The 144,179-nt window shown below is 43.1% G+C and overlaps 2 protein-coding genes, 1 non-coding gene and 2 pseudogenes across 6 annotated transcripts in view; 3 read left to right on the forward strand and 2 right to left on the reverse strand.

The window, feature by feature from the left end:
* Nucleotides 1-26,477: 26,477 nt before the first annotated feature.
* On the reverse strand, nucleotides 26,478-72,243 carry HPRT1 (hypoxanthine phosphoribosyltransferase 1). Its single transcript, XM_062183162.1, has 9 exons — nucleotides 72,099-72,243; nucleotides 62,439-62,545; nucleotides 60,336-60,519; nucleotides 47,398-47,463; nucleotides 42,032-42,049; nucleotides 37,566-37,648; nucleotides 28,473-28,519; nucleotides 28,223-28,299; nucleotides 26,478-27,145 (listed from the first exon to the last, which is right to left on the reverse strand). The coding sequence occupies exons 1-9, from the start codon at nucleotides 72,123-72,125 to the stop codon at nucleotides 27,098-27,100; spliced, it is 657 nt and encodes a 218-aa protein (XP_062039146.1). The 5' UTR covers nucleotides 72,126-72,243; the 3' UTR covers nucleotides 26,478-27,097.
* A 3,365-nt stretch (nucleotides 72,244-75,608) lies between these two features.
* LOC133753034 (non-histone chromosomal protein HMG-14-like) lies at nucleotides 75,609-75,889 on the forward strand (annotated as a pseudogene).
* Nucleotides 75,890-87,790: 11,901 nt separating this feature from the next.
* On the forward strand, nucleotides 87,791-87,891 carry LOC133753839 (U2 spliceosomal RNA; annotated as a pseudogene).
* A 7,076-nt stretch (nucleotides 87,892-94,967) lies between these two features.
* On the forward strand, nucleotides 94,968-95,074 carry LOC133753855 (U6 spliceosomal RNA). The gene has a single exon (XR_009865096.1). It is a non-coding gene; the product is annotated as a U6 spliceosomal RNA (small nuclear RNA).
* A 1,224-nt stretch (nucleotides 95,075-96,298) lies between these two features.
* Nucleotides 96,299-144,179, reverse strand: part of PHF6 (PHD finger protein 6) — a 67,164-nt gene continuing 19,283 nt past the window's right edge. The window contains exons 6-11 of one of the 4 annotated variants that reach the window (XM_062183719.1): nucleotides 124,332-124,501; nucleotides 124,028-124,171; nucleotides 122,282-122,386; nucleotides 118,545-118,678; nucleotides 110,606-110,735; nucleotides 96,299-96,853 (exon numbers count right to left, since the gene is read on the reverse strand). In XM_062183719.1, coding sequence (XP_062039703.1) covers nucleotides 110,606-110,735; nucleotides 118,545-118,678; nucleotides 122,282-122,386; nucleotides 124,028-124,171; nucleotides 124,332-124,501 — 683 coding nt within the window. In that variant the 3' untranslated portion in view covers nucleotides 96,299-96,853. Of the gene's footprint in view, nucleotides 96,854-107,149; nucleotides 110,736-118,544; nucleotides 118,679-122,281; nucleotides 122,387-124,027; nucleotides 124,172-124,331; nucleotides 124,502-144,179 lie in introns of those variants that run through there. The other 3 variants (XM_062183720.1, XM_062183718.1, XM_062183721.1) reach the window with 3 other exon arrangements.

Raw genomic sequence — 144,179 nt, forward strand, 5'->3', positions numbered from 1 at the left:
GCTATGGCCTGGGAAAGCAGTGAAAGATGGCAAAAGTCTTTGGGCCCCTGCACCCGCATGGGAGACCCAGAAGAAGCTCCTGGCTCCTGGCTTTGGGTTGGCTCAGCTCTGGCCATTGTGGCCATTTATGGAGTGAACCAGCGGATGGAAGACTCCCTCTCTCCCTCTGCTTCTGCCTCTCTGTAACTCCGACTTTCAAATAAATAAAAGAAAGAGAGAGAGAGAGAGAGAGAGAGAGAGAGAGAGAGAGAGAGAGAGAGTCTGAGCAGGGATGGGGTTTGCCAGTTGTGGTGAGGCTGAGGTCCAGTGGGTGAGGACAGCATCTATACCATCTACACCTGGGGGTCCCAAGCAAGGGGAACCATGCGGGAGGGGGCATCCGTGCAATAGGGTGACCTGGCCTGGGGAGTTAAAGCAAGATCAGGGGGTGAGGGGGCGCTGAGTGGCAGAGCCACGTGAGGTGTGGAAGGCTTGCACAGCTGGCACCCAAACAATGTGAGGGGGGAATTCTGAGTGTGCAAGGGTGGGGAGGAGTCTGTCCATCACAGGGAGGCTGAACCTGAGTATGCTGATGACTTTGGCCCCCCAGGGGGATGACCTGGAGCTGAGAGTAAGGGTATAAAAAAGACATCATCCACGTGGAGTATCAGAGCCCGAGGAGGGCATCCACAGATGGTGGCAGCCTGGGCCAGGATGCTGGACTCCTGGAACGTTTGGAATGGTGTCCAGGGCAAGAGAAAGGCTCAATGTGGCGCACGGATGCCCAGCCATGAGAAAAGGGTGTCCACCCAGGATGGTCTGGTGGTGCCATCCGAGTCAAAGTAGGGAAACGAGGGTGCTCATATGGCCAGGCGGCCTGGTGGGAGGCGTGAGAACTGGAGCAGGGTGAGGAAGGCGCACCCATGCAGGGGTGGCCAGCGAGAGGCAGCTGGAGTCCGAGTGGAGTGAGTCAATTGTCCACATGGGACCAGGCTGTCCTGGGGAATCAGCAGCCAAACTGGGTAAGGCGAGCACGTGAGAGCATCCAGCCCAGGTGGCTTGGCATGAGAAGCCAGAGCCCAGAGTGGCGGGGGTGGGGGGCTCACCCGGGGCGGGGGGAGTGGCCTCCATACTGTCTCAAGGACTAAGGCAGATGGGGCAGGACCGTCTGGGGCTGGGTGGATTGAGGAAGGCAGCCATGTCCGGGAAGGCCCAGTGCGGGCTGTCAGAAGCCAGGCAGGCTAGGAGGGGAAGAAAGGGGCCTGGTCTGGGGTACGAGACCTTGGGTGGTGTCAGGAGGTTGTCCGTGTGTGCCGATGGCCTGGCCTAGGGTGTCAGAGCCTGAGCAGAGTGCGTAACAGGGCATCTATTCAGTGGGTGGCCCAGAGCACTACTTGAGAGCCCTAGTAGAATTCAGAGGGCGTACATGGCGAGGGCAGTGTGGCACAGCCCGAGTCTTGGCCCAGGTGGGTTGACGATGGCACCAATACCCAGGAGAAGGACTGGCATGATCTATGGATGGAGCCTTCAGGTGTTAACCTAACATAGCTCGGGATGGGAGTGATGTGATGGGAGTGATGTCAGCCTAAGTCAAAGAGGAACAATTCAAAGAAAGCCTAAAGGAGAGATAACTTTCCCATCACCACTCGAGCTTCTGTCCCCCCACCTCCCAGCTCCAAGAGGCCCACTTTACATCCCCACAGGGAGGAGATCAGATTTTACTCCAGGCAGTCGCCACTTCCTCTCACTTTCCCTTCGGACACTGCTGATTCCAACTGTATAGGCGCACTGCACCGCTGAGTACAAGACCGGTGTGACCTCTTGGTGGCAGCACTTGACCTCTAGGGAGGGTTAGGTCTCTCCACTTTCAGTTTCAAAGCTATCGGAGCCTACCTGGCTGTGTGCAGGCTGCAAGAGCAGTTGGTTACCGCCCCAGGGTGGCTCCTCCACCACGCGGCGGCATGGGAGCTCTATCTTCCTGTTCTTCCATGGACGGTCCTGGGAGGCTTCCAAGGAGACCCTGCTACAATCACATCCTTGCTTCCCACAGCGGTGACCTTAATAAGGCACTTTTGTATTGCTTTTTTTTTTTTAATTTTTGACAGGCAGAGTGGACAGTGAGAGAGAGAGAGAGACAGAGAGAAAGGTCTTCCTTTGCCGTTGGTTCACCCTCCAATGGCCGCCACGGCCAGCGCGCTGAGGCCGGCGCACCGTGCTGATCCAAAGGATCCGAAGGCAGGAGCCAGGTGCTTCTCCTGGTCTCCCATGGGGTGCAGGGCCCAAGCACTTGGGCCATCCTCCTCTGCACTCTGTATTGCTTTTTCTCCTTTTCCTGTGTCGGTGTCTCGGCTCCCTCACTCCAACTCTGGGATCAACACCGAAATAAACTACCTGCTCTCACAGAATCAGGAATCAAACCCAGGCGATCTGATGTGGGACATGGGCATCTTAGCTGCTATGCCAAACTCCTGCCCCGAGCCTGCACTTTGGAAGGAACCCAAATTAAACAACTCTACGTTTGGAGATGCCTGAAAGAAATGGCTGTGACCTGGTCCAGTCATTCAACAGAGAAGCCGGTAGATAGGGCCCACTCAAGCCACAGAGCTTGCAATCAGCACTCAGCACTCCATTTCCTCAGCCCGACAGGTGGACAGCCAAGATCAGGACCCAGGGGGCCCTCTGGCCAGGTAAGTGCTGGGAGGGAGGGCCTGCATACATTCTGCACCCTGGATTCCCTACTTGCCTCACCCTTGGCCCTTGTCTGGCCAAGCCATGACCAAAATCCCTCTAATATTAAAGCAAACCAATAGAAAAAGGAAACTCAAATGCAAGAGAAACAATGCAAACACACAAAAACAACAACAAAAGTCCATAATAGCCTCTGGGACATAAGATAATTTGTGTGCTTTTAAAGGAATATGGAAGCTTTCAAGAAAACAACAACTCTCAGGGCTGGCACCGTGGTGTAGTAGGTAAAGTGGGTGAAAAGGTGCCAGTTTGAGTCCCGACTGCTCCACTTCAGATCCAGTTTCCTGCTAACGGCCTGTGAAAAGTAGCAGAGGATGACCCAAGTGCTTGGGCCCCTGCACCCGGAAGAAGCTCCTGGCTCCTGGCCCAGCTCTGGCCGTTGTGGCCATTTGAGGAGTGAACCAGTGGATGGAAGATCTTTCTCTCTCTGTCTCTCTCTCTCTCTCTGTGACTCTGTCTTCAAATAAATAAATAAGTCTTTTTTTAAGGAGATAGTGAAAAGAAAAATAAGGAAGAAAAGGACAATAACAAAATAATTTTTAAAGATTTATTTATTTATTTAAAAGGCAGAGTTACAGAGAGGCAGAGGCAGAGAGAGGGAGAATCTTCCAACCACTGGGTCATTTCCTAAATGGCCACAACAGCCAGAGCTGGGTCGATCCGAAGCCAGGAGCCAGGAGCTTCTTCCAGGTCTCCCATGTGGGTGCAGGGGCCCAAGGACCTGGGCCATCTTCTGCTGCTTTCCCAGACCACAGCAGAGAGCTGGATTGGAAGTGGGGCAGCCGAGACTCAAACTGGCGCCCATGTGGGATGCCAGTACCACAGGTGGCAGCTTTACCCACCACACCACAGTCCTAGCCCCAAGAAATAAAAGAAATTTTATAAAGAAAAATCCTAATCTCAACACATAATCAAAGATGATCAAGCATATAGAGATCTAAGGCAGGCATGGTCTCAGTCTGTTGGAGCTGCTAGCAGCAAATACCATTGACGGGGTAGGTTAAATAACTCATTTCTTTTTTACTTTTTTTTTTTCAATTAACTTTTATTAAGTACTATATAACACATTGCATGTTACATAATGCATTACACAACCTTCTAACAGGGGTAGATGACCGGAAATGAGTTATTTTTCATCAATCAGGAAAATGCTTCTTTAATCAATGTTCTCCAAACCCTTAGTCACATAGTGACGATTAACTGCAGAGATGCGCTTATCTCTGCATCAAACTCCACTGATAATGAAAACGAGCAATCCTTTTTTCCTTGCGCCCGTTAGTGAACTTGTTCATGTATGCGGTGGCCACTCCGGGGATACTCAAACACACGGCCATAATGGCGACTCCAGGCAGAATCTCGAACCACATCTCGGCAACGCTACCCAAGCCAAAACCCTACTTTCAGGGCCCTAAAGGTGACCGGGACTCCGCTTTCTTCCCGGTAAGCCCCGCGGCAGCCCACGAAGGGGTGGAGCCACGCACGCCGAAGGAAGCCACGGAGTCCAGCACGGCTCAAGAGTCTCTTTTTTACTTTTAAAGATTTATTTATTTATTTGAAAGTCTGAGTTACACAGAGAGAGAAGGAGAGGTAGAGAGAGAGAGAGAGAGAGAGGTCTTCCATCTGCTGGTTCACTCCCGGATTGGCCACAACGGCCAGAGCTGTGCCGATCCAAAGCCTGGAGCCAGGAGCTTCCTCCAGGTCCCCAACGTGGGTGCAGGGGGTCAAGGTCTTGGGCCATCTTCTCCTGGTTTCCCAGACCATAGCAGATCGGATTGGAACTGGAGCAGTCGGGACTCGAACTGGTGCCCATATAGGATGCCAACACTGCAGGCAGCGGCCTTACCCACTATGCCACAGCGCTGGCCCCTAAATAACTCATTTCTGACAGTTCTAAATGCTGGAGGCCCATGATCAGGGTAAAGCTAGGCTGGGTTGTTAGTGAGTGCTCTCTTCTGGGTTCGGTCCTCACATGGTCTTCCTTGGTGTTTGCAGAGAGAGCGAGAGAGCACTCAACGTCTTCTTGCATGGGCATTAATCCCATCATGGAGCTCCATCCTCATGATGTCGTCTAAACCTGATGACTTCCTGTCTTAATCTGTTTTGTGCTGCTATAACTGAATACCTGAGACTGCGTAATTTCTTTTTTTTTTCCACTGACTTTTTATTTATTTTTTTCAACTTTTATTTAGTAAATATAAATTTCCAAAGTACAGCTTATGGATTACAATGGTTCCCCCCCCCCCATAACTTCCCTCCTGCCCGCAACCCTCCCAACTCCTGCTCCCTCTCCCATCCCATTCACATCAAGATTCATTTTCAATTATCTTTATATACAGAAGATCAACTTAGCATATACTAAGTAAAGATTTCAACAGTTTGCACGAGACTGGGTAATTTCTGAAGACCAGACATTTGTTTTCTCACGGTTCTGGTGGGTGGGAAGTCAGAAATGAAGGTGTTGGCATCGTGTCTGGGCCTTCTTTCTTCATGTTCACATTCCAGAGGGCAGAATAGCAGGAGAGAGTAACCCGAAGTTCTTTTTATAATGGCATTTGTCCAATCACCAGGGCAGAGCCCTCACAATCTAAGCACCTCCCAACACTGTTACATTGGGATTTTTTTTTAAAGATTTATTTATTTCTTTGAAAGGCAAAGACAGAGAGAGAGGCAGAAGCAGAGACACAGAGAGAGGTCTTCCATTCGCTGGTTCACACCCCAGATGGCAGCAACAGCCAGAGCTGTGCTGGTCTGAAGCCAGGAGCCAGAAGCTTCTTCTGGATCTCCCATGTGGGTACAGGGGCCCAAGGACTTGGGTCATCTTCCTCTGCTTTACCAGGCCATACCAGAGAGCTGGATCAGAAGTGGATCAGCTGGGACTAGAACCGGCTCCCATATGGGATGCCAGCACTGGAGACAGTGACATTACCCGCTACACCACAGTGCCAGCCCCCACATTGGGGATTAAATATCCAACATATGAATTTGGGGGACACATTCAGATCCAGATGAGATCCAGTCATCACTAGTGGTTGATATTTCTTTAAGTCTCTTTTACCTACAGGTGCATCCTTCAAGTCTTTTTTTCTTGTCATTTGTTTGTTGAAGATACCAGGTTGTTTGTCCTATAGAGTTCACCACAGCCTGGAGTTGGCTAATTGCATCCTAGTGATGCCATTTAACATGTTAGGTGGTCCCATACATTTACTGTAAACTTTTAGTTGACTCTAGAGGCTTGAATAGATTCAAGGGTGATTTTTTTTTTTTGTATACTGGATTGAATAGTGTTATACTGGATTGAAGTGTCCCCCAAAAGTCATGAATCTAGGGTCTTTGCAGATGTAATCAAGCCGAGATGAGGTGACCCTGGACCCTAACCCAATACCAATATGACTGGTGTCCTTATAAGAAGAGGGAAATTCGGATCCAAAAACATATGGTGGAAAGACAGCCATGCGAAAACGCAGGCAGGGACTGAATTATGCTGTTGTAAGTCTAGGATCATTCAAGACGGCCAGCAACCAGCTAGGCAGGACCAAAGAAGCATCCTCCCCTAGAGCCTTTGTGAGGAGTCTGGCCCTGCTGGACACCTGCATTTGGACTTCCAGCCTGCAGAACTCTGAAGAATTAAAGATGTCCCTTTTCCGATTCTTCGTTCCGGCAGCTCTGGGGGACAAATAAGGACTGCGGTATATGTTTTCAATCACGAAGTCCCTAAGCTCGGCTTGTTTGTCTTTCTGTGATGCAGGGAGGCATTGATGATTGATTCTATAGTTCTTTTACTTTTTAATCTTTTTATATAGCAAGTTGGTCATCAGGGGTAAAATCAAAATGTTGTAGACTCTCTTACTTATTTCATTGCTTAGAATCATTTGTGACATCATAATTTTTTTAACTTTGAGATAATGTTTTTTTTTTTTTTTTGACAGGCAGAGTGGATAGTGAGAGAGAGAGACAGAGAGAAAGGTCTTCCTTTTTGCCGTTGGTTCACCCTCCAATGGCCGCTGCTGCCAGCGCATCTCGCTGATCCGAAGCCAGGAGCCAGGTGCTTTTCCTGGTCTCCCATGCGGGTGCAGGGCCCAAGCACTTGGGCCATCCTCCACTGCACTCCCTGGCCATAGCAGAGAGCTGGCCTGGAAGAGGGGCAACCGGGATAGAATCCGGTGCCCCAACCGGGACTAGAACCCGGTGTGCTGGCGCTGCAAGGCAGAGGATTAGCCTGTTAAGCCACGGCGCCGGCCGAGATAATGTATTTTAATTTACATTATAGTCAAAGGCTTCATGGCTCTATTAAATAAAGAGTTTGACAAATAAAAACTAAAGAGACCATACATAATCCAGCAGGAATGTAGGCAAGGGCTATAGACAATAATCAAATGAAAAGACGTTCAATTTTCTTCATATAAAGTGAATCTTAAAAATAGAATTATTATTTTCTTATTTATTATCCAGGACACTTCTGCAAAAAGAATTATCCCCTCATGTACTAGTTGAGTAGTCAGTGGTACAGTTCATATAAAAAACAGCATAAATGCTTAGTTCTTTTTATGTTGCCTTATATTTACCTTTTTCAAAATCAATAATAAACTAGTTTGCTAGCATCCTCCAACAGTAACTAATTCACTGAGTTTTGTTCCTTGTTTTGTTTTACCCTTTTGTTACAACAGAATGTTCCAGGATCTCCTTGTATACTTCTTGACCCAGACCTTGAATTACCCATTTCTCCAAGGAGCCCTGCTCCTTTCAGGGAGAAAGTGTTTCAAGGTCGAAATCTGGGCCTTGCATGCCCTATTTCAAATGGCAGCCTGGCCCTTCTGCCTCTCAATCTCCCTTTCATGCTGCTCTACTTTCCCATAGTACCAATCTCCTTCTAACATACTGTGAAATTTATTTGAGTTTATTCTACCCTGTAAGCCCCACAAGAGTAGACACTTTGGATTTTCACTGCTGTTGTTCACAGATGTGTTCCTACTACGTAGAACAGTGCCGGACTCATAGTTGGTATTCATTAGGTGTTTGCTGAATGACTAAATGAGGTGTGCAAGCTTGGACTACACTGAACAATGCATTTGATCTCATGTATGGCAAAGATACCAGTCATAATAGAAGATCTTTTGTGGGGACAGATTTTCAAATATCAATCCAATCTTTTTAATGATTACTGCATTTTCTTCATATTTTCTGTTTTCTTGGTTTAATTCTGGTAAGTTTACCATTTTCGAATTTATTTCTATGAAGTCTTCATAATATTTCTGCCTTTTAAAAGTATTTTTGGAGGCAGGCATTTAGTGTAGTGGTTAAGTCATCACTTGGGGCACTCACATCCCATATCAGAGTGACCAGTTTGAGCCCCAGCTACTCTGCCTGCGATCCAGCTTCATTCCAATGCTTACCCCGGGAGGCAGCAGGTGACGGGTCAAGTGCTTGCATCCCCGCCACTCACATGGGTGACTCAGGTTGAGTTCCCAGCTCCTGACTTCAGCCTGGTCCAGCTCTGAATGTTGCAGTCATTTGGAGACCAAACCAGTGGACAGAAGATTCTCTCTCTCTCTTCCTCCCTCCCTCCCTCCCTTCCTCCCTTCCTCTCTCCCTCTCTCTCTGTGTCTGAATTTCAAATGAATATAAATTTAAACTTTTTTAAAAAATTAAATAATAAAAATTTGTTTTGTGGGAATTTTCAAACACACATAGAAGTGAGAACGTGCAGTATAACAAACCCACTGCAAAGCACATGCGCATCCTAATTTCTTCTATGCTTACCCAATCCATCTTCCATCCCCTGGATTCTTTTCTTTTTTTAAAGATTTATTTATTTATTTGAAAGATAGAGTTACAGAGAGGCAGTGGCAGAGATGGAGAGAGAAGTCTTCCATCCGCTGATTCACTCCCCAGATGGCTGTAATGGCTGGAGCTGTGCTGATCCGAAGCCAGGAGCCAGGAGCTTCTTCCAGGTCTTCCCATACAGATGCAGGGGCCCAAACACTTGGGCCATCTTCTACTGCTTTCCCAGGCCATAGCAGAGAGCTGGATCAGAAGAGGAGCAGACAGGACTCGAACTGGTGCCCATAGGGTATGCCGGCACTGCAGGAGGTGACTTTACCCACTACACCACAGCGCCAGCCCCTCACCTATTACTTTGAGCACCCAATGATGATGATTCATGCCAAAATCAGTTATTACTATGATGGTTGCCAAATAGTGTAAAATTTCTTTTACACATTTTGATCAATTTTCTACCGTAAGAAAGATCTTTCTCTTCTCTGTTCATTTGTTTCAATACAAATTCATGGGCTCAGTGTATTCAATGGGCTCAGTTATAATCCTTCATTATCATTGCTTTATACCCAAATGGTCTCAGATTTGGCCACTGGAAGCCTCTTCAAGCTACCTCTTACGTCTCCTTGCCATTCCCCTATTCTTTAAGCACTTGCTTACTTTCTGAAACCACAAGACTTTTCCTGCTCACATTGTATTTTTCCTTGCCCTACAGCTAAATTACAGCATTTCTCTAAGGAACTCAGGTTCCTCTTAAGAGCGAATCATATCTAGAACCAGTATCTGGGGGCTACTTGTCTTCTTCATGTGCTATGGCAGTCAGTGATTCCCGGCCTTCTCAGAGGACAGAGCTAGAAAAGATATATATGCATACATAACTGTGCGCACACACACATGCATCCCAAATATCCACACACTGGGGCCGGTGCTGCGGCACAGTGGGTAAAGCCGCCGCCTGCAGTGCCAGCATATCATATGGGTGCCGGTTCGAGTCCCCGCTGCTCCTCTTCCCATCCAGCTTTCTGCTATGGCCTGAGAAAGCAGCAGAAGATGGCCCAAGTCCTTGGGCCCCTGCGCTCACGTGGGAGACCTGGAAGAAGCTCCTGGCTTCTGGCTTCAGATCGGTGCAGCTCTGGCCAATGCAGCCATCTGGGGAGTGAACCAGCGGATGGAAGACCTCTCCCTCTGCCTTTCAAATAAATAAATAAATAAATAAAACAAATATCCACACACACACACATCCATTTCTACTTATACATACAGCTGTCTACATTTACTAAAAATCAGGAGTGTACAGTGCTATCTCCTATTCCAATCCAATGCCACAGTCTCATCCTACCTCCTTTTTTCATGATTGTAACTCCTCTCTCTAGCAGTATGAAACATGGCTCCCTTTGTCCACATAACCAACCCTGTAATGTACAGAAAATATTTCAGAAGTGCTAACCCGTGCCTCTGCAAACAACAAAAAAAGTCTAATCAGACTAGTTCTAAACTAGTTTGAACTAGTATAATGAGTTAAAAATCTATTTGGAATTCTTTTTTTGTCTCTATCCTGGGTACGTGTAGTCTCAGTACTGTGTTCCAAAGTTACCTGGGTTGGTTCATTCGTTGTTTGTATTCAACAGAGTTCCCACACATACTTTCCTTTCCTTTTTCCTTCCCTTCCATTTCCTCCCTCCCTCACCTTCATCCTAGTATATAAAACACCAAGTTCAATCTGAATGTCAGAGCTATATATATATATATATATATATATATATATATTCAGAGAAGCACTTTTCTCCCCCTAAATCATCTCTATCCTTTCCCCCTAATTTTCCCCATATCTTGAGTATATTGACCTCGGGAATTTCTCCTTCGTGTGTTTTACTTACATGAACAGATATACACATGTGTACTGCGTTTCCATTCTGCCTTACACATAAGGCAGCATATTACATATATTCTTGTCATTGGCTCTGTTCCTTTTCGAAGATTCTCCCATATCTGTTCAGAGAGATCTTCCTCAGTCTTTCCCACAGATGCACAGTACTCCTTTAAGCAGATGTGTCACCGAAGTGGAGCAATCAGCACCCTTATGGAATGCCTCCCTCTTAAAGACCCTATCTTCAAATGCGCTCACTTTTTCAGGTTTGGGGAGTTAGGACTTCAACCTGTGGAATGAAGGGAGCACAACTCACCCTGTAACAGAGAGTCACCAGAAAGATGTGCACAACTCAACAGCATATGCCAATGCCTAAAGATGGATCCCAGCAAAGGAGAGACAGCAGGAAAAAGATGGACATCAGGGTCCAGAACAGCCCAGTACAAGTTCCCACTGGCCTTCTTTGTCCCCAGGGAAGCCACACAGGACAGCAGCCGGGCATGTCCACAATGTTCCCAGCCAAGCCTGTTTTGAGGCTCAGGTTCTGAGGGCCAGTTACAACCTGGTCACAGATGCATATCCCGCTACTCATCAGCCATGGCGATGGGAACACAGAACCCCAACCATGAAATGAGGTTCAAGTACATCATGGGTCCTGATGTTTGTGTGAAGAAACCCTGACCCGCTGGGGTGGCGCGGTCCATTGCTTCAACAGCAAAGTTAGCCATCAGGGACCAAAAGAACCTGGGAAGGCCACCTTCCCAGGGGGGTGCCCAGGGCTCCACCAAGGTTTGCTTTGAGACCTGCCCTGTTAACCCTTTCCTCACGACACCTAAACAGCAGATTCCCGTATTGCTAAAGCCCATCACCTGCAAACTGGAGCTGAGGTACAGGTTTTGGGGATGCAGGAGTGTGGGACTGAGGGAGCCCGGATGGAGCGCCATTTGGCTTACAGATTACATACAGCCAGAGATCATCGGCCTTAGTGAAAATCACTCTTTTAAAGCATACAAAGCAATAGCTATGGCTGCTTTTGGAGGCTTTTCTCCTATTTGTGGACAGCACAAATCCGTGTATTCCAGCCCTTGGAATAGAATCTAAAATCTTTACCACGGTGTGCAGAGCCCTCCCTTCTCCGTCCCACCACTACCTCTCCCACCGCACCTCCTGCTGTTTTCCCCTTCATTCCTCTGCTACTGCCCTGCTGGTGACCTCCGGGCTCCTCCCACAGACCAGGCCCCCTCCTGCCTCAGGGCCTTTGCTGTTCCTGTTCTCTTTGCCTGAAGTGTTCTCCACTGCCTTCCTGACCATTTAGTCCGCCACAGCAGCCCTGCCATTCCCTGCGCCTTTTCCCCGCTCCCTTTTCCTTGGCACCTTACAATATGTCACTGCCCGGAACATTTACTTCTTCCCGTGCCTACCTCTGCCCCACTCCCCGGCTGGAGAGTCTGCTCCGTGGGGCGGGGCGTGCTGCTAGTCCACAGCCAGAACCTAGCACGGTGCCTGGCACACAACAGGTGCGCAGGACCCGTCCGCTGCAGGAATGAATGAGATCCAGACCCTGGGCGAGGGGGGAGGAAGGAGTTTGGGATACAGCAGGATTCCTTATGTTCAGCTCCAGTTCAGTTCTCAACTTCCTCTCCAGGTTCTAATCTGCAAAAATTAGACTGAACGTCGCACTTCCTTTCTAACCATGACGTTGCTTTCCTCCGAGTGCAAGGAATGCATCTCTGTGATTACCAGGAACGCATTTGGGAAAGAAAATGCAAACGAGGCTTTCAAAAGGAGCCGGGCAGAAGGTGAAGCCGCTCTGGCCTCTGGCCGGGGCGAGACAGAAGCCCGGCCTCACGTTTTCCCTCCTGGCCTGGAGGGGTCCGCTGCTGTCCCATTGGGAGCGCGCTGCGCGGGGCCGGCAGAGGCGGTCTGCACAGCGTGGATCAGAGCCAGTGCACGAAGGCTCCTGCACGGGGCGGGCAGCCAGGACACCGGAAGGTTCTCATCGTTATCACAGTCTTCAGAGACATCCTTCCTGACGGATGAACACGGATTGCAAAAAATGTATCTTTTGAGGTTGTGGATGTTTCTAAACCATTACTCTTTCCCAAGTATTAGCAGCCTTTAGAATTCCATGAGAAGAGCACAAACCTTCCTTTTTTTTTTTTAAAGATGTATTTATTTCTTTAAAAGTCAAAGTTACAGAGAGAGAGGATCTTCCATCTGCTGGTTCTCTCCCTGCAATAAACAGGGCTGGGCCACAGTGAACCAGGAGCCCAGATTTTCATCCAGGTCTCCCATGTGAATGTCAGTAGCCCAAGGACTTGGGCCATCTCTGCTGTTTTCCCAGGCTATTAGCAAGGAGCTAGATCAGAAGTAGAGCAGCCAGGACTAAAACCAGCACCCATATGGGATGTTGGCATTGCAGATGGAAGCCTAACCCACTGTGACACAACACGGGCCCCAAACCTTCATTTTAAGAAAGCTGCAGGGGCCGGAGCCGTGGTGCAGTAGGTTAATTCTCCGCCTGCGGCAGCGGCATCCCATGTAGGTACCAGTTCTAGTCCTGGCTGCTCCTCTTCCGATCCAGCTCTCTGCTATGGCCTGGGAGGGCAGTGGAGGATGGCCCAAGTCCTTGGGCCCCTGCATCCATGTAGGAGACCTGGAAGAAGCTCCTGGCTCCTGGCTTCGGATCGGCGCAGCTCCGGCTGTTGCGGTCAACTGGGGAGTGAACAAGTGGATGTAAGACCTCTCTCTCTCTCTCTCTGCATCTCCTCTCTCTGTGTAACTCTCTCTCTCAAATAAATAAAAAAAAATCTTAAAAAAAAGGAGCTGCAATAAAAGGAAATTTTGGAAGGACGTATGTGGGTGAACACATGAAGAGTTTCACTGGGTAACGAACGGAATTCTGGGGTTTGGACAAATCTTGTTTTCTCCATATTCCAGTTTTCTAGAAGTAATGCTTTTTATTTCCTGACCAGAAAACGTCACAATAACACACGCACACGCATTTTTAAAGGCTATGAACGGAAAGAGATCAGGCAATGTCTAGAGGGTTAAAAGAGGATTTTCCTTTTTGGGGGGACTGGGAAGACCATGAGGCTGACAGGAAGGATAAATGCGAGGGGAGGCTGAACCTCCAGGAGCAGCGAGGGGCAGTTGGGGAGGTAGCGAGGTCTGCCAGCAAGCAGCAGCGGGTAAGACCAGCTTTATGCAGCATTTATACACCGATACGAAAGACAGAAAGATGTAAAAATCTCAATGCTGGTACCTGGGTAGTGGAGGTGATGGCTGAATTTTATTTTTACTCTGTTTTAATCTCCTCGTGTATTTTTTCATTGCTTCTATATATTCATTTTTTTCTATACTGATGCACAACTTTAAAATCAGGGGAAAAATTGATCATGAAAACAAATATAGGCCAGTGCCATGGCTTAACAGGCTAATCCTCTGCCTTGCGGCGCCGGCACACCGGGTTCTAGTCCCGGTTGGGGCACCGGATTCTATCCCGGTTGCCCCTCTTCCAGGCCAGCTCTCTGCTATGGCCCGGGAGTGCAGTGGAGGATGGCCCAAGTGCTTGGGCCCTGCACCCGCATGGGAGATCAGGAGAAGCACCTGTCTCCGGGCTTCGGATCGGCACGATGCGCTGGCAGCAGCGGCCGTTGGAGGGTGAACCAACAGCAAAAAGGAAGACCTTTCTCTATGTCTCTCTCTCTCACTATCCACTCTGCCTGTCTATATATATATATATATATATATATATATATATATATATAATGTGTTTCTGGGGCTGGCGCTGTGGCGTAGCAGGTAAAGCTGCTGCCTGCAGTGCTGGCATCCCATATGGCCGCCGGTTCAAGTCCTGGCTGCTCCAGTTCCGATCCAGCTCTCTGCTATGGCCTGGGAAAGCAGTAGAAGATGGTCCAAGTCCTTGGGCCCCTGCACCCACATGGGAGACCCAGAAGAAGCTCCTGGATCCTGGCTTCGGATCGGCCAGCCACTGTGGCCAATTGGGGGAGTGAACCAACTGATGAAAGACCTCTCTCTGCTCTCCTTCTCTCTGTGTGTAACTCTGACTTCCAAATAAATGAAATAAATCTAAAAAAAAAAGAAAGAGAGAGAGAAAGAAAAGAAAGAAAAAGAAAAGGAAGAAAAGAGAAAGAAAGAAAAAGAAAAGAAAAAAGGAAAGAAAGAAAGAAAAGAAAAGAAAAGAAAAGAAAAGAAAAGAAAAGAAAAGAAAAGAAAAGAAAAGAGAAGAGAAGAAAAGAGAAAAGAAAGAGTTTCCCAGTTCAGGAGGATCATAAGTTAGCTGAAGTCACCTGCCCCTCAGGCAGAGGCCACTGTAGGAAACCACGTGACAAACAGGCAGGTCACAAAACTTCTGGGGCTTCTTACTCTCTAGTGTTCTAGCTTCCTGGTTAAGATCTCAGCTTTTCTCTCAGGATTTCAGTATGCATATATTATATTCACAACTACAAAATTCATTTGTTTATTTGTTTAAAAGGCAGAGTTACTGAGAGAGAGTCTTCCATCTGCAGGCTCATTCACCAAATGGCCACCAACAGTCTGGGTGGGGCCAGGCTGAAGCCAGGAGCCAGAAACTCCATCCGGGTCTCCCACACGAGTGGCAGGGGCCCAAGCACTCGGGCCATCTTCTATTGCTTTCCCTGGTGCATTAGCAGGGAGCTGGGTTGGAAGTGGAGCAGACTCCCATACAGGAGGCCAGCATTGCAGGCCGCAGCTCAACCCACTGCGGCACAATGCCAGCCCCGTACTACTGCAAAATGTCTACACAGATGAGTTTGGTTTCACGGCAGAGCTAACCCTAACAGTTTTTCTCCTAACTACAAGTAACATATTTGTGAAGGAAAATTAAACAGTGCAGGAAGCATCAAGTAGAGAATGACGGTCCTGCAGGCTGGGGGTTGCTGCTACTTTCTCTGTCGTGCCACTGACCTAGTGCCCTCACCCCTCCCCTTTTCTAATGGACCATGATTCTAGAATTACCCGGCATGTCTAGAGGGACATTGGTTCACCTCTGCTGTCTCAGCTGCTGGGATGCCCCTACCAACCCAGGGGCATGTTGTGGCGGACAATGCCCCATGCATTGTGGGTACTCAGATACCCACTTCTGGGCAGGTTTGACTTCTGTAACCCTCGGTAAGTGACCAACTCTCTTCAGAACTGTCTCTACCGAAAAAAAATCCACCTTGGCAGAAGAAAGCATGCTTCTGGGGTGGCCCACATCCAGTGACCAGTCAACACGGGCACACAAAGACCCAGGACACCACCACATGCAGGGCTACCCTTGAAGGGCCATCCTGGCTTCTAGTACTCACTATGGGGTTGGCTGAGGCCTCTGTTGAACCGCATCGCGGCCCAACTTCCCGGCTTGCTAATCCCAACAATGTTCTTTCCGCGCGCTCGCCTCCTACTCAGAGAGCCCAACCTGCAACACATCCTAGCTTCACTGGCAGCCTTTTCCCTTAGTCGTACATAAAATAATGATTCCGCTTCCGACTGCTGGCATCTTAGAGTCAGTGCAACACAGGCATACTCTTTGGCTTATTAAAATACCTAAACGTGGTTTTTCACAATCCCTGTTAACCTTAACAAGCCACCAGCGCCACTTTCTTGGCACCTGAGATCACAGAGGTTATTGTTGGCTGCCTCCCCAACACCGATTCCTTGCATCTTGCTTCCTCATCAAATCCTGATTTTACCCAATGTGTCCTAAGGGAAACGGACTTTGATCTTGGCTCCAGAAGTGGGCCTGACTGGGCAAAGGGCGATCCCAGTCCCAATGGCCCGTGACTGCTTAAGAAATGGGCATGTGAGCCCATTCTGGCCAGTGAGACTTAACACAACACTTCCACCACTTTTAAGAGAGTTGACACGGAAAGCTTGCACTCATCTGGTGTCTGGCAGCCCTCACCTGACCACAAGGAGGACTGGCCTTCCAGTGTTGTTTCCTCAGTATAATAATGGAGCAGTGGATCATACTGACCAGGCCTGAGCTGCCCAGACACATGTAGCCAATAAACCCCTATTGTTTAAGCTAGTTTCTGGAAGTCTAGAACATTCTAGAACATTCTGGTACACAGACCCTTAAGATGACCCTAATATCTCTATCTGGTTTCCTCTTGCACCCCTCTGTGTATCTTCTCTGCTACAGTCAACTACTCACAATTTCCTATACTGTCCTGGGATTTTTGAGTTACCCTTGCCTTTGCCCAGACAGACCTCTGGCTGAAACTCTTCCCCCAGCCTTCTGTCCTCTGTATCGACCTGACCAAGGGTTTCCCACTCTCCAAAGGCTCATTTTTAAAGGATGCTTCTCCTGCAATGCCCTGTCCCTCCTCCTCTCCCCTCCCCCGACCCCATTCTGACAGTTTCCTCTTTGAATTACTGTTAAGTATGCTCTGCTCAAAATAAATAAATAAATATTTTTAAAAAGGGACCGGCGTCGTGGCTCACTTGGTTAATCCTCCACCTGCAGCACCGGCATCCCATATGGGTGCCAGGTTCTAGTCCTGGTTGCTCCTCTTCCAGTCAAGCTCTCTCTGTGGCCCGGGAAGGCAGTGGTGGATGGCCCAGGTCCTTGGGCCCTGCACCCGCATGGGAGACTAGGAAGAAGCACCTGGCTCCTGCTTCGGATTGGCGCAGCGCCCGCCGTGGTGGCCATTTGGGGAGTGAACCAACGGGAAGGAAGACCTTTCTCTCTGTCTCTCTATAACTCTACCTGTCAAATAAAAAAAAATAAGTATGCTCTGCTCTTCCAGCACTGCATGTGGCCCTGTGTTGCATTAGAGTCACTTGTATACTTGACCTTAAGCCCCTCGAGGGCAGGAAGAGTTTGCATTCATCTCAAGCTCTGAGACAACTAGCACAGAGCCCAGCACACAGGAAATTGTTTCCATCCACGGGTTAACTCTCCAAGTGGCCAAAACTGCAAGGGCTGTGCTAGGCGGAAGCCAGAAGCTTCATGAGTCTCCCATGTAGGTGGCAGGAGCCCAGGTATTTGGGTCACCTTTTGCTGCTTTTCCTAGGCCATTAGCAGGGAGCTGGATGGGAAGTGGAGCAGCTAGGGCACGAAGGGGCGCCCACGTGGGATGATAGTGTCACAGGTGGTAGTTTTACCTGGTATGCCAACACTGCTCTGGCTCAGTGATCTTTAAAACGAGTTATGTCACCTAAGCAACAACTAACACGTACAAAACCACATTTTGAAAACAGAGGGAGATGAGGCCGGCGCTGTGGCACAGTGGGTTAATGCCTTGGCCTGAAGCACCGGCATCCCATATGGGTGCAGGTTCAAGACCCGGCTGCTCCACTTCCGATGCAGCTCTCTGCTATGGCCTGGGAAAGCAGTGGAAGATGGCCCAAGTGCTTGGGCCCCTGCACCCACATGGGAGACCTGGAAGAAGCTCCTGGTTCCTGGTTCCGGATCAGCGCAGCTCTCTGCCATTGTGGCCAATTGGGGAGTGAACCATTGGATGGAAGACCTCTCTCTCTCTCTCTCTCTGTGCAACTCTGACTTTCAAATAAGTAAATAAATCTTTAAAAAAAAAACAGAAAATAGAGGGAGACCCAGCTGAAGGCAACATCTTTGCCCAAGTTCCAAACAAAGGCCAGGTGGGCCCCAGCAGACCTTATTTAGCCACAGAGAACACCTAAGTAACTAGAACAAGAGCTGCAGCAATTACCAGAATGTTCTGGGGGCGGGGTGTGCCTTTAGAAGCACTAAGCTTCAGGGAGACCAAACTGAGGAGGGATGAGACAACTGTAAGAGGTGGAAAACAGCCTGGTGGTATATGCATTGGCCCTGGTGCCAGAAAGCTCCCAGTTTGAGAACTGGTTATGTATCAGATGTCACCTTGAGGAACCTCTTTATGCTGTAACTAGCTTCCTTATCTGAAAAATGGGGGACAGTAATTGCACCTACCTCAAGGGGTTGCTGGAAACACCGAAGGCAGCAATACATGCAAAGTGCCTACACATAATAAGAGATGGGTAAGCACCTGAAAACAAGGACAATGATACGCACCGGGTGGGAAAAAGAATGGAAAGTAGTGGGAACAGGTTAGGAAGGGATAGGAAGGAAAGAAAGGGATGATGCTGTGGCGTAGCAGGTTAAGCTGCCGCCTTCAGTGCCAGCATCCCATATAGGCGCCGGTTCGAGTCCCAGATGCTCCACTTCCAATCCAACTCTGGGAAAGCACTGGAAGATAGCCCAAATTCTTGGGCCCCTGCACCCGCGTGGGAGACCTGGAAGAAGCTCCTGGCTCCTGGCTTCGGATCAGCACAGCTCTGGCCGTTGTGGCCAATTGGGGAGTGAACCAGCGGATGGAAGACCTCTCTCTCTGCCTCTGCCTCTCTCTCTCTGTGTAACTCTTTCAAATAAATAAATAAATCCTAAATAAAAGGGAAGAAAACACCCCTGAGGAGACCATTCTGTGTAGCTCAGACTTACCATAATAATGAACTAAAGCTGGGATATGAGGGCCTGATTGGAATACAAAGACTAACAAGGCAAACTACACCATAAACAACACAACTACACTGAAAGAGATGAAGAAGAAAACAAATAATTTCGGGAAAACAGTATGTTGGGTTTTTTTTTTTTTTTATTGTTGTTGGAAAACAGTATTTGGATTGGGTACTGTTGGGCTTAGTTCACAAAGATCTGTACACAAATAATGGACTCTAGCAAGTCAGTGTTTCAGGTGTGTTGCTTTAAACTGGGACTGAACAAATGGGTGAACAGAGTGGACTTAACAGGAGCCACATTTCCCACTGCTGAAGAAAGAAGCTAAAATCAGGAACAGGCGAAGGCTGGAATGAAACTTTGCTGTCGAGTAGAGACACCAGAACGACCTCATGTCTCCTGTGGACATACGGCCACAGAAGTAGGTAGAGATGGGTATGGGTCAGTATGCATGCTTTTGTTTCCTAGTTCTGTGCCCTGTGGCACCCCCAGAGCAACAACACCCCGAGCCCAGATCCTGGTTTCTAACATCATCCTGCAATAAAAGAACCGGGTGTCCTCCGAGAGAAAGGCCGATTCTGGCCCAGGGAGGGGAAAACACAAAATGAGCCTGTATGTAGTGTCTTGTGGTGCCAGAAAATAGCAGTGCTCAAAACAGGGGGAGGCCTGAGCAGAGGACACAGGAAAGAATGGGAAATGCAGCCCAAGAAGTTCCAGGCAGGGGCCAGCATCGTGGCACAGAGTGAAGTCGCTGTTTGCAATGCCAACACCCCCTATCAGAGCACTGGCTCAAGTCCTGGCTATTCCACTTCTGATCCAGCTTCTTGTTAATGTACCCTGGAAGGCAGCAAATGATGGCCCAAGTACTTGGGGTCCCACATGAGAGACCCGAATGGAGTTCTTGGCTCCTGGGTTGGGCCTGGCCCAGACCTGGCTGTTGCAGCCATTTGGGGAATAAACCAATAGATGGGAGACTCTTTCCGTCTCTCCATCTTTCAAATAAAATTAGTCCTAAAAAGGAAAAAAAAAAAAAACAGAGGGGGCTGGCAGTATGGCTTAGCGGGTAAAGCTAGTACATGCAATGCTGGCATCCCATATGGGCGCCGGTTCGAGAGTGAGCTGCTCCACTTCTGATCCAGCTCTCTGCCGTGGCCTGGGAAAGCAGTAGAAGATGGCCCAAGTGCTTGGGCCCCTGCACCCATGTGGGAGACCCAGAAGTTCCTGGCTCCTGGCTTCGGATAGGTGCAGCTCTGGCTGTTGCGGCCATTTGGGGAGTGAACCAGTGGATGGAGGATCTCTCTCTCTCTCTCTCTCTCTCTCTCTCTCTCTGCTTCTGCCTCTCAAATAAGTAAATCTTTTCTTTAAAAAAAAATTGAGGCAAAGAAGCCACATAGCAAATAATTGAATTTATCATTTCAGAGCTCTCTAATACGGCCAAATCAAAGGAATGGGAAAACATATTATGAAAGGAAGCTTTATTGAAAAGCTACCAAGTTTAAAAGTCTCTTCAGTCACAGATAATAATGAGGAAACCCATTATGAAGTACACCCAAGTTGTGTAAAAGAAAACTTGGAGCTGGACAGTTTATCAGTAAAGCTTGAAGTTACAAATAATGAAAAACCATTAAAAAATCATGACTCTTTCAAGTGGTTTGAAGTGTGCATAAAATTTACATTTAAAAATGGCAAAGAGCACACAGAGTTCTTCATGCCAGAAGGTTATTGTGTCTAAAGCTGCCCGCAGGATTGTAAAATAAGGTAGCCGACAAACCCGAGGAGCACACTGGACAAACTCCAGGACAGTCTGAAAATGCTCTCCAGCAAGCGGAGTCAGCTTACATTTGTAAAGATCAGCTGTGACCTCAAAAGGCCGCGCTTAGTGTACACGACGTACATTTGGGATTGCTACCTTCAATGGTTTAATGTTGCCCACTATGCTATCGGGCTATTCATGTCAACACAAGAACCGGGCTCTACAGGTGAAGTGGCAAGGAACTGAGAGAGCAGATTTCTAGAACAGAATTGCCTGGGTTCAGACTTCTCGTAGGCCACTTGCTAGCTGTGTGAATCGGACCCAATTATGCAACCTCTCTGGACCTACATTTCTTCATCTTTAAAGTTGGGACAACTCAAAAAACCAAAGCAGCCTCCCCCCTAGGAGTTATCATTAAGGAGTCAAATGTGTTTAGCACAGTTCCATTACATACATATATTACATGGAAATAATTTAGTAAGTAGTGGCTATTCTTAAAAATTTTACTTTTTGAGACGGAGAGAAAGAGAAACACTCCCATCTGCTGGTTCACTCCTCAAATGCCCACAGTGGCCAGGGCCAACGGGGAGCCAGGAATATAATCCAGATCGCCCACGTGAGACACGGGAACACAATTACTTGATCCATTACTTGCTGTCTCCCACAGTCTGCATTAGCAGGAAGCTGGCGTCAGGAATTAAACCCAGGTATTCTAATGCATGACACAGGCATCTTAATCACTAGGCTATATGCTACTCTTAATAACAAATCCTTTGCCGGCGCTGTGGCTCAACAGGCTAATCCTCCGCCTAGCGGCTCCAGCACACCAGGTTCTAGTCCCGGTCGGGGCGCCGGATTCTGTCCCAGTTGCCCTTCTTCCAGGCCAGCTCTCTGCTATGGCCCGGGAGTGCAGTGGAGGATGGCCCAAGTGCTTGGGCCCTGCACCCCATGGGAGACCAGAAGCACCTGGCTCCAGTCTTCTGATCAGCGCGATGCGCCGCCGCAGGGCGCCGGCTGCGGTGGCCATTGGAGGGTGAACCAACGGCAAAGGAAGACCTTTCTCTCTCTCTCTCTCACTGTCCACTCTGCCTGTCAAAAAAAAAAAAAAAAACAACAACCAATCCTTTAATTTTTTTTTCAACCTGAAAAATACATTTTGCTTCCTGCCCTAGGTAATATTACAATTTTCAAATATTTTCATTGCATCTTAACTTCTTACCACTTATCCAACAAGGATTTATTGAGCACTACAATTTTCCAGGTATTATGGCAGGTGCTGGGGGTATAGCAGTGAACAAGACTGGCAAGATCCAGCCCTCATGAGGCTGATGGTCTAGTAGGGGAGACAGTAAATAAGAAATGCAAAGATCAATTTGCCACGTGCTTATGAGGGAACAGCTCCTCCAGGGACACCTCCACACAGCAAGTCCAAGTTCATTGTGACCGGTCTTGGAGGAATGCCCTGGGATGCTCCCAGGAACGCAGTAACATGAGTAGTCTTGTGAGGAGCTGTCTCAAAGCCATTTGTCACCACCTCCCCTGCCTTGTGGGAGCTGCCATGAGGCAGTTTCTCATTTGCCTGCCTGGTTCTAGCAAGTCAAGTGACTTTTGAACTTGCCTCCCCACTTCGGGTAGGCTACAACAGTTAGCTGGAGTCTGGAGCTGCCTCCTCCATGACAGAGCGACCCAGCGCTCTTGGGACTGCGGGACTCACGACGGGATGCACAGCTGACACAATGCTCTCCTTGCTTATGTTAAGTAACAAACTCTCTGCAGCCACCTCGCCTTGTTTCCGTCTTGCCAAACCCACAGCAGAGTGACAAGTCCGCCCTAGTAGCGGCAGTAGCTATTGCTTGCGGGTGGCATGTGAGCCGGCCAGTGATCTGGGGACAGGAGGAAAGAGGGAAAGGCAGAAGGAACAGCAATTACAGAGGTCCCAAGGCAAGTGAATGGCAATTTTGAGGTGCTGAGAGAATGGTGGTGTGGCTGAAGTGAAGTGAGCAAGGAGGATAAATGAGGTTAGAGAAGTAGGCAGGGGCTCATTTACTCATGGGCTTGTAGACTATAGAAGAGTTTGCATTTTCTTTGGTGTTAAATAAGCAAGCTATATGATCTGAGTTTTTAAAAAAGATTTATTTATTTGAAAGTCAGAGTTACAGACAGAGATCTTCCATGTACTCGTTCACTCCCCAGCCAGCCACGACAACCAGGGCTGGGCCAGGCCACATCCAGGAGCCAGGAGCTTCATCCAGGTCTCCCAATGTGGGTGGCAGGGGCCCAAACACGTGGGCCATCTTCTGCTGCATGTCTCACGTCATCAGCAGGGAGCTGGATCGAAAAGTGGAGCAGCTGGGACTTGAACTGGCATCCATACGGGATACTGGCTTCACAGGCAGCCGCATTATCCATGACAGCCACAACACCTGCCCCAACCTGATTCATATTTCTCAAAGATCATCACCCTCTTAGGGTTGGCATTGTGGTGAAGTGGGTTAAGCTGCCACCTGCGAAGCTGGCTTTCCATATCAGAGTACTGGTTCGAGTCTCAGCTGTTCCTCTTCTGATCTAGAGTCTTGTCAATGCACCTGGGAAGGCAGTGGAAGATGGCCCAAGTGCTTGGGCCCCTGCTGTTCATTTGAGAGCATGGAAGACTTGGATGGAATTTGGGCTATTGACTTCAGTCTGGCCCAGCCCTGGCTGTTGAGCCATTATGGTGGTGAACTAGTGGATGGCGGATCTCTCTCTCTCTCTCTCTCTCCCTCTTTCTCTGTTGTTCTGCCTTCTAAATAAGCCTTTAAAAAGAAAAATATTCTCAGCATGCTTGTGGAGCAGCGATGTGGCCAGGGTACTGGCAGCAGCGAGGCGGGGATGAGTAGATTCTCTGCCATTGTTAGGGATTTTGATTTCATTATAAAATGGGGAGCCGCAGGAGGGATTGGGGGTGACTCAATCTGCCTGAAGATTTAATTAGGATCACTGGGGTTGCTGTGTGTCACTCAAGGAAGACAGGCAAGGATAGAAGCTGGAGTTTGGGTCAGAGGCTACTGGAATGGTAAGAAATGATGGCCAATTTGCCCAGGGCAGTCTTGCCTTACTAAATCCCTTCTCCCCAACTCACTTGTCAACGCAACATCAGGAGAGTCTCCTCTGGAAACATGTTGTGGATAAACAAAAATAATGCGAACAAAGCACTTAGTATAATACCTGACACATATGAAATATTAATTACTACTGGCACTGCCAATATTTTTCCGGAAGTCTCCATACTTTTAAAAATGGGCTCAAGAAGGCCTTTAAAATGCAAATGAACTCTCACTCCCAACTTGAACCTCTCAAGTGTTTTTTCTCTGTGGAATGCAAAAACTCCATGCTTCCTGCCACAGCCTTCAAGGTCCTGCACGGTCTGGCTCTGGCCTTCCTCTCCACCTTAGGTTCTACTACTCGCGACTCCCAGACACACTGGGCCTCCTCTTCCTCATACACCTCGGATGGCCTCTCACCATCTCGCTGCCTTTTGCGCTGCTATTCCTCCTGTAGGGCGCTCTGCCTCTGGCTTTTCTATCGATACATTTTTTCTATCTTAACAGACTATTATCGTGAAAATGATTGCTGCCCCTCCCGGTACCCCCCTTTTCCTCTCTTTTACATGGATTATATCTATTCTGCTAAAAGACAGAGAAGTAAAACTAGAAGTACCTGCTCAACTATCAGGTAAAGGCCTGAGGAGTATTAGAGCTTCAGTCCTTGCATGGACTTCATGATATTTGGGGAAGGGGCCTCTCCTTCCGGATTGTCAGCTGGCTTTCTGGTTGGGCTGCCCTCCATATCTGTGGGCTCTACATCTGCAGATTCCACCAACCATGGATAGAAAATATTCCGGAAAAAAATCATATATGTGCTCAACATAGACTATTTTCTTGTCATTATTCCCTGAAAATTTATTTCCTGAAAAGCTATTTCATGCTATTTACACTATATTAGATCTTACAAGTAATCCAGAGATGATGTAAAGTACACAGGACAGTATAGGTTATATGCGAATAGCATGACACGTTATATGAGCTACTTGAGAGATTCTTCAGATTTTGGCACTTGGGGGCGCTCTTAGAGCACTAATCCCCCTGAGCATACCACTGTACAATCATACGTAACTACAAACTAGAGTTGTAGTGAATTAGAAGGCGCAAGTGTTCAGTTTCTTCATAATGTTGTACAAGAATCAGACAGCTGAGTTGGAATCTTGGCTCTGCCACTTAGTGGCCATGACCTAACTTGGAACATGTCATTGTTTTCACAGGCAACTAACGGCAACGCAGCGCTTTGCTATATTCCAGGCCACTGTCCTATGTCCCCTGCACGATAGCATCTAATTAATCCTTACATCAAGCCTCTGGAGTAGATAGCATTATCCCCATCAACCAGATGAGAAAACAGGTTCCGAAGTTAACTGGATGTTACAAAGTGAATAAGCAAAGTCAGAGCAGTGTAACCCAAACCTAGGCCACGTCTCTTAGCTACTCATTCACTCAGCAATAATCACCTGAGATCCTACTATTTTCTAGGCACTCCCCTAAGGACTTGATACACATCAGTCAACATGACATAGTTTTTGCCTTTCTTATATTCTAGGAGGGGTATAGCCAAACTGAAGAATGAACATACATGTAAATTACAAATCATGTTATTGGACTATGCAAAATTCAACACTGCCTCTTATTTAGGAAAAAAAGGAAAGGAGGGAAAGAGGGAAGGAAGGAAGGAAGGAAGGAAGGAAGGAAGGAAGGGAGGGAGGGAGGGAGGGAGGGAGGGAGGGAGGGAGGGAGGGAGGGAGGGAGGAGACCCAGAAGGAGCTCCTCCTTCAGATTGGCGCAGCTCTGGCCGTTGTGGCCAATTGGGGAGTGAACCAGCGGACGGAAGACCTCTCTCTCTCTCTGTCTCTCTGCCTTTCTCTGTAACTCTGTCTTTCAAATAAATAAATAAATAAATAATCTAAAAAAAGTCATAAAAAAAGAAATAGTCATTTCATTTGGTTCAGCCTGGGGGTGTGTGCAGCGGAGAGGAGGAGAGAGTAAGGAGGCTCAGCAGTGGGAGGCAGGAGGCAGTATTAACTACTGTAGCCACATGGCTCTTAGTGAGGCCACAGCTGGGGGGAAGGGGGAGACCTGAGTTGTCTGGAGATTGTATTCACATGTACTACAACTTACCTCAACCTTCCAGGGTTACCAAGAGCAGCAGAAGTGAAAATCTTTTAAACTAGCTAGTCCTAGTACTGCAGCAAGCTACTATTTCGTATTATTCAAAGTTCCCTACTTTGTTGCTAGGCATTACAGCAAACACCTTAAGGAAAAAAAAAAAAAGATCAGATGGCCCACAAAGTTACCCGATTCATAGCTCACTGGGAGCACTGAAGCAGTTCAGTTTTGGTTTAACTTTCCTCCTACTCCGTAGAAAAGCAAAAAGATTTTGCTGTTGTTCTTTGGTCAACAAAGCATCATCTATACACAGAAGGTAACAGGACGTGTCGGAAAACAATCTGTTGAGATGTTGCTGAGAATCCAATCTGAACAATTTGAAGAATTCCAAGAGACATACATGTTATTTTAGCCTAGTAAAATGTAATAAAGTGTACCATGTGTCTGAGATTTCATGCCTCTGAAGTAGAAAGGAATTTCGCTAGCTCCACCAACCCATTCTACCAGATAATCATTATTCGCTATGTTTGGTAAGGATTACAATTAAACTTAAGAAACCAGGAAAACATAATTGACAGAAAACTATACTAGGTTAATTTGTAGAGAAATGACAGGTAGGCATAGCTTCTTTTAAAGACACAGTCCCTATTTTAAGGATTTTCATACAGGGAAGAATTCACAAAGTGGTATTTTTTTGTAATTTATTTGATTGCATTTAAAAGGAACTGTTGACAAAAATTCCTTGGAAATAATCTGAACATGTGGGAAAATAGTCAATACTACTGAAACACTAATAAAATAACTACCGGGCATAGGTTTATTCAACAGAACAAAACGTCTTAGATGCTCTATTTGATGTGAAACTTCCTGCTTCTTTTCTTTTCTAAACACACAGTAATATAATTCACAATATTCAATCACTTCTGTTCTTTCCTGAATATATAAAAATTAAAATACCAATTAAAAAACTAATATATCTTCTCTTTAAATGTTTCTTAGATACAACTTCAATATTTTCATCTTATAGTGGTGCGATTTAAGATAATTTTTTCATTCACAAGTTTAACAATTGTTTGACAATCCACCCAAAGGGAACTGATAGTCTATAGGCTCATAGTGCAAACAAAGAGCTTAGGAATGCAGCAAATGACATTTCTAAAATACAAAACAGATAAAAATTCTGATAAGGTACATGCAAAAAGCTCTATTTAAGCAGATGGCCACAGAACTAGAACATTTGATAATTTTACTGGCGATGTCTATGAGACTCCTGATGTTTTCCAAATTCCACTTGCAGTTTCATCTTAGGCTTTGTATTTTGCTTTTCCAGTTTCACTAATGACACAAACATGCTAGAAAATAAAAATTCAGAAATTCACATTAGAGGAACAGACCAAAATAAAAGCCAAGCAGAACATTTTGCCTATCTGGTAAGAATACTTTTATGCTGCCAGGCTTCTTACTAAACAAACAGAAGTAATTCTATGCTGCTGCCGCGGCTCAATAGGCTAATCCTACGCCTTGCGGTGCTGGCACACCGGGTTCTAGTCCCGGTCGGGGCGCCGGATTCTGTCCCGGTTGCCCCTCTTCCAGGCCAGCTCTCTGCTGTGGCCCGGGAGGGCAGTGGAGGATGGCCCAAGTGCTTGGGCCCTGCACCCCATGGGAGACCAGGAGGAAGCACCTGGCTCCTGGCTTCGGATCAGCACGGTGCGCCGGCTGCGGCGGCCGTTGGAGGGTGAACCAACGGCAAAAAGGAAGACCTTTCTCCCTGTCTCTCTCTCTCACTGTCCACTCTGCCTGTCAAAAAAAAAAAAAAAAGAGAGAAGTAATTGTATGATAACTTAGACTGGTAACCTTTGGGGAGTGTCTTGAAACCAAACCAGTAGTTTGTCCCATTAGTTTCTTTTTCTTTTTTGATCTCAATATGCAATTTTAAATAACAAATGAAGCAGGAAATTTTAAGTATATCAAAATGGGGGGCAGGGTAAGTGGTGAAAAAAGATGCAATAAAAAGCCTGCTTTAGAGAGTGCTGTTGGAGTAGTCCTCCTAATCTTCCTTGGTAGTGTTCCTAAATGTATCCGTGGGACTCCTGCTTCCACAGGAGGAGGGCATTTGAAGGAGAGTGAAAGAAGACTTGAAACACTTATCTATTTCTTACTTATGACCACATTTATCATCTGAAATAATAACAGGACAGTTATTATATATTAAAGCTGTTCAACTATTTCAGCCAGCAAGAATTGTCACCCCAGCCTGGCCAAGTTCCAGTTCTAAGGACGTCTGTACTTGACTACAGTTTTATGTGACTAATGGGAACCATCAGTCTGTTCAAATTATGAGGTGCTGGAAAGAGAAAACAATTCTTCCCTTTCCTAAATGTTTATGTGGGTTTTGAAAAATAAGAGCGAGAATAAGAAGAATTACTTACATTCAAATCCCTGAAGTATTCATTATAGTCAAGGGCATATCCTACAACAAACTTGTCTGGGATTTCAAATCCAACAACTAGAAAGAATCATAATTCATCATTTAGATACAGAAAATACTGCTTTCAACTTTAATACTTGCAAATGGCCTTCTCTACAAATATTCCCTAAAGTAACTCTAAGCCATTTCACATACAACCTTTTTTACGTTAAAGACGGTTAAATGATTGACAAAAAAGGTAATTCACTTACAGTCTGGCCTGTATCCAACACTTCGAGGGGTCCTTTTCACCAGCAGGCTGTTAATTACAAAATGATACAAGAGACATATGGAGAGACTACAGGGCATTACAAAAGAGAACATTAATGTTCCCAAAGGCTTTCAACTGCATTAACCATATCATGGTGAGCTTTAACATCCCTATAGACAGACTAGGAAATGGCCGGCAAAATCCTGGAGATGAGAGGAGTGGCAATGAATACACCCAACGGACGAGGCGAGGCCCCTGCCTGAAGTCTACCTGGAGCCTGATGGACAGTTCTGGGAGCTGTACCCTGACTCTTACAAGGGCAGCTATCCAAGATGAATGGGTGGGGAGTGCCAACGAGCAAGGATAAAAAGGGCTCTTGGTCCAGAATCTCTGGAAATACAATTCCTAAGCTGTCAAGGGTGTGGGAGAAGTGAGCATCAGCTTTCATTAAACTTGAATACTTGGCTTGCAAAGAGGAGCTGCAGGCTAAAAAGGAACTAGTGTCATAAAGGAACTGGCATTCATTTTTGAGAGCAATAGTAGCAGGTAAGGTAAGTCAATTCTTTTTTTCTTTTAAAGGTTTATGTATTTATTCAAAAGGCAGAGTTACAGAGAGAAGGAGAGACAGAGATACAGAGAGAGACTTCCATCCACTGGTCCACTCTCCAAATGGCCACAACAGCCAGGGTGGGGCCAGACCAAAGCTAAGAGCCAAGAGCTTCTTCTGGGTCTCCCAGTGGGTGGCAGGGCTTTAAGCACTTGCACCATCTTCTGCTGTTTTTCCCAGGCACATTAACGGGAAGCTGGATCAGAAGTGGAGCAGCTGGGACTTGAACTGGTGTGCATGTGGAATGCTGGTATTGCAGGAGTTGGTTTTACCCACTATGCCACAACGCTGGCTCTGAGGTAAGTCAATTCTGCCAAAAGCTAATGTTGTAACCTAAATGCTGCCTGCTGAAATTTTTCAGCCATGGTAGCGGCGTTGGGGGCAAGGGAGAAGCTGTACGGGTGGGCATTTAGCCTACAGGTTAAAATGCCTGCCTCAAAAATCAGAGTACAAGTGCTGGTGTTGTGATGTAGTGGGTTGAGCTGTTGCCTGCAATGCTGGCATCCCACATGGGCACCAGTGCAATTCTTAGCTGTTCCACTTCTGATCCAGCTCCTTGTTAATGTGCCTGTGAAAAACAGCAGATGACCCAAGTGCTTGGGCACCTGCACCTATGTGGGAAACCTAAAAGAAGCTCCTGGCTCCTGACGTCAGCCTGGCTCAGTCCCGGCCACTGCTGCCATTTGGGGGAGTGAACCAGCAAATGAAAAATCTCTCTGGCTTGCTCTGTCTCCCCTTATCTCTCTGTAATTCTGCTTTTCCAATAAATAAAAAATAAATCTTAAACGATAAATCAGAGTCTCTGGGTTCAATTCCCAGTTCCTTATTCCAGCCTCCTGCTAATGCAGACCCTGGGAAGCAGTGAGGATAGTGCAAAAGGTTGGGTTCCTGCTACCCACATGGGGACTTGTATTAAGTTCCCAGCTCTTAGCTGCAGGCAATGTCAATCATGGCCATTGCGGACATTTGGTAAATGAACCAGTGGATGGGAGTACTCTGTCTCTTTTTCTGTCAAATACATACACACATTTTTTAAAAAGCTGTAGAAGGTGCATTGAAAGCCTTTACATATGTTAAAGGCATCTTCAATAAAACTTATGATTTCATACCTTCCTAGATAAATATATTTAAAAATCTGGAAAAAGCCTTAAGTGATTCTCAGCCTTGGCTGCACATCAGAATCACCTGGGCATTTCGAGAAACACAAAACGGATAGATACTCCAGCCACACCCCTGACCAGTTACATCAGAATATCTGGGCAAAAGACACAGGCAGAGATGTTTGGGGTTTTTTGTTTGTTTGTTTGTAACTGTCTGGGGATTTCAATGTGCAGCCGAAGTTGAGAAGCACTGGTCTAAGCCCAAGGCTCCAAGGAACATCTAATCAAGTCTCCTATGACTTTCTTCCAGTTATTAGTCACAGGAGATTCTGAACTCAATTTCCACTTAGAAATAACAAACCAGTCACCGCGGAACTCCTTACCTCTGCCTGAACTCATGAACACTCCAGAAAAGCCGTCACTGAACACAGTGCAAGCTGTGCTAAGAGATCAGTGGAATGCAGCACCCCTATACTACACATCTCAATGTTTAAAATCAGTTGGGGTGGGGCTGGCGCTGTGGTGCAGCGGGTTAACGCCCTGGCCTGAAGCGCCAGCATCCCATATGGGCGCCAGTTCAAGACCCGGCTGCTCCATTTCCGATCCAGCTCTCTGCTGTGGCCTGGGAAAGCAGTGGAGGATGGCCCAAGTGCTTGGGCCCCTGCACCCACGTGGGAGACCAGAAGAAGCTCCTGGCTCCTGGCTTCAGATCGGCGCAGCTCCGGCCATTGTGGCCAATGGTGGAGTGAACCAATGGATGGAAGACCTCTCTCTCTGACTCTCCTCTCTCTCTGTGTAACTCTGACTTTCAAATAAATAAATATTAAAAAAAAATCAGTTGGGGAAAGGTAAAGCAAGAGGACAGAGTGAAGCTGGATAACAGATAATGAAACACACAGAGAGGACAAGTTCCAGTGTTCTACTGCACAGAGAGAAGATTCCAGTTCACAATAATGTATTATATTCTGTATAAAGAACTGGAAGAGAGAAACTGGTAGGCTCCAAGCACAAAGAAAAGTAAACCGAAGGGTCAGTTACCTGATTTAGTAAGTTTATGCTGTATATATGTGCTGAATACTGCATCCCATAAAAATGTATACATTATGTTAATCAAAAAATTTAATAAAAATGTAAATTTAAAAAATATATATAAAGTTCCATTGGTGAGGCATGACAGTGGGTCAATTCTGAAGCATTTTCAATACTTTAAAAGGGTAACATTCCAAAGAAGATCTATGCAAATGGCTAATATGCAAATGAAAAAAGATGCTGCACCATCATTTGTCATCAGAGAAATGCAAACCCAGAACACAATGGGGTACCACATTAAACTCACTAGGATGGTTCTAATAAAAGTTAGACAATAACAAGTGTTGTCAAGGTATGCAGATGGTAGAACCTTTATATGTTGCTGTGGGAATGTAAAATGGTATTTGTTAAACAATTTGGTAGTTCCTTACCATGTTAAACACAGAGTTACCACATGTCCTAGCAATTACAAACCCAGGAGAACTGGAAACAAGGACTCAAACAAAAACTTGTAGATGAATGTTGATATTAACATTATTCATAGGCTGGCGCCATGGCTCACTTGGCTAATCCTAGGCCTGTGGCGCTGGCACCCTGGGTTCTAGTCCTGGTTAGGGCGCTGGGTACTAGTCCCGGTTGCTCCTCTTCCAGTCCAGCTCTCTGTTGTGGCCCAGGAAGGCAGTGGAGGATGGCCCAAGTGCTTGGGTCCATGCATCCGCATGGAAGACTGGGAGGAAGTACCCAGCTCCTGGCTTCTCCTGGCTCTCACTGTCTATAACTCTGTCTCTCTCTCACTGTCTAACTCTGCCTGGCAAAAAAAAAATTATTCATAAGAGCCAAGAAACAGAAACCCAAATGTCTACCAACAGATGCATGAAAAAAACAAAATGTGGTATATGCGTACAATGAAATACCATTTAGCCATAACAAGGAATGAGTATATGCTGCAAGTATCAGTATATGCTGCAACATGCATGAACCCTGAGAACATCATCCTAAGTGAAGGAAAGCAGATACAAAGGCCACATACTGCATGAGTCCATTTCTGTGAAATGTTCAGAATAAGCAAAGTCAAACTTTCTTAGAAAGTAGATTAGTGGTGCCACTGTCTAGGAGGTGGGGGGCAGGGTGAATGACTGATAATGGGGACATGGGTTATTTGGTTTTCCAGAATCAGCAATATATAACATGTTAAAAGCCTTACTATCTTTCCTACATTCTAAGAAGCACAATTAAGCAACTGCTCTCTGTAACAGCCAACAATGAAAAAATACCATATCTCCTTGAAAACTGGAACAGTTTATGAGGTAAGTGGGAAAGAAATGCCATACTGAAATCCCAGACTCCTGTTTTCCCACTCCACTGCTCTATGGAGAACCCCTGGAACTTGAAACAGATGGGACACTCCTTGTATTCAACGGTAGTGATAGTGTCTCCAAGGAGAGCACAACTAATTATCAGCAGGAAAGGCAGAGATTGTGGACATCACAACAATTTGTGACCTTCCAAAATGCAACCCTTCCTGACATAATCTTATTCCTTAGTGTTCAGTTTTTCTGTTGTGTTCTCTTGGGCATCACACGAGCAGCACTGACACTGAGTGCATGGAAGATACATGGAATGTATGCAACGTCAATGCTATAAAACTGTGGGGAATACACGGCTTTGGTAAGAGGGCTTCCTTCATTAACTGCTCAATCTTGAAGTTATGGTGAGGCAGCCTACAGGTGCTTGTTAGCTGCCTTGTGGATACTGTTTACTTTTTAATCCAGAATCTATACTTTATTATTTAATCTCCAAAAGCTATTTGCTAGCCATTATTATGTCAACTACTAAAAAGAAAGTGTCAACAAAATCTCAGTGAGTACCTAGAAGTTAATTTTTAAGTAATTAAAGGTTTGACTCTTGCTGGAAATAATTGCGAACTTTTAAAAAAATTCATTACACTGCCATCACTTTTAGGTATTTATATAAACTTCTAATTTGCATGTATAATTTGATACATTACAATTTATATAAGCAAGCTATAATAAGTGACTTAGCAAATACAATTATGAAGCTAAGCTAAAAGTTAATAGTTTGTTCAAATTTTTTAAACTGAAATATAGATTCATAGGAAGATGCAAAAAAAATACAAGTGCTCTTTATGATGTTCCCTTCAATGGTAACACTTTTCCTAACTATAGATATCACAATTGGGACACAGACATTGGTGAACTGACCATTTCCAGATTTCTCAGACATTGGTGCACAGCCTATATCTAGATATTACCAGTTTTCATGTACTTAATCTGTATGTGCATAGTTCTATGCAATTTTATCACATGTGGATTCATGTCATCACCACTCCACTGAGACACCTTGCATCAATGCTCCCTCTTGCACCCATATACCCCTGGCAATCACTAATCTATTCTCTAGCTTGTCATTTTAAGAATACTGTACAATTGGAAACATATAGTATATAACCTTTTGAGATTGGCTTTTATCGGCACCATTCCTTTGAGGCTCATCTAGGTTGTTGTATATATTAGCAGTTTGTTCCTTTCGTTGCTGAGTACTATTTCATGGTATGTGTGTACCACCACTTGTTTAACCATTCACCTACTGAAGGACATCCTGGTTGCTTCCAGCTTAGGGCTATTATAAATAAGGCTGCCATGAACATTCATGTACAAGCTTTTGTATGGACCTCAGTTTTTACTTCTCCAGGATAAATGCTCAGTAGTATAACTGTCTTAAGGTAGTTAAACGTCTAATTTTTAAAGAAACTGCCAAACTGTTTTCCAGAGTAGCCATGCCACTTTACAGTTCTGTCAGTTAACAGCTTTTAATTTTTAATTTAAAATGTTTATTTATTCATCCTTTTAAAGAAAGATTTTTTGAAAGTTAGAGTTACACACACACACAGAGAGAAAGAGAGAGAGAGAATCTTCCATCCACTGATTCACTCCCCAGATGGCCATAATGGTCAAAACTGGATCAGGCAGAAGCTGAGAGCAAAGAGCTTCTTCTAAGTCTCCCATGTGGGTATCAGGGGACCAGGCAGCTGGGCCACCATCTGTTGCTTTCCCAGGTCATTAGCAGGAAGCTGGAGTGGAAGTGGAGCACACAGGACAGAAACCAGCACCCATATGAGATGCCAGTGTTGCAGGTGGTAGCTTTACCCACTATGCCACAACACTGACCCCATACTCATCCTTTTTTAAAAAAAAAAAGATTTATTTGAAAGGCAGAGTGACAGAGAGAGGGAGAGACAGAGAGAGATCTTCCATCCACTGGTTCACTCTCCAAATGGCTGCAATAGCTGAGGCCAGGCCAGGCTGAAGCCAGGAGCCTAAAACTTCATTCAAGTATCCCACACATGTGCCAGGGGCCCAAGTACATGGGCCATCTTCTGCTGCTTTCCCAGGTGCATTAGCAAAGAGCTAGATTGGAAGTGGAACAGCCAGGACTGAAACTGGTGCTCTGATATGGGATGCTGGTATCCCAGGAGGTGGCTTAACCTGCTACTCCACAATGTTGGCCCCTAGTTTAGTCATTCTTAACCCTGCATTAGATAAAGCTTTGTATTCTCATATTACCTCTCTCTCTCTCTCTCTCTCTCTCTCTCTTTAGGTATTTGAAAGGCAGAGAGACAGAGGGAGGAGAAACAGAGGCGGATAGAAGGGGGGGAGAGGGGGGGAGCGAGGAAGGGAAGGAGGGATGCAGAGGGAGAGGAAGAGGGAGAGAGGGAGGAAGAGAGAGGGAGAGGGAGAGAGGGAGGGAGAGGGAGAGAGGGAGGAAGAGAGGGAGAGGGAGAGGGAGAGAGGGAGGAAGAGAGGGAGAGGGAGGGAGAGGGTAGAAGGGGGAGGGAGAGAGAGAGGGAGGGAGGGGGGAGGGAGGGAGAGAGAGAGAGATAAATGAATTTCAATTGGGGAGTGCTGGTTCACAACAACTGGGGTTGAGGCAGGCCCAAGCCAGGGGCTAGGAACTCCAACCAGGTCTCCCACATGGGTGGCAGGAATCCAAGTACTTGAGCCATCATCTGCTGCCTCGTAGGATGTATTAGCAGGAAGCTGGATCAGAAGCGGAGGAGCCAGGACTTGATCTGGCACTCTGATATGGGATGTTAGCATCCCATATAGCAGTTTAACCTGGTACACCACCACGTCCACCCCTATACTTTATACATAAAGCACAGATATAAAGGTAAGACATAAACTGATGAAGAATATAGCCACCATATTAAAATTTCATGGTGGTGGAAAAATTAGGAAAAGCTGAAAAACACTGACATAGGCCAACTGTGTTAACAAGAAATAACCTAAGCAGTCTTTGAATACATCATACTCTAGCACCACAAAATACATTCTCATGAGCCAGTCTACCTCAATTACACAGCATACTCTGGGACAGAATTACCAAAGAGTATCTGAAGGATAAAAGTCAATGCCAGGGCCAGCGCTGTGGTGCAGTGGCTTAAAACCCCGGCCTGAAGTGCCAGCATCCCATATAGGCACCGGTTCTAGTCCCGGCTGCTCCTCTTCCGATCCAGCTCTCTGCTATGGCCTGAGAAAGCAGGAGAAAATGGCCCACGTCACAGAGAGAGAGGTCTTCCATTTGCTGGTCCACTCCACAGATGGCCACAACGGCTGGACCTGCACCAATCTGAAGCCAGGAGCCAGGAGCTTCTTCCAGGACTCCCACGTGAGTGCAGGGGCCCAAGCACTTGGGCCATCTTCCACTGCTTTCCCAGGCCACAGAAGAGAGCTGAATTGGAAGTGGAGTAGCCGGGACTAGAACCAGTGACCATATGGGATGCCGGCGCTTCAGGCCAGGGCGTTAACCTGCTGTGCCACAGTGCCGGCCCCAAAAATAACATTATTAAAGTAAAAAAATATATACCCATAACACATCAGGGATGTTACTGTACCAAAAACTTAAGATATAAAAAGGATGCACTCAGCCATTTCTTCTAGGTTCAAATCCCATGTCTACAGCTGAATAGCTCTGTGCCTCTGGGCAAGTCCCAATGCCTCAGTATCCTTATCTATACAATGGGAATAAGAATGCTACTCCAAAGATGGGCATTGTGGCACAGTGGTAAAGAAGCCACTTTCAAGGCCTGCATCCCATATTAGAGTGTCTGGGCTTATGTCTCAGCTCTGTTTCTGATCCAGTTTCCTGCTAATGCACACCCTGGGAGGCATCAGACAATGGCTCAAGTAGCTGGATCCCTGCCAGCCATGTGGGAGACCTGGATGGAGTTCCATACTCCTGGCTTCAGTCTGGCCAGGAGTGAGTCTCTCTGTGTGTGTGTGTATGTGTTGCTCTGCCTTTCAAGTGAATAAAAATAAATAAAACTTTAAAACTGAAAAAGCTCCTGGCTCCTGGCTTTGGCCTGGCCCAGCCCCAGCTGGCCATTACGGCCATCTGAGGAGTGAATCAGCAGATGGACGATCTCTCTCTCTCTCTCCTTCTCTTTCTGTATCTCTGCCTTTCAAATAAATAAATAAATCTTTTTTTAAAAAAAGAACTATAAGAAAAAAAGCCAAACAGTACAGGTAAGGTCAGCTTAGAAAAAAAGGGAGGAGGCACCGTAAAATTTCAATTTGGACACAAAACAAGATGCAATATACATTACTCAATTTTAGGAGCTCCAAACCTTGAGAGAATACCCCTTCCTACCACATCCTTATCCCCTGTTGGGACCCTTAGTCTCAATTCTGAAAGGAGGCCCAAAATCCTCTCCCACAACACCCAGTACAAGTTGATATAATTAGCATGATAAAAACTCAAATGTTAGTGTAGGAAAGAAAATGACTAATGACAGCCGGCGCCGTGGCTCACTAGGCTAATCCTCCGCCTTGCGGCGCCGGCACACCAGGTTCTAGTCCCGGTCAGGGGACCGGATTCTGTCCCGGTTGCCCCTCTTCCAGGCCAGCTCTCTGCTGTGGCCAGGGAGTGCAGTGGAGGATGGCCCAAGTGCTTGGGCCCTGCACCCCATGGGAGACCAGGAGAAGCACTTGGCTCCTGCCATCGGATCAGCGCGGTGCGCCGGCTGCAGCGCGCCAACCGCGGCGGCCATTGGAGGGTGAACCAACAGCAAAGGAAGACCTTTCTCTCTGTCTCTCTCTCTCACTGTCCACTCTGCCTGTCAAAAAAAATTAAAAAAAAAGAAAAGAAAATGACTAATGAAGGGCTTATTAATGCACAACGAAATTATTTAGAAGGAAAATTTCCAAGTCTTATTTGAGATTATATTACTTTTTGAAGATAAAATGATCGCCGATAACTTTCGTACTTACAAAGAAGTAATTACTTAATCCATCTTCAACTGAAAAAAAATTATCTTATGTCCAAAAGTGATACTTACCTTGCGACCTTGACCATCTTTGGATTATACTGCTTGACCAAGGAAAGCAAGGTCTGCATTGTTTTGCCAGTGTCAATTATATCCTTTAAAAAAAGAGAAGATATTTAAATAGTAAATAAAAACCAGCACACCTTTAACTCCAGAGTTACCATATAATATAAAATATCACAGCTCCCATGTATAATTGGAAGACTGTCATTTTTTTTTGCTTCAATAATTCTCATCAAAATTTATACACTGAGATTTTCTGGAACCTATAAATCATCTAGTCCTCATCAAGGAGCAAATATGTCAGTTCCAGGATTAGATTTTGCAGGCAAATAGAAGTCAATAATAGCAAATTTAAATATAGACAAGCACAACACACTATAAATATGTACTATCACTGTGTCAATGTAATAAAGATATATGAAGAAATAGTTTAAGTGCATATATATGCATGTATATACTATATATACATGTATATTTTATTAGTTATGATGTTATCCTTTGTTATGAAAGTAGTTTAGGGTTTTTTTTCATAAACTCAAAATAGAAGATCTCTTCCTCAAACTTTCTCATACAGGTAATTGTTTTTTTTTAAAGATTTATTTTGGGCCTGGTGCTGTGGCATAGCAGGTAAAGCCACCACCTGCAGTGCCGGCATCTCATATGGGAGCCGGTTTGAGTCCCAGCTGCTCCACTTCCGTTCTAGCTGTCTGCTTTGGCCTGGGAAAGCAGTGGACAACAGTCCAAGTCCTTGGGCAACTATACCTGCGTGGGAGACCCGGAGAAAGCTCCTGGCTCCTGACTTCGGATCATCACAGCTCCGGCCATTGTGGCCATCTGGGGAGTGAACCAGTGGATGGAAGACCTCTCTCTCTCTGTCTCTCTCTCTCTGCCTCTCTGTTAACTCTGCCTTGCCAATAAATAAATAAATCTCCTAAATAAATAAAGATTTATTTTATTTATTTGAAAGAGTTACACAGAGAGAGGAGAGGCAGAGAGAGAGGTCTTCCAATCTGATGGTTCACTCCCCAATTGGCTGCAAAGGCCAGAGCTGCGCTGATCTAAAACCAGGAGCCAGGAGCTTCTTCCAGGTTTACCACGTACGTGCAGGGGTCCGAGGCCTTAGGCCGTCTTCTACTGCTTTCCTAGGCCATAGCAGAGAGCTGGATCGGAAGTGGAGCAGCTGGGACTCGAATCGGCACCCATATGGGATGACAGTACTAAAAGTGGCGGCTTTACCTGCTAAGCCACAGCACCAGCACCCTCATGCAGGTGTTAACAGACCCCACTCTCTTTAAGAAATACAGTATTATACCATCTTAAAAAGTATCCATACTAATAAAGTTTTACTGTATAAAATGACTTTACATGAAAGCAAATCTCAAGTACTCAGTCAAAAGTAGGATACTATTCGGCCGGCGCCGTGGCTCAACAGGCTAATCCTCCGCCTTGCGGCGCCGGCACACCGGGTTCTAGTCCCGGTCGGGGCACCGGTCCTGTCCCGGTTGCCCCTCTTCCAGGCCAGCTCTCTGCTGTGGCCAGGGAGTGCAGTGGAGGATGGCCCAAGTGCTTGGGTCCTGCACCCCATGGGAGACCAGGAGAAGCACCTGGCTCCTGCCATCGGAACAGCGCGGTGCGCCGGCCACAGCGCGCTACCGCGGCAGCCATTAGAGGGTGAACCAACGGCAAAGGAAGACCTTTCTCTCTGTCTCTCTCTCTCTCTCACTGTCCACTCTGCCTGTCAAAAATAAAAAAAAAAAATAAAAAAAAAAGTAGGATACTATTCAAAACAAATCTACCTCTAAAAGGGAACATATTTTTTGAACCATGACCTCAATATCCTTCAAAGAAAATACTCATTAATGATGGTATATAGCAGCATGGGCCATCAGAAACATCAGGTTTGGAGACTTTTAGAAACTACAGATATGCAGGCCATGGTAGGCAGAATTCTGATGGTTCTAGGATTCCAGTCCCATCATGGATACATCTGGGAGAATCCTACCCCCTTGTGTGTGACTGAGATCTGTGAAAATGATGTGACAGTTCTTGTGGTGACTGGGTTATACTTTACTATACAGCTGTATCAGGCTGCAGGCTGTGAAGTCAGCTGCCAAATTATGAGGGCCTTGGGCTAGGACATGAGGAGGATCTTTAGCATCTGAGCACAACCTGTGGTCAGCAAGCCACCAGCAAGAAAAAGGGCCCTAAATCTTCCAATCCACAAGCAACAACCTGAATGAACTCACATGAAGAACACAAGCCCCAGCTAACACCTTTATTCAGCCTAATGAGACCTGGAGCAGAAGACCCAGGTAAATCTGTACTCAAACATGCATGCAAATGCTATGTATCAACTGTATGCACGGTTACCATGCATCTGGGAATGAAGGGGAAAAAACAGGGCTTTGGCTGTATTATGATGTTTAATTTCCCTTAAAAATGAGATCTGAAGCAAATGTAGCCAAATGTGAATATTTTGGGGTAAATAACTGGGTGTTGAACATATACTTTCCTTAGTTTAAAATATTTCATAATTAAAATTAAAAGATTCAAGCAAGTTGAGGAGGGAAGGGGTACCAAGGAAAGCTTTGTAGAGGTGACTTTTGAGCTAGTCATAAAGGAATTTAAATATGAGATTAGGGAGGGGTTAAAGACATCTGAAGCACAAGAAGTGAGGAGAAAATAGGGGGAACAATCTAAATGCCTATCAACCAATGAATGGATGAAGAAAATGTAGTATATGCACATACTGGGATATTCTTTGGTAATGAAAAGGAATGTGTATTGATGTATCCCACAACCTGCATAAACCTTGAAAACACTGAGCTAAGTGAAAGAAGCCATACACAAAAGGCCACATATTATATGATTCCATTTATACAAAATGTCCAGAATAGGTAAATCTTATAGAGAAAACAAGTAGATTATCAGTTTGCTGGGGGAGAGGGAAAGTGCTAAGGGGATTGGGGTTCTTTGTGAGGTAATAAAAATATTCTAAAATCGAATGTAGTAATTGTACAATATTGTAAATATAGTAAAAATCACTGAATTGTACATCTTAAGTGGGTGAATGTTGTGAATTATATCTCAATTAACCTGTTATTTAAAAAAAAAGAAATAGGGAAAAAAGAACCAAGGGCAGAAAATGGAGGTACAGACTCCAGGAAGCTACGAAAAGCATAGAGAAATGTGAGAAAGTTGCTAGAGAATGAGGCTGGTATTACATATTGAAGTCACACTAAAAAATTTAAAGAATTCAATCTAGAGACTGAAGAATGGGAGAATAGGGTCTGAGTAGGAGATAGGATCACAAGCTGCGCTTTAGAAGCTTGTAGAATTCAGGAAGGCAGAAATACCTGAATAGGGAGTCGACACACAAAAATTACAGGAGTACAACCGGCTATTAAAGTGGTAAGTGCGGGCCAGCGCTGTGGCATAGCAGGTAAAGCTGCCGCCTGCAGTGCCAGCATCCCATATGGGCGCTGGCTCGAGTCCTGGCCGTTCCACTTCTGATCCAGCTCTCTGCTATGGCCTGGGAAAGCAGTGGAAGATGGCCCAAGTCCTTGGACCCCTGCACCCACGTGGGAGACCTGGAAGAAGCTCCTGGCTTTAGATCATCGCAGCTCTGGCCACTGTAGCCAATTGGGGAGTGAACCAGCAGATGGAAGACCTTTCTCTCTGCCTCTGCCTCTCTGTAACTCTGCCTTTCAAATAAATAAATAAATTAAAAAAAATGATAAGTGATCAAGGGGAGAAAAAGTATTAGAGGGATAGAAGTTGAGAGGGTGGAAATGTGAGCTTCTATATAGGATGGCCAGGGAAGGCCTTAATGAAAAGGTGACTTATGCATAAATCAAGGTTCTTAAACCTCAGCACGCATCAGGCTCACCTGGATACTTATTAAAACATACTTCGCTGGGACTCATCACAGAAATTTCAATTCATTAGGTTCTTAGCCAATGCTTTTGATCTAGGGGTCACGCTTTGAGAACCACTGAGCTAAAGGAAGTGAAGATGTATTTGACTCTTCACTCTACTTACTAGCTCGGAGCCTTGACAAAGTGCTTTACCTTTCTGTGTTTGTCTCCTTAGCACTTAGAACAATCCCTGGCAAAGTAAGCACTGGATATATTTGGCTATTATGAGGTACAAAATACTTTAGGACACAATAGCAAAAAGAAAGTAGTATAGAAATATTCTTTTGCATGTAGAAAATATCAGATAAAATTTAAGCAACATATTAAATTACATATACATATGTAATATGGTTATAGCATGATTAGAAGGAAAAATTCAAACCAATAAGAGATGTAGGGAAAAATGAAATTTTTCAATTATCAGTAAAAAATAGTTTACTAAGTAATCTTTACAAAACATAAGCCCACCATTAAAACTGAATTTAATAGGAATTTCTTTTCCTCTTACCTTTAGGAAAATAATAAACATACTATATTAAAAGTAAATGTAGAACTTACTTCAACAATCAAGACATTCTAGAAGAAAAAGAGAAATGAAAATCAGTACAAATGAATCAGACAGTATTTTCAATTATGTCATACTATAATAATATAGCATAATAGTATAATATTTTCACAGATAACATGTGACCCAAGTGTTCACTTTTGAAAAGCTTTTATTACTTACAGGAGGTCTAATCTTTTCATTAGACTAACACTGACCTGTGTCTTCTGCTGTGTCTTGGACTACATGAAGGAAAAATAGCAATTCTTTCTCCCAACATAAACCCTCACCCTATTTTCTGTGTCTTAGAATTTTATAGCTAGAAGAGTTCTTGAGAGAAAATTCCATCTAACAACTGCTTCCCAAAGTAGAGAATGGTCCTATCTATTCTTAGGCTAGTTATAGGAATGAGGCACCATCTTCTATATTGGGTATAACTGTTGCCACAAGAAGATTCATACTGTATTATTTATTTGTAATTCTCATTATAGTCTGTCATACAAATATAGAATCAGAATTTTAATGTTCTATAACTCCCCTAAGACAGTGCTTACCAAGATACGGTACACAATATCCAGTGAGTTGCAAGAAAGATAAAAAATTTTTTCTTTACCTTCCCTTGTTTAATCTTTATTTTTTCTAAGAAATTTTTACAACATACATCGTGTTACTGCCCTAATTCACACATAATTTACAAATATTTATTAGGAATAAATAATTCATTTTTAAAAATTCTTTGGGAATACAAGTGAAAGTTTTCAGAGTCAAGCTGTAGGTGTTAAATGTACACTTATAACCAAGTAAAGCTTCAATTTTCCCATGTCTTAAAGCAGTTTATCATGGAGGCAAGATATCTCACAAGCCTGGATAAGGCCAAGTACAGAAGAACATAAAGCTAGCCCATAAGTTTGGGTAAGCAATTCTTATAACTTCTCTCACTCTGATTCATCCTAGGTGAACCAGTTACTACAGACAACTGTGGCCTACTGGTAGCCTATTTTACAGGTAGGAAAGAAATTACTCTTTATTCAAAATGGGGCTCAGGATGGGGAAGAAATAAAACAGAAACAAAAACTGGAGCAAAGGGCATATAGCGAATGAGTAAAATTACATTTATTTTCCAATTTTGAGGAGGTCTCAGTAAGCTCTAACTATATTACAAATGCTATCAATACACTGAGAAAAAGCCTGTAGTGAATCTTTAGTCCAGTGCAATAGGTACAGATACTGCAGTTAGACATGTCTTGATGAAGCTGTGGCTCTACCACCTAACAGCTGTCTGACTTTGAGTTTCAATTTTCTCATCTAGAGAAAAGGGAAGATGATGCCTTCATCACAGGGCAGCGTGAAGGCTAAATAAGGAATACAGTAATACGGCAGCAGTTGTTGAAGTTAGTTCTCCTTTCCTCATATCACAGCAAACTTGTCTCTTCAAACAAGACAATTTAAATCTTTAGCAAAACTGAATATAATAAATTAATAGGCCAATAATTGTGTCACCACATACTCTGTGATTCTTTCTCAACATTTTCTAGCACCTATGAAGATTAATATATTCTTACCAGTAACTGGCTCACTGTGGCAGTGATTTCTACAACTGGGTGGAGTTAGTTTGAAAACAGCATGGAAGGATGAGACAGAAAATAAACTCTACTCTCAGCTCTACCACTGAGCTGCACAACTTTGATTAAGTTATAGCCATAGATTATAAGACAGTCTATACGAATCAAAGTCCAGAGGTATAAAATACTTGTCCAATACAACACTGTGCTATCTAGAGTTTGACACTAATGCTATTTAAGAAATAAAAGAATGAGAATTGCTACCATTACTGAGTGTTTATTTCATGTCAAGTGGCTATATCCCTACTTAAATGAAAAAGAAAATCAGGTTCAGAGGTCAAATGATCTGCCTAAAGTCATAAAAACAAGAACATGGCAGGGTAAGAATTTAAACAGTGGTATGTATTCACTCAGGCTCCAAAGCCCAGATGCCCAAGCACTAGCTGGGGAAAAAAATAAAAATACTTAAATATAGGAGTCAACACTGAGGCACAGCAGGTTTAAGCTGCCACCTGCAATACCAGTTCAGGTCCCTGCTACTGATCTTTAGATATATCTCCTTGCTAATGTGCCTGGGAGGCATAAGATGTCCCAAATACTTGGGCCTCTGTCACCCATGTGAACTCTGATGGAGTTCCTGGCTCCTGGCTTTGGTCTGGCCCAGTCTTGGATATTTTGGGCATTTAGGGGGTAAATGGTAAATGGAAATGCTTGCTCTGTGTGTGTGTGTGTGTGTGTCAGTTTCTCTCTTTTTCTGTCACTCTTTCAAATAAAAAAAAAAAACCTTAAAAATTTTGATGGCAGAAACTAAGTGAACCAGTGAATGCAAGACCTATCCCTCTCTGTCTCTCCCTCTCTTTCTGATGTTCTGCCCTTCAAAATAAGTAAATCTTTTTTTAAAGAACAAAGGATACTTAAGAACAACCTCATGTATACTTACACATAGTAAGATAAAATGAAATAAAAAGTTCATATAACCTCATAGTATATTTACTTCGAAAGAACCACTCAATGCATATTTCTTGATTTTCTCAAAATAAATTTGCTTTACTGTCATTATTATGCAAAGAAGATTATTTTAGACAAACAGACCCATTTCCTGATTAAGATCACAGAGTTACATAGTAGAGCAGAGGCACCGACACTAGAAACTGATTATAGGAAAAAGGGCTTGCAATGTCTAAATATGGACAAAGCAAGCACAAAGACAAGGAGGCCAGCTCTGGCAGTGATACAGGGAATGGATGGGAGGGAGAAAGAGTTAACTATAAGTTCTCCTTTGAAGTTTTCCCCAAATGCTGAGGAAGCCACATTAGTTTGGCATCACCCTGATATGGAAAGACAGAATTTCACACATAGGTCATGGGTCAAAGTTTTCTTATAGATTAGCAGTCAAATTAAGTAGTGAACATTAAAATTTAAAAGCCAGGGGCAAGCGTCATGGCACAGTGGCTTTAGCTGTCGCTGGGATTCCTATATCAGAATGCTGGTCTGAGTCCTGGCTGATCTGTTTCCAAGCCAGCTCCCTGTTAAAGTGCTTGGGAAGCGGCAGATCACCAGCTCAAGTACTTGGCTCCCTGCCACCCACAAGGGAGACCTGGACAGAGTTCCTGGCTCCTGGCTTCAGCCTGGCCCAGCCCCAGCTGTTGCAGATATTTGAGGAGTAAACCAGCAGACGGAAGATCAACCTATCAACTGATCTCTCTCTCTGTAACTCTGCGAAAGAAAAGGAAGGGGGGGGGGAGGGAGGAAGCTTTTTTAGAAGTAAAATCTAAATGCCAGAGGGAAGGAAAAAAATACCCACTGAAGTCAGACTGATGTGCATTCAAATTCAGACTCTATCACTTATCGTCCTGTGACTTGGGGCAAGTCCTTCAACTTTGCTGAGCCTTAATTTCCTAATCTGTAACACAGGAATATCATCCCCCTCACAGTTTATGAGACTGACTCGAAATCTGGCTTAGTGTCTGTAAGTAAACAACGACTGGAGCTTAAAAAGTAGCATTGTATCATTTATTACTGGTTACTCAAAAGCTTTTTCAATGTATCAGAATAATAATATTCAAATACTTTACACTAATTTATATTATTTCTAATTAAACAATATGCTCCCAAACAACCAATAATCCATGTAAGGAATTTTTAAAAATATCTTGACACAAACAATAATGGAAACATGATGTACCAAATCCAACTGACTGCTCTGGAAGAATTTTTTATATACTAAGAAAATTCCTTGATATTTCTCAAAATAATATTATGTTTGAATCTATGAAATTCTTTTTTTTTTTTTTTGACAGGCAGAGTGGACAGAGAGAGAGAGAGACAGAGAAAGGTCTTCCGTTCACCCTCCAATGGCCGCCGCGGCCGGCACACTGTGGCCAGCGCACCGCGCTGATCCGAAGGCAGAAGCCAGGTGCTTCTCCTGGTCTCCCATGGGGTGCAGGGCCCAAGCACTTGGGCCATCCTCCACTGCACTCCCTGGCCACAGCAGAGAGCTGGCCTGGAAGAGGGGCAACCGGGACAGGATCGGTGCCCCAACCGGGACTAGAACCCGGTGTGCCGGCGCCGCAAGGCAGAGGATTAGCCTATTGAGCCGTGGCACCGGCCTCTATGAAATTCTTTATGTACCAGAAACTGCTATAAGAGCTCTACATGTTGGGGCCAGCATTGTGGCAAAACAGTTTAAGCCATAGCCTGGGAGACCAGCACCCCATATTGGTGGATGGAATCCAGCTGCTCCGCTTCTGAACCACCTCCCTGCTAATACGCCTATGGAAGCAGCAGAAGATGGCCCAAGTCCATGGGCCCCTGCATCCATGCGGGAGACCTGGATGGAGGTCCGGGTTCCACTCTGGCCTGGACCAGCGCTGACCATTGCAGCCATCTGGGGAGTGAACTAGAAGACTGAAGATCTTTCTACTCTCCCTGTCACTCTGACTTTCAAATAAATAAATAAATTTTTTAAAAAAGAGCACTACAAGCATTATATCACTTAATTCTCTTAACTCTATGAGGTGGCTGCAACTGTCACCCACACTCTATTTACATATCTGCCTGGAGGCCACAGATTAAAAAATTGCTGAGCTAGGCTTTGAATCAAAGCTGTCAGGCTCCAGTACCCATTTCAGCTACTATATTATACTGCTTCTCTATCATTGAAGAAACTATGTGTGAGTCTATTGCTTAAAAAGAAGCCTCTTGCTGGCGCCGCGGCTCACTAAGCTAATCCTCCGCCTTGCGGCGCCGGCACACCGGGTTCTAGTCCCAGTCTGGGCACCGATCCTGTCCCGGTTGCCCCTCTTCCAGGCCAGCTCTCTGCTGTGGCCAGGGAGTGCAGTGGAGGATGGCCCAAGTGCTTGGGCCCTGTACCCGCATGGGAGACCAGGAGAAGCACCTGGCTCCTGCCATCAGATCAGCGTGGTGCGCCGGTCGCAGAGCGCCTACCGCGGTGGCCATTGGAGGGTGAACCAACAGCAAAAGGAAGACCTTTCTCTCTGTCTCTCTCTCTCTCTGTCCACTCTGCCTGTCAAAAAAAAAAAAAAAAGAAGCCTCTCTTTCCTCCATCTATATTTTTTGAAGGATTCCCACAGGGGAAGACATCAGCACTTGGCCATATGAACATTTAAGTTTAATATCAGATTCTGCTGCATTTTTATTATATGATCTAAGGGAAAATAATTTACCTTTGCTTCCAAAGGTTAAATAACCTCCGTTTAGTTATACTATGTAAACTGCCTCTTAATGATTGATTGAAAGCAGTGTTACTAATTGACTCTTGGTATGAAGGGTTCTTTCTTCCTCTGTAAGATACATACCTTTCCAGTTAAGGTTGAGAGATCGTCTCCACCGATGACTTTTATGTCCCCTGTTGACTGGTCATTCTGGTTAAAAAAAACATATATATGTTTATCTTTATGTACACACATGCTTCAAATTATCAAATGGGAACTAGAAGATTTAAGAAGTTAGCTATCTACTGTCCACAGCATGGTATTCTGAATGACATGAATTATAAGAATTGTTTCTAGAAATGAAAGATTACATAATTTTCAAGTAGAGATTAGTAAAAAGTCCTAAGTAGACATTACTGATTTGATGTTTGAGTCCTAAAAATAGGGTACATCCATTTTTAAGTGGGCAGTATCACAGCAGCCACCCATCTTCAGTCACAATCACTTCCGAACCATGAGGGAAGTTATTAGCATGACAGATGTCTGATTCTGGCCCTGTACCATTCCTATGAGGTAAGCTAGTTGTAGGGGCTGGTCTATATGACACTCAGCCCCAAGGCTACATCCCCCAAAAGTCTAGTCCAGGCCCAACTCATCTTCAGCATTGTCTGGGAAATCACATCTGATCAGTAGTCCGTTAAGACACATCTCTTTGGCTCCCACAGAATCCAGTAGAAACCCTTACAAGAGTTTCAATGGAGAATGCTCAACACCCACCAGAGTTGATGGTGAAAATGACGACAATTTGGTTGTGCTGGATTCAAAGCAAAACTAGGGTGGAAGGGCAGGTGAACAAAACAGTTTAGACTTGCCCTGTCAGAGAGCAAAACACACCATAAAGCTCAACCATTACAACAGTACAATACCAGCACAGTGATCAACAAGGAGATCAAGGAACAAAGTAGAGCCCAGAAACAGACCCAGAAATAGATGATTTAGTGTATGATAAAGATGATATTTGGAGTCAGTAAGGAAAGGATGAATTGCTCAACAAATGGGGTTTGGTCAACTAGTTATCCATTTAGGAAAAAAAATGAAGTATGGTCCCTACCTCAAAGTATACACACAAACAAATTCCAGATGGGTTAAAATCTAAATGTAAAAAATAAAGCCATAAGCAGACTGGAATACAGTGGAGAATTTTTTTCACATATTTAAAACAGATAAAAACCTAGGCATAACATGCATCTAAACTGAAAAGATCTGTAACAAATATTCCTATTATACCTTGAGTGCCTACAATAGTAATCCACAGGAAACTGGCGAACACACATAAATAGAAAATTTATAGAAGGAAAGGTCATAATCTATAAAACAATACCTAGCTGGGGGCTGGCACTGAGTCATAGCAGGTAAAGCCACCACCTAGAAAGCCAGCATCCCATATGGGCGCTGGCTCAAGTCCCAGCTGCTCCACTTCCAATCCAGCTCCCTGCTAATGGCCTGGAAAAGGAGTGGAAGATAGCCCAAGTGCTTGGGTCCCTGAACCCACGTGGGAGATCTGGAAGAACCTCCCGGCTCCTGGCTTTGGTCTGGCCCAGCCCTAGCCATTGCAGATATTTGGGGAGTTAATCAGTGGATGGAAGCTCTCTGTTTTCCCTTCCCCTCTCTTTCTGTAACTCTGCCTTTCAAATAAATAAAAAAATCTTTTTAAAAAATGATCCCGAGCTGAGAAATAAGTACCAAAACATTATTCTATTGTTCATCCTCCCACACTAGTAAAACTTAAGTCTGATGATACATTAAGGGGAAACAAGCATTCTTGCTGTTGGTGAGAATATAAATTAGTACAACCTCTGTTGAAAAAGATACAGCAATATCTATTAAAATTGGAAAGATATATGTCATTTGATCTAGTAATTCCACCTCTTGGAACTGGTGTTACAAAAGCAATCACAAATATACAAAAGTATATTCAAAGATGTCCACTACATTAATTGTTCTTCAAAAAGTATTATTTGGCCGGCGCCGCGGCTCACTAGGCTAATCCTCCGCCTTGCAGCACCGGCACACCGGGTTCTAGTCCCGGTCGGGGCACCGATCCTTTCCCGGTTGCCCCTCTTCCAGGCCAGCTCTCTGCTGTGGCCAGGGAGTGCAGTGGAGGATGGCCCAAGTGCTTGAGCCCTGCACCCCATGGGAGACCAGAAGAAGCACCTGGCTCCTGCCATCGGATCAGCGCGGTGCGCCGGCCGCAGCGCGCCTACCGCGGCGGCCATTGGAGGGTGAACCAACGGCAAAAGGAAGACCTTTCTCTCTGTCTCTCTCTCTCACTGTCCACTCCGCCTGTCAAAAAAAAAAATTTTTAAAAAAAGTATTATCTATCTATTAACAGGGAATTAGTTAAATTAAATTCATCTACACAATGCTATACCATGAAGCTATTAAAAAGAATCTGCCAATCTAATACACATTAGACATGGAATAATGCTAATTACAAATACCAAGTAGTAGAATAATGTGTTGCCTATGAAGTCATTTTTAATTCAGGACTAAAAAAAAATTTTTACAACAATTATCTCTGAGTAGTGAGAATGGGGACAATAAGACTTTTCACTTTTATCTAATTCTATTTTTGTTATATACATCCACATACATGTCATTTTTATGGAGTTTTTTAAAGATTTATTTATTTACTTGAAAGGCAGAGTTAGAAAGAGGGAGGAAGGGAGAAAGAGATCTCACATCCACTGGTTCACTCTCCAAATGTCTGCAATGGCTGGAGCTGGGCTGGTCCAAAGCCAGGAGCCAGGAGCTTCTAGGTCTCCCATGTGGGTGCAGGGGCCCTACAAGCCATCTTCCGCTGCTTTCCCAGGTACATTAGCAGAGGGCTGGATTGGAAGTGGGGCAGCCGGGACTAGAATTGGTTCCCAAACGGGATGCTAGCACTGCAGGCAGCAGCTTAACCTGCTACATCACAACACCAGCCCCTGCTCTCATGACTTTTACATCATTTCTCTTATTTGTTCACTCCCCAAATGTCCGCATTGGCCGGAGCTGGTCCGTAGTCAGGAGCTTCTGTGGGTCTTCCACGTGGGTGCAGGGACCCCAAGCACTTGAGCCATCTTCCGCTGCTTTCCCAGGATATTAGCAGGCAGCTGAATCAGAAGTGGAGCAGCTGGGACATCTATATGGGATGCCAGCATCACAGGCGGCAGCTTTACCTGCTATACCACCACGCAGGCCCCTGGAATATTATTTTTGAAAAATACAAATAGGCTAATACTATTTGGTGTTGCAAACTAAATGTAAGACTTATGATATTAAAAGCCCTTGCATATTACTTCTTATCTTATGGAAATCAGAGATTCTCCTTGTCATTGTTAAAACCTGGTGTTTCAAACATACATGAGTAACAGGAAAAAATTGTACAGAACTTGAAGCTTTATGAGGAAGTCATGTTAAATGATTGCTAAATAGTGACATCTTCTGTAACAATTTGGTATTACACTCCAACTCCAATTCCTTTTTATGAAGAGTAAATAATTGAGAACTGAACAGTGTGGAATCACAGAAAAACTCCCAGAATCCAAAGGCTATGGTGATAAGAGACAAGAGAACTTTAAGAACGAAAAATACCACTGTTACACTAACATCACAATTCAATACATTGGGCCCAAGGTTTTTCAGTTAAGTCTTTTCTAAGGCCTTTTTCAAGGAACTACAATCACCTTTTAAACAGAAGGTAATAAAAGACTCCTGTAACAGTAATGGGTTCCCTGTGCTGGAATACAAGTATAAGTATCCCAACTGTATACACAAGTGGCACCCACGGATCAACTACCTCACTTGCATAGCCAGAGAAACTTCAAGAACCCCCCTGACTCCCTTACTGTTAACAACCTTTTCAATGCATCCTTTTTACCGAGTGCCTCTTATGTGTGTCATCTGTCATCAGGGTAAAGTCTTGGATAACAAGGCTGGCATGAGTGAGGGGAGGCCCCCCGACCTTCTTCCACCATTCTGTCTTCCCACTCCTCTCAGCCAGAGAATCCAATCTGTCCTTTGTCCTTAACTCAAAGTATCACCATCAACTACATAAAATTCCCATGGAAATCTTTAGGTCTATTAATTCAAGGGGACTTCAGCAGGGATTCTACTACTTGAACAATCACCTGCAGCCCAGCAGGGTGCTCCGCATCAGGAAGCTGGAATTGGGAGCTGAGCTAGAAGTCAAAGGCAGGCACGCCAATACGGGACACCGGTGTCCCAAACTGCAGCTGAACCACTAAGCCAAAGATGTATCCTTTAATTCCAGTTCCATGGATTCTTGATGCTCCTTTCCATATACCATTAGTGTCTGTTTCAATTTTGTCTACTTCTTGAGACCAGATGAAAAAACGAGAAGGTTAATATGAAAGAACATCGTTCGTTCCTACTTGCCCATTACCAGGTATTTTTAAGACCTCTAGATAGCAACAAGAACTATAGCTTATCGCTTGGGAAAGTAGTGGAAGATGGCCCAAGTCCTTGGGCCCCTGCACCTGCATGGGAGACCCAGAGGAAGCTCCTGCCTCCTGGCTTCGGATCAGCACAGCTCCAGCAGTTGCGGCCAATTGGGGAGTGAACCAGCAGATGGAAGACCCCTCTCTTTCTCTCTCTGACTCTCCTTCTCTCTGTATGAAACTCTTTTTTTTTTAAAGAAACTCTTTCAAATAAATAAATAATCTTAAAAAAAAAAAGAACTGTAGCTTGTTACAGCAAAGGAGTAGGTAAAGAAATGCTTAAAACAAACAGGTAGGTTGACACTTCAGGATAAAGAAGCAGGAGCCCATCACCAAGGCTGGCTTCTCAAGAGTGTATGACTAGAAGTATTACTGAGGCAGGAAGCCCTGGATCGACATCCAGGACTTCCAATGATACACTGCTATGCAGCTTGCTTCTTTGTGGATCCTCTAAGAATGGAATTTTCTCATTGGGAATAGCATCTTGATATCCAACTAGGTCCCAAGTCTACCATACACAATAATATTTTCTCTTCACACCACAGTCTCTCAACCATCTTGTCCTTTAACTGTTTTTTCTATTCTCTGATCAAATACCAATGAAAGTGGGAGTTTAGAATCATATACTTTTAGAAGCAGAGTGGACCTCAGATAAAGACAACAGATAAAAATATATAAATGCAGGGGCCAGTGCTGTGGCGTAGCAGGTAAAGCTGTTGCCTGCGGTGCCAGCATCCTGTATATGGGCACTGGTTAGAGTCCTGGCTGCTCCACTTCCAATCCAGCTCTCTGCTATGGCCTGGGAAAGCAGCAGAAGATGGCCCAAGTCCTTGGGCCCCTGCACCTGCGTAGGAGACCCGGAAGAAGCTCCTGGCTCCTAACTTCGATCTGGCTCAGTCCCGGCCATTGCTGCCATTTGGGGAGTGAACCATCAGATAGAAGACCTCCCTCTCTCTCTGCCTCTCCTTCTCTCTGTGTAACTCTGACTTTCAACTAAATAAATAAATCTTTAAAAAATATGCAGAAAAATAAGTCTGGAAGGATAAATACCCAGGTAATTTATTCATTTGTACTTTATGAGCTCATTTTTTAAAATTTTATTTAAGTTATACAAGTTTCATGTATTTCACACAGATTTAGGAATATAGTGATTCTTCCCACCCTACTTTCCCTCTCACCCATGCTCCAACCCTTCTTCCTCTCCTGTTCCCATTCTTATTTTTTAAAAAGGTCTATTTTCAGTTTACTTTATACTGATAAGGTTAACCTTATGCTAAGTAAAGAGTTCAATAAATAGTATGAAGAAAAGAAACACTGTTCTTCAACAGTAGAGACAAGGGCTGTAAACAATCATCAAATCTCAGTCCTTTAAACACATTGCTTTTTAAAAATAGATTATTAGCAGTTTAAAAAAATGATGCTGACGAAGCAGGGCCCTTACATATGGTCTAGTCCTGTCTGCAGTGTCCAACATAGTTAGCCACGAGACACGTGCAGCAATTTAAATTATTCAAAATAAAGTCTGTTCCATTATTAGACAACACATATTTCAAGTGCTCAACAGCCACACATGGCAAGTGGCTCTGTACCAGACAGCACAGACAGACAACACTTCCATCATCACAGCAAATTCTATTGGACAACACTGCTCTAAATGTATCAATGATGCCATTTAGCACACATGGTACTAGAAAAGATCGAAGAGTTAGTACTGATACTTAACACCTGGTATCTTTCAGGTACAGTTTTGGTTTTTTTTAGATTTTTTTATTTACTTGACAGGTAGAATTACAGACAGTGAGAGAGAGAGAGACAGAGAGAAAGGTCCTCCATCCGTTGGTTCACTCCCCAAATGGCCGCAATGGCCGGAGCTGTGCTGATCCGAAGCCAGGAGCCAGGAGCTTCTTTCAGGTCTCCCACGTGGGTGCAGGGGCCCAAGGACTTGGGCCATCTTCTACTATTTTCCCAGGCCACAGCAGAGAGCTGGATCAGAAGAGGATCAGCCGCGACTAGAACCGGCGCCCATCTGGGAATGCCAGCGCTGCAGGCAGAGGATCAATCTAGTACACCCAGGTACAGTGTTTTCAAACCTTCAGAAGCTACTACATCCTATTTTCATGCTTTTCATTCCATTCCTGGTTTGGGACTAGAACCTAATAAGATAAATGTATTCAAAAGAACCAACTGTATGACCTATAATAGCACCCTGCATGGTACAGATGATCTTGTGTTTGCTGCGGGTATTAGTCGATTTCCTTAATTTTTTTTTTCAAAATTTGTGGTTTCTGGGGACCAAAGTAAAACATTTTTATGTTCTAAGAATCAGGGTGCTTATATAGAACCTCAGGGACAGACTTGGTACAGCAGTTAAGACACTGCTTGGGGGGCTGGCGCTGTGGTGCTGTGGGTTAAAGCCCCGGTCTGCAGTACCGGCATCCCCTGTGGGCACTGATTCAAGTCCTGGCTGCTCCACTTCCGATCCAGCTCTCTGCTATGGCCTGGGAAAGCAGTAGAAGATGGCCCAAGTCCTTGGGCCCCTGCACCCACGTGGGAGACCTGAAGAAGCTCCTGGCTCCTGGCTTCAGATCAGCTCAGTTCCGGCCCTGGACGTTGTGGCCAATTGGGGAGTGAACCAGTGAATGGAAGACCTCTCCCTCTTTCTGGCTCTACATCTCTCTGTAACTCTGTGTTTCAAATAAATAAAATAAATATTTTTTTTAAAAAAAGGGCACTCATAGGAGGCCACGTGACATGTGTAGTGTGGTGCCTGGCCCACAGCGGCAGCAGCAAAGGCAGCACGCTCTGGGGCTTCTGCACCCTCTGCTCCCACACTCCACCACAGCTGGCCTTTGCAGCAGCCGGCAGGTGGAGGGCACTGCAGAATGTTCTGGGCTCTGATGGTCAAGTTCAAATTCAGCGCTGGCTGGGAGAAGACAGCCCAAACAGAATGTCTTCTTACTTCCCCAGAGCCCCAAGCCCCACTCCCACTCCTGGCAGAATGTAAACAAACTTACCTTTCTCCCTCCCAGTTGCTAAGCCTTGCCCCCACCCCACAGAGTCAGGAGTTGATGCTGATCTTTTTTTTTTTTTTAATATTTTGCCTTCTTGAAGCATATGCTGAGCTGTGGGACGGAGCAATTTGGCGATTAAAAAGGCCCAACCTCATGGGCAGCAGCAGGGGCAGGCCAGGTGGGTGGGTGGGGAAGTGCCTCCTTCCTGGCCCAGGGGACAGCAAAGCCTGCACTAACTTTATAAAATATAAAACAAGGGAGGGGTGGGAGAGGTAGGAGATTTGTAAAGTACAATATCTTAGGGGATTGGCAATAATAAAAAATAAGGTTCATTATTTACAAAAAAAAAAAAAAAAGACACTGCTTGGGATAACTGGATCCCATATCAAAGTACCCAAGTTCATCTACTACTGGCTCTGATTCTGACCCAACTTGCTGCTAATGTGTGCTTGAGAGATAGCAGTTGACAGCTCAACTACCTGGGTCTGTGCCACCCACGTGGCAGACCTGAACAGAATTCTGGGCTCCTGGATTCAACCTGGCCCAGCCTTGGCTATTTCAGGCATTTGGATGTGAACCAGCAGATGGAAAATATCTCTGCCTTTCAAATAAAATGGAAATAAAGAATAAATAAAACCTCAGTTGCCTGATAAGAACTGCATCAAAGTCCATGGGAAGGGACCAGAAAGAGTACTTGTGACCCTAATTCTGTTAAATTTTTCTTACACCACAGATATTGTATCCCTATTCCTGTCAAATTCTTTCCCTCAGCCCTGACTATGGTCTCAATTCAGTAATTAGGAGAAAGGCATCAATGACTTCATTAGCTTTAAATATATAGAGACAGATTTATAGAAGATAAGCTCTAGCTATTCTAGTATCAACATCAAAGAGGTGTACTTACATTTAATTTTAACTATTCTGGAAAGAAAAGCAAAGCTCAAAGCAAATGACTAAGTAATAACAGAGATAAAGGTCAAGCTAAAAGCTACTGATCTCTTAGAAATGTCTTTAGGAGACCCTTTAAGAAACCTCGTGGGGAGGAGGGTAGATTCTGGGTTGCTGAACACATGGAGGTGCTGGGAGTGTGGCAGACCCAGAAAGGGCAATGAAACTCTGCAGCCTTTCCCTGTCATGCATCTCATCAGGATATTCACCTGTATCCTTTACAATGCGGGGTCCTCAAAAAGTTCATCATTATGAACAAATTATGCGGCTTCAAAAATTTTTGCAACAAAATAAAAAAATCTTATTTTAAAAAAAGGTTATTTCTTTGGAACTCAGAGCTAAAGAGAGAGGGAAGAGACAGAGAGAGGTTTTCCGTTCACTGGTTCACTCCCCAGCCGGCCACAATGACTGAGGCTGGGGCTGAGCCCAGGCCAGGCTGAAACCAAGAGCCAGGAGCTTCTTTCCAGTCTGCCATATGGGTGGCAGGGGCCCAAGCAGTTGGGCCATCCCCTGCTGCCTTCCCAGGCCATTAACAGGGAGCCAGATTGGAAGTGGAGCAGCCAGGACACGAACCAGCATGGCAGGTGGCTTTACTCGTGATGCCACAACACCTGCCCCAAAATTTTTCCACAAACTTTTTGAAGTCCCCTCCTTCTCAAGGAAATGTACCCTTTATTAAAACTGGTAAACAATAGTTTAAAAAAGGCACAAAGGAAACTATGAGAGTTGGTGAGGAAATGTGAAGGTGTAGGTCAGAGGATACAAAGAAGTAGATATGTAGGATAAAGAACATGCCTAGAGATCTAATATACAGCAAGAAGTGCATAGGTAATAAAGTTGTACTGTACTTGAGATTTACGCTAAATGAGCAGTTTTAATGTTCTTGCCACCAAAACAAAGAAAAAAGGGTAACTATGTGAGTTGACAAATATATTAATTTGCTTCACTACAGCAACCTTCTTTCTATCAATACGGATCCTACAACATCATTCTGTATACCAAGAAGCTACTCCAATCTCTGCTGCATTTGTCTTTAACTGAATATGCTCACTCAAAGCAAGTTGGTGAATTGTATCTTTGACGATGTTAAACAGATAGCCTAAAGAGCAACTATCAAGATCAAGACTGAATCCTAACTGCAACAAAGGAAAAATCCCCTAAGTGGAAAAATGAATTGCTTGCATGCAAAACTTCTGATTAACAGAGAATGAAGAAATAATAGGAAGCACATATTAGAGGACCTATGTCAGTTAGTTTTACTTTTCCCAAGTAAAACCCTAAGTTCTGCACAGAATTAACACCTAGGTTCAAATCAAAGACCTGTCTGATCTTAGACAAGTCCTTTAATCTCTCTATGCCTCATTGTTCTTAAGTGTAAACAAGGATCATTTGTAACTAGGAAAAGAGTGTTCTCTAAGAATGCCAAGTCCTGAGAGCAATTTCATCTTAATATCAGCCATTTAGTCTACATATACCATAACCAGGCTAATTTACCCTTCGCTTAAGGCCCACATAAAAACATTCTCATAAAAATGTACTTGTCTAACAACTTTTCCTCCCAAGTCTTAAACAGTTTTAGAAAAAAATTTTACTACAATATTGAAATGATCTTGCAATAGAGGGAATACATTTGCATATTAATTCATTTTTCTGAATATCAAAGAATCTTAATGGCAGAAAAGATCACTGAACATATAATACTGTATTTCATTGTTCCAAGATGCACATTCACACTTTAATACCTGTGAAATCGACATATTACAACTGATGACACTACACAACTATAACTGGAAGTGTTCTCCTTCAGCAATGCAAAAAACAATAGTAAGTCTTTTGTAAATTTTATTTTTTATTTAATTGAAATGCAGAGAGAGAGAGGGACAGGGAGATTGATCTTCTTACCTTCTGGTTCACTCAGCAAATGCCTGACAGCTGGGGCTGGGCCAGGCTGAAGCCAAGAGCTCAAAACTTCATCTAGGTCTCCCACATGGATAGTAAGGACCCAAGTACTTCAGCCAACACCTGCTGCCTATCATCAGTGGGAAGCTAATGGTAGTATTAGCATTAGCAGGAAGGTGGATGGGAAGCAGAACGGTGACTTGAACTCAGTTACTCTGAAGTGGGATGCAGGCTTCTCAAGTAGCATCTTAATCGCTGCACCAAATGCTTACCCCAGTAGTAAATCCTAAGATCAGTGACATCTTTAATGAAATACGGTATTTGAAATCCCTGGGCTGTTCCATCTAGGCACTAGGCAAATATGCAAATAAAAGGTGGCAGCTCTGTGGTACAGCAGGTTAAACTGCTGCCTATAATGCTGGCATCCCATATGAGCACAAGTTCGAGGCCTGGCTGCTCCACTTCCAATCCAGCTCCATGCTAATGTGCCTGGGAAAACAGAGGAAGATGGTCCAATTACTTGAACTATTGCCATTCACACAGGAGACCCGAATGGAACTCTGGGCTCCTGGCTTCAGCTTGGCCCAGACCTGGCCATTGTGGCCATTTGAGGAGTGAGCCGGTGGATGGAAGATCATTCTCTCTCTCTCTCCCTCCCTCTCTAACTCTGCCTTTCAAATAAATAAATCTTTGCAAAAAAAGAGTTTATAAACTCTAATGTGTGTATGTGTGTGTGTATACAGAGAGTAAATTCTTTGAAAGTGTTAGAAATAAAAAAGGAGTGGTAGAATTTGGAATGACTTAATTCCTCTATAAATGTCCTTCAGCTATTTTTTTTTCAAATAATAAGCATGTATTCTCTTAATCAGAAAAATGTATTTTTTAGTTTGAAGAAAAAGATGGATGGCTACATGGACACTGAATTGCTTATTACTTATATAATCTGGGACTATTTAATGCTTCATGGAACATTTCTTTAGGATTAATATAAATCAGCCAGCTTTAATGTACTGTTTCAAACTGATCAAGATCAGCACATAAAATCATACTATCAATGTTACTGGATGCTGTAAACAAATTAAAATTTACTTTTTATGCTTTTATCAAATTAAGCTGCCTGGAATTTTATATGCATGTGAATGTCTTCCATGATAAGCTTTTGAATTATGTTTTTAAAGGTTTATTTTATTTACTTGAAAGGCAGAGCTAGAGAGAGAGAGATCGATCTTCATTCGCTGGTTCACTTCCCAAATGCCTACAAAGGCCAGGGCTGGGTCACACTGAAGCCAGGAGCCAGGAGCTTCTTCTGGGTCTCCCACATGGATGGCAGAGACCCAAATACTTGGGTCATCTTCCGCTGCTTTCCCAAGTGCATTAGCAGGGAGCTGGATCGGAAGTAGAGCAGCAAGGACTCGAACTGGTGCCCATATGGGATGCAGGCAGTGGCTTTACTCACTATGCCACAATGCCAACCCCAAGCTTTTGAATTATTAAACAGGCTAGAAAAGTTATTTCAAATCAGTAGATAGTATCTGGATAGTTTTCTTAATTTCTACTGTTCAACAGTAAATTTACAAAGAACTTGACATAAAATATATTTTTCTCTAAATGAAAATTAACAGAGTATGTTTTACTTATGTTTACTATTTCATGCTTTTTTATCAGCTGAGGAGCTCAACTTAATACTCTAAGAACTTAAAAAAAAAAACAACTAAAAGTAGAGAGGTGGGCATTTGGCTCAGTGGTTAAGTCATCTCTTAACGGCCACATCCCTTTTCAGAGCGCCTGCTTCAAATCCTCGGCTTCTCATCCAGCTTCCTTGTTAAAGTACACCCTGGAAGGCAGCAGAGTTGAGTACTTGAGTCCCCACCACCTAGATGTGAGACCTGGACTGAAATCCCAGTTAATGGTTTTGGCCCAGTCCAGCCCTGATCATTGCGGGCATTTGGGGAGTGAACTGGCAGAAAGCAGATCTCTGTCTTCCTGTCTCCCTCCCTGACTTCTGAATGAAATGAAAAAAAAAAAAAAAAAAGGTAGAAAAATCAACCAAGAGAAACCTAAAAGTACAAAACAGAAATAAAATGTCAGTGTTTCTACTGCTCCAAACTGCTCTTACAACTACGAAATACTTCTAAAAAATGAAAACAGTAAAGATAACCTTCCTCTGTTTGGGGGCTCCTCATCTTTGCTTTCCAAAGAAACAACATTCTTGCCAAATCTCCAAATCTGTGGCTGCTGGGGGGTGATGAGGGCGTTAAAGAAGACCAAAAAGATAAATCCATACCATGAACATGCTCTGACTCTGACCAGAATTGAGTTCTGGTGTAAATCATCAGTCAATAAATTCTGTTGAGTAAAAATTCAAATTCTGTATTCAAAAAGTCTTTAATTCAAGCTGGTTCAAGTCTTGGCTGCTCCATTTCCGATTCTGCTCTCTGCTAATGTGACTGGGAAAGCACTGGAAGATGGTCCAAGGGCTTGGTTCCCTGGCACCTACATCGGAGACTCAGAGTTCCAGGCTCCTAGCTTTGGCCTGGCCCAGACCTGGCTTTTGTAGCCATTTGGGGAGTGAACCAGCAGATGAGAGATTTCTCTCTGCCTCTTCCCCCCTCTCTCTCTGGAAACTGCCTTTCAAGCAAATAAATACATCAATCTTAAAGAATGAAAACAGGAAAACTATAGTTTCTACAGTTTTAAAAACGAGCATATTATATATACTTACACAGTAGCTCTTCAGTCTGATAAAATCTACAGTCATAGGAATGGATCTATCACTATTTCTATTCAGGGCTTTAATATAATCCAGCAGGTCAGCAAAAAACTTATAGCCCCCCTTGAGCACACAGAGGGCTACAATGTGATGGCCTCCCATCTCCTTCATCACATCTCGAGCAAGCCTTTCAGTCCTACAGAAACAAAATCAGGAATTAAACAGAAAGTTCCATGTGTTTAAACTATAACACACAGCTAGCTCATAAACACTAAACTTCAAGAAAACACATCCTTTGTGCTCATGAAGTGTCCTTGCTTCATAAAATTAAATTAAAATTGTATGCCTTCAAAAACCAAGTATAGGCCGGCGCCGTGGCTCAACAGGCTAATCCTCCGCCTTGCGGCGCCGGCACACCGGGTTCTAATCCCGGTCGGGGCGCCGGATTCTGTCCCGGTTGCCCCTCTTCCAGGCCAGCTCTCTGCTGTGGCCCGGGAGTGCAGTGGAGGATGGCCCAAGTGCTTGGGCCCTGCACCCCATGGGAGACCAGGAGAAGCACCTGGCTCCTGCCTTCGGATCAGCGTGGTGCGCTGGCAGCAGTGTGCCAGCAGCGGCGGCCATTGGAGGGTGAACCAACGGCAAAGGAAGACCTTTCTCTCTGTCTCTCTCTCTGTCACTGTCCACTCTGCCTGTCAAAAATTAAAAAAAAAAAACCAGGTATAGCAAAATATCTATCATTAATTTTTTACATGCAAATAAAAATAAGATGCCATTTTCTCCTATTAGATTAGCAAATTCTGAATAATGTATCCTTGATAATAGCTAACATAAGGAGAGATCATTAGGAAAAAGACACTCTCCAATATCACTGGGAGTAGAAAATGATACATCATTTTGAAGGATAAATTGGCAATGCCAAAATACTCAATGAACACTTTTCCTTTGACTTAGAATTTCCACATGGATAAAGATGAGCAAATGCCAAAATGTGTAGAACGTATAAATGATGTTCCCTAATCAGTTACGGTAAAATCATAATATGGAATGCTATGTAACTTTTAACAGACAGCTCTAGATGTAATCATATTTAAAAAATCCAATAAATGGCCGGCACCATGGCTCAATAGGCTAATCCTACGCCTGTGGCGCCAGCACACCGGGTTCTAGTCCCGGTTGGGGTGCTGGATTCTATCCCGGTTGCCCCTCTTCCAGACCAGCTCTCTGCTGTGGCCCAGGAGTACAGTGGAGGATGGCCCAAGTCTTTGGGCCCTGCACCCGCATGGGAGAGACCAGGAGAAGCACCTGGCTCCTGCCTTCGGATCAGCACAGCGCACCGGCTGCAGCGGCCATTGGAGGGGTGAACCAATGGAAAAAAAGGAAGACCTTTCTGTCTCTCTCACTGTCTACTCTGCCTGTCAAAAATAAATAAATAAATAAAAATTTTTAAAAATTAAAAAATTTGAAAATCCAATGAATGTTAGAACTATAGGACAGTATGTACCCATATGTTTAAACAGATATGTCTTATCTATATTTGCATACAATATAAGTGCATAGCCAGTGTCCAAGGAGGGAACACTTACAGGAAGCCGAGGAGAGAACTTTACTCCACATTATTCAGAATGTTTTACAACACAAACATGCTGGCATTGTAATTAGAAAAAAAAAAAAAACTGAATAGCCAGACACACAAGGCACATGTTCAAATATCAACTATGGGTTTTCACTGTAATTCATTTGAGGGGAAATTTTCAAATTATGTGTTTGTAATAAGCAAAATCTGACACTGCCTTCAGGTGATTTAGCCCCAGCTCATTACCCTGCTGTTTAGGACCAAGAAATCAAAGTCTACAGTTAGAGTTCATTCTTCCAGCCTCCCTTCAATGCTTACTTTTTTCTACTCTCTACAGAGTTCCACTATACCTTGAGTTATACTGGGTAATTAATAAGAACCCCATCTCTTTTTCAATAAAGAGGACTTTACAAATAGGAGACATCTATTATTTAACAATTTGGCCTAGTTTATGTTGAAATATCAATTATTCAGAACAGCTGCTAACACCTAAAATTAATATAAGAAAAAAATAGAAAACTTCAACTTAAAATATTACTAACCTGTCCATAATGAGTCCATGAGGAATAAACACCCTTTCCAAGTCCTCGGCATAATGATTAGGTATACAAAATAAATCTAGGTCATAACCCGGTTCATCATCACTAATCTGAAAAAGAAATACAGTTGTTTCAATGAAAGCATTACAGGATACATTTGATTGGCTTTAAATGAAAAAAAAAATTTAAGTCTAAGTCTACTATAGGAAATTAAGGTATGAGATAATGTCAACTTTGTTAACTCTGTAGGTATTATAATGAATTACAGTTATATAAGAAAACATGTCTTAGAGATGAATAGTCAAGAATACGGAAGTAAAAAATCACATGATACAGAATTTCCTTTATGTCAAAAAGAGAAAAAGAAAAATTTTAAATAGCTAAGACAAATGTGGCAAAACCTTGATAATATTTTAAATATGGGTGATAAGTATATGGGAGTTCATTATCCTATTCTCTCCACTGCTGAGTATGTTTGCAAATTAGTATAAAAATTTCAATACAATGGCTACCCCCCCCATAACTTCAATCCCACCAGCAACCCTCCCCTCTCCCGCTCCTTCTCTCCTTCCATTCACATCAAGGAAAAAAGCCACTGTAATCCATAAGCTGTACTTTGGAAATTTATATTCATTAAATAAAAGTTAAAAAAAAAACTGAAAAGGAAAAAAAAATTTCAATACACTGTAGTCTATCACACTAAACAAGTAAATTGCTGTACTTCATCCAAATCCATCTCCATACTCAAATCCACCAACAAAAGCTAATTGATCAATCAAAAAATCAAACGCCTAGAAGTCTGAGATTATTACAATCAATTCATGAGACCTTAGTACACATTGCAAGACTGTGTTGGATTATAGCTTGGTTGTCTTGGTATGTTCAGTCCCTGATAATACTGATGATGTGGTGCCTGTACACCTAGACACATAAGAAAAGAAGAATATAACAAAATCATAAAAGCTATAATATTTGGGAGGGGAGTTACACTGATTATATGCCAGTTTTTCTTCAATGGGTATGTTACTTTTTAAAAAAATTCAATGGTCTTTCTTATAAATTATCTTTGGCAGTGTGTTTTTATATGTACATAAAAGTATGAAGAAATTTTAAAAGATACACTAAATGAAAAGAAATATACAAACAAAAAACTGACAAAAGATAATGAAAAGAAAAGATGGAAAGAAGGATAGGTAGGTGGGTATGGAGGAATATACAAATGATGGTAAGAACTGGGTACCTGCCACTTTCTACACTTTAATATTTCTTCATCGTCAGTGTAACTTTTATTAACTAATTTAAAATTCCCACTTACCATTATATTCAAGGTTTATTCAAAAATTAAGCTAGAAAGAATTATAATATTCTATATCAGATTATATTTAAGACTAAATAACTTTCAAGCCACATTAAAGAGGCTGATATAAGCTTTGGCTTTTAAAGCATAATTAAATCTTCAGGTATTAGTTAATATCTATTGAACATTTTTTTCAGTTAGCATGGTATTAGCTGCAAGTAGCCTAACTTTCTATGAATCTTTAAAACATGTATTTAAGATTTATATTGTTCCTAGAATCCAATTAAATTTTGAAGCTTTGACTCCTCAAAGATTTGAAGTGTATATGTTGTCTCTCTTTCAGTCCTGAAAGCTCCATTTTGAGTTCTCAGATTATGGTTGAATTTTATGTATTATCAGGTAGGGCAGGTAGTACCTGTGCACTAACTACGCTGGCCTCCTGTGCACGTGGGGCTATGACATTTTTCAGGTCAACAGAGCAGGACATGGCCCTGTGCACTGGTATTGGTAATGGAGGTGCTGTGCAGTGCTCAACAGCAGACCAAAATCAATACTGACTTTTTAAAAAAGCATTGCTTTCATAAGAAGAAAAGCGTTCTATCCTAAGAAAAAAAGATTATGCCAGATCTTCTAAGATTAAGTGCTAATGCATCTGTGAAACATCCACATCATATTTATTTCAGAACACATTTACTACAAAAAGAATGGAAACAGGACATCTGAGTCACCTACAAGAGCGTTCCAATACTTTACAATAAGCAACTACTGTTTCTACAAATTTTATAAATTGAAATTTAATTCAAGTTTTGGGAAAAGAAGATAGATCTTGCTATATCTTATAACATGAAACCATAAACATTAATGTTGGCTCATCAGAATATCTTTCCTATCATCTAACAAGAATGAAAATGCACTCTTAAAAATCAAGAAAATTCAGGGTGCCAAAAATGACTTCCCTAAAGCTTACTCACCCCTTCCATCCAGTTACTCATTGTCTCTGCCACAAGCACAAACCAGGACCCACCCAGGACTCTGAAATGCACACTTGTAAAGACTACTGCATCTAGGCCGGCGCCATGGCTCACTAGGCTAATCCTCCGCCTAGTGGCACCAGCACACCGGGTTCTAGTCCCGGTCAGGGTGCCGGATTCTGTCCCAGTTGCCCCTCTTCCAGGCCAGCTCTCTGCTGTGGCCCGGGAGTGCAGTGGAGGATGGCCCAAGTGCTTGGGCCCTGCACCCGCATGGGAGACCAGGATAAGCACCTGGCTCCTGGCTTCGGATCAGCATGGTGCGCTGGCCACAGCGCGCCAGCCACGGCGGCCATTGGAGGGTGAACCAACGGCAAAGGAAGACCTTTCTCTCTGTCTCTCTCTCTCTCTCACTGTCCACTCTGCCTGTCCAAAAAAAAAAAACTACTGCATCTGTCAAAATGGCTCACGGCCTGCCTACAGGTTCTTCAGGCAGCCTCAGAACTTAAGAGTCTTGTTTGTTTCTATCAAAGCCAGTGAGAATTCTGCCCAGAGTTCATCCTGGACTCTAAGAATCGTCTAGAATTCCTATTTTGGAGTACATCCCTACTTACCCGTTTGTATTCTTGGACTCTAGTTCTGTCAACATACCAAATTAACACTGAATACAAAAAATTTGATTTCTAGCAGAACTAGATTTATATGTCATATTTAATGTCAAAGAGTTTGTCTTTTTAAATTGAATCCTAGGTTTTATTTTGGGTTTTGGGGGAAAATTTATGGTTTGTTATTTGAAGCATAAAAAGCATGTTAACACAATTTCTTCCCAAAAGGCAAAAAAAAAAAATTCATAAAAATTTTATCAAGTATTTTAGACACGAATTCACAAGTTTGTTATAATTCACTATACATAAATGAAATGGATTTTATCTGGGTCCCAACTTAAGAAATATATTACTAATTACAGATGGATAGTTGTCAGAACTGGGCATGGAGTACATATGAATTCATAATGCTCTGTTGTCTACTTATGGATGTTCAAAATGCATCAAAATTCAAAGTTAAATAAGAAGACATTCATTAAAATAGTGAAAAGGCTTGGGGCCGGCGCTGTGGCACAGCAGGTTAAAGCCCTGGCCTGAAGTGCCAGGATCCCATATGGGCGCCGGTTCTAGTCACAGCTGCTCCTCTTCAGATCCAGCTCTCTGCTATGGCCTGGGATTGCAGTAGAAGATGGCCCAAGTCCTTGGGCTCCTGCACCCACGTGGGAGACCCAGAGGAAGTTCCTGGCTCCTGGCTTCGGATCGGCGCAGCTCCAGCCGTTGTGGCCAATTAGGGAGTGAACCATTGGATGGAAGACCTCTCTCTGTCTCTACCTCTCTCTGTAACTCTGTCTTTCAAATAAAAAAAATTTTAAAAAATAGTGAAAAGGCACCAACATCAACTTCCCTGAATTTTATATCTAACCAAAAGCCAAGCCCTCCTAATTCATATTTAGTGATCACATATTAGAATGCTGGGGTAGGTGCTATGGCACAGCACAGGTTAGGGTCCCCCTTGGGATACCCACATCACATATCAGAGTCCCAGTTCAAGTTCCAACTATTCCATTCCCAATCTAGTTTCCTGCTAATGCAATCTGGAGTCAGCAGATGATGGCTCAAATGTTTTGGCCCCTGCCATCCACATGGGAAACACAGATGGAGTTCTGGACTTCTGGCTTCAGCCTGACTCAGCCCTGATTATTACAAATATTTGGGGAGTACATGGAAGATATCTATTTCTCTCTCTTTCCCTCTCAAGTACATGAAAATAAATAAACATTAAAATGTTAGAACACCAATTTTAAAAAGGTAAGGACACCATTCAGAATCTGTATTCTTGGAACTTACCATGTTGTATGGTATGTACTAGAGAGAATTAGATAAAGTTGACAGAGCTACCCTCAATGAGCTCACAGTATAGCAGATGACATGTATATATACTGCCATAAAAAATACAGGTAAAGTGGTATGGTAGTGTTAAGAAAGAACACAAACTCTGACTCAGAAGCCTCACTTGCACCTGGACCATAAAGCAGATAAAATTCAATAAACAGGAACTTGAGTTGTAATCATTCCGAACAGGTTAAATACCTCTGAGTTACTTAAATTTACTAGTTTAGAAATCTTACTATATCTCCTCAGAGCTCTAGAACACAGATCTCAAATTCGAACCTTTATACTTATCAACAAAAAAATGTATGCAGGTACTTTTCTACCTTTTGTCTCAAATCAAAATCAATACTTTTGCAATCATAAATTACTGAAATGGGATCAGCATTGTGGAGCAGCAGTGTAAGGTGCCACTCGCAACACTGGCATCCCATATCAGAGTGTTGGAACTCTTCTCATCCAGCTTCCTGCTACTGTGCTTAGCAAACAGTAGAAGATGGCCCAGTGCGTGGGCCCCTGCCACCCATGTGAGAGATCAGAATGGAGTTCCAGGCTCCTGGCTTCAGCCTGGCCCAGTCCTAGCTGTGGTAGCCATTTGAGGGAGTGAACCAGCAGATGGAAGATCTCTGTCTCTCCCTCCTTCTTTCTCTATGGCTGTGCCTTTCAAATAAATTAATAAATGAATCACTTAAGTAATTTTACTTTCCAGTAAAACTGGCTTTGCAAATTCTGAATAATTATGTGTATCACATCTGTAATAATGGCTTTCATATATGAAAAAAACTGCGGTTGACACATATTTCTAATTACAAAGGTATATTATCTAAAATTACACTAAGCAAGGAAATTAATCTGAGCTAAAACAACACTTGCGACATCAATACATCACCTGTGACTAGGACTGCTTCAGTCCCAACAAGACTAAATAGAAATGAGTCATAAAAACAGCTGTGAATAAAGATATACAACAGATTAAAAAAAAAGGTATTTGATCTCATTCCCAGTACCAAACATTTGTAGGCTTTGAGAATGGGCAGAAATCACTAGGTGATATACTTTTTATCTTTTATATTCAGATGCAGTAAATTGTCAAAAAACATCAAAGTAGATAATATGCCACCCCCTTGGGATAATTTGTGATAACTCAGGATATCATAAAAGCAAAATGACAAATTATTGATGAAGATATTCCTAAATATGAAAACATGCCAGTATTATGTGCATCTTCCTATTTTGTATCAGTCTCAGAAGTAAATTACATATAAAGCTTGCTTGCTTCCTTTTCTAAGAGTTAAAGCTATTACAAGAATTAAAACAGGGGCTGGCACTGTAGCGCAAAGGGTTAACGCCCCGGCCTGAAACGCCAGCATCCCATATGAGTGCCGGTTCGAGACCCAGCTGCTCCACTTCCAATCCAGCTCTCTGCTATGGCCTGGGAAAGCAGTAGAAGATGGCCCAAGTCCTTGGGCCCCTGCACCCATGTGGGAGACCCAGAAGAAGTTCCTGGCTCCTGGCTTCGGATCAGTGCAGCTCTGGCCGTTGTGGCCAATTAGGGAGTGAACCCTCAGATGGAAGACCCCTCTCTCTGCCTCTCCTGTCTCTGTATAACTCTGACTTTCAAATAAATAAATAAATATTTTTTAAAAAAAAGAATTAAAACAAGCATTCTTAACTGCTCAACACAGGGATAAATTTATCACCCATTCTAGGCAAATGGGCACGTAATGCTATATGTGCAAAGATGTCAATTCACCCAACACTACCATCTTTCCTCTATTATCGTGTACAGTGGAATAACAGGCATGTTTACTTTGGGCAGAAAAAAAATTGTATCAGAAGCATAACACTGAATAGTTCCATGGTAATTTGAAGCATTTGTTTGAATTCTTATTATTTGCAAATCATTATTGTAAATGTTATTAATCTGGTAGCCACTGGGAGGAGATCAAGAATTGAGTGTCAATATTGATGCTAATAGTGGTGACTGACACTTTTATAGCACATAAATCTTACTGAATCCACACAATATAAAATTACAGAAAGTGTACACTAGCACACTTTAGCATCTCTTTACTACCAGGGCGAGTAATGACATGGCCCAGTTACTGCCTAAGGAACTCCAGAAAACTGACAGAAAACTCCAAGACACCTCTTCTATGCTGATCTCCTTGGTCCTTTTCCTACTTTTCACAACACCCAGAAACAATGATCAGAAAACAAATAGGATGAGTCTTTAGTATATCTGCCACAGTACTTCACACAGAAAGCAAAAACAAAACAAAAACCCAAAACTGCAAACTGAATTGCTCCATTTCTTAGTGGTTACAAGAATAATTTTGGTCTCTACCTACAGACTATCAGTTTAAACTGTTGATATCAATGATATGGGCGTGAACCCCCCAAAAAGGCATCATTTTGTCAATTCTGCAAAAAATATTGGTAGGCTAAGATTTAAGTTCTATTAGTACAGGATTACATGTCCAGCACTACCATCCTGATATTTAGAAGACATTATACCCACATAAAGAACGTATGATGTTTCACATTAACTGCAAAAATCCAGAAGCTTTTTCTTAGTTCAAACGAGTCCATGTTTACTCTGGCAGTTTAAAATGATAGTTACAAGCAGCATGAGTTTTATCAGGCAGATCTAGGGGCCAATTTCATCTATGTGGTCATGGGCAAGTTAAAATGATTTCACCTAACTGTGCCTCCAAGGTCGTACTAGGTTTATCTACCTAATAGGGTACCGGTTAAGCAACTTTAGGGCATTTACATTAGATAATCTCTGCAAAATATTTATCTCGATGCCTAAGACATAGAAGTATCTGATAAACATCTACTACTGTCACTACTAACTTCAAAATTTAGAAGCAGTTAGGAGCAGAATCTGGGGGCAGATAAATTAGGTTCAAATCCTAGCCTTTGAGTTGTACACTTTTTCAAAAAAGATCAAGTCAGTTAATGCATGTGAAGAGCTTATAACAGTATTTAGCACAAAGTAAGCACTTTTTAGGTGTTATTGCTAACACTTTAGGTAGAAGAAAATTTTTTTTAAAGGAACAGGAACTTGCTAACTAAAATCAAATATATTTATGTTGAAAGAAAACTGCCAGGGGCCGACGCTGTGGTGTAGTGGGTAAAGCCACTGCCTGCAGTGCCAGCATCCCATACAGGCGCTGGTTCAAGTCCCGGCTGCTCCACTTCCAATCCAGCTCTCTGCTATGGCCTGGGAAAGCAGTAGAAGATGGCCCAAGTCCTTGGGCCCCTGCACCCACGTGGGAGACCCAGAAGAAGTTCCTGGCTCCTGGCTTCGAATTAGTGCAGCTCCGGCCGTTGTGGCCAATTAGGGAGTGAACCCTCAGATGGAAGACCCCTCTCTCTGCCTCTCCTGTCTCTGTGTAACTCTGACTTTCAAATAAATAAATAAATATTTAAAAAAATATATTGTTGTCGGCCGGCGCCATGGCTCACTTGGCTAATCCTCTGCCTGTGGTGTCGACACCCCAGGTTCTAGTCCCGGTTGGGGCGCCGGATTCTGTCCCAGTTGCTCCTCTTCCAGTCTAGCTCTCTGCTGTGGCCTGGGAGGGCAGTGGAGGATGGCCCAAGTGCTTGGACCCCTACACCCGCATGGGAGACCAGGAGGAAGCACCTGGCTCCTGGCTTCGGATCGGCGCAGCACACCGGCCGTGGTGGCCATTTGGGGGGTGAACCAACAGAAAAAGGAAGACCTTTCTCTCTGTCTCTCTCTCTCTCTAATTCTGCCTGCCCCAAAAAAAAAAAAAAAAAGAGAGAGAGAGAGAGAGAGAGAGAGAAATACTGTTGTCAAAAAAAAAAAAAAAAGAAAACTGCCAGTGCTAGCAATAATAACTACTTCACTGTATAATGGGACAGGCATCATATCCCAAAGCTAAAAGCATCTATCTAACTGCCTAATGCAAAGCCATTAGCATTTTTGAGTACATACTTTTAGTAAACCATTTAAACGCACAGGCTCTTTAAAGAGATTTAGGTTAGAGTCAGAGATCTGTCTCTTACTGAGTGACCTAGCATGTCTGTAACCCCTCTGAGGCATCAAAGATTCCTCATCTATAAAATGTTAACAGTCAGATCATTGTTAGAGCTGTCACAATGATAGGTATCATTACTATTCCCAGGAAGGGGCCATGCGAGGGTTGTTTATTCACATAAACTGTTTCATAATCCTTTCAGTAACACCCAAAAGTAGCCAGCACCTCAGACGTACCTAAGAAAATTCAAGCCTGGAAAGGTGAAGTCAGTTGCCCAAGGCTACAGAGTTAGTAAATATCCCAAAAGCCACAACGCCTGAAGCCTGACTCCGCCTTAAGCCACAACACCTAACGTGAAATGCAATCCTGTCTGCCTTAGGGCTCAAGAGGTTAATTATTTAATTTATTCATTCTACAAACCACTGCTGAAAACTTCCTACAAGCCAGACACTTGCGATGGGGCTCGAGTTGACACTGGTGACTCCTGCCCTTGCAAAGTTTTCCTGAGACCATCAACATGTAATCAGGCGAGTGCTGGACAATAAGCATAATAAAGCGGGCTGAGGCATTGAACTGGCAGGGGGCGGGACGTTTTTAGCAAGCAAGGATCAGAAAGGTTGGGGAGCAGGAACAGCAGCTTGGCTAGCTCCAGAAACAGAACCAATGAGGGTGGAGATAAGACACCGAGGCTGCTGGTGGGAGGAACGTCCTTGAAGGTAAGGACCACATTCGCCAGTTTTTCTTGCCCGCAGTGTCGGAACGCACGGGACAGGGATCCAATCTTATCTCAGTTCAAGGCCCAGCTACCTCGGGCCGTGGGACAATGACCTGCCTTTTTCACCAGTGTCCTCGCGGGTGAAACAGGCCTGGTTGCCGCTGCGGGAGCTGCGGTGAGCATTCACGAAGGGACTGCGCATTCCCACAAACATGAATTACAGCATCTGCAGAAGTCCATGCAAAGCCCAGTCCCCACATGCTGCCCCAAGAGGTCGTTTCTCGTGCCGAGGCCCCTCACTCAGAGGTCCCTGAGGACCTCGGCACCAGCTCCAAACTTCCAGAGGAGGGCCTCTCAGAGGACGCCCCCCCACCCACACCCCCGCACCCCGCGCCGGCACTGCCCGATCGGCCCCTCCCCACGGCACGCTCGCGGGCGGCACATGTCAACCACAACGCCATTTCCACCTTCTCTACCCACACGCAGCGCTCTCGGCCAGGGCTCTCCCCAGGCGGGACCCAGCCCGAACCCCGCCATTCCTTCTTCCCTGTCGCTCTCGGGTGACACAAAGCCCAACCGGAGAACCTGTGAGCGCCCCCGCCCCCGGGGTTCCCCGGGCCACCCCGGTCCCGGCGCGCACCGCGGGCCCCGCGCCCCAGGGCCCAGCCGCCACCGCCGCTGCCCTGCCGCCGGCCGCGTGGGCCAGGGCCCGGAGGGGCTAGCGAGCCAAGCTACTCACCACCACGCTGGGGCTGCGAGTCGCCATCACGGGGCCGGCCGGCGGGCAGAGGAGGAAGAAGCCGGCAGCGGAGCAGCGGAGGAGGCGGGGGCGCAGGAGGAGGCGGCGCCGCGCGGGAAAGCCGAGAGGCTCGCTCGAGCTCTCCCCGCGGCCGCGGCAGCCGTTCAGCGCCGAGGGCAGGCCCCGCCCTCGCCCCGCCTCCGTCGGCGCCGCCCGCGCGCTCGCCGGCGTGCGTCCGCCGCGGTGACAGGTTTCCCCGCTCGCGAGGTGACCGTGGGAATTTTCTTCCGGAAGAAACGGAGACCACCTGCGCAGCTCATCCGTCTGCCTCAGTCTCCCGTTCTGAAGATTCCCCAAATTCCCAAACCGACCACCGCCGGCGTTTCCTCCCAGTGGCCCTAAACTGGCCGCCAGCTCTTCGGATTCCCGTCACCACGTGGCTCCCTGAAACAGACGTCCCCTTCCAGAGACCTTGCGCTACAGCGCGGCTTCCATTTTTTTTTTTTTTTTCCGGACCGACTGTGGCCCATTTCTTTGAAAGGCCCTTAACTGGTTGTAAGGGTTGAGAGCCACAGCCTCAAAGTCGGCCAGATCAGGGTAGGAATCTGAAAGGAACCCCTAAGTGCTGTGTAACCTTGTGCAAATCAGACTCCAAGCCTCTTTTGACCTGAGTAAAATGACTATATTAACAGTATATTAACAGAATCATTCTGAGGATTCAGGGAGTGTGTGTGTGAGTGTGTGTGTGAGACGGAGATTTTCAGTACTTAGGACAGTAAAACAATCGGTAAATGGGAACTGTTACTATTACTGATCTTTGTGTCTCCACAATCTCCTCTATGGTGCTGGGGAAAAACTCTGCTTATTCTCTACTTTCTAAATAATTGGTCAAGTCAACAGGCAACAATTGTTCTAGCTATGCTATTCCTAATGTACTCCTCTGTATAGCTCCTGCACACACTACAGCACCCAGTGCCCAGTCAGTGGCCTCCCTTTTAATGAAGGATACTGGGGGACACGGGGGATATATTGTAGTAGGACATCTGTGAAACTGGGAAGTCGTTTCACGTGTCTGAACCTCGGTCTCCTTATGTACAAGATGAGAATAATAATTCCTCCTGTAACAGTGTGGTCATAAGCAGACAGCTAGAAATGAACAGAGCACCAGATGTCTCAGAGAGTCCCGAGGCTTTTCTGTATCCTACCAACTCAAAAACCCCTGGGTTTGGGGGCCGACATTTTGGCACAGTGGGCTAAGCTGCCAACTGCAATGCCAGCATCTCAGAATGTTGGTTCAAGTCCTGGATGCTCTGCTTTCCATCTAGCTTCCTGCTAATGCACCTGGGAAGGCAAGGTGCATTTGGGCCCCTCCCACCCATGTGGGAGAGCAGGATGGAGTTCCTGGCTCCTGGCTTGGGCCTGGCCCAGACCTGGCTGATGTGGCCATTTGAGGAGTGAGCTGTGTTTTCTCCTTCTCTCTCTCTCTTGCTCTCTCAAATAAATAAATCTTTAAGAAAAACACCCATCAGGTTGGCAAATACCCCAGGAAAGGCAGCCTCTTTGATAGCCTCATTGTGGGTGCCGTTGTGACCACCTGGAAAATCGCTGTGACAAATTGGAAAGGTCCTTGTTAGAAAACAGGTGACATCCCCTCTTCCGGGAAAATCCTACCTTACTCCTAGAACTCTCCTCCCTATCTCATGAATACCTCCCCCCCAGTTATATGATAGAAATAAAGGAAAAACCTTCTCAAACCCTCAAGGCAGATGCTCTTCCCAAAGCTGTCCATTCTCTGAATCTTGAGAGTGTACTTACACATGCAGTTGAGCTTGCTTGCTCAGTTCAACTGTGAGCTGTCCTGGAATTCTTATCTGCCATGGCATCAAGAACCTGGCCGGATTACCCACTAACAGCTTTCTTGGAGAGCCAGCCAGGAGCAGGAGAGTTGGTAAGTGATAGCTTCTCACCCTCTTTGTGTTGAAGAGGCTGCTGTGCTGGGCACCTTAAAGTCTGTAGCGTTTCTATCTTCTCACAAGCCGTACTCACTCCAGACTGGGTACCATGGCTCTCCCATTCTCAGGATGACCAGAGGCTCTCTCTGCATCATGCAGATGCAAGTGGTCCCAAGTACAACCTGATGGCTTTCTCAAAAGAGCAGGCAGGATTTACAATCAGTGCCGTGTAGTAGGCTAACCAAAGAGGTTTACTTTCTTTTTTCTTATTTAATTTTTTTTTGTTTAAACAGATTTCATGTATTTCATATATACAGATTTAGGAGCATAGTGATGCTTCCCAACCTTACCCTCCCCCTTCTCCCTTCCCCCCTCCCACCCTTCCACCTCCTTCCTCTCTTATTCCCTTACTTTTTACAATGATCTACTTTCAGTTTACTTTATTAGAGGCTTACTTTCATCTTCCCTTTGTGATGCTACCGTGTCTAGCATCTGTTTTCTTCCAACAAAGGGTCATTATGAGAATCGTAAGTCATTTAATTATAGCATCTAGCACAGAGTACTTGCCAATTAAATAGTAGCTGTTATAATTTCAGCATGTATGACTGTGTGAATTGAACATTTCTAAGTTTCTTTGTCTTATCTATCAATCATGGATAGGCAACAGGCTAAAATGGAAAAGGTACTTGTGGATTTTGGACTGAGAAAGAACTGAGTTCAAATCCTAAATTCAAAACCAAGTAGCATTATGACTTTGGTAAGATTTTGATCTCTCTGTATCTCAGTTAGCTTATATGTCAAATAATTTCTCACAAGTGCTGGTGAATATTAAACAAAATAATGCATGCAAAAGTGCCTAGGATAGTGCTTGGAGTAATACATAATACCAATGCTATGTGTGCCATAATTTTACCTTAAACAGTTCTCTAGTATACTTGTCCTTCTAGCCTGAAAGACTTCTCATCCATCCTCTTGTTAAGCATTTGGGCAGTTTCCAGGTTTGAGGCTATTACATATAGCACTGTTATGAACTTTTTAAATATTTCCTTTGGTGAATGTATGAAGACATATATTTCATAAAGACTTTGAAATTCATATTAGCTCTTTTTCATTGTTTGCTCCTTTAACAAACATTGTACTCTACCTGGAAGCTAATTCAGGAAATATCTTATTATATATTCAGCCCCTGACACCTGTAGATTCAGCTACCCATGTTTGTTTCTAAATTAAGTATTCAAGCTAATTTCTAAATTAAGTATCCATCAAAGTGGTCCCCCTACTTTGTGGTAGTTCCTACTTAGAACCATTAAGCTACTAATTACTTATTACCAATACTTTAGTATTTGTGTGCTGCTAATCTGATTACAAAATGACTCTATGTGTAGCATCTTCTACCTAAGGCTCAGTGGGTTGTTTTCAAATACTAGGTTATTACTCATGAAAAATTAGCAGGTCCCAGTAGCTCAGCAGCTGGGAGATGTGGGAGTGGCCAAACAGCCCAACTTCGTGAAGGCTCTTGGGTCACCAGTAACTGGCACATGCCCTCCTCACTGCCAAGATGCCTGAGAGGAAGGTCAGCTCTGCCGAAGGGGTGGTAGCAAAGGAAGAACCTAAGAGGAGAAGTTGTTGGCAGAACTCGCTCCTGCAAAAGTGGAAACGAAGCCAAAAAAGGAAGCAGGGAAGCATAAGTCATCAGACAAAAAAGTGCAAACCAAAGGGAAAACAGACCAAGGTGGCTAACCAAGAAACTAAAGATTTGCCACAGAAACCGAAGAAACTAAAATTGAGGGGAGTCCATCCTCTGATGAAGCAAAAGAGAAAGAAGCCAAGTCTGATTAATATCACACATGTCTTATCAGTGGTCCATGTCCCACTTCTCGTACAATTCTGATGAATATTTTTACCAATTATTTTGTAAATCAAATATTTTTAGTAGCTCTAGAAACTTTTTTTTAAAAGATTTACATTATTTAATTAAAATGCAGAGGTATAGAGAGTTAGAGAGAGCAAGAGATCTTCCATTCACTGGTTCCCTGCACAAATAGCCTCAACAGTCAAGGCTGGGCCATGCCGAAACCTGGAGCCTGGAACGCTATCCAGGTCTCCAACTTGGGTGCAGGGACCCTAAGCACTTAGGCCATCTTCCACTGTTTTCCCAGGCAGACTAGCAGGAAGCTGCAGTGGAAGTAGAGCAGCTGGGACTGGAACCAGCGCTCATATGGGATGCCAGCATAGCAGGATGCAACTTAACCTGCTATGCCACAAAGCCAGACTCTAGGAACATTTTTTAAGAAGGAGGGAATCCCACTTCATGTCATTTTTAAGTGTAAGTTATTTTTTAAGACGTGAAATGTTTTTCTTGTTGTCTGTTTTTTGTACAACCAGAAAATTATGGGATGTTGAATTATGGGAGGCTTTGACTTTCTTGGATGTCAGCTTAACATTCCATGGGCTGGTGGAAGGGGAGGTTATACTCCACAATACAATGCATACCAAATGGTGATTTGGGTCACCAAACATTTTCAATTACTTCTACTCCCATGTTGTTTAGGAAAATTGTTTCCTAGAAACCATCCTTGTTGCCCTGTCAGAACCTTGTAGACTCTATAACATCTTTGGTTGTGGTTATCCAGTTTTTATAACAGTTTTGTTAATGTACTGTCAAAAATTGAAAATTTGAGCATGCAGTATATGTGATATTAAATTGTGAATTGGTGGGATTTATGTAACAGCTTCTCAACATTTGGAGGTCCTGGTACATGATATCCATTGATTCAGTCCCAAGTTTTCAATTCTGCAAATGTTGAAAGACATCATATTTATTTCAAAGTTTCCATAAGTAGCATATTTACTGCTAAGTTTATCTGTGTCCTATATATAGAGATGGTGGGACATAATGGGTTTAAAGATTTTGCCTCCAAATTTGAAACTGGAAAGTCACTGGAATAACTTTAAAAACAATGATGAAGCCGGCGCTGTGGCTCAATAGGCTAATCCTCCGCCTTGCGGTGCCGGCACACCGGGTTCTAGTCCCGGTCGGGGCGCCGATGTCCCAGTTGCCCCTCTTCCAGGCCAGCTCTCTGCTGTGGCCCGGGAGTGCAGTGGAGGATGGCCCAAGTCCTTGGGTCCTGCACCCGCATGGGAGACCAGAAGAAGCACCTGGCTCCTGCCTTCAGATCAGCGCAGTGCACCAGCCGCAGTGGCCATTGGCAAATGGCCAATGGCAAAAAGGAAGATCTTTCTCTCTGTCTCTCTCACTGTCCACTCTGCCTGTCAAAAAATAAATAAATAAAATAAAATAAAAACAATGATGATACATGGCTTTTTGGGCTTTTAATATGTGTATTAAATTGTGTAGAAATTAAAATATGTACTGATCACCAACACCAATAAAAATCTCAATTACAAGCCAAAAAAATTAGCAACTACTAACAATCACTGAGATAAGTTGTCTAAAGTCTAATAAATAAGGACCAGAACTCTGCCCAGAAATTTGGATTTGCTCGCCGGCGCCGTGCCTTAACAGGCTAATCCTCCACCTTGCGGCGCTGGTACACTGGGTTCTAGTCCCGGTTGCGGCGCCGGATTCTATCTCGGTTGCCCCTTTTTCCAGGCCAGCTCTCTGCTATGGCCCAGGAAGGCAGTGGAGGATGGCCCAAGTGCTTGGGCCCTGCACCCGCATGGGAGACCAGGAGAAGCACCTGGCTCCTGCCTTCGGATCAGTGAGATGAGCCGGCCGCAGCGGCCATTGGAGGGTGAACCAACGGCAAAAAAGATCTTTCTCTCTGTCTCTCTCTCTCACTATCCACTCTGCCTGTCCAAAAAAAAAAAAAAGAGAGAGAGAGAAAATTAAAATTAAGAAATTTGGATTTGCTCAATACCAAGCTCTTCTTTCAATATATTTATCAGAAAGTGATCTTCTTAAGTTGGTAAGGTACTTTAATGTTTTCAATAAAATTTTATCATAGTTCTTTATAGAATGGTGGGCAAGCAAATTGTATGATCTACATTGTAATATCATGGTGATGAGATGTACATATTCAACATGTTGAGGTCTATATACATATTTGTTGTAGACAAGTAGCCTGTACGAAAATAAATATAGTCCATCTAACTATATATTTCAAGAAGAGACTGTTAGAGATATATTCATAACATATCAAAGCAAATAAAGAGAAACAACTGGCGACTGTACTTACAGAATAGTGAGGGTTAGAGAATTTTTCATTAATTATATCTAACAGCATTCATTTAGAAGAAACTTTTCTTTTAATAAAAAAAAGGTTATGCTAGCCAAGATTGCAACTAATAATACTAGTCTTGGGGCCGGCACCAGGGCTCACTTGGTTAATCCTCCGCCTGCGGCGCCGGCATCTCATATGGGCGCTGGGTTCTAGTCCTGGTTGCTCCTCTTCCAGTCCAGCTCTCTGCTGTGGCCGGGAAGGCAGTGGAGGATGGCCCAAGTGCTTGGGCCCCTTTACCCGCGTGGGAGACCAGGAGGAAACACCTGGCTTTGGATCAGCGCAGCTGCAGCTGAAGCGGCCATTTGGGGGGTGAACCAATGGAAGGTAAACCTTTCTCTCTGTCTCTCTCTCTAACTCTGTCAAATTAAAAAAAAAAAGTAAAAAAAAAATACTAGTCTATTTTTCTTTTAAAGATTTATTTATTTTGCTTGAAAATCAGAGTAACACACAGAGAGAAGGATAGGCAGAGAGAGAGAGAGAGACAGAGAGACAGAGATAGAGGTCTTCCATCCACTGATTCACTCCCCAGATGGCCGCAACAGCCGGAGCTGCGCCAATCCAAAGCCAGGAGCCAGGAACTTCTTCCCAGTCTCCCACGCAGGTGCAGGGACCCAAACACTTGGGCAATCTTCTGCTTTCCCAGGCCACAGCAGAGAGCTAGATCGGAAGTGGAGCAACCGGGTCTCAAACCAGCGTCCATATGGGATGCCGGCACCACAGCCAGCAGCTTTACCCGCTATGCCACAGCGCCAGCCCAATACTAGTCATTTTAAATTTCTCTATTCCTTTTTCAAGTTTGGATAAAGCTTATCTGGTTCCTTGAAGCTAGAAAGATTTCTAATTTTACAGTATATATTCCAAGGTGATGCTATTTATAGTGTCAGTTTATAGATACAGTTGAAACACTGTCCTACTGTATATATGTGTGTTTGTGTTTGTAGATAAAAAAAAATTTTCTTTAGTTTGTGGTACTACATATTTTAAAATAAAAAAATTAATTAGGTACTTAACAATTGTGAATCCTAGCTTGCTTCTGGCATGTGGTGCCTTTCTCCCAATTCTGTGGCAGCAGATACACCTGTAAGAGTAGATTTGAAATAAACAATGCTAGGCAGGTGATTGTAAAGACAAAGAGACAATACTATTATTTCAGTCCTGTCACTCTGTAATACTTGGAGTTTTGATTTGTGTTTAAAATGAAAAACAGCAAACAGAGTGCAGTCTGCAAGGTGCAATCCTTTTTCTTGGTAAGGAAAAATCTAGTTTGAATGTGAAGGGCTTTACTGAATTTGGACATTGTATTCAAGATTAAAACATATTCCTTTTTTAAAAAAAGATTTGTTTATTTATTTGAGAAGCAGATTCACGGAGGGGGGGGGCGGGAAGGGGGAGGGGGGAGGGGGAGGGGGAGGGAGAGGGAGAGAGGGGTCTTTCATCTGCTGGTTCAATGGCCAGATGGCTGCAATGGCTGGAGCTGAGCCGTTCCAATTTGAAGCCAGGAGCCAGGAGCTTTTTCCGGGTCTCCCACATGGGTGCAGGGGCCCAAGGACTTGGGCCATCTTCTACTGCTTTCCCAAGCCACAGCAGAGAGCTGTATCAGAAGTGGAGCACCTGGGACTCATACCAGCACCCATATGGGATGCTAGCACTGCAGGCACAGGCTTAACCTACTATACCACAGTGCCAGCCCCAAAACATATGTTTTTTAAATTTTATTTATTTATTTGAAAGACTTACAGAGAGGCAGGGAAGGAAGGAGGGAAGGAGAGAGAGAAAGAGATCCTTCATCTCCTGGTTCACTTCCCAAATGGCTGCAGTGGCAGAGCGGGGCCAGGCCAAAGCTAGGAGCCTGGAACTCCATGGGGGAGCACATGGGTGCAGAGGCCCAAGCACTGGGCCCATCATCAACTGCTTTCCCAGGAGTACTAGCAGGGAGTTGGAGAGGAAGTGGAGCAGCCAGGTGCTCCTTTGGAATACTAGCATCACCAGTGGTGTCTTAACCTGGGGCCCCTGAAATGTCTTCTTTTAAAATTTTGTTTTCAGGGGCAGGTGTTTTGTGCAGCAGTTAAGAAACCACTTGGGATGCCTGCATTGGAATCTCAGTTTCATTCCTAAGTCCAGCTTCCTGTGTATGCGCACCCTGGGAGCAGCAGGTGATGGCTCAAGTACTTATATGGCTCTCGGCCACCCACATGGGAAACCTGGCTCCGGGCTTCAGACTGGCCCAGCCCTAGCTGTTGTGGGCATGTGGGGGAGTGAAGAAGATGGCAGCTCTTTGTGTTTGTCAGTCTGTCTCTGTCTCTGCCTTTCAAATATTTTTTTTAAATAATAAAAATTTTAAAAATAAAATGTTTTCAAGCTAAAGATGAAATTGAGAAATAATGAGTATTATGAATTATTACATGATTGATCCTTACTAAAAGTGATGTTGTCCTATAGAGGTGAGGGATGTTTAAAATGCTCTTTTCCGGGTGTCTAATAAGCTAGGTATGCCACCATTATTTACTGGAATATATGCATGCAGGAAGGAAAAAAGGAAAGCGTGCCTATAACCCAAGACAGCCCTTCCCCACTTCTGCCTGTCTAGATGCAATTTTGCAATCTACTTGTCTGAACACAATTATGAACCATTTTGTGCACCACCATCAATTCTAACTATTTTCTGCTACACAGTTTTTTGATTTAGTAAGAACCTTGTTTCACTGTGTTGCTGTGCTTCTTCAAAATGAGTCTTTTTTTTTTACTTTTTAAAAAAGATTTATTTATTTATTTGAAAGGCAGAGAGAGAGAGAGAGAGAGAGAGAGAGATTGTCCAGGCACTAGTTCACTGCCAAATTGCTGCAATGGCCAGGGCTGGGCCAGGCCAAGGCCAGAAGCTTCATCTGGGGCCTCCCACGTGGGTGTCAGGGCCCCAAGCACTTGGGCCATCTTCTGCTGCCTTCTCAGGTGCATCATCAGGGAGCTGGATTAGAAGTGGAGCAGCCAGAACTTGAACCAGCACCCATAAGGGATGCTGGCACTGCAGACAGCGTCTTAACCCACTGTACCATGGCCCTGGCCATATATACAGTTCAATTTTTTTTAATTTTATTTATTTATTTGAGAGGTAGAGCCACAGAGAAAGGTCTTCCTTCTGTTGGTTCACTCCCCAAATGGCCGCAACAGCTGCAGCTGCGTAGATCTGAAGCCAGAAGCCAGGTGCTTCTTCCTGGTCTCCCATGCAGGTGCAGGGACCCAAGCATTTGGGCCATCTTCTACTGCTTTTTCAGGCCACAGCAGAGAGCTGGATTGGAAGAGGAGCAGCCGGGACTAGAACCGGCACCAATATGGGTTGCCAGCACCACAGGCAGATTAACCTACTGCACCACAGCACCGGCCCCATTTATACAGTTTTAAGAGCATAATGATACTTCACACTGTACTCTCCCTCTCTCACTCCTCCTTTTATTTTTAATTTTTACAATGACATACTTTCAATTTTCTTTGCAATTACAAGATTAGCCCTCCATGAAATAAAGAATTCAACAAGTAGTAAGTAGAAAAATCACTGTTCCTCAAGAGTATAGACAAGGGCTATAACAATAATCAAATCTCAAAATGTAGGGGCTGGCACTGTGGTATAAGCCAGTTAAGCCACCACCTGCAATGCCAGCATCCCATGTGGGTGCTAGTTCAAGTCCCAGCTGCTCCACTTCTGATCTACTTTCCTGCTAATACGCCTGGGAAAGCAGTAGAGGATGGCTCAAGTCCTAGTGCCCCTGTACCCATATGGGAGACCTGGATGAAGCTCCTGGCTCCTGGCTTCGGTCTGGGCCAGCCCTGGCTGTTGCAGTCATATGTTGAGTGAACCAGCGGAATGGAGGACCCCTCTCTTTCTCTCTCTCTGGCTCTACCTCTCTCTGTAACTCTGCTTTTCAAAAAATAATAGAAATCTTTTAAAAAATCTCAAAATGTCAATTTTGCTCATATACATTACTTTTTTGTACTCTGTTTATTAATCATCACAAATTATGATGTTTGTCTTTTGGGAACTGGCTTATTTTATTTTTTTTGGGGGGGAGAGAGTGTTTATTGGAAAAGTGTTCTTTTTTTACAATTCTTTATTTTTTATTTAATGAATACAAATTTAATATACAGCTTTGAGAAGGACTGGCTTATTTTACCAAGCATGATGGTCTCTGGTTGCATCCATTTTGTTGTGAAAGACAGGATTTCATTCTTTTTATGGCTGAGTAGTATTCCATCATGTATATATCACACAAAAATAGCTAGGCTGAATCTTGGATTTTTAGCCTGAGCTGACACTAGCTTTCTCAATAGCATCAGATGTTTCATCATGGTGAAAAATAATTTCCATAGCTTTTACTTTGATTCAATGAGTTGGATGCAAAATTGAACCATTATTGGAATTAAGCAATGTGATGCTTAATTTTCTGTGTCAATTTGGCTGACCACAATGTTCAGATATTTGGTCAAACATTATTCTGGATGTTTCTTTGAGGGTGGTTTGGGATGAGATTAGTGTAACACAGTGAGATTTGAGTAACACAGATTACCTTCCATAATGTGGGTGAGCCTCATCAGCTGAAGACCTTGGAAGAACCAAGACAGATCTCCCTGGAACAAGAAGGAATTCTGCTAGCAGATGGCTTGTCTTAGCACTGCAGTTGCAGCTCCTCCTGGGAGTCTCCGGCCTGCTGGCCCACTCCATCGCCTCCTGGACTCCCCACATCTCCACACTTGAGAATGCCAATTCCTTACATCTATTAAACATCTCTCCTCTCTCTCCACCCCCCCCCTTATATTTACAAAAGACCTTCAAAAAGTTTGAGAAAAATAGAATTAAAATATAAGTTTATTTGGGCTTAAAATTTTTTTGAATCCACATACAGTTTTTTTCATAATACACATTTGCATGAACTTTTCTGAAGACCCTCATATGTGTATACACATCCTAGTGGTTCTGTTTCTGTAGAGAACCTTAACTAATACAACTGATTCTCTATCTGAAGCATTGAATGATGTCAATATAAAACTGACATCATTCAATTACTTATGAAGTTCTTCTGTTAATAGAGCTACTCATTAAAAGTAGTTCTTCAGCTTTGGTCATGTACAAGGAAAGTGGAAATAGAAAATGAGCAAATGATTTTTGAAGAAAGGTCATCTGATCTAAACGTTTGAAAGTCATTCCATGAGCAACATAAAAACCCTCTCTGCAGCCATGCAACACTCAATCATCATCTTAGGTAGAGTCTTTTTTTTTAAGATTTATTTTATTGATTTGAAAGACAGAGTTACAGAGAGAGAGAGAGAGAGAGAGAGAGAGAGAGAGAGACAGAGGTCTTTCATCCACTGGTTAACTACCCAAATGACCAAAACAGCCAGAGCTGAGCCGATCCGAAGCCAGTGGCCTGGAGCTTCTTCCAGGTCTCCCACGTGGGTGCAGGGGCCCAAGGACTTGGACCATCCTCCACTGCTTTCCTAGGCTGTAGCAGAGAGCTGGATTGGAAATGGAGCAGCCAGGACTCGAATCGGCGCCCATATGGGTTGCTGGTGCTGCAGGCCGCAGCTTTAACCTGCTGCGCCACAGCGCTGGCCCCAGTAGAGTCTTAAAATAACTACAAACCTGTCAGGTGGATGCTGATGCTTTCTTGGCAAGTTTATGTCTTCTGGTTTTCATGCAGTCAGTGACATCATTGTTCCCTATGAGTGGATAAAAAATGATGACAAATGTTTTATGCACATTATACTTTATCATCAACATTCCTGAGAAACAAATATATAATTCTTCATGAATTAATCACTTTAATTTTCAAAGTTATGTGATGAAAGAGTTGATTGAAAGATTTTTAAAAAGCTTACCAAGGGGGCCGGCGCCGTGGCTCACTTGGTTAATCCTCCACCTGTGGTGCCGGCATCCCATATGGGCGCCGGGTTCTAGTCCCAGTTGCTCCTCTTCCAGTCCAGCTCTCTGCTGTGGCCCAGGAAGGCAGTGGAGGATGGCCCAAGTGCTTGGGCCCTGCATCCATGTGGGAGACCAGGGGGAAGCACCTGGCTCCTGGCTTTGGATCGGCATCGCTCCAGCCGTGGCGGCCATTTGGGGGGGTGAGCCGACGGAAGGAAGACCTTTCTCTCTGTCTCTCCCTGTCACTGTCTAACCCCTTCAAAAAAAAAATCATTACCAAACAGTAAAATAATGAACAGTAGATTTGCTTTGTACAATGAATGCCACAACCATGGTACCAAGAGCTCTCAGACTACTCACCACACAGTCTATGGCAGGACTTTTCTGCCTTTAGTTCCAGAATATATTTTACGGACATGGTAGCTTCTTGTATCTTGCAGGCTTTGGCATGGATACAAGTGGCTGGTACAGCAGATATTCAGCAAGAGACACAATGGTGATTAGAAAATGTCAGTTTGTCCCTGACTCCTAGTGTCTTGGCGTGCCTGCTTTGTTATCAGTGAATGCCTTGCGTACTATCCTTGAGAGGGAGGCATTAGTTAGGTTGTATTTGGGAAAGATTTCGAAAGGAGAGCGGGCTATCACTGGTTGTTTTTAGGTTAAATACTGTGTGACTATTACTTCATAAACTATGTTGGAAAATGAAAAAATCTGGGATATGTGCTAAACTGGACAAAACTCTGGAATAGCAGACATAAATCAGAACTGTCCTAGGCAAACTAAGATGTATAGTCCTCCTACAATGGAATAAGGCTAAAGGATATGTTCAAGTTCTGCTCATAGCAGCTTTAAACTGCAGTAGTTCAATCTCTGGATACAATTTTCTTCCTCTCCAGTTCTTTCTGGCTATTCTAAATGTGCTTCAGACTCATGGGTACCTCCAATTGTATGGTCAACCACCCTACTGCTGGCTTTTCTTACTTTCCAGTTCCTTGGGAATCTCATCTGAGCCTCTCTCTTCCCAACTCCCTCAGTTGGATACAGCTCCTTTGCACCCTTCTGATTCTGCTCTGCCAAGATGCCTAAGACACACCCTGGCTCAACCCCAGAACCTGTTTTGTCTACTGCTACTACAGTGCTGATTGCTGCTGGGAAAAAAATCCAGCCATGGAGATTGGTATCTCTACAGAGTCATGGTCTCCCTACTCAACTGGGCCCTAACCACTCCTCCACAATATTTTACACACCCTCGGTCAGCTCCCCTTCTTATTCCCCTGAGTAAGGTCCTAAACATTTATCCTCATTCACCCCCTGCTATCCACACTCAAATATGACTTAACCCATTGACTTATGAAGAGGCTGAAGGACTGAGCCACGATCAACATCAATTTCCTTCCATCTGTTAGGTAGGAAGTCAGTTATGAGCTTATGTGTGTGTGACAGGCCTAAACAGAAGACATCTATATGCATCTGCATCTCAAAGTCATCCTAACAATGTTTCAGGGGAAGCCCAGATTTCGCATCCTGCCTGCCCTGCCCCCTTCTACCTGATAACCTGCCAGGTGGAGGCCCTCACCCCTCCTGCTTCCTGCCTGATAAATCTTCCACAATCTCCCAGGTGCAGCCCAGCATCTGCATCTCAAACACCCTGCTCCCTTCCTCTGGTTTGATAACATTTGCATCCATAAAGTCCTTTGTTTCAGACCTTCAAGAGAAGTTTTTCTATTTACATCCAAAAAGCCCTTTGTTCCAAGAGGAGCAGAGGTGGGGAAGCAAGACCCATCTCCTTAAAACCCCCAGCCTCAACTGGACTGTGCGCTCAGCTCTCTGCATCTTTGCTGAGTTGCCCGCCTGGCCTGGCCAGGCCAGGTGTACTCTCCACTCACCCATGCAGCCCCCCCCCCAGTCTGAGGGACTGGGCACTCTCTCTCAGGTCCTGTCTGGAGAGGTGCCCATCCGTCCTTACAGATGTTCCTTCTTAATAAACCTTGCTATTTTACCTCCCACTACTCTCTGTCTCACGCCTGAATTCTTTCTTGCGCGAAGACAAGAACCCTGCAATTTCTCCGGTAACACATCCACATGTACACTTCTACCTCCTTCCCCAAGGCCCAGAGGTAAGAAGTCCACCCTCTGGCCAGCAGATCCATCTGTGCCTGGGATGCCATCACCTTTGGCACTTTTCTCCCAAATAGCTACTTCTGTTCATCAATAGCTTCGGTTTCTTCTTCCTTCATTTTCTCCTCAGGCTTAAAGACAGACTCAAATTTCTCCTATTCTAGAAATGAATAAGTAAACGAATAATTGAATGAATGAACATGTTTAAAGTCCTTCCTCTGTTAAAAAACTAGCTTCTTTTTTTTAAGATTTACTTATTTATTTATTTGAAAGTCAGAGTTACACAGAGAGAGAAGGAGAGGCAGAGAGAGGGAGGGGTCTTCCATCTGCTGGTTCACTCCCCACTTGGCCACAATGGCCGAGCTGCGCAGATCCGAAGCCAGGAGCCAGGAGCTTCCTCTGGGTCTCCCACGTGGGTACAGGGGCCCAAGGACTTGGGCCATGTTTCACTGCTTTCCCAGGCCATACCAGAGAGCTGGATCGGAAGTGGAGCAGCCGGGACTAGAACTGGCACCCATATGAGATGCTGGCACTGCAGGCGGCAGCTTTACCCACTACGCCACAGCGGCCCCGACAATTAGCTCCTTGAGTGTCCATACTTGCTGTATCCACTTCCTCACTTCCTGTTTCCTCCTCAAACTCACTGCTGTTTGTTTTCTGCACCCTTGATTATATAGAAACAATTGGCAAGGAACACCATTGACTGCCATTTTGCCAAATCCAACGGATACTATTTTTGCCTTACATAACTGTCCTTTGTATTGCATTTGATATAATTTATCGCTGTGATCTTGAATCTATTTCTTTGGCTTTTGGGACACCACCTTTTTGAGTATCCTACTTCCCCTATTTTTTGAAAAAAAATTTTTTTTTGCTTATTTGAAAAATATAGAGACAGAGAGACAGCACCAAACATAGAGAAGTCTCCCATCTTCTGGTTCACTCCCCAAATGCCCACAACAGCCAGATGGTTACACCGCTAACAGCCAGATGTTAACACTGGGGAAGGGAAGTTATACTGTGAAGACATGCTAGAAAAAAATATGGGAAGTGGGATATTCAGCACAGCGGTTAAGACGCCACTGGATTCAACTGCCTGAGTTCAAGCCCTGGCTCTATTTCTGATTCCAGCTTCCTGCTCACGTGCACCCTGGAGGCAGCAGGTGATGGCTCTAGTAATTGGGTCCCTGCCCCCGACGTGGGAGGTCTGGACTGAGTTTCTGGCTCCTGGATCCTGGCTGTTCTGGGCCTTTGACGGAATGAACCAGTGGATAGAAGAACTCTCTCCATTTCTGTCTCTGCCTTTCAAACAAATGAATAAATATTTTAAAAATAATTATGATGGTAAAAATAGTATCTCCTAACAAGGTTTTTTTTTTAAAGTATGGTTTAAAACAAAGTTTAAAGTTTAAGTAATGTTATCTATCATTACTTAGTATATGTATACGCATATTCAAATTTGCATATTTAATCGCTTCTCGGCCTTTTGGCTAAGATCAAGTGCAAATTTGCATATTTAAATATGCATATATTCAGGTATATTAATCTTTTTTCTTAAAGAGAAACCTCATGAGTACAATGGAGGGAACTGGTGGCTCATGAAGAAAAGAAGTTGAATATGCATCAAATATCAGTTCGCTGTCAATGTGAGGCAATAAAGAATTTTTCTACATAAAAAGCAGAGTTTTTGCCTCCCCTTGCTTCAATTTGTACTTCTCAAAAGATCTGTTCCCTTTTGTGCTTCTGTGCTGCATCTGAGTATTCTGCTACAGACAATTATAGCTAAAGCAACGGACAAAACAGTGAGAACAGCAAGGGTTCCTCACCTCTAGAGAAGCTAATATCCCTAAGGTCGTGCTACCATCTGCTGTGGTCTTCAGGAAGCCTTGTTACTCTGGTTATCAATCCAGCCAAGGGTGTCGCTAGTTGGCGTTCTCGGTTGGTTACCTGTTCTGATCTGATATACGCATTTCAATATTGCTCTTTTCCAGGGTCAGATCTCAAACTCAGAATTATAAAACTGACTAGGTAACTACGGTATAAGTTCTTGTCAGAGAGCACCTAAAACCCTTTGAATTTCCTAATAGCAGTGTCTTTTGTTGTACAGAATGAAGCCCCTTTGATCCCACCTGAGGTTATACAAAACTGGCTGGTCACCAGAAAGCTAGTGTGGTTAGCGGTTCAGAACTTTCGGCCCCACCCACCAATCTCTGGCAAGTGGGGAGGAATGGGCTGAGCAAGCTCAATAAAAACATTTGAATAAGATTTTTTTAAAAAGATTTATTTATTTTTATTTGAAAGGTAGTGTTATAGACAGAGAGAGAGAGGGAGGGAGGGTGGGAAAGAGAGAGAGAGAAAAAGATTGTCCATCTGCTGGTTCACTCTTCAAGTGGCCACAACGGCCTGGGCTGGGCCAGGTCGAAGCCAGGAGCCAGGAGCTTCATCTGGGTCTCCTACATGGATGACAGGGACCCAGATACTTTAGCCATCTTCTGCTGCCCTCCTAGGCACATTAGCAGGAAGCTGGATCAGAAGTGGACCAGTCAGGTGCTCATATGGGACAGCACCACCTTAGGGATATTAGCTTCTCTAACAGTGAGGAACCCTTACTGTTCTGTTTTGTTCATTGGTTTGGCTAGCACTCAAGTGCAGCCTCCAGGTTGCTGAACACATGGAGGTCCAAGAGGGTGGGGTGTGTGCAGAGGGCCTGAAAGCTTCTTGCCCCCTCCCCCATAACTTGCCCTAAGCATTTTTTGCATCTGGCTGTTCATGTATATCCTTTGAATAAACCAGTGGATGTGTTTCCCTAAGTTCTGTGAGCTGTCCTGACAAATAAATTGAACCCAAGGAGGGGGTCATGGGAACCCCCAGTTTAAAGCTGGTTGGTCGGAAACACACGTTTCAACCTGGGATTTGCAATTGGTATGTGGGGGAAGGGGGGCAATCTCGTGGGGCTGAGCCTTCAACTGTGGGCAAATTGAATTCTAGGCCACCCAGTTGGTGTCTGTGGGAGAATCATTTGATGTGCGGGAAACCACCACACACATCTGGTCAGAGGAGTGTGTGCTGTGCTGAGACTAGGAAAAAAAATTCCCATCACAGTATCTTATATGCAAACCATCCTTAGAGCTGTACTAGATGGCCTTTAGCACCAAAGACTTACTCTCATCTGGTGACCCATAATGTGGCATCAAATGCAAAAATGGGGGCGGGGCAGTTGTTAGAAATAATTAGGTATATACCAGGCAGTCACTGAAAGCCTAACCAAATACATAACTAAACAAAGCACTGAGAACCTTCAAGAATGTGGACACTCTTCATATCAGTGTTCACAACTGGTTTCATTAAAATTTTTTTAAGATTTATTTATTTGCTTGAAAGGCAGAGTTACAGAGAGGCAGAGGCAGAAGCAGAGAGAGAGAGAGAGAGAGAGAGAGAGAGAGAGAGAGAGAGATCTTACATACACTGGTTCACTCCCCAGATGGTCGCAATGGCCGGAGTTACACTGATCTGAAGCCAGGAGCCAGGAGCTTCCGCCGGGTCTCCCAAGCAGGTGCAGGGGCCCAAGGGCCATCTTCCACTGTTTTTCGAGGCCACAGCAGAGAGCTGGATCGGAAGTGGAGCAGCTGCAACCCGAACAGGTGTCCATATGGGATGCCACCACAGCATCGGCCCCTCATTAATATCTTGAGACAAGTATATCAAAACTGCGGCACACTTTAAGTTTAAGTTGCCCATTTTGTCTTAAATTTTGTTAGAAAATTGTAGCTACATCCAATGACTTCTAGGTTTATTATGCAGGAATATTTTCAGTAAATAACGGATCTAATTTGCTTAATGTAAACACTGAACCTCATACATATATTTTTAAGATGTATTTATTTATTTGAAAGTCAGTTACACAGAGAGAAGGAAAGGCAGAGAGAGAGAGAGAGAGAGAGAGAGAGAGAGAGAGGTCTTTCATCCACTGGTTCATTCCCCCAAATGGTCACAACGGCCGGAGCTGCGCCAATCCAAAGCCAGGAGCCAGGAGCTTCTTCCGGGTCTCCCACATGAGTGCAGGGGCCCAAGGCCTTGGGCCATCTTCTGCTGCTTTCTCAGGCCATAGCAGAGAGCTGGATCAGAAGTAGAGCAGCCGGGTCTTGAACCAGCGCCCATATGGGATGCCAGCACTGCAGGTGGCGGCTTTATCTGCTACACCACAGTGCCGGCCCCGAAATCACTGTAAGTTTAGAAATTGCTGTTTGCATGCTTTATTTTATTTCTGATTAAGAAACTAATTCGAGAGGCAGAGAAACAGGGTGAGAGAGACAGAGACTCCCATCTGCTGATTCATTTCCCAAATGCCTGCCACAGCTGGAGGAGAGCCAAAGCAAGAACCAAACCACTTGAACTATCACTGCTGCCTCCCAGGGTGCACATTAGTAGGTAGCTGACACCATGCGCCAGAGCTGGGAGACAAACCTGGGCACTTCAGTTTAGGCGACTGGCATCGTAACTGGCATCTAAGCTGCTATACCAAACACCTTCTGTGTATTCATTCTAGAGGCCTGCCCTGCCTGTGACGTATATATTCTGATTTTATGAAAATAAAAAGTTGAAAACACATACACAACAGAAACTAGGTGTTATAGGTATGCTTCATATATATATATATATATATATATATATTTTTTTTTTTTTACAGGCAGAGTGGATAGTGAGAGAGAGAGACAGAGAGAAAGGTCTTCCTTTTTGCCGTTGGTTCACCCTCCAATGGCCGCCGCATCTCGCTGATCCGAAGCCAGGAGCCAGGTGCTTCTCCTGGTCTCCCATGCAGGTGCAGGGCCCATCCTGCACTGCCTTCCCGGGCCATAGCAGAGAGCTGGCCTGGAAGAGGGGCAACCGGGATAGAATCCGGCGCCCCAACCGGGACTAGAACCCGGTGTGCCGGCGCCGCAAGGCGGAGGATTAGCCTGTTAAGCCACGGCGCTGGCCATGCTTCATATATTTTTATATGAACTCAAGAATAATCTTTACTATTTGCAGCTCATGATAGAAAGCTGTCTCAAATCAAAGACAGAAGCTGTACTTATTTTAGGTCAGTGTCGTATAGGTAAAATGTTATTGTAAGTTACCAAGCTGACTTGCAAAGATTTTTTTTTTTTTGACAGGCAGAGTGGATAGTGAGAGAGAGAGAGAGACAGAGAGAAAGGTCTTCCTTTTTGCCGTTGGTTCACCCTCCAATGGCTGCTGCGGCCGGCGCATCTCGCTGATCCGAAGCCAGGAGCCAGGTGTTTCTCCTGGTCTCCCATGCGGGTGCAGGACCCAAGCACTTGGGCCATCCTCCACTTCACTCCCGGGCCATAGCAGAGAGCTGGCCTGGAAGAGGGGCAACCGGGACAGAATCCGGCGCCCCGACCGGGACTAGAACCTGGTGTGCCGGTGCTGCAAGGCGGAGGATTAGCCTGTTAAGCCACGGGGCCGGCCGATGTTATTTCTAACTTTAAAATACCTTTACCACTTGATTGGGATTATAGCACAGGCTGTACAGGACTAGTTAATTACCTAGGTCTACTCTGTTCATAGTACGTCCTTGCCCTCAGGGTTATCACAGACTAAACAGTTACAGGGAAGTCTGTTTACTTATGCACTATCCCCCTAACAAGGCAATCCACTTTCTTTCATTCTGACACTTCCGGTAACCGTATTAATGAACCAGAACCATTCAGTCTTTCAGGGATAATCTCTGGTGTTCCTTTACCAGGCCTAAAGCTCCCTGCTATAAATTAGATGGGCTGGGCTGTCCAGTAGAGTAGCCACTAGCCACAAGTGGTTATTTAGATTTCTACATATATACATATGTGTACATATATTTGAAACTATATACATATATAAATTGGACACCCTCCCCCCACACACACTGTCAAACACATGTATACGCAAACTCTTACCAGCATCTACTCTCCAGGAGTCAATGAGACCTCTTGCCAACAACTCGTTGTCACAGAAATAGGAAAGGCTTTAAGAGAATTTCACAGCCAGTTTCAGTGGCCTAGCAGGAGCAGAAGCACAGGCTGGGTAATTGGCGGTGGAATGGTGGGCATCAAGGACCACAAAGAGTGGAAAAACTGAGTCCCAAGGGCCTTCTGAACACCTGAGCATTTGCTCAAGATGCTGAATGCTATTAAAGGAAAATAAAATCGAAGATAGGGCTCAAATGTTGAACAGCCACTTGTAGCCAGTGCCTATGTACTAGCCAGTACAGACTCCAACATTGCAGAACGTTCTGGAGGACAGCCCAGGGCTAGAGAGTGGGTGTTCTGGAAGGAGTGATCACGAACTGTCTCCAAGCTTCAGGAAGGACTGTCCTCGAAACAGGTTCTTTTTTCCAAGTAAGCCCTTATTACTACCAGGTGCACACAACCGCAAGATTGCTGCAATGCACCTAAGGTTTGGGGTTTCCAGGATTATTTTAGCTCCCACGCAGATGACTTCATGAAGGTGGACTGCTACTATAAATGGGACAGAAAGCAAGACTGGGTGAAATTGGTAAATTGAGTTATGACTGTCTTAGAATCTCAGGAGAATTTTTTTTTTTATGTTCCATTTCTTTTTTCTGACAGGCAGAGACAAAGCCCCTTTCTTTTTCGCTGCCCTTCACTCAGTTTAACAGTATGTTTCAACACAATCGCACACTAATCAGTATCCACTGGCCTTCAAGCTAAACTGAAACTTTTAAACCAAAAAAGCAAGATTCCTTCCTTAGCTGGTATGTTATTTCCGTTATGAGATTGGAGATTTGTGGACTCCGTGCTGTTAAAGAAAATATCTGAGGGAGAGAGCAAAGCAGGATAGGGAGCAAAGCTGAGCAAAGGCATGGCCACACAGAAAATGTAACTGGGCCTGATCCACGGCGGAGCAAAAAGGGCAGTGGCCCAGCCATGAGGCAGGGGCCAGGGAGTTTGAATTCTTGGCTCCCCAGGGAAGAACAGGAGTGCAGGTTCCCAAGGCTCTCATAAGGCAAGGGCTGGTAAGCAGACAAGGTGGCAGGGTGGGCTAAGCTGCGCTCGAAGCCAAGGTGAGACGGTGAGCACTCGCCAGTAAGGGGACCTGGCACGCAGGTCCTACTCCACGCAGGTCTGTAGGCTGCATGAAATGGATACCACTGAAAATGAGTTAGCACGTTATCTTTGCTTTGCTGTTTATTTGAGAGAGGGAGATGGAGGAGCGGGCAAGGAGAGGGAGAGGGAGGTGGGAGAATGCTCTTCCATCTGCTGGTGCACTTTCCAATGTCTGCAAGACCCCTAGTTGCAGCTGAAACCCCAACTCAATCCAGGTCTCCCAAGTGAGAGGCAAGGACACATTTCCTTGACCCAGGGTCTGCGGCAGCGGGAAGCTGGAGGCAAGTATTGAACCTGAGCACTCCGCTACAGGATACAGGTGTTTTAACCACTAGGCCTGTCCCCCTTGGCATTATATTCAGAAATACATTTTTTTCTTATTTGACAGGTAGAGTTACAGACAGTGAAAGAGAGACAGAGAGAAAGGCCCTCCTTCCGTTGGTTCAACCCCCCCCAAATGGCCGCCGCGGCCGGCGCATCATGCTGATCCGAAGTCAGGAGCCAGGTGCTTCCTCCTGGTCTCCCATGTGGGTGCAGGGCCCAAGCACTTGGGCCATCCTCCACTGCCCTCTCAGGCCACAGCAGAGAGCTGGACTGGAAGAGGAGCAACCTGGACAGAATCCAGCGCCCCAACCGGGGCTAGAACCTGGGGTGCCGGCGCTGCAGGTGGAGGATTAGCCAAGTGAGCCGCGGCGCCGGCCCAGAAATACATTTCTAATAGAAGATGCAGCTTACAGGAACAGCCTCAGCATGAATATAAATAATGTTAATGATAACCATGGACTGTGTACGTAAGACTAATTTCCACTATTTGTTAGAAATTTTAAAAAGCAACAAATGAATGTTTCTTGATCAATTTCTGCTATGGTTTGCAAAGGATATGGCTCTCAAACCCATGCAGTTAAACCCTGGAGGTAGGAGCTTAGTTGGATTAAGGTGTCTAAGAGCTGGGCCTAATGGGCGGTCCTTAAGCCACCAGTGGGGGTGTGACCCGAGAACGTGGTTCTCAGGAGTGTTGGTTATAAAGGCCCGAGTCAGCCTAGCCGCTCTTCCTGCTTCCTGGGTCACCATATTATCCTTCTCCTCCCTGCACTCCATGATCCACAATCAATGCCTTCAGCAGAGGCTAACCCAGTACAGCCACCTGATCCTGGAAACGAACCTCCAAAATTGTGAGCCAAATAAACCTTTTTTTCTCATCAAGTTAGTTTTCTCGGGTGTTTCATTGTAAGGCTGAAAAGTTAGCTAATACAATTCCTTTTAAGGTAAGTCATTTTCATAATTTGCTTAGTTGAATCCAGGTAAGATTTTGTAAAACTAAGTGATACAGAAATGTTTCTATTTCCACTTCATATGTGGACTCTTAAAGGCACAATATCTGACACATTTTCCTAATAATTATTTAGCAATTGTATTAAATCGCTATTATTTGGTTGTATTTCCTTATATTCTTAAGTGTTTGGGGGAAGTTAAATTAGTGTAAAGCTAATTAATGAGCATTAATTAGTATTTAACTAATAAGCTTGTATCACAAATAATATACAGTGCTCGCTTCGGCAGCACATATACTAAAATTGGAACGATACAGAGAAGATTAGCATGGCCCCTGCACAAGGATGACACACAAATTCGTGAAGCATTCCATATTTAAAAAAAACCAAATAATATATAGACAGCAATTATATATAAAGTGCATTTTGATCTTAAGAAGTTTCCAAACAAAATCCCAAGAACGCGTATTTGCTTCCATCCCCCAGTTTGTGGAAAGTTTGGTAAGAATAAAAATACTTAAGAGCAGTTGCCACTGGAGAAACTTAAACACTGGATGTTTGAAGACAATAAAGTTTATTACTGTTAAAAATTGGTGGGTCCCGCCTTGCGGCGCCAGCACACCAGGTTCTAGTCCCGGTTGGGGCACCGGATTCTATCCCGGTTGCCCCTCTTCCAGGCCAGCTCTCTGCTATGGCCCTGGGAAGGTAGTGGAGGATGGCCCAAGTGCTTGGGTCCTGCACCCGCATGGGAGACCAGGAGAAGCACCTGGCTCCTGCCTTCGGATCAGTGAGATGAGCCGGCCGCAGCGGCCATTGGAGGATGAACCAACGGCAAAAAAGAAAGACCTTTCTCTCTGCCTCTCTCTCACTATCCACTCTGCCTGTCAAAAAAAAAAAAAATGGTGGGTCCAGGCGCCGATGCTGTGGTACAGCAGGTTAACATCCTGTCCTGAAGCGCCGGCATCCCATATGGGTGCTGGTTCGAGACCCAGTTGCTCCACTTCCAATCCAGCTCTCTGCTATGGCCTGGGAAAGCAGTAGAAGATGGCCCAAGTCCTTGGGCCCCTGCACCCATGCAGGAGACCCGGAAGAAGCTCCTGGCTCCTGGCTTCGGATTGGCGCAGCTCCGGCCGATGTGGCAATTTGGGGAGTGATCCATCGCATGGAAGACCTCTCTCTCTCTCTCTCTCTCTTTCTCTCTCTCTCTGCCTCTCCTCTCTCTGTGTAACTCTGACTTTCAAAAAAATAAATCAACCTTAAAAAAAATTGGTGGGCCCAGTAATAATACTGTGATTTTATTTCATAAAAGTGTAATGTATATATGAAGTGATATCTCAAGATTTGCTAGAAAATAAACCCTGATGTATGTGAGAGGGGAATAGATAGGGGTGTATAGGAAGGAAGAGAAAGAGCTGATAACTCTTGAAGCTGGGTAATGTATCTGCAGTAAAAAATGTGCTGCAAGATGTTTAGTAATGTGAATCACTGGGCTTTTCCAAAATGCGCACAAAACTCTTTGGCTTACAAACTTTTGTTCTAGGAATTTGTCTAGAAGAAATAATCAGACAACAAGAAAAAGCACTATGCACAAGAATGTTCAGCTCAGCAGCAGTTTGAGACATTTATTACCCATGTGTCCCACGAGGAAAAAAAATATTGCTTCAACAAAATGAAAAAGGGAATGACAAGAGGCACAAACGCAACAAGATGTTGGCAGCTGAAGGGGGACAACAGCACAGGAAGTCCCTTTCCTCAATTTTGGGCACGCTGATGTGGGAGAGGCTGGGGATCCCCTTGAGTACTGGGGAGCAAAGAAGAGTTCTCTGGAGTCCATCTGATCCAAACACACTTGGTCGCTCTCCTCCTGAGGTGGTTCTTTAAACATCCTGATGAGCATCACCCTCCCCAGCCCCCCAGTCTGCCCAATGCTTGCCTCTGATCTTGAGTTTGATGAACCCAGTTTTGGATCTTCTTCAGACTCCCTTGGAAAATGCTGCTGTTTCTGCTGGTATGCTTAACAATTTCAAAAATTACAGAAAAGTTGCAAAAATAGCACAAAGAGCTCTTGTATATTCTTCACCAAGAGTCAACACCTTGTAACATTTTGCCCCACTTGCTTTATCTCTTTTTATAAACACTTCTTTTTTTTTCCCGAACCACTGAAATTGAACACATGAAATATTTCAGTATGCATTTTCTAAGAACAAGGGTATTCTTATATAGCTACAGTACAACGATCAGAATTGAAAAAATTAACACTGACACAACATTTCCATCCATGCTTACATTTAGCCAATAGTCCCTAAAATGCCCTTTGTAGCAGACAAAATATTGTTTCCTTGAATCAGGATCCAAATCAGGATTCAGCATTACTTTTTGTTGTCATGCCTCTTTAATTAAACTTTAATCTGAAACAGTTGCTCAGTCTTTCCTTGTTTTTCAAGACACTGTATTGAGGAGTACACGCCAGCCTTTCTGTAGAATGTCCTTCAGTCTTGGCGTCTCTGCTATTTCTCCATGGTTAGATCAGCACCGTTCGCAGTAGTGAAATAACAACAATTGAAACAACTTAATTGTTCAAGGATAGGGAAATGGTTAAGTAAACTACAGTATATCCACAAAATGAACTATCATGCAGCCAATAAGGTGTTTCCAATTTTTCAGTGAAAAAAGCAGATAGAACTTAACGGGTAAAGGAACCAATTTTGTGAAAATAACTATATAGAGCTATATATGCATAGAAACATCTGATTTTCAAAAACTACAATGGTGGCCGGCGCCGCGGCTCAGTAGGCTAATCCTCCACATTGCGGCGCCAGCACACCAGGTTCTAGTCCCGGTCGGGGCACCGATCCTGTCCCGGTTGCCCCTCTTCCAGGCCAGCTCTCTGCTGTGGCCCGGGAAGGCAGTGGAGGATGGCCTAAGTCCTTGGCCCTGCACCCCATGGGAGACCAGGAGAAGCACCTGGCTCCTGCCATCGGATCAGCGCGGTGCGCTGGCCACAGCACGCCTACCGTGGCGGCCGTTGGAGGGTGATCCAACGGCAAAGGAAGACCTTTCTCTCTCTCTCTCTCACTGTCCACTCTGCCTGTCAAAAATAAAAAAACAAAACAAAACAAAAAAAAAACCCACAAAACTACAATGGTGACCTATTATGGTTAGTAGGATCATGGGAGATTTAAAATTTTCTTTTTACTTATCTGTATTTTCTAATTTAAAAAATTTTTAAATTAATATAAATAGAACAGATTTCATGCATTTCATAGGCACTGTTCTAAGAAGATAACCATATTTCCTTCCCTCCTTTTCTCCCTCCCTCAACCCCACTCGTTCCTTTTTTAAATTTCTGCAAAGACATCATTTTAACCTACTCTATAATCACAGGCTTAATTCACCACTAACAGAATATTCAAAAGTAAAAAGTATGAAGACCACAGTTCCACAGGAATATACACAGGTTCCGAAAATGACAAGATATCTAAACATTACAAGATGTCTATTGAATTCCTGTACATTTTTTGTATTCTATATTAACTGCTACATAGTAGAGAAAACATATTTGTCTTTTTGAGACTGGCTTATTTTACTAAGCATAATGGTTTCTGGTTGCATCCATTTTATTGCAAAAGACAAGATTTCATTCTTTTTTATGGTTGAGTAGTATTCCATTGTGTATATATACCACATTTTCTTGATCCAGCCACCAGCTGATGGATATCTGGGTTGATTCCATATCTTAGCTATTGTGAACTGAGCTGCAGTAAACGTGGGGGTACAGATAACTCTTTCATATGCTGATTATATTTCATCTGGGTCAAATGGGAGATCTATTTTCAGATTTCTGAGGAATCTCGATACTGTCTTCCATAAGGGTTTATTTTCTAATTTATGTGTAATGAGCTTCAATTCATCTGTGAATAGTAATAAAAACAAAGAACTGAACAGAGTCAAACTTCTCTTTTCTACCTGGAGGAAGGATCACTGTGTGGAACAGGGTATAGCGATTACTTTTCTGTTTTTAAAAAAAAAGCACACAGTAAAAGAACAAAAGAATACAAAGCACTGTTATCTGCTATGAACCAGGTAATTTCACTAATAATCACTTTGTCTTCTGTATTAGGCCAAGACAGCCCAGTGGTTTAAGGGATATTGCCTTGATTTGGACAGATGGAGAGGGGATTGAAGCTGAGAGAAGGGGAAAAGTACCTTGCTCAGGGTTACTAGTTATGAGTGGCAAAACTAGAATTCAAACCCAGGTCTTGGAGACTCTGAGGCCCTCATTTTGTCCACCTCACACTGCGCCTGTGGGGCTTTCTTGGAGGCAGAACTGGGAGAACCAACAGGTGGAAGTTGTGAAGCAGCAGTTTTTGGACTAGAACCGAACAACTGTGAGATGGGCTGAGCTCTCGGTCCCTAGAAGTGTTTGAGTAGAAGGCAGGTGGCATTCAGGGACAGAGAAGCAAGGAGTCCTGGAGAAAGGGAGCACCACCAGTTTTCAGCTGTCTGCCGCCCGACTCCATCTGGATATGGGGCTTGGAATGTTGACTTCAGTTTTCCGTATCATCCAGCTCTTGGTATCCCCATCATTCATCTGGTGATTTTCACAGATTTTTTTTTTATAACTAGGCATGCGTTTTAACATTTACTTTTCTGCCAAGGACTGCACACAAAGGTTTTTCAAAAAGCTCATGGAAATGCGTATTGTGAAAACTGCATAGGTTTCAAAATTTCTTTGCACCCAAAATAAGCTTATCCAACTTCCCGTTTCTCTCAGTTCTCTTTCACCCTTTTACCTCCCTGGTGCCTACGGTTCAGCTCACCCTTACATCTAGGGGTTTTTGCCAAGAAAATTCTACATTTTCTGTATGTGCCTATTCAATGTGCTAGCAGAAAGGTGGTAGGTAGATAGTACACCAAGAGTCCCAGCTGACAGAAGAACTTTATAACTTTGATCCTATCATCTAATGTGTTACTTTTATTTGTGGGTCATCTGCCAAAGCAAATTAATACAAGACCAAATGACAGCACTTGTACTGTCAAGGACATCAAATAGAGTGAAGAAGTAAGATAAGAACTGAAAACGTTCACTGGTTTCCACTACAATCATTGGTGCATTTTGCTGGGGGCAATTTGAGCATAGTGGAGAATAGTGGAGGTGATGGGACAGAAGTTGAGTACAGCAGGTTGAGAAACAAGTGCTAAAAAATAAAAAGTGGAGATGTAAAGCAAGGATTTGACTTTCAGAAGAATTCTATGTGAGAATCGGAGTAAAAGCTAGAATTTAGAAACATAGGTATAAGGGGCAGTGTACTGGGGGATGGGAGCTTGAGTCTGTGTTCCTGCCTCTAATTCTCACAAATGAGTCAAGTCTTATTTTCATCTGCATTTTATTGACATATAATGGAGGTGGAGAGGTTCAATACATAATCCAGAGTTGGTGTGCATATGTTTTGTTTTGTTTTGACAGGCAGAGTGGATAGTGAGAGAGAGAGACAGAGAGAAAAGTCTTCCTTTTTGCCGTTGGTTCACCCTCCAATGGCCGCTGCGGCCGGCTCATCTCACTGATCCGAAGGCAGGAGCCAGGTGCTTCTCCTGGTCTCCCATGCGGGTGCAGGGCCCAAGGACTTGGGCCATCCTCCATTGCCTTCCCGGGCCATAGCAGAGAGCTGGCTTGGAAGAGGGGCAACCGGGACAGAATCCGGCGCCCCAACCGGGACTAGAACCCGGTGTGCTGGCGCCGCAAGGTGGAGGATTAGCCTGTTAAGCCACAGCGCTGGCCGGGTGTGCATATGTTTGTAACAGTTTCTAAAGATAATAGGAAAGACAAGTAAGCAGGACTGAAGACTGACATGGAGAACTGAGACCACCCACAAAGTATCTGTGGTGACATCAGTGTGCCCTGTTGTATATTTCTCAAGCAAGTCATCTTCCCCCTATGTAAGGGTGGGCAAGGGTTAAAGAGAACTGAGAGAAGCAGGAAGTTGAGGCCAGAGGTGTCAAGAGATAATACAAGTCATTCATCATCACATCCAGTTAAGGAAGTGAAGCCAAGACTTGCCCAATAAAATGAAGGGACTAGTAGGCACAGAGGAGAGGTTAGGAATGTGGCCAAAAGGTTAAAATGAAAACAGAAAGTAGAATCCACACCAGCTTATCAACAGTAAGAGTGGAAAGGATGGAGCCAAAGGAGAGAGTGAGAGGTTCGGGGAGAGAGCAACTGGATATGGAGACCAAAACAGACCACTTGTAACCTGTCACTGAGAAAAGAGAAAATCCAGGTCAGAACAATTTAGTTTGGGACTCCTGCTTGAGCAGCCAGCAGTTGGGGTAGAAATGCCAAGAACAGGCCGGCGCCGTGGCTCAACAGGCTAATCCTCTGCCTTGCGGCGCCGGCACACCGGGTTCTAGTCCCGGTCGGGGTACCGATCCTGTCCCGGTTGCCCCTCTTCCAGGCCAGCTCTCTGCTATGGCCTGGGAAGGCAGTGGAGGATGGCCCAAGTGTTTGGGCTCTGCACCCCATGGGAGACCAGGATAAGCACCTGGCTCCTGCCATCGGAACAGCGCTGTGCGCCGGCCGCAGCGCGCTACCGCGGCGGCCATTGGAGGGTGAACCAACGGCAAAGGAAGACCTTTCTCTCTGTCTCTCTCTCTCACTGTCCACTCTGCCTGTCAAAAAAAAAAAAAAAAAAAAAAAGAAATGCCAAGAACAGTTAAGACAACGGAGGGAGAGAATATTGTATTCTTGGAATTGTATCTACGGACTATATTGAATCTGTTAAAAAACTAAAATTACTCAATCCATATCTCCTATATGGGTGGCAGCTCAACTACTTGAGTCATCACCTGCTATGCGCAGAAGGAACCTGGAAACAGGAGTAAAGCTGCACTCACAGCCAGGCACTTCAATATGGGATGCTGGTATCCAAGAGGTTAATTAATCACTCTGCCAACGCTTGCCCCTAGGCAATCAGGTTTTGGATATGAACCTAGCAGCATAAGCAACAAAAGCAAAATAGACTAAGAGGATAATGATAATAACAAAAAAATCAGTTAAGACTCAGTATGGGGCAAGCGCTGTGGCACAATGGGTTTAGCCTCTGCTTGCAGTATGGCACCCCATATGGGCACCAGTTTGAATCCTGGATGCTCTACTTCTGATCCAGCTCCCTGCTGGTGTGCCTGGGAAAGCAGTGGAAGATGGCCCAAGTTGTTGGGACCCTGCCATTCACATGGGAGACCCAAAAGAAGCTCCTGGCTTCGACCTGGCCCAGCTCAAGCCATTGCGGCCATTTGGGGAGTGAAACAGCAGATGGAAGATCTGTTTCTTCCTCTCTCTAACTCTGCCTTTCAAATAAATAAATAAATAAATATTTAGCAGGGAGCTTCAGTGACTGGAGGACACATAGGTGAGAGCCATAGCAGATCATGGTGATGGGTTTGAGAATAATACAAGATGGCAAAGATGAGGACATCGGGAAACCCTTGTTTAAGGTAGGGAGATAAGTCAGAAAAGGAGTGGTCTTGAAGAGGTGGTTACAGATTTGGAGATTAAGGTAAGAGTGCTTCCAGGAGACTGTTGGGAGAAAACAAAAAGGATGTGACTGTTCAAAATTCTGTATTTACTTCATTTCATTTGGAAGGCAGAAAAACAGAGAGATGGATCTTCCAACAGCTGGGTCTGAGCCAGGCTGAAGCCAATTAGCTGGGAACTCAATTCGGGTTTCCCATGAATAACTGAGCTACCACCTGCTTCCTGGGCTGTGCCTAAGCAGGAAGCTGAGCCAGGACTTGAACTCAGGCACTCTGATACAGAATGCAGGTGTCCCAGATAGGACCCTTTCAAGTTTTGTGGTGATCTTTCTAGGAAGTGGCTTACAAACTGTTGGCTGCATTTTCGTTTCATGTAATGGACTGACCTGTTATTAAATGCTGCCTAAAGCTGCGCTCCCTCTTCTCTACCCTGCCTCTTCTCAAGGGAGAAAGAAAAATCTGTCAAGCCTTTTTCCCATGCAACATGTTTTTGTTAGCATTGTTTGCACCCCCAGCATATTGGCTAGCTGTCCCAAGCAGTTTGGATCCTTGAGATACGTTGAAATGCTTAAGGACAATTTTGCCAAGGGATGTCCAGAAAGTCGATTTGAGGATAATGTCAAAAATTCCAGCTCTCTGATCTGAAAACGGTCAGAAACTACTTATCTTTGGCTTTCCAACCAAGAACATATGAGAGCAGCGTCCAAAGAATTACTGCTTCCTGGTAATACTAAATCAACACTAAATATAGAAGATAAGCCTATTGGACTTAAGGATCAGGAACATTGGAAAATAAGCCTGTGTTAATTTGCCTAGCTAACCTCTGAAGTGAGAACAGCGCCAGTTCCCATGACTGCTAACAGTACTATTACCAAAAGAACTCTCTTGTGTAGTTACTCTTTTTGTTGCCCCTCCTTAAAGACTTATTAATAAATACAAAAAATGAGTGGCAGGAAACATGATCAAAGGTGCGTTAGTGGTGAAACATTTAAACTTGTTTTTGTAATGTTATCACAAGGGTCTTCAAAGTTCACAGGAAATGCTTATTATTGTTATTCAGTAGCATACTGCTTAGTTGCTATGTATTTGTGAATTTCTTAAAATCTCTCCTGTTACTAATTTCTAGTTTCATTCTATTATGGCCAGATAACAGACTTGATATAATTTGAAAGATTTACTTGAGAGACAGAGTGACAGAGAGAGAGGGACAGACAGAAAGATCTTCCATCTGCTGGTTCACTCCCCAAATGCCCACAAACACCAGGGCTGGGCCAGGCCAAAGCCAGAAGCCTGGAACTCCATCCATATCTCCCACGAGGGCAGCAGGGACCTAAGTACTTGGGCCATCATCCACTACCTCCCAGGTGCATTAGCAGGAAGCAGGATCGGAAGTATGGACTCAAACCAAGCATTCAGACAAGCAATGGCTTAACCGGCGGCACCACAGCGCCCACCCCAAAACAAACCTTTTGATTTAACCTTTTCACAAATGAAATATAATACCTGATTTCCCAAAGATATTTCACATGTCACTTTCAGACAGAGTCTAAATGGGCTTCACAACAAAATCAAAACCCCACAGTATTTCCTACAGAGTGTGTTGTTTTGTTTTTAAAGGCACATAACTTTTTTTTTTTTGACAGGCAGAGTTAGACAGTGAGAGAGAGAGAGAGAGAGAGAGAGAGAGAGAGAGAGAGAGAGAGAGAGAGAAAGGTCCTCCTTCTGTTTGTTCACTCCCCTAATGGCTGCTACGGCCGGCGCACTGTGGCGATCTGAAGCACAGGAGCCAGGTGCTTCCTCCTGGTCTCCCATGCGGGTGCAGGGCCTAAGCACTTGGGCCATCCTCCACTGCCTTCCTGGGCCACAGCAGAGAGCTGGCCTGGAAGAGGGGCAACCGGGACTAGAACTTGGGGTGCCGGCGCCGCAGGCGGAGGATTAGGCAAGTGAGCTGTGGCGCCAGCCCAAAGGCACATAACTTTAAAACACACATATTTCAATCAGAAGCACTCTTCTGGAGTGGAGAAGCTGACAAGCTTAATCTCAGACTATTGTTAACTTGGTACAATTTTTTGGATGGTCACTTCTATTAAAACTTTAAATGTTGCGGCCAGTGTTGTGGCACAGCGAGTTAAGTTGCCACCCACAACACGCTGGCATCTCATCTGGGCGTTGGTTCCTGGCTGCTCTGCTTTGGATCCAGTTCCCTGCTAATGCACCTGGGAAAGCAGTGGGGTTTCCTTGGGCCTGTGCACCAACGTGGGAGACCCAGATGAAACTCCTGGCCCCTGACTATGGAATGGCCCCATCCTGGCCTTTGCAGCCATTTGGGGAGTGAACCAGTGGATGGAAGAGCTTTCTCTCTCCCTCTGCCTTTCAAATAAAATTAATAAATCTTTATAAAACATTAAAAAAACTTTAAATGCATAAACCTTAGGCTGAGTAGTTCTACTTCTGGAAACTGAGCCTAAGAAATTACTAGTATAAGAACATGAGGATGACTGGGAGACTGGAAAGATTGATTCTAGTTCATCCACATGCTGAAATACTAGATAAAGCTGCTAAAAAAAGATGCACTGACACCTTGCAATGTGGTCCAGTGAAAAAGACAAGGTGCATAAGTGCAGGAGGAGCATGATGCTATTCATGTGTAAAAAAAGTATATATGCTATACATGTACAGGAGCATTTACAAGATACATATCCAGTCCTTCTGGGGTACGAGCAAGCCTGTGGAGAAGCGGTGGGGAATTTTCACTTTGCTTTATATACCTTTGTCCACTTTATTTTGTACAATCACCCCATATTCCCTTTTTAAGAATTGAGGTACCCTTATAACATGTGTAATTCATAGTTTTCAGTATATTCACAAAGTCATGCAACCACCAACCACTGTCTAATTCTAGACATCACTACAAAAAGCAACTCTATGCCTGTTAACAATTACTGCTTATCTCCCCATTTCTGTCTCCCCTGACAACCACTATTCTGTCTATGGATAAGTTTCTCTGGACATTTCCTGTAAATGGACTCATAGCATATGCGACCTTTTCTGTCTGGTTTCTTAGCATAATGTTTTCAATGTTCACCCACACTGTATCATATATCAACAGTTCACTCCTTTCTATGGCTACATATTTCCATAAGTAAAAAACTAGGTAAATACTTTTGAGTTTAAATGTAGTAAAAAGCACCTTAACCTTTGTAGAAATCACCTTGATTCAATGGCATCTTAAAGTGCACTTCATGTTTGTCTTGCTACTCCTAATACTCTCAAATACCTTGTCTCTCAGATCCCTTTAAAAGTTTACCCCCACGGCCAGCGCCGTTGCTCACTAGGCTATTCCTCCGCCTATGGTGCCAGCACGCTGGGTTCTAGTCCCGGTTGGAGCGCCAGACTCTGTCCCGGTTGCTCCTCTTCCAGTCCAGCTCTCTGCTGTGGCCCGGGAAGGCAGTGGAGGATGGCCCAAGTGCTTGGGCCCTCCACCCCATGGGAGACCAGTAGGAAGCACCTGGCTCCTGGCTTCGGATCGGTGCAGCGCTGGCCGTAGCAGTCATTAGGGTAGTGAACCAAAGGAAGGAAGACCTATCTCTCTCTCACTGTCTATAACTCTCTGTCTGTCTAACTCCGCCTGGCAAAAAATTAAAAAAAAAAAGTTTACCCCTCCAACAGTACTTTTGTCGTCATACTAAAGAGTATCACACACATGGCAGAGCTGGCTTACTCTTTGCCTCACTGCATTTTATTTTCCCTTTCTCCCTTCTACTGCCCCAACTTCCAACATAAAAACACACTTAGAGCTGCAGAGGTACAAAAGTATACTCTGGAAATATATGGGTCTGGTCTCTTTGGCATGGACTAAGGTCTGGTTTGTAAACTTCAGTACAAAGAATGAAATACATTCACGCTACAGTGCAACACTTCCAAATGTCATCACTAACTTTCATAGTAATTGGGGCTTTATAATTTCCATATCCATAGTAAAAATCATAAATACATTCTCCCTTATATCTTTAGTGCTTTGTTCCCTCACGATCTGAAAAAGGCAAAGATAATTAGGACTGGGTTTTTTGCTTAAGAACACAGACTAATTTGCTGGTCATAGGATTTTCCTAGGAACTTCTACCAGATTCATGCTTTGGAATGACCTCAACAATTGCCAGTGCCTGCAGCTAGGAAACAAAAGAAAAAGCTGTCACCACATAACTCCACATTTCCATATTTTTATTGTGGTCATGAAAATGAGACTTATTATTTTTAAACACACACACACACATACACTCATTCATGAATGCGCCAGCCACTACTAGACAGCATTTGTAGTAAAGCACACCATCATCCTATGTTCCAACATTAATCATTGATCTCTTGATTTTCTTTTCTTCCTCCATGCAAGAATGCAGGTTAGGAATTGTGTGTAAGGAACAAGTACCTTACACTAATGAAAACTGATTTCTTCCCTGGATATGACCAACCTCAACATATGAGCCCTGTGCTAGAAGCAAGTCTTTCATGGTATTGGGAGTTAATTTAAATCTGTAACATGGAATCCCTTTGTGATGAGGCTACTAATCCTGCACTCCTATTACCAATCAGACAAGGTATACTAGCAGTTTTGGTTTGTCCATTTTCAAAATCGGTTTTTCACTAGGTTCCAGAGGATCTGGTTTAAGCCACAGGTATCTGAACCATGTAATAAAAGAACCAAGATGTAATGAAATTCTCTTGTTCTTAGCAGACTGCTGTTTCTCTCCACAAGAAAAACTTTCTATTGTGAAACTTTGAAATGAATCCAAATTCACATTTTTCCTTCTCCCATATGTGTTTAACAAGTTATTAAACAAACTAGGCATTTCACCTAAAAATAAAGCAAGACAAAAAGTCAAATAAACTTCATTATACACACTCACAAAAAAGACGTACAACTATGAAAGTCATAACTCATTTATTGAATGAATAGTATATGCAAGAATACCAATAAAAGGAAACAAATACTACAAACTACAATCTTGAAAATAAAGCCAATATAACAGGAACAAAATATACAAACATGAGAGGAATGTTTGATATTTGACCCATGATGCATTCCTTATCTTTACAATTAACCTAAATGTCTGTTAGAACAAAACTGTATGCCTTGGTCAAACTTTAGTGCTTTTTAAAAAAGCAACAATACTCTAGAACACTTTGTCTTTTGCTTTGAGATATTTGAGATTCACACATCTGTTCAAGTACATAGAATCAGAATCAATAGTAGACCTATAAAACTTATTACTCCTTTAATGTCTTGAGTAGCACGTATTTCAGAGCAAGTACTGTCTGAAACTCTAAAATCGCTGTCCTTGAAATAAAATTTATTTCAGTTGTGGGTTTTTAATTAATTGAGATGAAAGTAAAATTCCCCACCACCCCTCCCCCCAGGAACAAAGAGCTCTTATTAAAGTATAGAAACTCAAGTCTACCTTTCTACTCTAAAGAACATTTCTTACTAACATTTCTGGTAAGGCAATAAATGCTCCAGAATAATCTTCAGTATATGCTTGCAAAGATTACACTGTTTAATATCAATAACAAAAAAAACAAAACAAAAAAAAAAGGAAGAAAAGACGCTTCAAAATTTCAGGTTAAAATATGCATAAAAGACATTAATGGCAGTATTTCTGAAATGATGTAAATGTCATATACTTATCAAATGTCATGCTTATTAAAACTACAGTTAAGGACTTAAGAGATGTACAGTAAATACACTGCTGAGGTCCATTTTTCTAAATATTAATACCACAATGTAATTACTACCCAGAAGATGATGATGCTACTTGGGAACAGAAGTACTGTACAATTTTTACATTGTAAGGCACTTTTACTCAGCATGTGATGAAAACATGGATAGAGAATCAATATATTGGAGATTTACAACCAAAGATGATTTTTCATGTGACTTCCATTTACATTTCCATTTTGTAATGAAAGATGATTTAGCCAATCACACCACAGTGAGGAAAACAGGTAGTCAGCCACTTGTCTAGCCAACCAAAAGGTAAAGTGCTATTCTGGTTGCTAGTGGCAGAGAAAGGGCTGAAGAAACCCATACAAAGTCATACATTTTACTACATAACAAATCCATCAACTGACAGCTTATAGTATTTGAAGTCCTTTACATAATTATTGACTGGCCATGATTACCCCCTGGCACCTTCCATTTTCCCTAAAAAAGTCATTACAGTAGTTGTCCAAAAATGAAGGAGCTCTGTTTCTCCATGGGTAAATTCTATGGCACACAATATACAAATGATGTAGACACAGTGATCTAAAGATTTAAAAAACAATGGTTTTCAAGCTGTTGTAAGGAAATAAAGTACAGATCCTTTGGGAAAAGTCACATAGCTTGGTAAACAAACATCTAGATCTGTCCTTGCACTTCAAGTCATGATGAATTTTGAAAATTAATCACATACACATGACAGCATAGTAAGAGCAAAAGGATAAAACATACAGGGCAACCCACTACTAAAGCTAGTTTCCTTCTAAAAATAATAATATAATGTGGTTAAAATAAAGCAAGCATTGAGTCCCTTGTTTTACATAGATGTGTGAATACACACTTGACAAATATGATTTTGAGGGACTAGCAGTTTAAAAAATTCAGTCATTAAGCACAGTGTAATTTTCCACCTGTTAACATTTTCAAAATGCTGTTCTATCAGCGGCAGACTATTTCAATGTACAGTCTAGTTAACATGGTAATTTCTTACTTGCAAATCTGCTTTATTGTGGAAGGGTAACTAACAATCCAAAAATCAAATTCCTACCCTTGGTACTGAGGTGCTATGGTACTATCAGGCAGATCACAACTGAAGTTTTTTGGTTTTACCATAAAGAAATATATAAATGCGCTTCAGCAGGTAAGTAGAAGAAAATATCACAAGCTAGAAATACTGGTGTGAAAATCCTTTCTAAAAAGCTGGGTTCTTAGGCTTTCATAAACAATTCTGATGATCAATAAAATACTAAGCCCTACCAGGAGAGAAGCAGGGCACAAAAGCCTGTTTAACAGATAACCAAAGCAATGACTGAAAACATTACAAATATTAAATAAGGTTTCTAAAATAGTGGTCACAAAGTTAAAAAATAAATACTGTTCTATGCAAAGACTGTTTTTCACTCCTACAGCACACAACACCTCCTTACACACTTTGGGCCAATATGTGAAGTGTTCCACACAACAGGGCACTTGAGAGGAACAGGTTTCAGACATGGTGTCTCGAGTCCTTAGAGAGTGGTAACCCTTTAAATCTTAAAGAAATTTAATTTGCTGTTGCCAAACATTACTTTAAACTTGAAAGGATTCAATCATTTTGCCAGAAGCTCTCTGCACGACATGGAAAGAGAAGAGGTGTATAGTCAAGAGAATTTTGGCATAAGCACTGGAGCTAATAGCTTATAATCAGCAGTTGCCCAAGTCCAAGCTGATCAGTGAGAACAACTTTAACAGGAACCCAATGAAAAGCTTCAGCACACTTCTTGGATGAGATTTTTAGTATGTGCTGGCAAAGCCAAGAGAAAAAGAAAAGTTCTCTTCAGTTTTAGCCTCCGTTACTTGAGTGTGGAAAAAAAAAAATCCACAAATCACGTGTTGCCCCTAGCGCATGTTTGCATTGTAAAGTAAAATCTGCTTATGCCTTCCCTTGAGCATCAATCCACTAAACAAACTCAAACACTCTAAACGGCAGAAATTTGTTCAGTCCAGAAATATAGCTTACTCCATTCGAGGCCCACTTTAACTGTTGACACTATACACAGGGTTAATAGTGTTTCAATTGTGTCCCAGAAACTGCAAGCTACAGCTATGTAATATCAACACGTCAAACTCAGCCGTCTAGCGAAGGCTCATAAAACGAACAAGATGATTTTAGGCAGTTCAATGAAGGATCTAAGAGTTGGGCAGTAAAAAGTTACAAACCCTTTTTGATTTTAGAAAACAGTGAAAAAAAGAATAGTAGTTATGGATGTCTTATTCATTCCCAGTTTTCTAACTCTGTCCCATGAACCTGTTTAAAAGATGATAAAGAAATGTAAAATATGATGCTTGAGGGGAATATAATCAACATAATGTTATTGAGGAGTGAGAATATATTATCGACTTGACATTAAAACTACATCTATTGATAAAGTAGATAGCTTGTGTTAACAGTTACAAAACTGGCTAGTCAAAAAACAAAAAAGAAAAAACTAGGCAAGCCTACACAATCCTCAGCATTCCAGTAACATGCTCTTAACTAAACGTAATAGGATTTAAAAATCTTACTGTATACCATTACTTCAACATGTATTTATCAGTGTGTACTGTGTCCTGACTACAGATCTCATATAATTAACTTTCATACCTAGTTTCCATTAAGTTGCTGCTGAGTTAGTTGCTGCTGATCAATTTCTATTTTTCCCCGGCTTTTACTCTCTCGTTCCTCATCTTCTTCATCTCTTTCATCGTTTCCACTATGATTTTTACAATACAGTCTACGACGATAAAAGAGAAAAAAAAAAACCTCAAAATGCTTTGTCATTGTTGATGAGAATACATTTATGCCATCCTTGGTGGATGAGGTTGGTGCTCATTTCAAATATATGTTTCCTCATTCACACTTAAAAATACTCCACAAGCAGTCAAGCAGTCATAAGTTCATTTCTATCTAAAAGACAGGAAAGCACACTGGTATTGAGATAATATTGGAAACAAAATCTCTGGTGGAAGATGACAGTTACAAGGCACTTCTTTATTCCACCTAACGAGCTTAAAAGCAAAAGTTTCTGGCCAACTTGAAAAAAAATATTAACTTTGAGGTACACAGAATAAATAAACAACTTTTAAATTTATTATATATAACCTAGAATCACATGTCTGGAAATGCATTCTTTATTTACTGCTGCTTTCTGCTTCACATTTCATGAAATAATTTTTTCTTTTTTTTTTTTTCTTGAGAGGCAGAGTGGATAGTGACAGAGAGAGAGAGAGAAAGGTCTTCCTTTTTGCCGTTGGTTCACCCTCCAATGGCTGCTGCAGCCGGCACATCTCGCCGATCCAAAGCCAGGAGCCAGGTGCTTCTCCTGGTCTCCCATGCAGGTGCAGGACCCAAGCACCTGGGCCATCCTCCACTGCCTTCCCGGGCCATAGCAGAGAGCTGGCCACATTTCATGAAATTACTCAGACTCTTCAAATGCCCTTCCACCTTCACTGTACTAAAACACATTCATGAACCAGTTAACAGTATGACATTTGGCTATGCCTCCCCTGATCTACACTGATCCTTCCAATTTCTTTTCTATCACTGACTTTTTGGGACAAGATCACATCACACAGCTTGTCATGTGTGCCACATTCAAGATTCACCTAAATCTGGTAGTTTCATTTGCTTTCCTTTCACCACCTATAAACTGGAGATAAAGTCTAAGGGCTTGGTTAGCTTTTAGGTTCGACTTTTTCAATGTGCCCCACAAGACTGATGCCATGTTTGATCATATGATGAAGGTGGTAGGTAGATGGCCAGATTTCTCCACAGTAAAGGTAGGTTTGACCTTTTAAAACGAACAATTGTTGGAGTGATACTTTGACATCACACTGTTCAAATAACCTTTTTCCTTAAGGATTTATTTATTTGAAAAGCAGAGTGACAGAGTGAGATAGATTTTTCCATCTGCTGGCTCACTTTCCAAATGTCTTTAATAGCTGGAGCTGTACCAGGTTGAAGCCAGGAGGCAGGAACTCCATCAGGGTCTCTTATGTGGGTGGTTCAAGTACCTGAGCCCTCATCTGCTGCCTCCAAGAAGCAGAGGAGCTGGGACTCAACCGCACACCCCAATATGGGATGTGGGCATCTAAAGCAGCAGCTTTACTGAGTCACAACACCTATCGCCAAACATCGTTTGAGTAAAAACACTGCATATTTGAAATCTAGTTTTTAATTAGAAAAACAAAAGGTAGGCGATTTTTGGAGAAGTTGGAGTATTTTGAGCTCAGTTGTATGTCAATTATAGACAAAATGACAGTGGAACAATGCTTAGAAAATGTTCACTGGATGCCCTCTTGTGGTCAGTAATGTGTAAAAATGATCATACAGGAATTCACACATCACAAACAGTTGATCTAAATCAGACCTAACATTAAGGAAATGAAAAGGCAGGACTGGAGTTGAGGAGAACAACAACTGACTTCAGTCTAGTGTTGCTCATTATTTCTCTTTCTGTTCTTAAAGCATGTTCAGGGGCCTGCGCCGTGGCTCACTTGGTTAATCCTCTGCCTGCAGTGCCGGCATCCCATATGGGCACCGGGTTCTAGTCCCAGTTGCTCCTCTTCCAGTCCAGCTCTCTGCTGTGGCCTGGGAGGGCAGTAAAGGATGGCCCAAGTGCTTGGGCCCTGCACCCGCATGGGAGACCAGGAGGAAGCACCTGGCTCCTGGCTTCGGATCAGCACAGCTCCGGCAGTGACGGTCATTTGGGGAGTGAACCAATGGAAGGAAGACCTTTCTCTCGTCTCTCTCTCTCACTAACTCATCTGTCAAATAAATTTTAAAAAAAGCATTTTCAATAACTTTCACAGATCTGGGAAGGATTTATACCCTTCAAATGCTGCATATTGGGAACAATTTTTGTTAAAGAAATAAAGAAAAATCGGGGCCAGTGCTGTGGTTCAACAATTAAGCCGCTGCCTGCAGCACCAAATCCCGTGTGGGCGCCAGTTCAAGTTCTGGCTGCTCCACTTCCTGTCGAGCTCCCTGCTAATGTCCTAGGGAAGCAGCAGAGGATGGCCCGAGTGCTTGGGTCCTTGTACCCATGTGGGAGACGTAGATGAAGCTCCTTTTTCCTGGCTTTGGCTTGGCCTCAGCCCTGGCCATTGCAGCCATTTAGGGAGTGAACCAGCAGATGGAAGATCTCTATCTCTCCTTTTCTAACTCTGTCTTTCAAAAATAAATAAATAAATATTTCAAAAAAAGAAAAAAAAATCATGGCTCAATACTAGGGTCCCTGCAAGTCACGTGGGAGACATGGATGGATTTCGGGGTTCCTGACTTCAGTCTGACATTCAAGGAGTAAATCAATAGATGGACAATTTCTGTCTCTCTGTGCCTTTCAACCAAACTAAAATAAAAGAGTGGAATTCCTAGCACAACTCATGAAGCATTTTTCCCTAAAATGCAACCTGAATCTAATTAAACTTCTGAACCCACTGATAAGGAAATATGGGGAAGACAGTATAGATACAAGTTAAACGGCATCATGAAATCACAAACTGACAAATCTGGGAAGTACATCTTTTATAGGTATGGGATGCCAGCATTGCAAGCAGTGACTTAACCTACTACACCACAATGCTGGCCCCAAGGTCAAAGGTTTTGACTTAACAAGATCCCTGTTGTCACAGAACTCACTTTAAGAAACTACAAATATATGTACATATGTATGTATATATGTATGTATCTGAGAGGCAGAAAGACAAACCAATCTCTCATCTACTGGTTCATTCCCAAATGCCTACCAATCGAGAGGGCTGGGCCAGGCCAAGGTCAAGAACTCATTCTGGGTCTCCCACATGGGTAGTGACAACACGACTACTTTGAACCACCATCACCTGCTGTCTCCTAGGGTCTAGAATCAAGAGGAGCTGGGACTCAAACCCAGATATTCTTCTATGGGATACAGGCATCTCAAGTAGTGTCTTAAACTACTAGGCCAAATGCCCACCCCTGAAGAAATAAAAGTTTTACAAAATGGACATGGGGCCGGCACTGTGGCACAGTAGGTTAATCTTCCACCTGCGGCGCCAGCATCCCATATGGGCGCCGGTTCTAGTCCTGGCTGCTCCTCTTCCCATCCAGCTCTCTGCTGTAGCCTGGGAAAGCAGTAGAAGATGGCCCAAGTCCTTGGGCCCCTGCACCTGCATGGGAGACCTGGAAGAAGCTCCTGGCTCCTGATCAGCGCAGCTCTGGCTGTTGTGGCCGTCTGGGGAATGAACCAGAGGATGAAGACCTTTCTTTCTGTCTCTCCCTCTCACTGTCAATAACTCTACCTCTCAAATAAATAAACAATCTTTAAAAAATAGACAGTACAGGATTAACATACATAAAAATCATTTATATATTCCTGCCTCATTTTTTTATAATATGAATATTAACCTGGCTCCTGGCTTCGGATCGCTGTTTAGAGATGGTCACTGAAACATGATTTTCTAATAGCTAAAATGTAAAAAAACAACAAAAAACAAACAAAAAAAACTAAGTATCTAGAAAAGGAACCTATAAAGCAAATTGATATTGCCATGCAATGGAATCCCATGCAACAATTAAAGCAGATGTAAAACTGCTAAATGTCACAGGAAAAAATGTCTCAGATATAGTAAATAGAAAACAGATTATGAAACAGCATATATAAGAATACTTTGTTTTCATAGACATGTATACATAATCACACAAATGTCTAGAAGAAAACATCCCAAATGATTTAAAATTGTTATCTCTGCATAGAATTAAAATTGACATGAAGTTTCTTTTCTTTCCTATACTTTCTTTTTCCAAAAAGAAAATAGCTAATTACAAATTAGCTAAAATTAAATATTTAAATAATTCTCTATATAATCTTAAAATATTTAAAATGGGTCTCTGATTAAAATTGTTAATGGTTACTTCACATAATAATGTAGTGCTTGTGAAATATTTAATATCCATGAATTCATACAATAGAGAATACAAATTTGCCTCTTTTCTCCTCTATCCCTATGTAACTACTGGGAGGTAATGAGCATCAAGTTTGCCGAATGTTCCTAGAGATTTTCCTATATACACAAAAGCACATATGCACATACATGGAAGTATGCTCTAAGCATAGTTGAGCACAAAGATGGTAACCTGGGACTCCGGTGTTACTGACAAATTGCCTACTATGTATTTGCAGTGCTTTCTTCTGTATGTCTTTTAGGAGAGAAATCATCCTCTATCTTAAGATTTCTCTCATGTTACAGCAGATAAATCTAATCAGAAATGGAAAATTATACCATATTTACTCTTCTAGATAAAATTGTCAGTAACTGAAATTAATTAAAATTAAATTTGTACATTAATTTGATGAGTAGGTATCTTTCAATGCTGAGTTTCTCTATCAAGAAACATAATACATTTCATCAACCATCTGAGTCCTTTGCAAAATGTCACTTAAAAATGATCTATTTATTTATTTATTTGAAAGGCTGAGTCAGACAGAAAGAGAGGGAGACAGATCTTCCATTCACTGGTTCACTCCCCAGACGGCCACAATGACCAGGCCGAAGCCAGGAGCAACATCAGGTCTCTCACGTGGGTGCAGGGGCCCAAGTGCTTGAGCCATCTTCTGCTGCTTTCCCAGGCACATTAGCTGGGAGCTGCATTGGAAATGAAGCAGCTGAGAATTGAATCAGCACCCTTATGGGATGCCAGTGTTGCAGGCAGTGGTTTTAGCTGCTACTCCACAGTACCAGTCCTAAAACGTCATTGTTTCTAAAGACAGAAAAGGTTCACCTTTACTGTGTGTGTCTGTGTGTGTGTGTGTGTGTGTATGGGAGGTGATGGGCACTTTTTTATGACTTGTTATTACAGGAATTGTTTATTTTTAAAGTTATCTCATATTCAACAATCTTACTGAACTCCTATTAATTTTAATAAATTCAGAGTTGACTCTTTTGGGTTTTCTTGATAGGCAATGATAAAAATATTGATTATTTTATTTGTTAGACATTTTTCTTTCATTTTTTATTTCACTGGCTTAATCCTCTGGAAGAATGTAGGTAGTTGGTGCCTTTGTCTTGTTCCTAATCTGAACGAAAGCACATTTAGTTTAACAGTTCTCAGAGATGAATTAAGAATTACCTGGGCAGTCATCAAAATACAGTTTGGGCCTCAACTAAGATGTATTGAATTTCCATCTCTGAGGGTAGGGTTCAGGCATGGACATTTTTATTTATTTTTAAAGATTTATTTATTTGTTTTGAAAGTCAAGAATTACAAAGAGAGAGATCTTCCATCCACTGGTTCACTCTCCAGATGGCAGCAATGGCCAGTGATGGGCAAGACCAAAGCCAGGAGCTTCCTCTGGTTTCCCATGTAGTTGCAGGGGCCCAAGCAATTGAATCATCTTCCACTGCCCTCCCAGGCACATTTGCAGGGAGCTGGATTGGAAACAGAGCAGCTCAGACAGGAACTGGTGCCCATATGGGATGCTGGCATCAGAGGCAGCGGCTTTACCTGCTACACCACAACACTGCCCTTGGCATGGACATTTTTAAAGAGGGCTCTCTCTGCCTCCAGCTGATTCTGAGGCTCATCCGGGTTTAAGAACGACTGATTCTTTATTTTAACACTAAGCAAACTAACTGTTGTTTTCCCATAAACACTCTATTAAAAGCTTCCTAGCTTGCTAGCAGTACTTGTTATATTACTTTAAAATCCAGAAATTGATGGTGAATATTATCAAATGTCTTTTCACCATTCATCAAGCAGGCAATAAGATTTTTTTCTAATTATAACAGATCACATTAATATATTTCCTAGTTTTGAACAGTCTTTAAATTCTAATCCAGAGGTGATTTTGAGTAATTTTGTTTAGGATTTTTTGTATATATATTTATAAAGTGAAACTGGTCTACAGTTTGGTTTTTCTTTTAATGTATCTGTCAGGTTTGGTATCACATTTATGCAAGCTTCACAGAATGAACCAATGAATTTTCCATCTCTTGCCATGTGCTGGACCTCTTTAAATAATATTGGGATTATCTGTTCCTTAAAGGCTTGACTGAACTCAACTGACAAGTATTTGTGCCTTGATTACTAAGTAGGATTTGGTAAATTTTATAATATAATATTAGCATCTTATACGGTGCTGCCCACTGCTGACTTGCTGAGTGTTTTTGTCAGCTGTTTTTCACACAGAATAGTAGGACCTAAAATCACTGGGTTCTCGCATTCCAGGAATGTCAGAGTAAGTGCTTTACAACTCTCGAAGGCAAATGAAAAGTTCAGGGACCCCAACCAAATTATCCTACATTTGCTTAAACAAACAGAACCATTAAGGCGATATACTGACATCACTACCCTAAGGCAGCACAAGTAAGTAGAAGACAGTGGCATGCAATCCCAAATACCCATTCCTTACTCTTCCATCATCTTCCAAAGAGAATCTTTTGCCTTCTATCTTCACAACTACATCATATTCTAAGCTATCAACAATTTGCACTTGGACTACCAGCAACAGCCTCCAAACTAATCTCTTCATTTCTACTCTTGCTTCTGTCCTACCTGAAGGTCAAGATTTATTTACTTCAAAGGCAGAGTGACAAAGAGAGTGGGACAGACAGTGAGAGACTTACATTGGTTCACTTCCTAAATGGCTGCAATAGCCAAGGCCAAACCAGGCTGAAGTCAGAGATCAGGAATCCCCGGGTGGCTGAGGCCCAAGCACCTGAACCATCATCTGCTGCCTTCCCAGGCATATTAGTAGATTGGAGGTGGAGGGGCCGGCGCTGTGGCGCAGTGGGTTAAAGCCCTGGCTTGAAGCACTGGCATCCCATATGGGTACTGGTTCTAGTCCCGGCTGCTCCACTTCCGATCTGGCTCACTGCTATGACCTGGGAAAGCAGTGGAAGATGGCCCAAGTGCTTGGGGCCCTGCAACTGCATGGGAGACCCAGAGGAGGCTCCTGGCTCCTGGCTTTGGATCGGCACAGCTCTGGCCGTTGCAGCCATCTCGGGAGTGAACCAGCGGATGGAAGACCTCTCTCTCTGTCTCTACCTCTCTCTGTAACTCTTTCAAATAAATAAAATATGTCTTAAAAAAAAGGAAGTGGAGCAGCTGGGACTTGAACCTGGACTCTGATATGCAAGTCCAGCATTGTACGCAGCAGCGTTTAACTCATGGTACCCAAATGCCAGCCTCCGTAGCTTGTAACTTTTTAAGAGCAATTATGTAGTTTGTATATTTATTTGCCTGGCTATTTAAATAGATCTATCCTACTAGACTATAAGTTTCATGAGGACACCGTCTATCTCTGTTTTGTTCAATAGTGTATACCCAGCTCCTAGTACAATGCCTGGCCTAGCAAGCATAATACTGCATGAATGAATTTTAATCCAAGGACATATAGTCAGGGGAAAATGCAAACTGCACTACTTATTCCTTTAATAATATTCTCAGTATTCTATACTTGACTAAAGACCACCTAAGAATAGAAATCAAGTGAATGAATGCCATGTATTTAAGCATAGTTACTTACTGACATATTTATGAAAATGGACAATTGTTGTTTTCTTACTTGTAAATTCCTCGTGACATATTTTCAATGTATTTAGCTTTGTCTTGCACTCCACAGTGGTAATGGTAAGTCTTAACACAGGCTTTTATTTCACATCCAATAGTAGCACCGGGCTGACTGCAAAGTGTACATTTCTGTTTAAAGAAAGAGGAAGAATAATTGTAAGCAGCATTCTAAAGTTGAGGCTTTCTTACTCTATTTTTGACATATTTTAGCCAAGCATTTCAGTTTACAAAGCAAATAGCAGCCATTTTCCATTAAAAAGGGCACACTGCACTTATTATATAGCATATAATTAAGATAATACAACAATTTAAACCATACTTTGATAAACTTTTGAATATTACACCATCTCCTGATGTTTCCACCATTTAACATCTGGAATATGCCAGCCTGTTGGGAAAACTACACCACCCATCAGATCTGACATTTAAATCTAAACAAGATAATCCTTAGTGCTGTCAGATTCACAAGTAGAATGGTATTGTGTATTTCAATGGCTGACTTTGTTTCTTCTCTGATATCAGATCCCCTCCTATTATAATTGGGGGAAAGAATAAGAAAACAGGAAAGTACCCCCCTCTTCCCAAAGAGATCACTACCAAGTAGGCAAAAGGGCAGAGGGAGACTAAAAGAGCTGAAATCTTTTTCAAGACTCCTCAGTTTGGCCTAGTTCCGCCTTGTCTACAGAATGTTCTTAGATGAAAACGTGTCTGTTGAAAAGGGGTTTCATGGTCAAATAAGTCTGAGAAAAGTTAGGCTAAGAAGCCCTTTCTCCAGGAATGGAGGTGTTGGTACAGAGTTTTTAAGTTTATTGAACACTTAGATAACCTTGTATTTTTTGAGGGGTGGGAGACTATTTTTAACTAATTTTTTTGGCATATTTGTGGGAAGTGTTATGTCACTGTTTACCCTGACCTTCAAAAGTACAGGGGGAAAAACTGATCAAGAGAACCGAATGGTTATTCTAGTCATCTATTCTGACTTCAGCTATATGATACAACAGTATTCTGCATGATATGCTGAAGTGATTTTTCCTTTTTTAGTACTACAGGTTCTGCTATAAATGAGTTTCATTTTTAAAACAGTAATCAAAGTACCAATAAACTTGACTGGAACTAAATGGAATAGATCACATCAGTAACTTTCATACCATCAAAAAGAAAGGGTCGTTTCTAATGGATCCAGACAAAGGCTTTTACTGTCCTGAAAACATTATATGAGAGTTTGAGAGGGAACTTCACAATGGAATGATCAGATTCACCACCTGAATTCAAGAATCAGACATTAAGACTTCTCTGATGTGATAAGATATGGATGCTACTCATGTAATCCCACCTGACATACTCACACCTTCTCAAAACTTGAAGCTTAATTTAATCAAGCCTTTACATGTAAATTCCACTTTTAAAGGAAATATTGTGGCTAGAGGGACAAGTTAGGTGGTATCATGAAAAAGAAAACAGACTAAAAAACTGTGGGGCATTGCACAGGACAATTAATTCATTGTCCACAAGTCAACAGCACACAAACAAAAAAGAGGGAGGACAGACTGCCTTAGATTATTTAAGAGATACAGAAATATAAAAACAAATGTAGGCAGGCGTCACGGCTCACTAGGCTAATCCTCTGCCTGTGGCGCTGGTACTCCAGGTTCTAGTCCCGGTTGGGGCGCCAGTTCTGTCCCGGTTGCTCCTCTTCCAGTCCAGCTCTCTGCTGTGGCCTGGGAGGGCAGTAAAGGATGGCCCAAGTGCTTGGGTCCTGCACCTGCATGGGAGACCAGGAGAAGCACCTGGCTCCTGGCTTCGGATCAGCGCGGTGCGCCGGCTGCAGTGTGCAGGCTGCAGCGGCCATTGGAGAGTGAACCAACGGCAAAAGGAAGACCTTTCTGTCTCTCTCTCTCTCTCTCTCTCTCACTAACTCTGCCTGTCAAAAACTAAACAAAACAACAACAACAACAACAAAAAAAAAACAAATGTAATGTGTGTTCCTTCTGAGGATCCTGACTCCTACTAACTGACCTTGCGGAGATGGTTTTGAGACAGCTGACAGAAAACAAACATAAATTGAGTATTAAATAAATGACAGTAAGAAATTACTGTTAATTAATAAGGTGTAATGACACTGCAGTTAGACAAGGAGAAGTCCAGTTTTTAAAAGATACATATTGAGAGGGCCAGTGCTGCAGCGTAGCAGATAAAGCTGCAGCCTGCAGGGCCGGCAACCCATATGGGTGTGGGTCGAGTCCCTGCTGCTCCACTTCCGATCCAGCTCTCTGCTATGGCCTGGGAAAGCAATGGAAGACGCCCCAAGTCCTTGGGCTCCCGCACCCACATGGGAGACCCGAAGGAAGCTCCTGGCTCCTGGCTTCGGATTGGCAAACTCGGGATTAGCTTTGGATTGGAAGCTCCAGCCATTGCGGCCAACTGGGGAGTGAACCAGCGGATAGAAGACATTTCTCCCTGCCTCTTCTTTTTTCTCTGTGTAACTCTTTCAAGTAAATAAACAAATCTTAAAATATATATATATACTGAAATGATATGAAGTCTTACCTCTGCTTTAAAATACAACAAGCAACATGAATAAAAGGCATAAACGAAAAAGTGCTACAATTTATGGCAAATGATGAACTGAAGGTGAGAGATGATTGTATGTTACTATGCTAGTCTTTATAATTTTCATATGCTTGAAAATTTTACAACAAAAATTCAAAAATTAAAAGTTGTTTCTAGAAATAAATGCTGTGTTAAAGAAAACACTTTGCACTCTGTTGACATTTTATAATATTTATAAGCTTTAAGGGAGTAAGTGATCCTTAAAGGTGCCAATGTTTCTCAAAGCCACTGATCAGTTGTTCAGAATGTTTAAAAACATGACACTAGGAAGCTGTTGTCATAGAGCAGTGGGCTAAGCTGCCACCTATGATGCCGGTATCCCATATGGGCACCAGTTCAAGTCCTGAATGCTCCACTTCTAACCCAGTTCCAAGCTAATGTGCCTGAGAAGGCAGCGCATAACAGCCCAAATGCCTGGGCTCCTGCCACCCACGTGGGAAACCTGCATGGAGTTCTAGGCTCCTGGTTTTGGCCTGGTCCAGCCCAGGGCCATGCCCAGGCCATTGTGGCTACTGGGGGAGTAAAGACAGCAGATGGAAGATCCCTGTCTCTCCCTCTCTCTGTAACTCTGCCTTTGAAATAAATAATCTTTAAAACATAATAAAAATAATAAAAACAGACTAAGGCACATTTTATAAAGAAAACTTTAAAGCTATGATAAACATTTTAAGACATAACTGTTTATTTGTACTTTAAACCTAAAGCCTTAAAAATCTCTTCCTTTTATGTAAAAAGAAAAAGATTAACATAGATTCTCAAAGCTCTGTTAGGTTTATGAAATTCTTCTTTAAGCATGATTATACAATATAATATTTTATGCTTGACAATGTTTATCACATCCATATCTTCACTCATTTTATCAAAGGGCTTACAACTACCTTGAAATATAAATCTTGTTAGTGTAATTCATAATTCTTTTAGAAATGAAGTTAATTCGAAAAAGGAGTAAGTTTCATAATATAAGTATCCCTTATTACACTATAAATAAGTCAAACATACACTTTGTTTAACATACAAACTATTTTATATTAAATTTGATGACTGGATAAATTTGAGATGTGATCTATATTTAAAGCAGAGTTAAGAGTAATGCTGCATAACATAAGTTTAAAAACCACAGACCATTCTTTTTCCTCGCTTAATCTCTTGAAGAACAGTTTTGATATCAAAGTCTCCAAATTCTGCTCTTGATGTTGTTGTGAGCTGAACTGTTCCAGAAGAAAACAACTAGAGAAGAGAAATGCAGGAACATTAACAGAGTTCTTAAGAAAAAAAATTAAACAAGATAACAAATGTGTTATATTAATTTTCCAAGAAAGATGATATTCCTGAATAATCAAGTACTAACTTCAATTATTTTTAATATATTCACATCATTAAAATACAACTCAAAATAAAGACAATAAAATAAAACTAAGATTGCCAGCATGAGCTAAGATTAAATACCTTTCTTCAAACAATGAAGATTTCAACAATATTCTATCATCTCAACTGCTTTACATTTCTTTTAAAAATAGCTTACACTGGCAAATTTCAATTACAGATGCAGATCAGAACCACACAGAGATTTTTTTTTTCAAAACAGTCATGTTTGGGATCCACTCCATGGGCACCCTAAGTGCATGTATTTTGGCAAAAGCTTCCCAGGTAAATCTGATATGCCCTCTAGTGAAGAATCTATAAAATGGGGTGGGTATTGTGGTACAACTGGTCCTAAATCAGAGGGCCAGTTCAATCCTGGTTGTTCCTGTTTCCAATCCAGCTTCCTGTTAATGTGCATCGTGTGAGGCAAAGATGGCCCAAGTGCTCAGGTCCCTGCCACCCTTGTGGGAAACCTGAATGGAGTTTCTGGCTCCTGGCTTTGGCCTGGCCCAGCCTTGGCTGTTGTGGGCATTTGGGGAGTAAACCAGTGGATAAAAGATCTCTGTCTCTGTTTCTTTCTCTGTCTTTACTCTGTGGATCTGCCTTTCAACTAGATGAAGATAAATATTTTTTAAACGAATCTATGATACAAATAATGCAATTTTATAAACTTGGTCATAAAATGGGTAAGTAATCCAATATAACCTAACTCAAAAACATGTATGTGTAATATAAGTCAGGCCTGGATCTAAGTTTGCAAAGATAAAAACTTATCCTCATCTCATTCTTATCCTCAAGGAATTAAGAGTCTATTAGAGAAGATAGGGTCATAAATAAATAATTGTTAATCAGTATGTTAAGCACAATAATAAAAGTATTTATTGTTACACTAGAGGCCTAAAATATCTTTCATAAAATGTTGAAATTTTTAGTTATGAAATAATTTATGGATTATTTTGAATATTGTAACTATAATTAGGACTATGTCAAATGCTACAAAAACATGAAGACAATTATTTTTGAAAATCTAAAGTTTATTAAGATTTGGGAGAGCCAGCGCTGTGGCGTAGCAGGTAAAGCCGCCGCCTGCAGTGCCGGCATTCCATATGAGTGCCAGTTTGAGTCCCGGCTGCTCCACTTCCGATTCAGCTCTCTGCTATGACCTGGGAAAACAGCACAAGATGGCCCAAGTCTTTGGGCCCCTGCACCCACGTGGGAGACCCGGAAGAAGCTCTTGGTTCCTGGCTCCTGGTCTCAGATTAGTGCAGCTCCAGCCACTGTGGCCAACTGGAGAGTGTACCAGCAGATGGAAGACCTTTCTCTTTCTGCCTCTCCTTCTCTAACTTTCAAGTAAAATAAATCTTTTAAAAAAAGATTTGGGATTACAGGATACACAATTCATAGTTCTCAAACACTATACTAGGGAAGTTAAGTGCTACATTTGGCTATTAGTTAAATGATTTTCAGAACTTAGCTTTAAAGCAAAATAAAACAAACCATGCTTACCATACACTTATAATGTGCAGCTGCCTTCTTAGCATTAAATATATGCAGTTTTCCTCTTGCTTCATTTTCTTCCTCCCCTACATGACAAAATCCACATTTGGGCCTTGTATCACTAGGGCTGCTTCTATGTGGAGATCTATCTCTCTGTAAATGTAAAAAGAAAGAAAAAACCAACTTAATAAAATCCTATCAGTATTTCAAGCTTACATTACATTTCAAATGATGAACTTCATCTATAGACACAGTTTAAATAAAATATTCATGGCACAACAAAAAGTTAAGAATCCAAAAGTTTTCTACTTACGTAAGAACTACTTTCCATTTCATCTGTTCCATGGGAGGATGTGGACCTCGTATCTTCTGACAGCCCTTTGAAATTGGTTTTTCGTGGCCTGCCTTTGCGACTTTTCTTTTTATTTTTAGGTGATGAAGGCTCCAGTTCATGCTCATTAAAACTTTCTTCTAAATCAGCTGCTTAAAAATAAACAAATGCTTTATAGGGACCAATCTTAGAATCACCATTATTAGTTCACAGTTCCTTACGACATACATTTCTCCTTGGCATGAAATCATCTCCAGAAATGAGGAGACATGATCTTTGGTGTGTCCAATACTGCAATGCAATGTTAAAGAAAAACACAACAAAATCCAAATATAATAAAATGGTTATATTACAAATATTGAAATATTATTTCCTTTGGATTTGCAATTCTGTAAAAGTGAGCTTTATAATCTTGATTATGTGACTTTTAAAACTTTAAGTTAGTTATAATAAAATTAAACTTCATTCCTCAGCCATATTGACCACATTTCAAGAGCTTATTGATCCTATGTGCCTAGCTGCAACTGCATTAGACAGTACAAACATATAGTTTCCACCATCAAAGAAGAGTTCAGATGGTACTGCTCTAGATAGCTCTTCAAACCATCATAAAAACTGAATAAACAAATTCAACAAGGAAGTCACCCACGAATGAACTGATCAAGTAATTAAACAAATATTACGCACAAAAGGAGTTCCTAACACAAGTGGTAGAAAAGCTATGCTGCGAATTAATTGTGTATATTGTAGTAGATGAGACAAAACTTATGTAGAAATTTTAGAACTGCATTTCCCAGCAATTTGAAAATAATCAATTTGAAAAGAATTTCTACCATTAAAAAAGGTGTTCCAGGGGCCGGCATCGTGGCATAGTAAGTTAAGCCTCCACCTGTGGTGCCAGCATTTCTGCTAACTGCCTGGGAAGACAGTGGAAAGCGAGCCAAGCGCTTGGGCCCCTACATCCTCATGGAAGACCCGGAAGAAGCTCCTGGCTCCTGGCTTCGGATTGGACCAGCTCCAGCTATTGCGACCATTTGGGGAGTGAACCAGTGGATGGATGACTCTCTCTCTATCTCCCCTCTTTCTGTCTACAACTCTGCCTCTCAAATACATAAATAGATCTTTAAAAAAGTTTATCTTTAAAAAAAAGGTGTTCCAGTTTTTGCTACAAACATTTTATTAGTTGAGGGCATAATCATCATACAAGACAATAAATTCTCAAAAATGTGTAACAACCAATTGCTCACTTATCTTAGGGTCCAACTATAAAGTTTTTAGCACAGTTATAATACCTTAATTGATTTTCCTTTACCACATCACTGATTATAATTCTAGAGACTAATATCTCAATGAGAAAGCAGATCAACTCCTATTTCTCAGATACTAATATTTTTCCTAACACCTTCAGGTTTTTTTAAAGCACACTGTTAACAACAGTTTAACAACAGGTTAATTCAGGAAGTATACTTGAATATATGTAAACTTAAGAAACTCATGTAGCAGACTGTAAAATAATTAATAGCAATCTTTTATAAATACAACTTCACATAACAATGGTAGGACTTGAAGGAGTAAAGGGGGAAAGGCCAAAGTTATGGGATGGTGTTTTATAGGCAAGAAGCCAAACTCATGTGAACAACTCTTCCTGTGCAGACAGTCAATAAAAGATATCCTCTGATATTAACATTACAGCAAATTTCATATCAGAACACACTATCTATTTTAAATACTCAAAGTGACAATTTTGAAGACATGAGATTTCATTAAAGCTGCTAGAATTATTTATAGTTGTCAAAAATTTAAAAGTCTTAAAGCAAAAAGTCATAACCAAATGTTTCACTCATTGTTAGATATATACATGCATATACAAGGGTTTGTGGAAGAAAATGGAGTTAAAAGTATACGTAAATATTTATTTATATATGTATATATAACATTCAGTTATCTAAAATGAAAGCAATTATCACTAACACTATAATAACACTACTTTATTAAGTATCTATAAATAAATCACCTAAGAACTAATTCTATTACAGGCCTACATGACTAATTTCCCACCTGGCATTTTTGTCCTATATATGAGATTATTTAACATTTAAAAGTCACAGCATAATCACAAAAAGATTCATGGATTTAACTATCAGACTTTCAAACTAGTGAGAAGTTTTTTTAAAGGGTAGTAAGTTAAATGAAAAATAATAAATTAGAAAAATATTTGTTGGACCTGTGACAAATGATTAGTATCCTTAAATGATAAACTCATATAAGATTAAGACTTCAAGAGTAAAATAGATCAGATATTCCTCCGGGGAGACCTGGAGGAAGCTCCTGGCTCCTGGCTTTGGATTGGAGCAGCTCCAGCCATTGTGGCCATCTGAGGAGTGAACCAGCAGATGGAAGACCTCTCTGTCTCTACCTCTCTAACTCTTTCAAATAAATAAAATAAATCTTTTAAAAATTACTTTAATTTGAATAGTATTTCTGTACCATTTAAAATTTTTTAAACAATGTACAATGTGGTATTTTTAGAATTAAAAAAATGTATAACATCCAATGTGGTGAAAGGAGGGGTTGGAATATGTTTATTCACCAACAATGGGAATACAAAGCAGCACAATCTTTCTGCAAAGGAATAGGGCACCATGTATCAGGAACCTCAACAAGTGTATCCCCTTTCATTCAGGATATCAGTTATAGGAATTCATTCTAAAAGTGCACATAGCCAGCCACTATAATCCACTGCTTTTTGTTCCCCAATTCATAACTGTGAAAGCATTTAAACACTTAAAAAATATTTTTTCTTTTGTAATTATAAAAGATGTGCATAAAAGTAAAAACCTTCCTTCCATCTTCTCCTTCCACCTGCTCTGCACTCCCAGCTGGTTCTCTAGTCTCCCTCTTCAAACTCCTTCCTTCCCAGGTAACCACAGATAATTGCTTTATTCTTAGCCTTGGGGGTTAAGAACCCCAGGCTGAATTGTGGATCTGGCACATACCTTTTGGTCTTAGACCAGAGAAGTACCTCAGAGGGTTCTTGAATGAATTACATGAGTTAGTCCATGTAAAGAACTTAGGACAATGGCATGAAAGACGCTCTCAATAAATGCTGGCTATTATTTTCTCTGAGTTTGCAAACATTTTTTAAAAAAAATACACAAATGGGGGCTGGCGCCATGGCTCACTTGGTTAATCCTCCGCCTGCGGCACCGGCATCCCATAAGGGCGCCGAGTTCTAGTCCTGGTGGCTCCTCTTCTAGTCTAGCTCTCTGCTGTGGCCTGGGAAGGCAGTGGAGGATGGCCCAGGTGCTTGGGCTCCTGCACCCGCATGGGAGACCAGGAGGAAGCACCTGGCTCCTGGCTTTGGATCGGCACAGTGCGCCGGCCATAGCGGCCATTTGGGGGGTGAACTGACGGAAGGAAGACCTTTCTCTCTGTCTCTCTCTCTCTCACTGTCTAACTCTACCTGTCAAATAAGAAAACAAAAGATACACAAATGGTTGGGGCCGGTGCTGTTGTGTCATAGGTTAAGCATCCACCTGTGGCACCTGCATCCCATGTGGGCGCCAGTTCTAGTCCCGGCTGCTCCACTTCCGATCCAGCTCCCTGCTGATGGCCTGAGAAAGCAGTAAAAGATAGTCCAAGTCCTTGGACCCCTGCACCCACATGGGAGACCTGGATGTAGCTCCTGGATCCTGGCTTCAGATTGGTCCAGCTCCAGCCGTTGTGGCCATTTGGGGAGTAAACCAGCAGACGGAAGAGCTCTTTTTCTTTCTCTCCCTCTTTCTGTTTGAAACTCTTCCTCTCAAATAAATAAATCTTTTTTTTTTTAAAAGATACACAAATGGCATCTGAAGCTACTATTCTACATCTTGCTTTTTCCATTTTCCATCACAGTACATACAAACTACCTTTTTTCCCCCTTATTTTTATTGACAGGCAGAGTAGCCAGAGAGAGAGAGAGACAGAGAGAAAGACAAACTGCCTTTTTTTTTTTGACAGGCAGAGTGGGGAGAGAGAGAGAGAGAAAGAGAGAGAGAGAGAGAGAGAGAAAGATCTTCTTTTTTGCCGTTGGTTCACCCTCCAATGGCCGCTGCGGCCGGCGCATCTCGCTGATCCGAAGCCAGGAGCCAGGTGCTTCTCCTGGTCTCTCATGCAGGTGCAGGGCCCAAGCACTTGGGCCATCCTCCACTGCCTTCCCGGGCCATAGCAGAGAGCTGGCCTGGAAGAGGGGCAACCGGGATAGACTCCGGCACCCCAACCGGGACTAGAACCCAGTGTGCCGGCGCCACAAGGCAGAGGATTAGCCTGTTAAGCCACGGTGCCGGCCCGACAAACTGCCTTTTAAGAGCTAATAGTAATCCACTGTATTTAACCAGCCACCTATTATATTGCTTGCAAACTATTTTCATTCTTTTTTCTATTACAGATGTTTTAAGGAACACCTTCCTCCATTAATCTTTGCTTGTTATACAACCTTTTTTTTTTCTTTTTTGACAGGCAGAGTTAGTGAGAGAGAGACAGACAGAAAGGTCTTCCTTTTTCCGTTGGTTCACCCCCCAAGTGGCCACCATGGCCGGCACATTGCAGCTGGTGTGCTGCGCCGATCCAAAGCCAGGAGCCAGGTGCTTCTCCTGGTCTCCCATGCAGGTGCAGGGCCCAAGCACTTGGGCCATCCTCCACTGCCTTCCTGGGCCACAGCAGAGAGCTGGCCTGGAAGAGGAGCAACCGGGATAGAATCCGGCGCACCAACCAGGACTAGAACCGGGGTGCCGGCATTGCAGGCGGAGGATTAGCCTAGTGAGCCGCGGCGCCGGCCTGTTATACAACCTTAACAGCACATATATGTGTCTGTATGCAGATATGAAATAAAGTTGAAATGCTCGTAAGAATAAACATTTGCACTTTTGAGCTTTTACTGTACCCAATGTGCTTCACAGTTCATATGCATTAGCTCTGAGCCTCACAACTGCACAGACTTCTATCAGTCATCTTCCAACTCCGCCTTCCCTTCTATGAAGGTTACATAATTTTGTTCAAGGTCACAAAGCATGAGAGTAGCAGAGCTAGGACAAATATATGTCCATAAGTAACTACAAGTATGCTTTTAAAATGGCAATATTCATTTCTGTATGTTCCTGGAAGTTTGAGTAAGGGCAGTTATATTTGTGGGTACATGGAATTGCTCTAGAAGGATAAACTTGTTTGCTTTAGCAAAGGAATCTGGAAACTGAGGTACAAGAGCAAGGGGTGGAAGAAAGCCTACTACAATGCTCATGTACCTACTCAAACAGATGAATACAATATACTTGCAATTTCTAAAAATCCAGGCTGATAAGACAGGTGATAAAATCAAGTTGCCATCCTTCCTATGCCACCAAATGTTCCCAACCTCTTATAAGCACAGCCCCAAGATGTCTATGGTGCTTTACACCGGCCAGGCCCCTCCGTGTTACCCATTTGTTTGCCTCTGGTATGGCCCTATAGGGTGGCCAGGAGCTACCAACTTACCAGGATACCCATCCTTACCTAGTGTTCCAAAGCCCCATCGGTCCCCTTACTAATCCTCTTCTTCTTAACCAACGTTTTCCTCGCCTTACATCCTCCTGGCTTATGCGCCACTTCTTTCCCCAAGTTCCCACGTGGTTTAACAAGGCGAAGAACAAAGGACCCCTGGACAGGAAGCCTAAACTGCCACTTACTAGGTTTTAACTTAGTTAAGGTACTTAACATTTGCGAGGCAGTCTTCTCATGTTTCAAATGAGACTAAATGTTAATATCTTTACAAAGCTGCTTCGAGAAATTATGCGTGAAAAATACTTTGAAGACCACATAAGTCTATTCAGCTGTTACCAATTACTCTTGTCATACCAAGACCATAAGCTCTCTGTACACAAGGGGTCTCCCAAACGTGCCCATACTCAACAGGCAATAAGTTTCAATAAATGTTTGTTGGAATGTAAAAAGAAAGAAAGAAAGAAAGGATAGGCATTACAGTTGGGGCAAGCATCATGACTACTGCTTACAATTGTTATGGTTGCTGCAAAAGGAAAACCGGAGGTCACCTGCCCGGCTTTCTCCAGTGTAAACATGATGTGCCTTTGCTCTGCATGCTCTGTGTCTCTAGTGTACGGTGCTTTCTGCTTTTTCGGGAGAGGTGTCAGGTAAATGATTTGTTTCCTGCTTACCCATTACATGTCTACATATATAAATATGAAGCAGACATCCAAAATGTAGTATTCTTAATTAATTGTGCTAAAATAAAAAATATACTGCTTGGAACTGACTTCATAGTAATTCAGATGGAGGAAGTGAGTGGGGGATACAGATGAAAAAAAAGATTGGCCATAAGCCTATGACTGCTGAAGCCAGGTGATGGGTACATGGGGGTTCATTATGTTGTAATCTCTACTTCTGCTTATGCTTGAAATTTCCTATAAAGAAACTCTGTAGAGTATGCTAAATCAAAGTTGAGCATGCACAATGTCTAACATTGTACTCTGCACACAGGCAATCAATAAATCTGGTAAAACAGAAAAAAATACGGAGTCAGTTCAACATGGTATAAAGACCACAGTATGCATGTTACTAAAATTTTCCAAGTTAAGCAAGAAAAGTCAATGTAAATTCCATTGTCTTACAAAGAAGAACACAGGAGAAGATGACTGGTAATAAAGGTAGGTAGAATTTTAAAGGAACAATAATGATGATAATATAGAACACATTATTTACCGAGCACTTACTATGAACCACCAACATTGCTAAGAGTGTCACATGCACTATTTCATTTAATCCTTACAGTCATCATATGAGGTAGGCTGTTTTTTAAAATCCCATTATACTGATGCAGTATCTAAGGCTCTCCTCTGAGAGATCAAATAACTTGCCCACAATTGTGTAACTAGGAAGTGGCAGAGCTAAGAATTCAAATATAGGAATGATTTCAAAGTCAATGCTCTTGTATGACATTGCCTTCCCAGCACTTCATAAATCTATGCAAAGCTACCAAATTTAAACATTTTTAGCGACTTCCATATCACATGAAATCCCTCTAAATTTCAACTTAGTAAAAGTAATGAAGATTGAAAGTTACAGCATATTCTAGTGAAAAAGAATAAGGGAAAGAAAACATTAAGTGAGTATTAAAGCAGGCAATCTACATAAATTATAACACTCTTTCATTTCTAATATAATCATGACCCTATTGCCTGAACCATAAATGAAATTAAATGATTTGACATGTAACTTCTAATATAAAACTTCAGAACTGTCTATTAGGGAATCCACCAGGTTCTTGAATAAGATCAGCACTATAGCCTCCAAGATTGTGCACAAAAGATTTCTATACACTGTCTCAGAAAGTGTAGGATGTCATAGTCATGATAATTCTAGCATTTATCCATACTGAGTTTTAAAGTCATCTCAGACTTAATACTCTTTACTTACATTCCATAAATGTTAATATTTCACTGCATATGTGTATTATTCATTCTGTCCACAGGATACTTTTTTTCTCCTGAAATGTTTCAGAGTAAGATTCATCCATGATGCCCTATTTTATCTAAACAGTTCTATGTGTCACTTTATGTTTTAATCAGTGGGTCACATATATGTCATTAAATTGCTTCCCCCTCTACCTACTGTCCCCAAACTGAAATTACATTTCCTTAATTCATCTTGTTCCACTAACCCCCAGCACAAGAGAAGCTATGGGAGATGGAAGTGTTATTGAAAAATAAGTGACACATTAGATACCATGCTTAGCTTCAGGTTAAAGAAACCGAAGAGGTTACAAACCTTTTTTTTTTTTTTTGAGAACACATCCCATGCCAGACATTCTTTTTTTAATATTTATTTATTTTGTGGGGGGCCAGCGCTGTGGCACAGTGGGTAAAGCTGCTGCCTGCAGAGCCAGCATCCCATATGGGCGAAGGTTTGAGTCCTGGCTGCTTCACTTCCAATCCAGCTCTCCGCTATGGGCTGAGAATGCAGCAGAGGATGGCCCACGTCCTTGGGGCCCTGTACCCACCTGGGAGACCCAGAAGAAGCTCTTGGCTCCTCGCTTGGAATCGGTGCAGCTCTGGACATTGCGGCCATCTGGGGAGTGAACCAATGGATGGAAGATCTCTCTCTCTGTCTCTGTCTCTCTCTCTCTCTGTATTACTGCCATCTTCCACTGCTTTCCCAGGTGCATTAGCAGGGGGGTAGGATCGGAAGTGGAGTAGACTAGGGTCTCAAACTGGTGCCCATATGGGATGCCCTCCCTCCCGCCACGTTCCAGTTGGGTAATGTAATAGAAAAAAAAAAAAACCACAAGTTTGTTTCCTTAAATTCTAAGAACCTAAAGTGATCTGAGATTTTAATCATGACCTACATTCTAAACATTCATGCAACGAATAGTTAACACCCTATCTCATATAGATTATTTTGCTCAATATAAATTTAGTACAAAGGTCTTAACTTCTTAATGAAAATGATTTTAAATGAACCACCATTCAATCCTAATCACAGTTCCTTGCAGCACTCAAAGGTTTAGTGATGACAAGCTATCCTATTAAAGTGCTTTTATAAAACAGACTAGTATCAGTTATGACAAAGCTATTTGCTACTACCAATTTTCGACACTTTTGAAATATTGCATAAAATTGTAAAGAATAAATCTATTATCTAGACACATATGGAAAAAATACTTATGATACAGGATTGAACTCTGGTTATTCCTGCCCAAGTTAAATTAAGAATAGGAAGGCATCATACCATTTTAAGTACAGTAGTTAATAATCACATGTGGCTAGTAGCTACCTTACTGGACAATGCAAATAAGGAACATTTCCATCATCACAGAAAGTTCTACTAGACATTGTTACTTGGCCATTAGTTTTTTATCCCCTTGTAAGAAGCCCTGTATATTTGAGGATTACATCATTTAGCTAAATCTCTGCTTCTGAAACATTAAAGTGAATACAAACCATGGAGGATCTCATTAAAATGGAGATTCCTATTTAGTCAGGCAGGGGTGATGTTTGGGATCAGACATTTCTAACAAGCTCCAGATGATGCCAATTCTGCTCTGAGTAGAAAGAAGCTGTGCCTATCCCCTTCCCTTCCTTGTTGCTAATAATTAACTCCCAATCATTCCACCTCATTCTTCAGCCCACAGCCCACAGTCCCCTTCTCCACTCCAACCTCTGCCATCATCCTGGGTGGTTTTAGCTGTCCACATGGACAATCTCAGCAAAAACCAACCAACCACTCAGTTTCTTGATTTTCAATGATGTCCTCCATGTTCTACAATCACATCTAATAAACCTAAAAATCATCAAAACTGGTTCTACTTCAAAAATCCTGATATCACTCCTTGAACCACAAATGTGAGCAGTCCCAAGTACTTTCTCATTGCTCTTCAACCTTAACAGGGGCTGCAGTCCTTTGATTTCTTCCTGTTTCTTCTTCTTCTCCTGCTTTTCACTTCCCTCCCTATCTAGCTCAGATTTTCTCTCTTGCAAGTATCTCAAACCCCCTCATTCCTAACTTCTTTGTTGAACGTATTAACAAAACCTTAATTCTGAATTAGCCAAGTAACCACTTTATGCTACATCCAGGATGGGTACCACTACGTAAGTTCATGCTCATCAGTCTCAACAAAGCCATCAATGTAGTCTGGAAACTTTACATTTCTTTAGGCAAACTTCTTTTCCCAGTCTTCACAGCTATTTTTTCAAATCCTCTCTTCTCTGCAATTTATAACCTCATTTCCTCCAGAGAAAACAGATCTGATAGGAGTTCCTTCCCTCCTATTATAGTGGAAATGTCCTCATCTTATCACTAGCCAATATTTTTGCTTGTGTGTTGAATCTTCTTTCCTGTACATTTTATCTCCTCTTAACTGTAGGATCCTTTCTCATGGGAAATTATATAGCAACTAATTACCCTGTTAAAAAAGACAACTAAGTGAAACAGGCCAATGTGAAAAAGCTATATACTGTATGATTCCAACTATGTGACATTATGGGAAAAGCAAAACTATGGAGACAGTAAAAATATCATAGGTGGCCAAGGGTTAGGGGGAAGGAAGGGAAGACTAGGTGGAGCACAGGGGATTTTTAGGGCAGTGAAACTATGCACTATGATAATACAATGGTGGATCCACGCTATTACACATGTGTCAAAATCTGTAGACCATACTACACCAAGAATGAACTCCAATGTAAACTGTGGACTTCAGGTGATAATGATGTGTCAATATTGATTTTTGATTGTAATAAATGTACCATACTGGTGAGGGATGCCAATGGTAGGGAAGGTTATATGTAGATACTGGGGAGGAAGGAGAGCAGACAGGAGACGTATGGGAACTCCGTATTTTCTGCTCAACTTTGCTATAAACCTAAAACTGCTCTAAAAATGAAGTCTATTAATAAAGAGAAAAAGCTATCCTTTAACTCCTTTCCAACTATTCCCTTGCTCCTTTAAAAGCAAACATATTAGAAGGCTTACCTATGTCCCTTTTCTCCAAGTCTCATGTCTCATGTGCTCAGAAGTGCTTTATCAACATGGTTTCTGCCCCTACTACTCCACTCAAGCTATTGTGTAAGGTCACCAATGGCTCCATTGTTACCAAATCCTATAGATGGATGCTTTTTTTTTTGGACAGGCAGAGTGGACAGTGAGAGAGAGAGAGACAGAGAGAAAGGTCTTCCTTTGCCGTTGGTTCACCCTCCAATGGCCGCCGTGGCCGGCACGCTGCAGCAGGCGCACCACGCTGATCCAAAGGCAGGAGCCAGGTGCTTCTCCTGGTCTCCCCATGGGGTGCAGGACCCAAGCACTTGGGCCACAGCAGAGAGCTGGCCTGGAAGAGGGGCAACTGGGACAGAATCCGGTGCTCCGACCGGGACTAGAATCCGGTGTGCCGGCGCCCCAAGGCGGAGGATTAGCCTGTTGAGCCACAGCGCCGGCCGGATGTTCTTTCAACTGCATACCTAGTTGACCATTTGGTCCTTTCTGGTTCTACTCTCCCTTCTCTTGGCTGCCAGGACTTAACAGGAACCCGAATTTTCATCCTACCTCTCAAGCCATTCCTCTACCTCTCCCTTGACAGGCCCATCCTTCTTTTACTCAACGTTCTTCAACAATCAGCCCTAGGCCCTCTCCTATTCTGAATTCTCTCCTTAAGGCATTTTCCTCCACTCACAGAGATAATTCTCTCTCACAATTTCTATCACCTAGTCAGTGTTAGTAAAATGGTACTGTCTTATCTGTGGCGCCATCTTAGGCTCTGGCCCTGTGGCCATTTTGTACAATAAGCTTCATTCTAAGCCCAGCCAGGCTCACTAGAAGTCAGGTGACCAAATGGCCCAATCACAAGCGTCAGCTCCACCCCCACCCTAACGGGATCTGCTGCTCCCACTTCCTGACCACCGCAAAGCTATAGAAGACCTGTTCTCCCAGTACAGGCTGCTGCTCTCTCTGTGCACGGGGAGGCAGCCTGTCAGGTTTCCCCCACCCAACAATAAACCTTCTCCCTTACTCCAGTGTTTGGTGTGTTTTGTGGTGGCCTTTCCTTTCGTTGGTGCAGAAACCCAGGACCAGGCACTTCTGTCGACCTTGCTCTCCCCTCAGGGATGGGAGCTGCTTTGGGATCCTAGATTTTTGCCAACCACAAAACAGTCCTTGTTACAGCCTCTAAGGTAGATTTTGCAGTCTCTGTTTTAATGTCACTGATTTATAGTTAGAGTTTTATAAAAGGAGAATTCCATATGAATACAATTTTGATCTTAATTTAGATAGAGGTATGGTATAATACCAGCATCTTCACTTATCCAGGTGTTATTGCTAAATGTAAATTGGGTAAAGGCAGATGAGATAAATGTGTCTAAATGTAAACACTGTACCTCTTAGCACCTTATAGTCTATAGAAAAACTATCTGGGTTTGCTAACATGTTTTCATAAATAGTCCATGTGACAATAGTTAACACCACTTGAAAGTAACTAAGGTTACAATTCGATATGTTATCTTATTTAGAAAATGCTATCTTAATGTGGAGATTTCTAAAGGGTTATTTCAAAATGAAAATCAAGGAAATCAGCAGATGGAAAGCAAAAGCTATTATTTGACATAGAGCTAGAATCTGATCCTCTGTTAAAGCAATGAAGTTTTTACAATATTTTGAAATCATCTTAAAAATCTGTTTAAAACCTATAGCATCTCATTTTACTAGTCTTGTTTAATTGGTGACTCTGTTTTCTAGCTAGCTCCAGGAAGCTATTTCCTCTTCCCTAGTCGTGACTCTGTAAAAACTGTTCCAAGTTACGGGATATGATTCCATGCACTGGCTCTTATAAAGGTTTTATTTTCGATTTTTGGAATGAGCAAAGAGACACAGATTTTGTGTTCTGTTTAAGTAATCTATTATGTTCTCTTAATGTCCCTGCTAAGTTCTGATTGTTTAAAACAGCTGAGTTTTTATTAAGAGTTATGGTTTGCTTAAATATATGCTTCTTCTAAAACATTTGAGTAATAATCACCTTGTAACAATGATCAAATCTGGTCTATATTTTGCCATGATGTTAAGGGATCCTGTTTCTACCAGAAATTTTAAACCTCCTTGACTTCCTTGACAGTCATTTAAAAAAAATCAAAATTCCAAGTTCTTTGGACTTCAGTATTTCCAGCTGGGCCCCTGGATATATCAAAGGATATATGTCTCTCATCTTGTACAGACAGCAACTACTCAGGTTATTTGGATTGTATTACAGGTACTGTCAAGATGTGAAGTCGTGCTAAATTTTAAGTTATGATCATGGAAAATGCTACTGATATAAATGTCCCAAAGTTAAAAAGTCTAATGATCTTGTACTACCAGACATGATGGTTATCTTAATGAGAACAGTCTAGAGGCCTAAAAGGGATAAATATTTTGTAAAATCCTATCATAGACCTCTAGTTTAGACCATCAAAAATTAGAGGTGGGACTTGAGCACCTCCTTGCCTTGCATCCTCTAAAAGGTTTCCTCTGGTCTGCTTTAACAAAAACCAGGAGAAAGAGAAGGCTGGGCAGAAGCATTGTAAAGACAGGTGGCAGGCCGATTAATGGCTGCTCTACGCAGTGATCTGCCATCAAGGAGACCCAACAGGCCAGCCCACTGCATTGGTTTATATGGAAAGCCAGGGCTTCAGCAGAAGTCAGCTTATGAAGAGCCCTGGCAGCTCTACCAGCCAAGAGTTGGGTCACTGGAAACAGAACTGCCCTGGAGTCGAAGGACACTCATGTCAGAGCTGCAGGCCTAGTCGGCTTCAAGCTGAAAAGCCCTTCACTCTGCCCAGCTTTCGAAGTAGCAATTGCTGCTGAGGGGACGGCCAAGTAGGGTCAGCAACATTGTAGGCAGAACTGTAAATTTCTTGTTAGAGATGTCACCTGCCTTTACGTGGCCAGCTCTCCTCCCAGGCCAGCAAGGTAATGTAAGTCAAGAAGGTGCTTTCCCCAAGGACGTTCATACCTCCCTTATGATGTACCCCATGTAAAGAGAAAAATAGGCCTGGGCTTCATGACTGGCAAGGCCTTAAAACCTACTTGATTATTATCAACCCTCTTCTGTCAGGTTCTATTTGCCTCTCAATTGGAAAACTTATTCATGGTTTAGACAGCACCTTTCTTATTCTACATCAATGGCTCTACTCCTGACCCATGTGTATTGATAGTCCTCTCCCTGCCACTTAACATTGTATGATTACTCAGAACTTTTTCTTTTTTTCTTTTTATTTTTTGACAGGCAGAGTGGGCAGTGAGAGAGACAGAGAGAAAGGTCCTTCCGTTGGTTCACCCTCCAATGGCCGCTGCAGCTGATCCGAAGGCAGGAGCCAGGTGCTTCTCCTGATCTCCCATGGGGTGCAGGGCCCAAGCCCTTGGGCCATCCTCCACTGCACTCCTGGGCCATAGCAGAGAGCTGGCCTGGAAGAGGGGCAACCAGGACAGAATCCAGCGCCCCGACCGGGACTAGAACCCGGTGTGCCGGCGCCGCAAGGCGGAGGATTAGCCTATTGAGCCGCGGCACCGGCCACTCAGAACTTTTTCTACAAATAAACTTCTCTCTCCCTCCCTATGGAGCTCCCTCCCCCACTTAGTTAATGCTGCCCTTAGGACCATTGGCCGCTATTCTCTCTCTCTCTCTTTTTTAAAGATTTATTTAATTTATTTGAAATACAGAGTTATGGAGAGAGGTAGAGCCAGAGAGAAAGGTCTTCCATCCGCTGGTTCACTCCCAAGATGGCCACGATGGCCGGAGCTGCACCAATCCGAAGCCAGGAGCCAGGAGTTTCCTCCTGGACTCTCACGCGGGTGCAGGGGCCCAAGGACTTGGGCCATCTTCTACTGCTTTCCCAGGCCATAGCAGAGAGCTGGATCAGAAGAGGAGCAGCCGGGACTAGAACTGGCACCCATATGGGATGCCGGCACTTCAGGCCAGGGCATTAACCCACTGCGCCACAGCGCCGGCCCCTGGCTGCTATTCTCACCCTAGCTTTTATACTACATTGTCAGTTTAAGTTTTTACAGGAAGTGATAATGTAATGAACCAAACTCTTCACCAACCAGGTGGTCAACCAAATGCTACTACAGAGATATACTCAGCTCCCCACCCAGGACATCATGACTCAGACAACGCCCCATGTCAGCAGGAAGCAGCTCTAGACGATAATCATCATCCCTCCACCCCTCCTGGACTTCTGGGCCAATGTAATCCCATACAACATTTGCCTTATAAAAAACAAAAGGGGGAAATATTAGTAAAATGGTATGTTCTTATCCGTGGCACCATCTTGGGCTCTGACCCCTTCGCCATTTTGTACAATAAGCTTTATTCTTTGCCCAGCCTGGCTTACTAGAAGTCAGGTGACCAAATGGCCCAATCAAAGCATCAGCCCCACCCTGTCAATCACTTCTTATCCTTATGATAATAGCCAAAAATCTTTATCAATCGGACCCATGCCATTCTTCTCCCAATCTCTGTGCCACTCTACCCACCTTTTACTTTCATTGCTTTTTAAAAATCAGTCCTTTGAAAACATCCAGTTACTTTCCACCTGTAAGATTTTGTTCTGCACAGAATGCCCCTCCAACTTTACTTGCTTAAGACTTAATTTAAATCAAACTCTTAAGTTCCTTCCCAACATGTGCTAATGATCCCCAGTATTTTTCATTCTTGGCATTTATTCCAGTTACCAAAAACTATGCAACTATTTACCAAATGCACATCCCTCAAATTATACTTCAAGGTCTTTGGGGGCAGATACCTATATCCTCAATTATCTAACAGGCCTGGGCAACATGAATTTACCAATCTGCATATAATTCCAGAGGGACCCTACACTCATTAGGCTGCTGCATTTGATAGGGGAGATATGTTTTGAATCAGAAATGCTTTTGTGCACATTTCAAGTCAATCTATAGGCAGTCTATGTTAAGGCCATCACCACTAACCAGTAAATATATAGTTCTGGGACTGGCATTTTAATAATCTAGTGCCATAGTAACAGCTTAAAATTTTATCCACAAAGCTAAATATCTTGGACTGTAAACAAAATGTTCCTAGAAATTCACAGTCCATTTTCTCTGGTGGGTTTTAGGTATTTAATATTCAGTAGTATATTATGTAAGGTGGGGAAATTAAATTGCTATAATATGAAATTATTCTCAAATTTAATATTTTCCAAAATAGTTCTTGTTATATAAAGCTGACTGACTGAATTACATAGTGTTTATCATACTTTAAGTATTAGCAAAGTTCTGAGCCACAGATAGCAAATGATGAGACTAGAGACCAGCATAATACAGTTCTGAAGACAATCCCTTAAACAGTACCTCCCACAATGCTGTAACACCCCTTCCCCGTCACAAATCATAACCACAGAGCAGAAACATGCTTTTCATCTGAACAGCTGGAAGTTCGGTTTCTGACAAAGCACTCACTATAAAATAAATTTCAGCTAGATAAATGTGATAAAAGCTAAAAGTCAATAATACAAACTCTGTTACATGGCAAAATTATGCTTTAAGAGGTAGGCACGTGGCATAGCAGTTAAGATTGTAGCTTTGGGGGCTGGCGCTGTGGTGTGGTATAGTAGGTTAATCCTCCGCCTGTAGTGCCAGCATCCCGTATGAGTGCCGGTTCTAGTCCCAGCTGCTCCTCTTCGCATCCAGCTCTCTGCTGTGGCCTGTGAGCAGAAGATGGCCCAAGCACTTGGGCGCCTGCACCAGTATGGGAGACCTGGAAGAAGCTCCTGGCTTCTGGCATCGAATCGGCTCAGCTCCAGCCATTGCAGCCAATTGGGGAGTGAACCAGCGGATGGAAGATCTTTCTCTCTGTCTGCCCCTCTCACTGTAACAGTACCTCCCAGATAAATAAATAAAAATCTTAAGAAAAAAAAAGATGTGGCTTGAGATGCCCGCATCTCATATCAGAGTGCCTGGGATCAAGTCCTGACTCTTCTTCCAATTAAAGCTTCCCTGAGAAGCAGCAGGTGATGACTCAAGTACTTGGGTCCCTGCCACTCATGTGGCAGACCCAGATTGAGTTCTGGGCCTCTGCCATAGGGTTGGCCCAGCTCTAGCTGCTGTGGGCATTTGGGGAGTGAGCCAATACATAGAAGATATCTTTCTGCTTTTCAAATAAATAACAAACTTTTTAAAAGATTGATTTATTTATTTGAAAGGCAGAGTTACAGAGAGGCAGAGGGAGAGAGAGAGAGAGATAGGTCTTCCATCTGCTGGTTCACTCCCCAAATGGCCACAATGGCCAGAGCTGGGCTGATCCGAAGTCAGGAGCCAGGAGCTTCTTCCGGGTCTCCCATGCGGATGCAGGGGCCCAAGCACTTGGGCCATCTTCTACTGCTTTCCTAGGCCATCGCAGAGAGCTGGATCAGAAGTGGAGCAGCCAGGACTTGAACGTAGCACCCATATGGGATGTCAGCACAGCAAGCAGCAGCTTTACCCACTACACCATAGTGCTGGCACCAAATAAATAAAAATTTTAAAATAATAAATCATGCTTCAAGTTCTACAATATGAGTATAAACACATTTTTATATACTAATGACATAAGAGACCCCCAACATTCCACAAAAGTGTACATTGAGCCCAAAATTCAAATACATTGTCATCAGAAATGTGAGACTGTTGTAATACCGCCAGTTCCATTAAAAGAAAAGTTGCCTTAAAAAGTACAAACTTAGATCTCTTTCACTAATAAATTCACAGCAAACAAGTAGTCAAAATTATTCTACACACTTTATGTAGTCTGCAGTGACTTTTCCCTACCACTAGATGGTACTATCAGCTTTAGAAACCTATAAAAATGCCAGCTGGCTATTTATTAGTAATCAGTATATTTTAATCATCCTTCTTAAATGTCCCAAATATCCAGTCTCAGGATGCTAATATACTTGTATTCACCAAATCAGGAGTTTAAAAGCTCAACTAACCTATATGGCCACTATAATCTTATAGAGTATCAAGTAATACAGTTAAAATGTGAAGTAATGAAAGGTAAGAAAGCTTACTCTTACTGTTTTGCAAAAGATTTTTCATTCTAGAATTGAGGAGAAAATGGAAGAAAGAAATATAAAGGCTTTCCAGTCACAAAATTTCACTTCAAAAACATTCTGTTCTTATTATTTAACTAGTATAACTTAAAGACTAGTTCTTGCTAAAGACTATTTTTAACCAGCACTTTATTCCAATTAATCTGGAGTCCATGGGTGGAAACAAAATCATTTTGTATTAAAAAAGCCAAGATCTGCCGGCGCCGCGGCTCACTAGGCTAATCCTCCGCCTTGCGGCGCCGGCACACCGGGTTCTAGTCCCGGTCGGGGCACCGATTCTGTCCCGGTTGCCCCTCTTCCAGGCCAGCTCTCTGCTGTGGCCAGGGAGTGCAGTGGAGGATGGCCCAAGTCCTTGGGCCCTGCACCCCATGGGAGACCAGGAGAAGCACCTGGCTCCTGCCATCGGATCAGCGCGGTGCGCCGGCCGCAGCGCGCTACCGCGGCGGCCATTGGAGGGTGAACCAACGGCAAAAGGAAGACCTTTCTCTCTGTCTCTCTCTCACTGTCCACTCTGCCTGTCAAAAAAAAAAAAAAAAGCCAAGATCTAAGAGATCCAAAAGGTCATCAATGGGGCCAGAGCTGTGGCTTAGCGGGTAAAGCCACCACCTGCAGGGTCTGCATCCCATATGGGCACTGGTTCGAGTCCCAGCTACTCCACTTCTGGTCCAGCTCTCTGCTATGGCCTGGGAAATCAGAGGAGGATGACCCAAGTCCTTGGGCCCTGCACCCATGTGGGAAACCCAGAGGGAGTTCCTGGCTTCTGATCTGCTCAGTTCTGGTCATTGCAGCCATCTAGGGAGTGAACCATCGGATAGAAGATTCTCTCTCTCTCTCTCTGCCTCTGTGTGGCTCTGCCTTTCAAATAAATAAATAAATCTTTAAAACAAAAAGGTCACCAATTTTAACATTAACCATAATTATTGAGTAGTCTTTATAAAAGAAGTAACTTCATAAAACAACAGTGATCAAGTCATTCTAATTTCTAAGCAATGTATTCTTAGACACTAATAAAAACTGGAAAGCTCTCTAAATAAAGGGATAGAACAATCAGATTAAATCTAAGTCATTTTATATTCATAGTAAAAATATCAAGACCATCTATTTGAAAAGGTTTGAAACAAGTCAGTTCAATTTAAGAACTTCCCCATACTTTTTAAAGACTAAGCACAACTTGGGCTAACTATACATAAACAAGACTAACCTGGGGGGCAGGGGGTTAAGCAGCTGTCTGCAGCACCGGCATCCCATATGGTCACGGATTCAAGTACCTGCTGCTCCACTTCTGATCCAGTTCCCTGCTAATATGCTTGGGAAAGCAGCAGAAGATGGCCCAGCCCTGGTCATTGTGGCCATCTGGGGAGTGAACCAGTGGATGGAAGATCTCTCTGTCTCTCCCTCTCTCTATATAACTCTTTCAAATAAATAAATAAATAAATTTTTAAAAAATGACTAACCTGGTTTTGTATAAATTCAAGTGGAAATAAAGTGAAATAAAGTATTAAATAACTTGAAAAGTTTTTACTTTAAATTTACTTCTAAACACGTCTATACTTAGGATACTAGTTCCCTAGACACTAGTCCCCACTCATCAGTAGACGACACATTCCAAGACCCCTGGTGAACAGTACTCAAGCCTGTATATACGGTTTCTCCTGTATATACATACATATCTCTGATAAAGTTTAACTTATAAATTAAACATATTAAAAGATTAACAATTAATACAATTATACCAATGTATAGTAATGAGTAATTTTAAATGTATGAACTATTTCTGGAATTTTCCATTTAGTATTTTCAGACTATGATTTACTGAGGGTAACAGACACTGCAGAAAGTGAAACTGCAGATAAAGGATGGGACTACTGCACAATCTGAATAAATGTTTAATAGAAAGGCTGGTGATCTCAAAATGTATTAGTATTCCCAAGTTAACATTACTTATAACTGATGCTAACAAGGATTCCAGTTACTACCCTTACGGAAACACAATACCACTAGATCATTCCTTCCTAAAGAGATATAAATTTTCAATACACATTTTGCAAGAACTCTGGGATAAAAGTTTTCTTAGAAATTCTGATCTTTTCCCACTATATACATTAGTTTATTCTAATGCTTTTGTCAATTCATTTAAATATATTTAATAATGAGACATTTTATGGTAAAAATTAGTGTTGTACAATTCACTCATATTTTACTCAAAATTCTTCTCAAAACTGAAAAGTGGCTAAAT

The sequence above is a fragment of the Lepus europaeus genome, chromosome X, assembly GCF_033115175.1.
Source record: "Lepus europaeus isolate LE1 chromosome X, mLepTim1.pri, whole genome shotgun sequence".
In the NCBI taxonomy this organism is placed as follows: domain Eukaryota; kingdom Metazoa; phylum Chordata; class Mammalia; order Lagomorpha; family Leporidae; genus Lepus; species Lepus europaeus.

Bases quoted from the DNA above. Each gene is read 5' to 3' on its own strand.
- HPRT1 (XM_062183162.1), bottom strand. From the start codon at position 72,125: ATGGCGACTCGCAGCCCCAGCGTGGTG. The intron at 28,300-28,472 runs GTAAGTGAATTA...GATTCTTTCTAG, and splicing joins TGTTGGATACAGGCCAGACT to TTGTTGGATTTGAAATCCCA. The intron at 27,146-28,222 runs GTAAGTAATTCT...TTTATTTTCTAG, and splicing joins AATACTTCAGGGATTTGAAT to CATGTTTGTGTCATTAGTGA.